At 39.3% G+C, this 133598-nt stretch overlaps 1 protein-coding gene, 1 long non-coding RNA gene and 1 other non-coding gene across 4 annotated transcripts; all 3 read right to left on the reverse strand.

The window, feature by feature from the left end:
• LOC106502094 lies at positions 19754-23786 on the reverse strand. Its single transcript, XR_001917921.1, has 2 exons — positions 21830-23786; positions 19754-21736 (listed from the first exon to the last, which is right to left on the reverse strand). It is a non-coding gene; the product is annotated as an uncharacterized LOC106502094 (long non-coding RNA).
• CCDC50 (coiled-coil domain containing 50) lies at positions 25689-101827 on the reverse strand. Of its 2 annotated transcripts, XM_018046607.1 has the most exons (12): positions 101211-101580; positions 68676-68738; positions 67709-67835; positions 64421-64511; positions 54676-54793; positions 49257-49781; positions 40739-40854; positions 35062-35106; positions 34872-34976; positions 32659-32738; positions 28599-28705; positions 25689-26118 (listed from the first exon to the last, which is right to left on the reverse strand). In XM_018046607.1, the coding sequence occupies exons 1-12, from the start codon at positions 101257-101259 to the stop codon at positions 26099-26101; spliced, it is 1446 nt and encodes a 481-aa protein (XP_017902096.1). In that variant the 5' UTR covers positions 101260-101580; the 3' UTR covers positions 25689-26098. The 2 variants fall into 2 exon arrangements, with proteins under 2 accessions (XP_017902096.1, XP_017902097.1); XM_018046608.1 differs by lacking the exon at positions 49257-49781 and having other exon boundaries at positions 101211-101827.
• On the reverse strand, positions 52068-52139 carry TRNAY-GUA. The gene has a single exon. It is a non-coding gene; the product is annotated as a tRNA-Tyr (tRNA).

Raw genomic sequence — 133598 nt, forward strand, 5'->3', positions numbered from 1 at the left:
TATATATCTGCATGTATGTATATGACTGGATCACTTTTCTGTACACCTGGGGCATTATAAATCAACTATACTTCAATAAAAAATAAATGAATATTTTTTAAAAGATGTAGGTCTATTAAGAATTTTTTACCTAATCTTATAAAAGTAGAAGACATTGGGGGTTTTAAGCAGGAGGGAAGGTTTTGAGATTGTTTTATTTTTTCAAAAGGCATTTCTGTTGTTAAACAGAAAATTATTTTACAGAAAAAGGTACTCTAATAAATTCCTGGAATCATGAGAGGAAGGAGGACAAGGTAGAGACTGTATGGTTAAAGAAGAAGGAAAATAAGAGACGGATGAAAATCCAGTGTGCAACAGTCACCCCACGCTGATATTCCATAACAGCAATAAAACAGTTTAAGTCTGCAATGCCAGACCTGCTCTGATCACTGGTATGAAAATTCACACATAAGAAGACGAGGAATGGTCCCTGCTTTCAACTTACGCTTACAAAAGATGTCTTAAGATTGAGTCTGTAATCAGGTGCCTATTTCTCAGTGGAAGGGCAGAGCCCAGTTTCACACCTTCCCATTTCATTTCTAAAAGTCCTTTTGTACCATCACAATCCCTATTATTATACTCCAATTAACCAGTGAAGTTGCTCAGTCATGTCCAACTCTTTGCAATCCCATGGACTGTAGCCCACCAGGCTCCTCCATCCATGGAATTTTCCAGGCAAGAGTACTGGAGTGCATGGCCATTTCCTTCTCCAGGGGATCTTCCCGACCAAGGGATCGAGCCCAGGTCTCCCACATTGCAGGCAGATGCTTTTACTGTCTGAGCTACCAGGGAAGCCCAATATTCCAATTAAGACAGGACCTAAATACTTAGGTTATCCCATAGTCAGCGTAATGTTAAAGATCATTCCTAGGTTTTACTTGATTTTAACGAATCATCTCTTTAGTTATTTGTAATGCTGAACTTCTGTCATGTAACAAGCTAAGCTAAAGGACAATCAATAGGTTTATGAATTGAAATGAAAACATATACACACATGTGTTGTTTTCCAATCCTATAAAGCCTGAGAGGCTACTCTAACCAAATATATCCATCAATTACAAGTCCAATCTGAGATCTTCGTATCTTGCAGATTTCAACATGCACATGACTCTTCCAAGAATAGAGTTAAAATGTAGATTCTGATTTCATAGGTTTGGGCTAGGGTCAAAGATTCTGCTTTTGAACATTCTGCCAGGGTTGGGGGTAGGGCATGGCACTGGTTGCTAGACCACATTTTGAATAAAAATGTAGAGATCAATTACTTACCACTAAATAATAGATTTTTCCTTGAAAATGGAGGTGGAATAGCAGGTTGGAAAGAGCACAGGGGTGGGTTTAGGATAAGAAATCCAAGACCTGTCTGCCATCAGTGAAGATCCTTTAATCACTTTGAGCTTCAGTTTCCACAATATAGAAATCTGCAATAGAAGCGTGAATTGCTTTCTAGGACATAAGGTATGCTTTAAATAAAACTTTAAGAAAATTTAAGACTTCAGGATGAATAAACTATAATTGGTTTAATTGCAGTAAATATATTTATTTAAAAATGGTAAATCTTTTCCAGCTGAGAGTGCCACCCCAAATAGCTACCATGTGATTTTATGGAAAATGAAAATTTAAATTACCTCTATAAGAAAGTGACCCTCTCTTTTTATGAAGTCACAAGCTGAATGAAACAATAAACAAAGAACGTGACAAAAAACCATGATCCAGAAGATTAAAATATCTTTTTGTATAAAAAAATGGATATACTACTTTTCTGCCTCAGGCATGGCTTTTAGCAAAATACACTCTTTGAACTTGGAATGAAACTGATTTTCCTTTCAACATCTGTCCCTGAACTGATGGGAGGTAAAGAAAAATCAAGTGTTGAGTCTCTTGCTTAAGGAAGCGTTCAGATGAGTATTGGCAGAGCTCCCAGAGGAATAAAACTGGGAGACTGAAAATCCAAGAGTATAGACATTATACAAAATATTATTTCATAATAATCAAGTGATCAAATAGCAAGGATGGAGCTTTTAAATTCAGAGACAGACAGACAGAGAGAGTTTAACTTGGTCAAGATCTTCACTCTTGGCTGAATGGTGAACAATCCACCTGCCAATACAGGAGTCACGGGTTCAACCCCTAATCTGGGAAGACCCCACGTGCCATGGAGCAACTGAGCCCGTGGACCGCAACTACTGAGTCTGTGCTCTAGAGCCCAAGAGCCACAACTACTGAAACCCAGACTCCATAAGAAGTGCATGCTCTGCAACGAGAGAAGCCACCTCAATGAGATGCCTGCACCCTGCAACTGGTGAGTGGCCCCTGCTCACCACAGCTAGAGAAAAGGCCATGCAGCAACAAAGGCCTAGCGCAGCAAAAACAAAAATAAATTATCAAATAAAAATTTTAATTACATTATTAAATAAATTACTTCTTTAAATAGTGAGAGAAGTTTTATTAAAGAAAAAAAATAACTTGGTCAAGCCTTATCTTGAACACATTCATTTACTTCCTCACAAATGTCAGGATCAGCTGTGTTTTTGAAGCAGATGAGTATCCAGGGTCACCTTCTGCCAGCTGCCTGAGTCCTGTTGCTTTTGATCACCTCCGGCAGATGTGATGTGATTCTTTCTGCCAGCTCACTCCTCTGTGTCTGCTAACTTGCTGCAGCCCGCTCTCATCTCACTAGCAAGGCTGCCTCTGGGTGAAGGCACTTACTCCTGCCACAGGTCCCTGTCATCTCCTGACAGCACAGACTCCCGTGGCAGCTCTCCCTCTGGTCCTGGTGTCAGATACAAAGGCCTGACCAGCTTCCGCTGGCAGAAGCTGCCTCTTAATTGCTATAGATCAGAGAGTACTGAACATGTCAATTAAAATAGAGTGGAAGAGGGCAGAAGAGATCTGGCATTTACCAAGATAACCCATTCCCTTCTGGGTTGATGGCTTTCTTTATGCCCCATGGTCCTGCCTGACTAATGGGCAGGTCATTTCCCAGCAACACCACGAGCGCAGCAACTGATTGCAGTGTCTGTCTCTTTTGCCCTACTCTAGCACACTTTTCTCTTTCCTATCATTTGTTTTCTTCTTTAGCAAAAGGGTTTGTCCTTAGAACTAGCTACATATTTCTAGGAGAGAAGAACTCTCCCAAACCACACACACAAATATGAGGAAAGAAGCCCCAGTTCTTTTCATTCACTTATTTGTCCTTTGTTCTTTCCTGATACATTCCATTCATGGAATGTATGTATGTATGTAATGACATGGCTAAAAACTTGTTTCTTAGAGCGGCAAGGGGGCTTCACCACATAGAGTCTAAAGATGAGTGAACGAAGACCCAGAGATTTGAGCTGACTTGCACAGGGCTATACAGATGCTTTCCTTGCTACCTCACTTTCTGGGTGATGCACACTTCCATTGCATGGCTACATTCCCAGGCTCACAGTGTTTCAAGAATCTGATTAAGACCTAGAGAGGCAATTCCATGTAGGATTGAAAACAAAGTCTACTGTCTGCCACCTATTAGCTTCTTTTTCTGTACAATGGGAGGTTACAGAAGTAAGATGGTCAGTATTGGCAAAGCTCTTGGTCTGAACACATAGTGAATTCTACTCACAGACTCTTAATTATGTGGAAATTAGTATTCAGGAGGTAGATGGGTCCAGGACAAACCTGAATTATGGCGTCTGGGCATATTAAAAATCTGGGGCTGGAAGAGTTTGAGAAAAAAGCAGAATTAGAAAGTTCATCCTGACCTTCCCTCCTTGCCCTCTTCCCTGAAGCAGGTCATAAACCTCTCATGTGATGGTTCCCTCCCTTGTATCAACTTACTCCTTGAGTTGGGGAGTTTAGAGCTGAGGAATCTGTATAAATAAACCTTGTTAAACTTGCCTTTGTCTTCCCAGTTACTTCTTCACCATTTAGAACTTCAAGTTCAAACACCTTGCCATCTTGCCATTTTTTCATGGATTTATTGTTTCTTTGCCCTTCCTTGGTGGCTCAGTGATAAAGAATCCGCTCCCAATGCAGGAGGCCTGGGTTCTATCCCTGGCTCAGGAAGATCCCCTGGAGAAGGAAATGGCAACCCACTACAGTATTCTTGCCTGGGAAACTCCATGGACAGAGGAGCTTGGCAGGCTACGGTCCATAGAGTCACAAAGAGGCAGACACAACTTAGTGACTAAACAGCAACAACATTGTTTCTTTGTCTTAAAGATATAAAAGCCTCCTGATTTGGTCATTTCTTCAGGTCTTCCTTCTCTTGTAAAACTTCCCATGGACATGTGAAAATTATGCTTTTCTCTTGTTAAATCCTTGTCAGTTTAATTTTCAGACCCTGCCAAGAACCCTAAGAGGGTAAAGGAAAATTTTTCCCTTCTCTACAAAGTGAAAACATTATTTAATGTATCTAAAAGTATTATTTAATGTATGTAAATAAACTAGAAACTAATACTCTCTAATTTGATAGGTCAACAGTTGGCCAAATTTTATTTTTCCAAGTAAGCAGATAAAAAAATTCTACTTCCCATCACAACATCTTGTAAGTTAAAGAACACTTAGATTCATAGTAGAAAGGGTACACTTGGAAAAATAAAAACAATCCTTCTCAAAAAGGAACAATTATTTTGCTTTTGATGACAAAAGATTGTCAGGGCCAGTGTTGGCACAAACCCTGGAGCTCACATGCCCCTTGTCTCCGGTTCATCTTCTCTAAGGAAGAATCACGTTGCCAGAGGCTGTCTATAGCCTCGTTCTCTCCACCTTCCTGTGGCAAGGCTCAGGGTCTCTGACTGTGAAAGACAATTTCCAGGTTTCTAAATGGAGCATCTGCCAATCACCCAAGCCTTAGCCAGTGTTCTTCAAATCTGCACATAAACCCCCTTTTCCAGAATCAGAATGCCCAAAACATCATCAAAGGTAGATGATAGGCAGATCTGCAAAATGAGCAAGCCCTGCCCTTTGTTGAAAAAAAATCCATCTGCCCTTCTGGGGAAGTCCATAAAAATGGTATGGCAAAACCAATACAATATTGTAAAATAATTAACCTCCAATTAAAGTAAACAAATGTATATTTTTAAAAAATCAATGTGGGCTTTATATTTGGAGGCTCTAACCTGCCATCTTCTTGGTCAGCCAGCTCCCCAATTTTTTGGCCTTCCTAGGTGGTAATAGTGGTAAAGAACCTGTCTGCTAATGCAGGGGATGTTAAGAGACATGGGTTCAATCCTGGGGTCAAGAAGATCCCCTTGAGGAGGGCATGGCAACCCACTCCAGTATTCTGCCTGGAGAATCCCATGGACAGAGGAGCCTGGTGGGCTACTGTCAATAGGGTCACAAAGAGTTGAACACAACTGAAGCGACTTAGCATGCATGCACATGAGCTTCAACTGCATGAACTGTGTCCATACTTAAGATGGTGATGGCCCTACTCAGCGCTGTGGGATTCAGCTGGGAGGTGAGGTGTAGGGACAGAGATAGACTAAGACAGGCACAGAGGTGATCAGCAGTGCCAAGGCCCTGGTGTGTCACAAAAGGACACTGAGGACCCAGGGATGACTACAGGGAGACAGTCACTGACTCCAAATGTCTGAGGAACTGTCATGAGAAGAGAAAGCAAAACTGCTGGAGGGCATAAGGTCAAATGACTGGAAATAAGGAAAACCGATTTATGCTACAGAAAGAAAAAACTCTTAACTCTTACAGCTGTCAAGAGGAAAGAAAAAGAGAAGAGAGAAGACAGAAGGGGAAGGGAGAGAAGAGAAAAGGAGGAGAGGGGAGCAGAGCGAAGGGGAGGAACTTACAGATTTTAACAAAAAGTTAGAGATCTTGATAATCCTGCAGTTCGATCTTGAATAGCTCCTGGCTTCTTTCTGTTTTTCCTTGCCCACGATTGAATTTATTATTGATGAATTCAGAACATCCTTCCAGTTTGAATATGTTCTGGCTTTTATCAATAAATATGTCTTAAGTTTTTTTTCCCTTAGTTTTGATTACAACTATCATTCATTGAATATTTTCTATGAAAAAGGCATCATAAATTTTTGAAGTAGATGATTTTATTATCCCCATTTTTAGGTAGGGAAACTAAGTTTCAGAGTTAATGTTTAATTTGTTCAAGTCACACAACCAGCATGAAAGTCAAAAACTTACTTCTAAACCAAATCTATCTAATGTTTAAATCCTACGGTGTGAGGCCTAAAAACAGTTCAAATTTATTACCTTGAAATAATATTTTTTCTCATTTTGCTCTAGGAGCCTTTGTTTCATTACTGAATTCTATGCCTAGAAATTGACACAAATTTCTGGTTACTCAAGGATTGCCTTCAAGATCAGCATCATACATTTTTTGCCCTTCCCAGATCTGTTTCCTTTGCCATCAATGCAAACTTTCATGACAACAACTTCTGTCAGGTTCTGTGAGTCAAGGTCCACATAAATGACATGTTAGACTACTAAGGGTTCAATGTCATTGACCCCAAACTATAGCCATGGGAAGTAGATGGGGAAACAGTGGAAACAGTGTCAGACTTTATTTCCGGGGCTCCAAAATCACTGCAGATGGTGATGGCAGCGACGAAATTAAAAGACGCTTACTCCTTGGAAGAAAAGTTATGACCAACCTAGATAGCATATTGAAAAGCAGAGACATCACTTTGCCAACAAAGGTCCGTCTAGTCAAGGCTATGGTTTTTCAAGTGGTCATGTATGGATGTGAGAGTTGGACTGTGAAGAAAGCTGAGCGCCAAAGGATTGATGCTTTTGAACTGTGGTGTTAGAGAAGACTCTTGAGAGTCCTTTGGACTGCAAGGAGATCCAACCAGTCCATTCTAAAGGAGATTGGTCCTGGGTGTTCTTTGGAATGACTGATGCTGAAGCTGAAACTCTGGGACTTTGGCCACCTCATGTGAAGATTTGACTCATTTGTACTTTGATGCTGGGAGTGATTGGGGGCAGGAGGAGAAGGGGACGACCGAGGATGAGATGGCTGGATGGCATCACCGACTCGATGGACGTGAGTCTGAATGAACTCCGAGAGTTGGTGATGAACAGGGAGGCCTGGTGTGCTGCGATTCATGGTGTCGCAAACAGTCAGACACGACTGAGTGACTGAACTGAACTGACCTGACGGCCAAATACCTAAATATATACATATATATGTGTGTGTGTATATATATATATATATATATATATATATATATATGTATATATGACTATGTGTCTCTGGTTCCTCACCATATCAGAAATTTTATTCTATGAGTAGTGGAATTTCTCTATTAATAGTGCAAGTTCTGAATAATTATTTTCATCATGGTTGATCAATCTCATCAGCTTTGAAACATGCCCAGATCTGTCTGAGCCCACATTCCCCTTAATATAACCATGATTACATGGAATTAAATTCTATGTGCAGGAAAGAGCCTGGAACTTTTATTCATAGTAAAAAGTATTTGTGTTTCAGTGGGATTATAGGGGTGATGCATTAATTGATGTAAATTCTACTTATCACAATTATAAAAATTTCTATAATCAGCACCTAATAGTTTCATAAGGTATTTGTTTTGTAAGAGTATGATTTTCCCTAACTGAACCACTGTATTGGTTTTTATATCCAGCCAATCCAGTCAGTAAGAGTAAGTCTCTAGTACGTCCAAGTTAAAGACTTGTCAGCTCCGAGCGCCCTCTGCTGGTAATATTTGGGTACAACAGGCAAACTCATGGAATTTACAGTTAGGTGAAGGTTCCGTTCAGTTCAGTACAGTTGCTCAATAGTGCCCGACTGACTCTGCGACCCCATGAATCTCAGCACGCCAGGCCTCCCTGTCCATCACCATCTCCCGGAGTTCACTCAGACTCACGTCCATCGAGTCCGTGATGCCATCCAGCCATCTCATCCTCGGTCGTCCCCTTCTCCTGCCCCCAGTCCCTCCCAGCATCAGAGTCTTTTCCAATGAGTCAACTCTTTGCCTGAGGTGTCCAAAGTACTGGAGTTTCAGCTTTAGCATCATTCCTTTCAAAGAAATCCCAGGGTTGATCTCCTTCAGAATGGGCTGGTTGGTTCTCCTTGCACTTCAAGGGACTCTCAAGAGTCTTCTCCAACACCACAGTTCAAAAGCATCAATTCTTCGGTGCTCAGCCTTCTTCACAGTCCAACTCTCACATCCATACATGACCACTGGAAAAACCATAGCCTTGGCTAGACAGACTTTAGTAGGCAAAGTAATGTCTCTGTTTTTGAATATACTATCTAGGTCGGTCATCACTTTTCTTCCAAGGAGTAAGTGTCTTTTTTAATTTCATGGCTGCAGTCACCATCTGCAGTGATTTTGGAACCCCAAAAAATAAAGTCTGACACTGTTTCTACTGTTTCCCCATCTATTTCCCATGAAGTGATGGGACCAGATGCCATGATCTTCATTTTCTGAATGTTGAGCTTTAAGCCAACTTTTTCACTCTCCTCTTTCACTTTCATCAAGAGGCTTTTTAGCTCCTCTTCACTTTCTGCCATAAGGGTGGTGTCATCTGCATATCTGAGGTTATTGATATTTTTCCTGGCAATCTTGATTCCAGCGTGTGTTTCTTCCAGTCCAGCGTTTCTCATGATGTACTCTGCATAGAAGTTAAATAAGCAGGGTAACAGTATACAGCCTTGACGTACTCCTTTTCCTATTTGGAACCAGTCTGTTGTTCCATGTCCAGTTCTAACTGTTGCTTCCTGACCTGCATACAGATTTCTCAAGAGACAGGTCAGGTGGTCTGGTATTCCCATCTCTTTCAGAATTTTCCACAGTTTATTGTGATCCACGCAGTCAAAGGCTTTGGCATAGTCAATAAAGCAGAAATAGATATTTTTCTGGAACTCTCTTGCTTTTTCCATGATCCAATGGATGTTGGCAATTTGATCTCTGGTTCCTCTGCCTTTTCTAAAATCAGCTTGAACCTCAGGGAGTTCACAGTTCACTTACTGCTGAAGTCTGCCTTGGAGAATTTTGAGCATTACTTTACTAGCATGTGAGATGAGTGCAATTGTGCGGTAGTTTGAGCATTCTTTGGCATCGCCTTTCTTTGGGATTGGAATGAAAACTGATCTTTTCCAGTCCTGTGGCCACTGCTGAGTTTTCCAAATTTGCTGGCATATTGAGTGCAGCACTTTCACAGCTTCATCTTCCAGGATTTGAAATAGCTCAACTGGAATTCCATCACCTCCAGTAGCTTTGTTCATAGTGATGCTGTCTAAGGCCCACTTGACTTCACATTCCAGAATGTCTGGCTCTAGATTAGTGATCACATCATGATTTTCTGGGTCGTGAAGATCTTTTTTATACAGTTCTTCCGTGTATTCTTGCCACCTCTTCTTAATATCTTCTGCTTCTGTTAGGTCCATACCATTTCTGTCCTTTATCGAGCCCATCTTTGCATGAAATATTCCCTTGGTATCTCTGGTGAAGGTTAGAATTCAAAAATAGCTGAGATGAGATGGTTGGATGGCATCACCGACTCGATGGGCATGAGTTTGGGTAAACTCCAGGAGTTGGTGATGGACAGGGAGGCCTGGCATGCTGCACAGTTCATGGGGTCACAAAGAGTCAGACAGGACTTAGCGACTGAACTGAACTGAACTGAAGGTTAGAAAACACCATTTGTTACTGATCAATCACTTTATAATTTACAAAATGCCTTCACTTCCATTGCTGTATAAGAGCTAGTTAACATGTTAAAATGGGACTCTCCTAGTCTCCGTTTGAACTGATGTTATGTAATAGACCTGTGCTGTTTGTTAGAGGAGCCACTAGCCAAGTCCGATTCCTATACTTGAAATGTATGAATTGACAGATTTTATGAGTATAAAATACACACCATAATCCAGAACTTATTATCGGAAAAATTAAGGTTAAAATATTACGTTTTTGGAAGTTCTCAGCTATTATTTAGTCCAATAAGCTCTCCGCTCTCTTTTCCTTCTGGGTTACCCATTACCCTAATGTTGCCCTTTCTAAAAGAGTTGATTGTTCTTGGAAAATTTTCTCACGTTTTTACATCTTAATTGTCATTTCCCTTCTACCTGTATCATTTCTATTTCAAGCTCACTATGTCCATCTTCCAAATCCCCTGCTCAATTACCAATGATTTTAAATGAATTCTTCATCTCATTTATTAAGCTTTTCAGCTTCAGAATTTGTTTGGTTCTTTTTTCAGAATTTTAATTTCTTTGGTAAGGAAATTAATTTTTTCATCAATTAATCTTGTTCATTAGTTTTATCCCTGAGCTCATTAACGGAGAAGGCGATGGCATCGCACTCTAGTACTCTTGCCTGGAAAATCCCATGGACAGAGGAGCCTGGTAGGCTGCAGTCAATGGGGTCGCGAAGAGTCGGACATGACTGAGCGACCTCACTTTCACTTTTCACTTTCCTGCATTGGAGAAGCAAATGGCAACCCACTCCAGTGTTCTTGCCTGGAGAATCCCAGGGACAGGGGAGCCTGGTGGGGGGCCGTCTATGGGGTCGCACAGAGTCGGACACGACTGAAGTGACTTAGCAGCAGCAGCAGCAGCAGAGCTCGTTAAATTGCTTTCCTGAGTTTCCTTGCAGCTTGTTGAGTTTCTTCATGACAGCTACTTTTGAATTCTCTAACAGATTCTAATATTTTGTGACTTTAAGTTTGAATTCTGAAGAATTGTCATTTTCTTTTTGTGATACAACGTTTTTGTGGTTCTTCATGGTGTTTGATGAGTTGTTCTTTTGCTGGTGCATTTAAAGTAGTGAAAGCACTAAATACTACGAAAGTAGCATTTCTACTTGAGATAAAGCTTTCTTTTTTTCCTAACTTGATTCTAAAGAGTCAACGGGTTGGGAATGAGAGGGCTTTCTTTTATTTCCCAGTGAGTGGCACTATAGCACAACATTTGGTTTCTCTTCTCTGAGCTGTTTCTGGTTGCATCACCCTCCTCCGCCTCTGTAAGAGGCTTGGTCAAGTGCTTTGATTAGCACTGCTGGTGCCTTTGGGGATGCTGGCACTTTGCCTGGAGCACTCAGGTGGTGAGCACTTCGGCAGCATTAAAGATCTGTTTAGTTTCAGTTCCTGCTGCCACAGGGGGAGAGAAATGGGAAGACAGGGAGCCAGGGTCTGCCTTGACCAGTACTGTCAGCTTCCCAGGTGCCACACTGCAGGCCAGTCAGGGGCCGAATCTGTGGGCACCTCCACAGTCGAAAAGATGTAGTATCAGATGCCACTACCTCTACTGTTCAGCTGGGTTTCCCTGGTGGCTCAGATGGTAAAGAATCTGCCTGTCATGTGGGAACCCAAGTTTGATCCCTGGGTCTGGAAAGTTCCCTGGAGAAGGGAATGGCAACCCACTCCAGTATGATTGCCTGGAGAATCCCCATGGACAGAGGAGCCTGGTGAACTGTACTCCATTGGGTCACAGACTTGGACAGGACTGAGCGACTGACACCCACCTCTGCTTTTCAGTCACTTGTGGCCACAGGCACCACTACGGCTGGGGGACTGCACACCACTCTTCTTGCTGATCCTGGGTTCTGTGGGGCTGCAGGCTCATCTGCCATGTCCAGGGGACCAGGCTACAGGCATAGCCTCCAGTGTTCCCCTGGCTTTATCTCCTCTGTTCCACCCACCTTTGGATGTACAGATGTGTGGAATTCTCTAGCATCCTAGCATGGTGGGTGGAGGAACCTTTGTTGAGTTGTGGCTGCTCTATTGGTTGTAGATTGAAAGGGACAAAGGAAATGCCTCACTCAACCATGATGCTGGCGTTGTTCTCCCTTGTTCTTTTATTCTTCATCCTATAAACGCTTCCAGCCTTTCACCCCATTTTACAGTTCTCCAAAAGAAGACTCTGCTTCATAGTTTGTCTGCTTAGTTCGTTTGTGTCACCTAAATTGTCTTCTTTAATAATTTTTTAACACTCTGCATAGTTATGAGGGTCCCAAGAATGTCAGAGTTGGAGAGGGCCTTATGAGTCTTCTTTCCATGGATCAATTCACCATGAAAACTTCTACACTGAGTTCCTACTATATGTCAGATACTGTGCTAGGCAAGAATAAGATGTAGTCCTAGCCAGGGTTGTATTTGGTTAGAAATCACTATTTCTCAGTGTAGCCTATTTCACCTTGAGAAACTGTTTGTATTAGAAAGATTCTGTTTACATCTACAATAGAATTATAAAACAGCCTGCATGTTTGGAGAAAGTAATTTCACTGGGGTTGGAGCATAACTTGGTAGATAACTTACTGTTCCTGAGGCAGCCTAACAGGTTTAACTGTTAGAAAATTTCACTGATCATTTCGTCAAAATCATTCTGGTAAAGTGAAGTTTGCAAATTTACAAAATGTTCCTCTCTTTTGCTAGTAATATTGTTACTAAAGTTTGCTTTTTCTGAAATTTATCACAGCTTTCTTTTGGTTAGTGTTTTCATGGAACATCTTTTGTTTTGTTTTGTTTTTTTTTTTACTTTCAATCTTTCTGAATCATATATTTTAAATATTTCTCTTATAAGCAGCATAAATTTGGATTTTCTCTGGAACATTTAGTTCACAAACACACAGTTTAGTTCACTTCACAAACTACTGAAATGTTTTGGTTTGAATTTACCATCTAACTGCTGGCCTTCTAATTATTTCACTTTTCCCATGTTCCTTTTAGATTGATTATATTTTATTTTTCCATTTCCTTCAGTATTTTCTCTATCTTAGTAGTCTTACATTCTTTTACTACTTTTTTTTTGTTATAATAAAGATTACAGCAAGCATATTTGACATACCAAAGTCTAATAAAAGTTAACATTTTTACTCTTCCAAGATACTGCAGAAACTTTACCTTGCTACTCAGTATGTTCTGGGACCAGCAGCATAAATATCACCTGGGAGGTTGTTAAAATTCAAAATCTCCAGTCCCACTCTAGACCTTTTGATTAAAATCAAATGATTTAACAAGATCCCTAGGTGATTCATATGTTGAAAGTTTGAGAAATATTGCTTTATGGCACTTTAACTTCATTTACATTTTTATAATTCATATACAATTTTTGCATATTTATGTTTTAAACTGCCAAGATACCTTACTATTGTTTCTGATGATCATCATTCACTTATATTTACCAACAAATATATACTTTTCATTTATGTTTATTCCTTTCTGTATTTCTGACTTTTCACCCAAGATCTTTTTGCTTTTGCCTGCAGCATATATACATCTTTACTGTAGCTCTTCATAGTTTTTGTTTCAAAACTTATTTCCTTGGCATTTAAAAACCTTTATTATGGACGTTGATGTGTGCCGAGTTGCTGCAGTCATGTCCAACTCTTTGCGACCCTATGGACTATAACCAGCACAACCTCCTCTGTGCACAGGATTCTCCAGGCAAGAAAACTGGGATGGGTTGCCTTCCCCTCCTCCAGAGGATCTTCCTAACCCAGGGATTGAACCACTGTCTCTTGTCTCCTAAATTGGCAGGTGGGTTCCTTACCACTAGTGCCCCTTATTATGGACATTTTCAAACACATATAAAAATAGAGAGAGTTCAGTTCATTTTTGCTCAGTCGTGTCCGACTCTTAGTGACCCCATGGACTGCAGCATGCCAGGCTGTCCTGTCCATCACCAACTCTTGGAGCTTGCTCAAACTCACATCTATTGAGTCGGTGATACCATCCAACCATCTCATCCTCTGTCGTCCCCTTCTCCTCCTGTCTTCAATCTTTCCCAGCATCAGGGTCTTTTCCAATGAGTCAGTTCTTCACATCAAGTGGCCAAAGTATTGGAGTTTCAGCTTCAACATCAGTCCTTCCAATGAATACTCAGGACGGATTTCCTTTAGGATGGATTGGTTGGATCTCCTTGCAGTCCAAGGGACTCTCAAGAGTCTTCTCCAACACCACACCTCAAAAGCATCAATTCTCGGTGCTAGCATTCTTTGTAGTTCAACTCTCACATCCATACATGACTACTGGAAAAACCATAGCTTTGACTAGATAGGCCTTTGTCAGCAAAGTAGTATCTCTTCTCTTGAATATGTTGTCTAGTTGGTCATAGCTTTTCTTCCAAGGAGCAAGAATCTTTCAATTTCATGGCTGCAATCATCATCTGCAGTGATTTTGGAGCCCCCCCAAAATAAAGTATCTCACTGTTTCCATTGTTTCTCCATCTATTTGCCATGAAGTGACAGGACCAGATGCTATGATCTTCATTTTTTGAATGCTGAATTTCCGGATGCCATGATCTTCGTTTCTTGAATGCTGAATTCTAAGCCAACTTTTTCCCTCTACTCTTTCACTTTCATCAAGAGGCTCGTTAATTCTGCTTCACTGTAAGGGTGATGTCATCTGCATATCTGAGGTTATTGATATTTCTCCCAGTAATCTTGATTCCAGCTTCTGCTTCATCCAGTGTGGCATTTTGCATGATGTATTCTGCATATAAGTTAAATGAGCAGGGTGACAATAAACAGCCTTGATGTGCTCCTTACCCAATTTGGAACCAGTCCATTGTTCCATGTCCGGTTCTAACTGTTGCTTCTTGACCTGCATACAGATTTCTCAAGAGGTGGGTCAGGTGGTCTGGTATTCCCATCTCTTTCAGAATGTTCCACAGTTTGTTGTGATCCACACAGTCAAAGGTTTTGGCATAGTCAATAAAGCAGAAATAGATGTTTTTCTGGAACTCTCTTGCTTTCTTGATGATCCAACGGATATTGGCAATTTGATCTGTGGTTTCTCTGTCTTTTCTAAATCCAGCTTGAGCATATGGAATTTCACGGTTCACGTACTGTTGAAGCTTGGCTTGGAGAATTTTGAGCATTACTTTGCTAGCATGTGAGATGAGTACAATTGTGCAGCAGTTTGAGCATTCTTTGGCATTGCCTTTCTTAGGGATTGGTATGAAAACAGACCTTTTCCAGTCCTGTGTCCACTGCTGAGTTTTCCAAATTTGCTGATATTGAGTGCAGCACTTTCACAGCATCATCTTTTAGGATTTGAAACAACTCAACTGGAATTCCATCATCTCCACTAGCTTTGTTCGTAGTGATGCTTCCTAAGGCCCACTTGACTTCACATTCCAGGATGTCTGGCTCTAGGTGAGTGATCACAGCATCGTGGTTATCTGGGCTATTAGCTCTTTTTTGTATAGTTCTTCTGTGTATTTTTGCCACCTCCTCTTAATATCTTCTGCTTCTGTTAGGTCCATACAATTTCTGTCCTTTATTGCATGGGAGGCAGTGGTCAAGATCATCCCCAAGAAAAAGAAATGCAAAAATAGAGAGAATAACATAATAAACCTGATTTACCCATCCCCAATTACTGATATGTGGCCAATCATTTCTTTTTTATACCTCATTTATATCCTATCCCCTGACACCATATCATTTCATCTGTAAATATTTCAGTGTATATCTCTGAAATAAAAGAACTCTTTTCTTTATAACACAACCCCAATATTATCTGGCCAAAAAAAAAATTAATACTAAATTCCTAATATCAACAAATATCCAGTCAGTGTTCACATTTCCCGTATCCCCTTATAGATTTCAGTCTATTTTCAACTAAAGTATTGCTTGCATCTTATACCCTCCCAGTTCTCCATTGTCCTCACAAGCATATTTTATTTTGAAGAATTTTTGCTATTTGTTTGATAAAGTTTATCAGTCTGAATTTTGCAGTTCAATTTTATGTTTATTTAAAATGGTCCTCAATGCCTTATACTTCCTATATATTAGTGGATAAACACAGAAACTTGGTAATTTTGTTGATAATATTGTTATTTTCATTTGGAAGGATATAATACCTGATTTTCCCTCCTTTTAAAAATACCGAATGTTGGTGATCATTGTATAGATCTATTAATTCTTTGAGGGTTGAAAAATGATTATAATATCATTCTGTCATTTTTAAAAATTTGACTAATAGTTAAAATGTTCTATAAAGGGAAGTTTATCATAATCAACAAGTCATTTATTCACCAATAAAGTATAGATCTTAATTTTTTTAAAAAATTGGCAGAATAAATCCTTGATTTTATTCACTAGTTTTCAAAATAACAAACTGACCCACAGCATCTGAGGAGCCTGGCAGGCTACAGTCCATGGGGTCACAAAAGAGTAGGACATGACTTAGCAGCTGAACAAAAACCACCACAGCATCTGCCACAGGTGATCAGTGTGGGTCGTTTTAAGCAGATAAAATAATTTTAAATCATTGGTTTAAACATATTTGATATGTTTCTATCCATTTCAGTTATTATCCCTGTTGATGCACAAATTACCCTCTCTTTGGCTGACTGGGGATATACTGACACAACCTTAATTTCTTTGACAGCTTCCTAAGCTAGGACAAACTAGTTCAGTTCAGTTGCTCAGTCGTATCTGACTCTTTGTGACCCCATGAACCGCAGCAAGCCAGGACTCCCTGTCCATCACCAACTTCTGGAGTTCACTCAGACTCATGTCCATCAAGTTGGTGATGCCATCCAGCCATCTCATCCTCTGTCGTCCCCTTCTCCTCCTGCCCCCCAATCTCTCCCAGCATCAGAGTCTTTTGCAATGAGTCAACTCTTCGCATGAGGTGGCTAAACTACTGGAGTCTCAGCTTTAGCATCAGTCCTTCCCAAGAACACCCAGGACTGATCTCCTTTAGAATGGACTGATTGGATCTCCTTGTAGTCCAGGTGACTCTCAAGAGTCTTCTTCAACACCACAGTTCAAAAGCATCAATTCTTTGGCACTCAGCCTTCCTCACAGTCCAACTCTCACATCCATACATGACTACTGGAAAAACCATTGCCTGACAAACCAAGACAGTGTATTAAAAAGCAGAGATATTATTTTACTGACAAAGGTCCATATAGTCAGAGCTATGGTTTTTCCAGTAGTTATGTACTGTTATGTGAGAGTTAGACCATAAAGAAAGCTGAGCACTGAAGAACTGGTGCTTTTGAATTGTGGTGTTGGAGAAGACTCTTGAGAGTCCCTTCCAACTGCAAGGAGATCAAACCAGTCAATCCTAAAGGAAATAAACTCTGAATATTCATTGGAGGGACTGATGCTGAAACTGAAGCTCCAATACTTCGACCACCTGATGTGAAGAGCTGACTCATTGGAAAAGACCTTGATGCTGGGAAAGACTGAAGGCAGAAGGCATCAGAGGAAGAGATGATTAGATAGCATCATTGACTCAATGGACATGAATCTGAGCAAACTCTGGGAGATAGTGGAGGACAGGGGAGCCTGGCGTGCTGTAGTCTATGGGGTTGCAAAGAGTCAGACACTACTTAGTGACTGAACAACAGTTATTCTATTTTTAATTTGGTAAGGAAACTCCATACTGAGATTTGCTATAAGAGTAGATCCCAAGTGTTCTCAACACACACACACACACGAGTAGATCCCAAGTGTTCTCAACACACACACACAGAGTTAACTATGAGAGGTGATGGTTATGCTAGTTTGATTGTGATAATCATTTCAGTGTATATGTACATCAAAACGTCACACTGTACCTCTTAAACATATATTTGTCAAAAATAGCCACAGTTTTTTTTAAAGGATACAAAGTCAGAAATGAGGCCTTTCAAATGAATGCCTAGGAAGTTTGTGGTTTTCCAGGCCCCCAGTAGTGCATGAGATTCTTCTCTTTCAGGAGCATCTGAAAGGAAACTGACACATCGTAACCGGATCCTAGAATGTTACAACTGAGGGAGTGCTTACAGATTACCAACCCTCACTGCAACAAGTTTATCAGTAGAAAGGTTAAGTGGTGTCCTGAGGCCCTGAGAAGTTCACAGCAAAGCCAGGACTAGGACCCAGGTCTCCGTACTCCTGTTGATTTCTTTACTCGTGGCTTTGCTGCAGTGTTCGGTTCATGTTTGTTTAAGAATCTGACTCAGATTTAACAGGGAGGAAAACACGTGATCTTTCTGCCTCTTGGTATGTGGGTGAGATTTTTCAAATCCCTACCCTAACATGGCATAGCCCAATGTCCTCTCAGAGATGTCTCCAAATTTCCAGAGTGTAGGAGGTGGCTATGGTTCTTCTGGATGCCTTTAAAGGACGGGGTGTCTCGTGCGCTTCCTCTCCACACCACGTGGCCAGAGCCTGACACTCAGACCCAGGCATATGCACGAGACCTATCCAAGAATACTGGGTACCTCCTGCTGCAGGTTACAGAAGTTACCTTAATTATGCACTTTAATTGTCTTCTAGGTGTGCAAACTTTTATCCCTACCAAGCTTCACCCATGCTTTAGAAACTGAAGGCTGAATCAGCACACCAAATTTCTTCAACTTAAAAAGTGAGGAGTAATGTCTGCACATCACTGGTGCTCCTTGGGTGTCTGGCACTGACACCGTGTTAAAACAGAGCAAAGAGCAATTTTGCTTAGGCAAAAATGAGTGTATTTGGGAAAAGGACTTGCAATTTGGGACAAGCAAGCTATGTTGAAACATAAGCAAGTCAGCAGAACAAAGTGAAGGGCTGTTTCAAACGAAAGTTTGTTTGAGGAGAATGAGATTTCAAAGCGGTGGTGTCTTCTCATTGGCTGAAGCATAGGGCAGCTTAGAGTTGCCAAGTGAGAGAGGAAATCTTCCTTCTTCCTGCTAAATTACACGAGCAGCAACGCGTGGGACGTGTGAGAGCCCTCCTCTCGTGGCTTCCCAACTCCAATTTTGGATTGGGTTTCCTTAGCACATTTTCACAGTAGTATAAATACATAATGGAGATCACTTAGACTCCCTGTAACATTTGCCAAAGAAGAAAGTGTAGTCTAGGTTCTGGTCCAGGGAAACTTAAACAGTTATCTCTCTTAAATCAGTTTAATAGTCATTGAAAATTGTGTCTTAGCTTTAAATAACCAGCTGAATTTCTGCAGAATCAATTTCTACATCATGGCTAGTCTAGCAAACAAAATTAGATAAAGAAACACACCTCATAAAGCTAAAATGTTCAATAAATGTTAGTTATTATTGATGCCTATTTTCAACATCCATGGAATACATGTGTGGTGCAGACTGTTTTTGGCCTCATGGAGTATAATCATTCGGATTATTGTGTGAACATTCACGCACCTGTTTTTCTCTCAAATAAATCAACCAAGCTATCAACCACCACACACAAAACAAAGCCATTTCTCTAATGGATTTAGACTTGGGAATACTTGTTGAGTACATTGAGTTGAATACATTGAGTTAATGTACTAGGCATCAATATACGCTTCCCTGGTAGCTCAGCTGGTAAAGAATCTGCCCGCAACGCAGGAGGCCCCAGTTCGATTCCTGGGTCAGGAAGATGCCCTGGAGAAGGGGCAGCCTACCCTCTCCAGTATTCTTGGGCTTCCCTGGCACAGACGGTAAAGAATCTGCCTGCAATGTGGGAGACCCGGGTTTGATGCCAGGGTTGGAAAGATCCCCTGGAGAAGGACATGGCAACCCACTCTAGTATCCAGTATGCTTGCCTGCAGAATCCCCACGGACAGACGATCCTGGCAGGCTACAGTCCATGGGGTCACACAGAGTCGGACACAACTGAGTGATGAACCACAGCACACAGGCACCAGTATAATGTTATATATGGTTACAGTAACCAGTGTAAAAGAAAAAGCTACTGTTATTAAATGACATTTCAGGGTTAACTTTATAAAGAAAAAACAAATGAATGTTCCCAGAACTCCCCAAGTCCTTGAATGCAGTAAAGAAAACAGAGAGAGAGAGAGAGACCACAGAGACCACTGATGCAACAAATGAGTGACTTTATTAAGAGAAAATGACAAGGTTGGTGTTTGCCTCCAATCACTCAGGAAAACAAGCACACAGACTTATACAATACTTTGGTTTAAAAATTATTCATAATATCAATGTTAAGCCTGACGTTAAAGGAATCAAATGGGATGCAAGGTATAAAAAATGAAGCACTGAAACACAAGCTTGCATAGATGAATAGATGGAGATGTGTAAGCGGCACTGACGGGAGGCCTGAGTACTGGAGAGGCATCACCACCTCAGCCGCCCAAGACACGAGAACGTCTCCAGCACCACGTTTCCTCACTTTCTCCAAAGAGGTCATGAGCAGGAATGCGTGCTGTATGAAGGTGAATTGAAACCGTCTGTTTCCATAAGCCTCGTCCAGAAGGATGCGCATATACCCGCCAGCACCCAGTATCAGTCACCTTTAAGGCATCCACAGTGTCTCTCAGTTTCATTAATCTCTAGACAGGCATGTGATTTGAGGTGGCCTCCTCTTTTTCTGAACTGAGGCCAGTAACTCTATTCCATTAAGGTTCTGTTCAATTCTGTGAAATAACTATGTCAAAGCTGCCTTTCCCCTAGGGCTTGGCTACAAACTGGTAAGTCCTTGGGATAACATCTCACTTGTTTAAACATCCACATTCTAAATGTCAAAGGGCTTTATTGCCAAAGCATCCAAAACCTTTTGGGCACTGTGCAGTTAATCTCTCTCAAGAGCGTACTTTTCCAAAATTTGAGACAAATGACAGCGCACCTCAAATTTCCTGAGCAACTTGATTCATATGAAAAACTCCTGTATTTTGTAATTCAGCACCTCTCAGGATACAACAGTGTGTTGGGATGGATTCTTCTTAAGGACCACCGCATTTACAGAGAATTCTCACTTTGGAATATCATTTCTATACCCTATCATCTCATAATACTTCATGAACAAATACTACCTTGCTTTTAAGAGGCAGGTAGAAAATACAGCTATAGCTGGGAAATGACATTTGGCTTTCAGTTGATGGCAAACCTGAAGTTATAGCCTACAAGGATTCCAGCAGCTAATTCAATGAGAAATTTTAAAAATTCTAACATCAAAAACCTTCCCATTATATCTAACAGCTAGAAACTATTTTAGCAGTTATGGTCCAAAACTCAGGGCAACAAAAGCTTCTCCCAAGCATATGAGGTGTAACAGTATATCCTCTCACCTTTCTCTTCGTTGTCCTTAATCCTTGCTCTTCTGTGAAGGAAATGTCACTCAGACCCTGTCTTTCAATTCTTCCATTCTTTCAATATGAACCTCAGCAATGAGTCACAGGGCACTAAGTTATACAATTAACTCTGTCCTTATCTGAAACGCTGAAATCAGCACAGTGCCAGCTCCTTAGGCTATACACATTTACTCAAAAGTGAGAGAAACATTTTCTAGTTTGCTGAGAATACACAAAAACATTTAAGTCTATTAGGAACATATTTCTAGGCAGTGTTCACAAATATTTAAGGGCAGAGAGAGTGATCTTTAGGACCAGACATTTCCACAAATCAACATGGTTACTTAGATGACACTGTATTACTCTGTGGCATCAAATGCAAACCTAAAAAACCACTCTGGTGTCTTCCCTACCCTAGCAAAAGTTTTTCTGATTTTCTCTTGAAAGTAATAAAATAGAAACACTTTTCACATCAACAAATCTCCCATTTGAGTAAATGTCTCTGTTTTGTTTCAGTTTCCTCCTTTTTTGTTAACGTATGTATGCATTTCAATACATAAGAGTGTTAGCAAAATTTTTACAGAATAACTGACTTCACTGCATAACAGAACCTTTGAAAACATCTACACAAACACCATAGGAAATGAAGACAGTCAACTCTCAACTATTCAGGAAGTGATCACCTGAAGAATATGCTCAGGAAATTCTCACTCTCCAACCACCAGCATTCCTGATCATGCCACTGCTCATTCACAGACTGAGAGGCAATCTGAAATGAAATGACACACCTTATCAGTGCGTACGTCACCCATAGCTCAGTGGAAGTCCAAAACGTCTGATGACAAGGAGGTTTGGGGCTCACCTGTGAATCTGATACCTCAATGGAGAGTTGACAGTCACTCATCTATAGGAAATACAGTACACTGACCTCGGTCAGAATCAAACTAATTTAAGGCAATACTGCTCCTCACAGACGTTGCTGACCTAAGTGTAAGTCTCATAAGAGAAGTGACTGCGTACAAGTGAGGGTTTCTTTCTTTACCCTTCCGTTCTTGACTTCTCTAGAAATAAAGCTACCACTTCTAATGAGAGTTAAACATCAGGGGCAACAGCAGCCCCAGCTGTTCCCTTTGAAAATCTTATGTACCACCAGGGATGACAGAGACTCTTGCTGGAGAACCCCGGGTGACACTGCGCCCCGCATAGCACTATCAGGACAGTCTCTGGTGTCGTAGGCCACCTACGACAGACGAGGGAGAAAAAAGATCCTATCACCAGTAAGACCAACAAATATGGCTTTAAGACACAGGCACCACCAGACAGAAGGAAAAACACTTTATCTAGTCACTCCTCTGACTCTGCGCTGTAAGCAGTAGACAAAAGTATCATTAAAAACGTTCTTTTTTTTTTTTTCTTTTTGCTCAAACAGCAGATTTTTATTTTTGTATGTTTGGTTCTAAAAAACTGATGTTATCAGAATATGACACACTACGTAACAGTGAAATCTACCTGAAGGGTTTCCTTTCTGCATTGAAGTCCCCAACACAAACCAAAGGGAAACAAGCCTTTGAGAGCAAGTTCTGTTTTGTTCTCAGTTCTTCAGAAAGCTGCTTACATGGCAGTCTCGTGCCTTTAACAGGCTGAGGACATTACAATCACCACAGTTACCTTTCAAGAAAATCAACACTGAATAAATGAGTAATCTCCCCCAACGTGATTTTTATATAAAGGCAACACTCATTAAAAATCAAGGCCCGAAAATGTTAACCACTCATGTGGTAAACCAAATGCACCATATTATACCAGGGATTTCTAAACAGCAATTTGGCACAAGACAAAATTCGGAGAATATCAGACAGCATTAAAGAAAAATAATTATCAGTTAAATGTTAAGTTTTATACTGAAAAGTCCCGACATTGTGCGAAGGGTATGGACAAAGTCAGCAATGGATTTATTCATCGTCCAGTTCTGCTGCAGGCCACGCAAAAAAAAGGGGAAAACAGGTTTGGTTCCTAATTTTCTCAAGCGAGTTCAGTGGAGCACAAGGCCCAAGGTCATGCTTTTTGGAATATGTTGATCTAGATCCAAGTGGCCACTGCTATTCTAGAAAGGTTTTCCTTTGGGGAGCATCTATCCGTATTTTTTCTACTTCAGATGCTTCCCTATGATCAAAACCCATGAAGTCTTTTCTGCAGTTCGTCTGCTGCTGGTTATTGCAAATTCACTTGATAAATATTAAGTCACTGTGTGCAAAGTCACCTTCTAAAAATCTCAATGTCATTTTAAAGCATGTGAAGCAACTGTCCCGTCGCCCAATAAAATTATGTCTAACAACAATCTGACAATACAGTCACATTTTTTTTTCAACTCAGAACATTTAAACTGACCCTTTTCTAACCTTGCTTCCAGGTGATGACTTACAAAAAGTTAGGTTGGGGTGATGCGGTGTCCATGTCCAGCAGCCTCATGACAAGGCTCCGCAGCACACTGTACTCATTCAGTAACACTGATGTTAACGGGGTCTGGCCCCTGGGAGAACAGAGGTATAGAAACAGGAAGATTTTCCAAGGCCAGAATGATTACATCACAACATTAAAGCATAATACACTATGGATCTAAAAATTAAACTGTGTGTGTTCCAGCAGTAGGAAAAGAAATAAAATAAATGCTTCCATATTTATATAAAAATGATAAGTGGAAAGCAGAGAACACAGTGAAGATGTTTGGCAGTTTCTTAAAATAAAGTGCTAGTTGCCTCTAAATGGGGCTTCTCCAGTGGCGCAGTGGTAAAGAATCCACCTGCAATGCAGGAGACCCAGGTTCGATCCCTGGGTTGGAAAGATCCCCTGGAGTAAGAAATGGCAACCCACTTCAGTATTCTTGCCTGGAAAATCCCATGGACACACACAGTTGCTCCTACAGTCTCAAAATCAACAATAATTAACAATTATACTATTTGAATGAGAATAAGAGGAATTCAACTGGTTGTTTGATGTGCCTTCTTATTCACAGGAAAAGAATTACTCTCATACTCCTTAAAAAATGTTTGCTTTACAAAAAAAAATTAATTAAATTAAAATATTTAAAAACTCTGATCTTTTAAAAACATTAAAAAAAATAATGAATTTTCAATACAGATGTTGAATTGTGTGTAATGAGGGAAATACTACCTTTGGTCACTTACTAACATAGCTGAAACACTAATATCCTGGTTATGTGTAAAGTGACCTGACATTTTTTGAGTAAAATACACCCAGTTAGCATTTTACAGTAATAAATATGATTGCATGAAGTAGTACATGAGAGGATAAATGGAGGATTTGAAAAGAAGAACTGATGATTGTATGAGATAGAAAAATAAACATTTATAAAATAAAAATATGGCAAATGATGTTGTCCATTTGCCTGATTTTCAAATAAAAATACATTGTTTTTCTTTTCTTTAAAGCTACTATAAAAAACTTTTAAAAACATGAAGCAAATCACAGGGCAGACAAAGAAAAATATAGCATTACTATGAATCAAAAGGCCTAACCTTTGATATTGAAAACATCTTCTGGAATTTGATTTAAGGCTAGCACCTCCATTTGGTCTCCTCTTGCCTATTTAACTGAAGATTTTTCTTCCTCAGTCATTTCATCCTGGACATGCAAAGTTATGTTCTTTTCCCTTTACCTATTTCTCCAAAATGACTACAACCTTAAGGATTTTATTTCTAGATTAGTATTTTCTCAAAACTTAACTCTTAAGTATCCTTTGCTTAAGTTCATACAATCCAAAAACTATGAAATTAAACCTATTCCTCAAAATGAAAAACCCAAATCCTCTGAGAAGCTAGTCTAAAAAACTTCATGAATATTGTCCAACTAGAAAGACTATTTCAAAAGACAAGGCCAACAGAAGGCAGTTCCCAGCCAGAAAGGAATGGATTAGCAACTTTTTTCTCAAGTATAAATATGCTGAATATGCAACATGACTGATATTTATGTTAACTAACTGGTATGGAAAAAGAAGCATTTCCATGAGGCTAGAAGATTAACAAAAATTCCAGATTTCCTGAAGAGGGGTTTAAGGTCTGGCACAAAGGAATCCAACACCCATGTGTCACTAACGTATGTGCAGGACCAAATAATTGGATGAAGAACTTCTTTATCAACTTCGAGTCCAATTAATCTGCTTATTGACAGATATACAACATTTTTTTGAGAGGCTGCCAACCAATGCTGCTATGTTTTATATGCAAGAGGAAAAATTCAATCTTACAGCCAGAGAAAATGACAGCGTCATTACTTACATAAACATCTTTCCAATTCTAATTCCCTTGGCTTTATACATAAATGTAAAATAAGAGAAGGGATACAAAATTTTTCATTTTTAATTGATCTTGCAGACTTGAGTTAAAACTTCTTAGAATTAAATTTTTGCCAATAAGTACTAAAAAATGGTTCAACACCCAGAGGCTTTAGCATTCTTGCTATTGTGGAGGCAATAGCAGAGACGGGGTTAGTAAATGACATCTAGGCCAAATCTTCCCAGAAGGGTGTGTAAGGATACATAAAACCTCTACAGTCTTTATCGTCAGTTACATATTTCAACTGTTCCTTTTTATTTTTCTTTTTAAATACTTTATGGTTGTGATTTTTTTTCTTTCCCTGAATAGCAAAAAAAAAAAGCAAAAGTCTCTTATCTTTTAATGTATCATACACTAATGCACAAAAAAGGCTATTTCTTATATTCTTTTATTCTGCATTGCATCCAAACATTATGTTTTACTTCAATCATTACCTCCACAAAATCCTAACTGCTAAGTAAAGCCTATTCATTAAATATCAATACTCCATACCTAATGAAAATGGCATTTTATAGAGCTCTTAGATACTATACCCCAGGATGTATATGCTCCATAGAGATGGCCAATATTCAGAAGCTAGATTTTCTTGTACTGCCCAAGTGATCAGGAATAACCAAAATATTTTAAATGAATGAAAAATATTCATGGTCCAAAAAACACTTGAGGATAAATCTCAGGAATACAAAATAGAGGCAGAAAAAAATAAGCGTGGAATGCGTTCTGTATCATCCAGTAATTTTGCTACAGTGAGTCCGTTTTCAAGGCAGATTCCTAGGTTTTTACGGTTTATAATGGAAACCTGAGGAGAGAAGGAAAAAGGAAGAAAAACGATTAAGGAAAAAATCTCTGAGACGCTGTTTTTCTCCCTGTTCAAATAAAACAATGTTATCTATATTTCTATGCATTTCAAATGGTTCATGTGTTTTGTTTGTTCTTGGTTGTAAGCATACAAATTGGCTCTCCCTATCTGTGGGTTCTCCATCCAGCATGGATTGAAAATATTCAGAAAAAAAAAATCCCAGAAAGTTCAAGTTTTGAATTTGACATACGTTTGAAGTATTTACAGAGCATTTACACTGTATTATACATTACTAATATAAGTAATCTAGAGATGACTTAAAGTTTAGGGGAGGGTGTAAGTAGGTCATATGCAAATAATATGACATTTTATATAAGGGGGCTTAAGAATCCAGGGATTTTGAAATCCTCGGGAATTCTGGAACCAATCTGGAACCAAGGTACCTAGGGAAACTGTAATCAATGTGTTGGTTTAGTATTACGTATAAAATGTATGGCAAGGACAGGAATGCACCTCCTAAAAGTAATGCTTGTATATAATTTGAGAAAGAAATAAACAAGGGATGCTGAAAAGGTCACCAACTGATGAAAATCGTAGTGTATGGGTTGTTTTGATAATGTTCAACTAACCTCATCTTTTTGTCTTATTTTCAACATTGGATAAATGCAGGATGATAGGGGAGCAGGAGGAGAGCTTTTCATTATTTTTATTTTTAATTGGAGGATAACAAGGAGAGATTTAAAAAAAAAAATAGAATGCCTGGTAAAACATGTCCTCAAAAATCCTAATTTAATGTGTCTGGAGTGGCACCTGTGCACTGGTATCTTGTATGTCATTGCAGAAAAGAAAATTTAAGTAAGCTTGGAAAGGTAATCATTAGATTTGGGAAAAGATAATGAAAACATCACCTAAGAAATCTTCAAAAAACATAAAAAATAAAAAACATCAACTAATAAGACCTAATATTTGTGAAGTCCATTGCAATCTGCTTTCATGTATTTTACTTATATAATTCTGACAATGCTGACACCATTAAACTCACCTATACTTTTAGATGAGCAAATTAATATGAGAAACTCCATTTTCATTATCTCATTTCATGACTGTCATAAAACTACACATTAAGTCAATGCCTATCATTGGTAAAGGAGACAGACCTGATTATTCCTTTCATTTTAAAGATCTGGTCCAACTTAGATCTCATGTTCTTTCCTCATTTTCTTTGCCCCATTTTTCTTCTGTGTGAAGTGTTTCTGGGGATGTGTATGCGTATCTATGTACTTTAATCTAATTAAGAGAGAGTCATGGGCAGATGGGAAACAACAGCCAGGACAGTAAAAGTCCAACAGATCTAAATGGGGGACATAGCCATCTATTAAGAATCTGATAAAAGCTATGAACTCTCCTTGGAGAAAATGCAAATAAATACTGTTGACCCCTGAACAATGCAGGGGGAGTTAGAGGCACTGACCCTTTGCATAGGTGAAAATCCACGTACAATTTACAGAGGCCCTCTGTATATTTGTTTGCTGGCTCAACCAACATGGATGGTGTAGTACTACAGTATTCACTACAGGAAGAAAAAAAAAAAATCCATGTATAAATGGATACACGAGCAGTTCAAAACTATGTTGTTCAAAGCTCAACTAAGCGCACACAGAAAATCTTCCATTCAATTTAAGGTGTCTGCTTTCTGTTTTTAAATCTTTTTTTTTAAATAAATGAAGAATAAAAGTTATGACCAACCTAGACAGCACATTAAAAAGCAGAGATATTACTTTGCCAACAAAGGTCCGTCTAGTCAAGGCTATTGTTTCTCCAGTAATCATGTATGGATGTGAGAGCTGGACTATAAAGAAAGCTAAGCACCGAAGAATTGATGCTTTTGAACTGTGGTGTTGGAGAAGACTCTTGAGAGTCCCTTGGACTGCAAGGAGATCAGTCCTGGGTGTTCACTGGAAGGGCTGATGTTGAAGCTGAAACTCCAATACTTTGGCCACCTGATGCGAAGAGCTAACTCATTTGAAAAGACCCTGAGGCTGAGAAAGATTGAAGGCAGGAAGAGAAGGGGACGACAGAGGATGAGATGGCTGGATGGCATCACTGACACAATGGACATGGGTTTGGGTGGACTCTGGGAGTTGGTGATGGACAGGAGGCCTGGTGAGCTGCGGTTCATGGGGTCACTAAGTTGGACACTACTGAGCGACTTAACTGAACTGAACTGAACATAATGATCTTCTCCAGTGGATCTTCCCAACCCAGGAATCAAACCATGATCTCCTATATTACAGGCAGATTCTTCACCAACTGAACTATCAGAGAAGCCCTCTAATAAATGAAGAATAATATAATGATCTGCTCAAAAGACTAACTTATTTTTACACTCTAGTGATCTATAATATAGCACCTGGCTTTTCTACTATAGCATGGCGATTATTAAAAACGATCTTACAGCTGACCACATACATTTGTCTTACCTTTATGAGAAGACTCTGACTTTGAGTAGTGACGTGTGGAATTATGCTGGTTTCCAGAAGGAGTGTAATCCAAACCCTCAGCATCTGTCATGGCAGGTGGTGGTGGCCTAAAAAAAGTCAAGATTTAAAGAGACACTCTATGTAGTGATGACTACAATTCCACCCCTCACTGGATCTCTTAGAAAACATAGTTTCAGTGGAGATGCAAAGCCGGAATATTTCAGAATCCTCATGGTAGTTCCTAGCCAGTTGTATAACCTTGGATAAATTATTTAACTTGTTTGTTTTGATGCACATAATTCAATAAAAACAAGTATCTTCTGGGGATCTAACAAGTGTGAGGCACTGGTGGGCTTCCCAGGTGGCTCAGACAGTAAAGTATCTGCCTGCAATGCGGTAGACCTGGGTTTGATCTCTGGGTCAGGAAGATCCCCTGGAGAAGGAAATGGAAACACACTCCAGTATTCTTGCCTGGAGAACCTCATGGTCAGAGGAGCCTAGCGGGCTACAGTCCATGAGATCGCAAAGAGTCGGACGCGACTGAGCGACTCATACATTCACGTTCATTCACTGTGCTAAGGCATAGATAAACAAAGATTAATAGATATGATCACTGCCATTAATGAGAAATATATTTTGTTTTCGCAGGTTTCATCAAGAAAAAGAGAAAGAAAGGAAAAGACAGAATGGGGGGAGAAAGTAATTAAGGGAGAGAAGGCAGCAGCTAAGAGGGGAGGGAGATGGGACATTGGTCCATACAGGAAATTTAGAGCAAAGTTTGTTAAACCACTAGGTGGCAGAGTAGAGCTTAGAGAAGGAAAGGACAGTTGTAATACATGTGCAACTTCATGTCAAAACAAGACAACTGTAAAAAAAAAAAAGGGAAATTTTTAACACTCCAAACTTTTATTATTTTAATTATATAACGATTTTTGCAGACACTTGGCATTGATAAAGCTATAAAACAAAATCTCTCATTTTTTCGGTGTTTCCCAAAGGTGTGCTCAAATTGTGTGTTAAGAGCATGGAATCATTAGTTTATAAATATTAGAAATTAAATAAGTGTTTTTCTTTCATTATTCACAGACATTTAGAACATTCACCTTTAAAAAGTAACATAAGTCTTAGCAGGTAAAGTTGAGACAAAGCAATCTGACTCCAGAATTAAGACTGTTAACTAAAGAAGTAACTTACACTCAAGAAAACAGGATTTATAATCAGGGTGGCAGGGTCTCTATTTTACTCTTTTTATTATCCTCATTAGATGACCAAATACTAGAGAAACACAAGCCAACTGGTAGTCAGAAAAACTCATCACCAAGGAAAGGGATGCTGAAGTGTTGAACAAAGTTTAGGATGTCAACAAATCCTCTAGGATAGCCCCCATGAGGATAAACAGATCAGCCTAGGATGCCCTCAGTTATCTGGCATGCTGTTTTATTAATTTTTTGCTCATATGGAGAACAAATCTTGAGTTAATGCTTCCAGGGGTTCTACCAAATTATCTGTTGCACTGGAGACAGTTATTTCAGCTCGGGGTATTTAAATTCAAAGTTGGAAAAATCTTGCTAACTAATAGTTTGTTTTATAGTTTCTGATGTATTAGGATTACCTGTTTCCAACTGTTCTGATGAAATGATTTATATCTTTAAGCTAGTGATAAAACCAAATATACTTCAGAATTCACTCAAAACTCATTTCTTCAAGAAGCCTTCCCAGACACCCAGACTAGGTTAAATGTCTCCTTATGCTCTTCTAACAACCTGCATTTTTCATCCTTAGCATTTAACACAATCATAGTAGTTAGTTGCATAATTTTCTGTTTAGATTATAAATTTCTTAAGAGCAAGAAAATTTTTGTTGACTGCCACTTACTCTGGGTCTGGGCAATTATTATGGAGCTCAATAAATACTGGATAAATGAATAAGTGCAGAAAAATATATTTCATATTCATAAGAACACTGTAGGAACCAAATGATATTTATAAAATCCTTAAGTTTTTCTAAGAGAAAATACAAAAACAAAATACCAAGTAGCATTATTAATATAAAATCCTATAGTTAAAACAGTTTAGAACTTAGGTTAAAACTTTTTCCAATTACAAAGAATTGGAATTAATTCAGATTGACAACTAGTTTTCTGTTTTTTAGAGTAGAAATCTTTAATGGACAACGAAAACGACTTTTAACCATGACTGTTATAAGCTCTCCATGAGAATCTGTTTCCCCTGTACCACTATTGGTACTAAACTGAAGTAAACATCTTGAACTAGCAAGCTCCAAGTTTCTCAATCCTTGAAACCATCTTTCTGTACAAATGGTTAACTCATCTTCCACCATGATTAAATCTGAAAGAGGAAACCACAGAATCTAACTTTAACAAAGCATACCTTCTAACATTAATTGTACAAGTTATCTATAATAAGATCATAAACTATAAGTTTTAACTATGAAAATACAGATTTCATAAAAGTCTTATTCATTTTGTTTTGCCATATATAGAGTCTTTCTGCAAAAAAGGTTTTTTTCTTTTAGTACTTTATTTTTTGATTAAAAAATAATATTTTTAATAGTTATAGACAAATATTCTTAAGTCAAAAAATGACTTCAGTTTTACTAGTCATAGGCCACTTTTCATTCATTTACAAAGGCCAGTTTTAACACAGGATCATTTGATTATTCATTCTTTCAATATATCAAATATTTTTAAGAGAACCCATTTACATTTCAGAAAGTTGTTTTCAACTTTAATAAATCCTTTAAATAGACGTTTCAGACTGTTCTATCATATGCTGTCAAAAATACTGGTGTTCTAAAAAGTCCAAGGACTTCAAAGGCTGCAAAATAACTCTAAAGATGATTTTAATTCCCTTTATTTAAAAAAAAAAAAAAGGCATAATAAGCAACTCCCACCTATTTACCTACTGAGAACAGATTAGTTCTTCTTGTTTTACTTGGATGTTGTGCAGGGATATAAATAAAGCTGAACTAAATCTAAAATTTGCTTTAAAAGACATTTGGCATGTGTGTAACTAAAAGCTGTAAGAACCAACTGTGCACAATTAGACAAAATACACTACTGTGCCCTAAAAGTTTTACAATCTGATATAATTTTCTGAAAGGTATTTATCTTCTGAAAGCCCATGAGGTTAAAAACAGAGTATGGCTTTTCAAGAACACGAAATACATTCTATTTAAGGAAATAAGTCTAGTAGTTTAAGCGTGAGCAATGAGTGACAACAAGAGTGTATATTTTTCAATGTCATAAAACTTATCCTTTAATAATTAGTAAATATATCATTAATAATCAGGACCAAAATACTGTACAAAGTTTCAATAATTTAGAGTTTTCAAATGTTAGATTTAGTGTTACTTTTGTCTTTTTAACTTTCTCTTTTCCTCTTCCCATCAGTTTTTCCTTCAAAAGCAACAGAAAGCAATAAAGAAAAAATAAAGGTTGCTTCCCAAAGACTTAAATGTTGACAATTTGCAGTGGAAAAGTAGCAGTTGCTCCATAACCATGACCCCAGACCGCCTGAGAGAAGTTAGAAACTATATATATACTGTAGCCACAGCTACCTGTTGCAGTGGGATGAAGAACAGTCTGCAATGACTGAAATGAATATTTGCCTAGGACACTGAGACTCACACGGAAATGAATCTAGACATGTGTAAATGTCATGCACACACCCATGTGATCATGGAACTCAGTAAACATTTAAAACCTGAGATTTTACTTAAGAAAATGGTTAATCTCATCCCTTCTTAGTTGAGGGCAGTCAATTCAGTGACTCCAGAAATAAGAACTGGTCCTAACAAAAAAGTGCATCTCTCCTTACCTCAGCTTCTGTAAAATTCCCCATCTTCCTGAGTTGACTTGTTCAACACAATTTAAAACAGAAAACAAAGCTTGAAAATAATCCTGCGAGACTTGATACCACCTCACAACTGCAGATTTCTAATCTCCTCTCCAAGGAACGAACACTCTTTCCAGGCAGCCAGTATCTCTTGCTCACCCCAAGGTCAAGATCCTCACTCCCCTTTTCAGGTGTCATCTTACCGTGCTGGTCTGTCATTCTTAGAACGGTGAGGTTCATCACTCTCTTTTGACTTTGAGTGTGCTGATTTAGCTGTTTTGGGCTAAGGGGGAAAGAAAAAAGACACACACACACCCAGAAAACAGCAAAGAGAAAGATTAGATTTATAGATTATCTAAATAATGTCAAACTCTCCTTTCGTAATTTTAGGTTACTTACACCTAGCTTAGCAACATAAAATATTTTTAAACAGTCACTTAGAGACCAAAAATTACAGTTATGAAAGAGTGTTGCAGGTTGTCAGTACAACCAGATGAGTGGACTAAACCCTCACAAACAGGCTCTACCACAGAGGTGCGCTTGGTCACCCATTAGTAACAAGGCAGCCACACGTAGCCGTCAAGAACCGTAACTGGGCACGAATCTCTCAAGCCTCCCCCTCCCCCATATCCTCTGCTTCAGCTCTCTTATGAAGTACTTCCATAAAAGTATATGGTGCTCACTTCCTGAGTGGTTTTACAGATGTGAAAACCCCCACCAGATGAAGACGTGAACTACATGATGACACAAGTACACAGTCTCCAGATCTTCTAAAAATGCTTTCCTGAAACCCACCAGGGAGTTCGGGCCTTCTGAGTACTAGCTGTCCCTGACTGCACGTATGGAGCCTTACAATAAATGCTACACTTTGCTTCACCACAACCCAGTATATCAGTAGATTTGCTTTACTGTGCAAGAGCAAGCAGATCCAAGTTTGGTTCAGTAACAGAACTGGAGGACTCCCAGAGTCTATCGAATCCAGCTTCAGGCTATTAAACTTGTTTCTTAACATCTGACTTAGGGATGATAACTTTCAAGCCCAGAAATAAGGCATATTCATGCCAACTTTTCTGGAGAGAAACAACTCCAGCCACACTGACAGAATCTAAAAATACCAGAAGTCCTGATGCTTGCTAGAAATGTGACCTTCTTCCTCTTCCCTTCCTGATGTGTAACCTTTAAAAATACCTACTTCCAGTATAGCTGAGTTACCAAAGAACTTGAGGAACTCTTGGGCAATTACTTGCAGCTTAATTTACGTAACAAGAGCATTTGGGAAGCCTTCTATGAAAATGATATATGTCTGTTTGGAGAAATCCTGAATTACGAACAGGGTAAATAGATAACAGGGAAATAATATTTTCATTTGCTTTTAGATTCACAACTGAGCCACAGGCAATAGTAGAGAAATACTATTATAATACTTTCTCTTTGTTTTTCTCAACACATATGCTGAGACTGTGACAGGACCAGCAGCCCAAGGGAGGATTTTGTTTGAGAGAGGGAGGGAAGCGGGGAGAAGAACCGAGCGCAACCTCAACCATATCATGGACACACACCTGGTTGCATCCTTCAGGCCCAGTACAGACTGCCTCCCTAAAAGCCTTTACAGTATAAATCATCACTCCAGCTCCTTTTGTTTTTCCATTATGCATTTTTCAGCCAGCTTGACCTCACATTTGTTAGCTGTCTATAGTCTGTCTTCTTCCCAACATTATACGTTATTCTGAGGAAAATCTATCTTCGTCTCTCCCTGTAAGTCCAGAGTGGTGCTTTGCACACAGAAACTAATGAGTAAGATCTGTTCAATTAAACTTGCAGTCACCACATACAATAATTAGACTATGTCAGAATGAACAGCAGTCGCTGTCTATTTTGTCTCTGCTATTTCTGATTAACGAGAAGAAGGTAACAATTGAAGCTCATGCTAGATAGTTTCATAAGCAATGATGGCTGGTGATAAGAATGGCTGTCCATCTGCCATGGATCAAGTGATGCCAGAGGCAAGAGAGACAGCTGGCATAGGACCAAGAAGGAAGGACAATATAAACGAACAGAAAAATCCAAAGAAGAGGGAAACGCCCCTGTGGAAATCTAAGAGCATGTGGGAAACACTGCATTTTCCTGGAAAGCAAGCAGAGTAAAAAACTATGTCTGCTTGTGGCCACAGGCATCTACCTCTCAGTAGCTATTAAAATGAAGGAAATGAGTTTTTCAACCTCATAAGTAACTTCTTCATATAGTTACTTTCAAGAATTCAATATGATTTTTCAAGGGGAAACAACTCTTATCAGTCAGATTCACATATGAGAGACAGATAATTTATATGCCCTAAAAATATCTGTGAGCATACCCTAAAAAGGACTCCCCATTATAGTTTTACCTGTATTTCTCTTTAAAGACAAACAGACTCTACCTTCCACTCGGGGTCATGTTTTCTTTTGTCCAAAGAGGATTTCTCCCGCTCCTTGGCTTTCTTGTAAGCTTTCTTTTCTTCAGCCATTAGGAGTCTAGCAATTTCCTAAACAAAAATTGCAAAGCTGTAAGTAGAAAATTACTGGGGTATTTTCAAAGAATAATGGCTAAACAAATTAACATGAACGCACCTCATCCTGAGCAACTTGAGCTGCTCTCATGTCCACCTGGGTGGCCTACGGTACAGAAAATACAAAAAAGCACAATTTAAGTGCAATCTAAGTTGGCCATTGGAAAAAAACAAAAAAAGCTTAATTAAAAAAAAAAACAAAAAACCCACTGTATTTGAAACCAATTGTGATCAACATCCCTGAAGATGACAATCAGTTTGTATACTTTCATTAGCCAGTTCAGTTCAGTCACAGAGTCTGTTGCACAGAAGGATTTCCTCATTTTCATAGCTTAACAGTATTCCATTATACATATATATATATATAGTCAAATATAAGCTGGGACATTACAAAATTGTTGCCAACAACTAAACAAATAGGGCAAGCGCCATCTGCCTCTGTAAAGACTAAACCCTCCGTTGTGGCAGCTGTTGACCTTCAACATAACCTGAGGGAGTTCAGGGTAGAGTAAGGCACTCTGTGCTTGAGACAATCTGGTGGGACGGGTCTTTCAGTTCAGTTCATCTGCATATCTGAGGATATTGATATTGCTCCCAGCAATCATTAGACAGAAAAGCATCTACTTTTACCAAATTATACAGTGCATAATAAAGAGGAGTGTGAAAAAGTTGGCTTAAAGCTTAACATTCAGAAAACAAAGACCATGGCATCCGGTCCCATCACTTCATGGCAAATAGATGGAGAAACAGTGGAAACAGTGGCAGACTTTATTTCCTTGGGCTCCAAAATCACTACAGATGATAACTGCAGCCATGAAACTAAAAGATGCTTACTAGTTGGAAGAAAAGTTATGACCAATCTCAGTTCGTTCAATTCAGTCACTCAATCGTGCCCGACTCTTTTCAACCCCATGAATCGGAGCATGCTAGGCCTCCCTGTCCATCATCAACACCCGGAGTTCACTCAAACTCATGTCCAACAAGTCGGTAACGCCATCCAGCCATCTCATCCTCTGTCGTGCCCTTTTCCTCCTGCCCCCAATCCCTCCCAGCATCAGAGTCCCTTCCAATGGGTCAACTCTTCACATGAGGTGGACAAAGTACTGGAGTTTCAGCTTTAGCATCATTCCTTCCAAAGAACACCCAGGGCTGATTCCTTTAGAATAGACTGATTGGATCTCCTTGCAGTCCAAGGGACTCTCAAGAGTCTTCTCCAGCACCACAGTTCAAAAGCATCAATTCTTCAGTGCCCAGCTTTCTTCACAGTCCAACTCTCACATCCATACATGACCACTGGAAAAATCATAGCCTTGACTAGACGGACTTTTGTTGGCAAAGTAATGTCTCTGCTTTTAAATATGCTATCTAGATTGGTCATAACTTTCTTTCCAAGGAGTAAGAGTCTTTTAATTTCACGGCTGCAATCACCATCTGCAGTGGTTTTGGAGCCCCAAAAATAAAGTCTGACACTGTTTCCACTGTTTCCCCATCTATTTCCCATAAAGTGATGGGACCAGATGCCATGATCTTCGTTTTCTGAATGTTGAGCTTTAAGCTAACTTTTGCACTCTCCTCTTTCACTTTGATCAAGAGGCTTTTTAGTTCCTCTTCACTTTCTGCCGTAAGAGTGGTATCATCTGCATATCTGAGGTTATTGATATTTCTCCCGGCAATCTTGATTCCAGTTTGTGCTTCTTCCAGTCCAGCGTTTCTCATGATGTACTCTGCATAGAAGTTAAATAAGCAGGGTGACAATATACAGGCTTGATGTACTCCTTTTCCTATTTGGAACCAGTCTGTTGTTCCATGTCCAGTTCTAACTGTTGCTTCCTGACCTGCATACAGGTTTCTCAAGAGGCAGGTAAGTGGTCTGGTATTCCCATCTCTTGAGGAATTTTGCACAGTTTATTGTGATCCACACAGTCAAAGGCTTTGAAATAGTCAATAAAGCAAAAATAGATGTTTTTCTGGAACTCTCTTGCTTTTTTCATGATCCAGCGGATGTTGGCAATTTAATCTCTGGCTGCTCTGCCTTTTCTAAAACCAGCTTGAACATCAGGAAGTTCACGGTTCACGTATTGCTGAAGCCTGGCTTGGAAAATTTTGAGCGTGTGAGATGAGTGCCATTGTGCAGTAGTTTGAGCATTCTTCGGCATTGCCTTTCTTTGGAATTGGAATGAAAACTGACCTTTTCGAGTCCTGGGGCCACTGATGAGTTTTTCAAATTGGCTGGCATGTTGAGTGTAGCACTTTCACAGCATCATCTTTCAGGATTTGAAATAGCTCTACTGGAATTCCGTCACCTCCAGTAGCTTTCTTCATAGTGATGCTTTCTAAGGCCTACTTGACTTCACATTCCAGGATGTCTGGCTGTAGGTGAGTGATCACACCATCGTGATTATCTTGGTTGTGAAGATCTTTTTTGTACAGTTGTTCTGTGTATCCTTGCCACCTCTTCTTAATATCTTCTGCTTCTGTTAGGTCCATACCATTTCTGTCCTTAATCAAGCCCATCTTTGCATGAAATGTTCCCTTGGTATCTCTAATTTTCTTGAAGAGATCTCTAGTCTAGACAAGATGACCAACCTAGACAGCATATTAAAAAACAGAGACATTACTTTGCCAACAAAGGTCCGTCTAGTCAAGGCTATGGTTTTTCCAACAGTCATGTATGGATGTAAGAGTTGGTCTATAAAGAAAGCTGAGCGCCGAACAATTGATGCTTTTGAACTGTGATATTGGAGAAAACTCGAAAGAGTCCCTTGGACTCCAAGGAGATCCAACCAGTCCACCGTAAAGGAAATCAGTCCTGAATATTCATTGGAAGGACTGATGTTGAAGCTTAAACTCCAATACTTTGGCCACCTGATGCAAAGAGCTGACTCATATGAAAAGACCCTGATGACTGATTATATTCTTTGCAGCCAAAGATGGAGAAGCTCTATACATTCAGCAAAAAGAAGACCAGGAGCTGGATGTGGCTCAGATCATGAACTCCTTATTGACAAATTCTGACTTAAACTGAAGAAAGTGTGGAAAACCACTAGGCCATTCAGCTATGACCTAAATCAAATCCCTTATGATTATACAGTGGAAGTGAGAAATAGATTTATGGGACTAGATCTGATAGATGCTGCGGCTACGTCGCTTCAGTCGGGTCCGACTCTGTGCGACCCCACAGAGGGCAGCCCACCAGGCTCCGCCGCTCCTGGAATTCTCCAGGCAAGAACACTAGCGGGGGTTGCCACTTCCTTTTCCAATGTATGAATGTGAAAAGTGAAAGTGAAGTCACTCAGTCGTGTCCGACTCTTAGTAACCCCATGGACTGCAGCCTACCAGGTTCATCTGTCCATGGGATTTTCCAGGCAAGAGTACTGGAGTGGGTTGCCATTGCCATCTCTGAAAGACTTGATAGACAGAGTTCCTGATAAACTATGGACAGAAGTGAGTGACACTGTAAAGGAGACAGGGATCAAGACCATCCCCAAGAAAAAGAAGTGCAAAAAAGCAAAATGGCTTTCTGAGAAGGCCTTACAAATAGCTATGGAAAGAAAGGAAGTGAAAAGCAAACGAGAAAAGAAAAGATATACTCATTTGAATGCAGAGTTCCAAAGAATAGTAAGGAGAGATAAGAAAGCCCTCCTCAGTGATCAGTGTAAAGTTATAGAGGAAAACAACAGAATGGGAAAGACTAGAGATCTCTTCAAGAAAATTAGAGATGCCAAGGGAACACTTCATGCAAAAGATGGGCTCGATAAAGGACAGCAATGGTCTGGACCTAACAGGAGCAGAAGATATTAAGAAGAGGTGGCAAGAATACACAGAAGAACTGTACAAAAAAGATCTTCATGACCCAGATAATCACGATGGGGTGATTACTCACCTAGAGCCAGATATCCTGGAATGTGAAGTCAAGTGGGCCTTAGGGAAGCATCACTACAAACAAAGCTAGTGGAGGTGATGGAATTCCAGTTGAGCTCTTTCAAATCCTAAAAGATGACGCTGTGAAAGTGCTGCACTCAACATGCCAGCAAATTTGGAAAACTTAGCAGTGGCCACAGGACTGGAAAAGGTCAGTTTTCATTCCAATCCCAAAGAAAGGCAATGCCGAAGAATGCACAAACTACCGCACAATTGCACTCATCTCATATGCTAGCAAATTAATGCTCAAAGTTTTCCAAGCCAGGCTTCAGCAATACGTGAACCATGAACTTCCAGATGTTCAAGCTCATTTTAGAAAAGGCAGAGGAGCCAGAGATTAAATTGCCAACATCCGCTGGATCATGGAAAAAGCAAAAGAGTTTTAGAAAAACATCTACTTCTGCTTTATTGACTATGCCAAAGCCTTTGATAGTGTGGATCACAATAAACTGTGGAAAATTCTTCAGGAGATGGGAATACTAGACCACCTTACCTGCCTCTTGAAAAACTTGTATGCAGGTCAGGCAGCAACAGTTAGAACTGGACAGGGAATAACAGACTGGTTCCAAATAGGAAAAGGAGTACGTCAAGGCTGTATATTGTCACCCTGCCTGTTTAACTTATATGCAGAGCACATCATGAGAAATGGTGGGCTGGAGGAAGCACAAGCTGGAATAAAGATTGCTGAGAGAAATAGCAATAACTTCAGATATGCAGATGATACCACCCTTGTGGCAGAAAGTGAAGAGGAACTAAAAAGCCTCTTGATGAAAGTGAAAGAGGAGAGTGAAAAAGTTGGCTTAATGGAGAAGGAAATGGCAACCCACTCCATTATTCGTGCTTGGAGAATCCCATGGACGGAGGAGCCTGGTGGGCTATAGTCCATAGGGTCGCAAAGAGTCAGACACGACTGAGTGACTTCAAAAAAAAAAAAGTTGGCTTAAAGCTCAACAATCAGAAAACGAACATCATGGCATCTGGTCCCATCACTTCATGGCAAACAGATGGGGAAACAGTGGAAACTGTGGCTGACTCTATTTTTTGGGGCTCTAAAATCACTGCAGATGGTGACTGCAGCCATGAAATTAAAAGATGCTTACTCGTTGGAAGGAACGTTATAACCAACCTAGACAGCATATTAAAAAGCAGAGACATCCCTTTGCCAGCAAAGGTCCGTCTAGTCAAAGCTATCGTCTTTCCAGTAGTCATGTATGGATGTGAAATTTGGGTTATAAAGAACGCTGAGCACCGAAGAACTGATGTTTTTGAACTGTAGTGTTGGAGAAGACTCTTGAGAGTCCATTGGACTTCAACGAGATCCAACCAGTGCATCCTAAAGGAAATCAGTCCTGAATATTCATTGGAAGGACTGATGTTGAAGCTGAAACTCCCAACACTTTGGCCACCTGATGTGAAGAACTGACTCATTTGAAAAGATCCTGATGCTGGGAAAGATTGAAGGTGGGATGAGAAGGAGACGACAAAGGATGAGATTGTTGGATGGCATCACCAACTCAATTGACATGAGTTTGAGTAAGTTCTGGGAATTGGTGATAGACAGGGAGGCCTGGCGTGCTGCAGTCTACAGGGTCACAAAGAGTTGGACATGACTGAGCGACTGGACTGAAATGATCTGAATGCTTACTTAGTGAATAAAACTGGACACTTCATTCATGTTGTTTTGCTTTTTACACCCATAAAAAAGGTATCAGTTTCTCAACAGAAAGGACTAAAACACCTATTATATAAATGCCAAGATTGATTTAATTCACAGAGAAACCTGATTAACTTAAAATCTTGTGTTAAATTCTGCTCACCAAAATTTCTTCTTCTTGAAGTTTTCTGGCAATTTCAGCATCATACCATTCCTGATCTCTGTGGGTCACTCGTGACGGAGTAGAAACTGCTTCTTTCATCACTCTGGGCTTCATTCCTAGAAAAAAGTCAGTGCAATAAGGCTATTGAGTAATTTCATGAGAAGTTGCAACATGTAAGAAAAAGAAGTTTGTCTTCAGTATCTAACTGTGACAATACTGTGTCGACTCTAAAATTCAGTGTAGGGTGTGATGGAAATAACTGTTTCCCCTTGGCATGGGAGAGAAGATACAGGTAATCCACACATTTAAACACAGTTACCCACCCAAACCTGTCTGGTAGAAAATGCCTCTCAGTTTCTCCAACAGAAGTAAACCACACAAAGAACTCTAAGTGAAGGTTTTGTAAAACAGGAAGTGAAAAAAGATTAAGTCCCTGAAATAAAAAGAATTTGGAGAAAAGAAAGTTAGTTGCAATTCTGACTGTGAGGCTGCAGGAGCTGAGAGGCTTTGCACTTTTCTGCCTCAGCCTTGCAGACCTCACTTCAGAGGGGACACGAACAGCATCGCCTGGAAGTTCTGTGGCAGTGCCTACTAACCAACCAGTGGCTGTGCCCTGGGTTTTGCTCTGATAGCCTCCAAATTCACTTGCTTTAGATCTCTCTCAGTGCTTTGATCAGTTTAATGTTGTTAAATTTTAAGGAGGATGTAACATAAGTGAAATGTCAGAGAGCACAATGACCTTAAGAGTTTTATTTGCTCTGAGGAGAAAGGAACAGGGAGACTAGTAGGGAACTTTGACTTTTTACTTTGAAATGTTATGTGTGTTAGTTACTTGGTCGTGTCCAACTCTCTGTGACCCCATGGACTGTAGCCCAACAGGCTCCTCTGTCCAGGAGATTCTCCAGTCAAGAATACTGGTAGTAGGTTGCCATTCCTTTCTCCAGGGGGTCTTCCCTGACCCAGGGGATCAAATCTGAGTCTCCTACCTTAAAGAATCATAAAGAATCATTGCAGGTAGATTCTTTACCATCTGAGCCACTAGGGCAGCATATATTCCTTTTAAAACTCTTAAGTGGTGAATGCTAATGGTTATTCCAAAATTGTGTGTACTGCCCCCTTGATATCCTTTACAAACTACAATTTTTCAACAATGTATTATATTCAAAAATAATAAAAATGTTTTATGCAGTGAACAAGATTAACCACCTGGAACAGTGACTTTCGGTAACTGCGTCACTGAAGGGAGGAAAAGTACTTTACTCCTAGTTGCCTATTTCTTTATATTAGTGGTTCTCAATCATGTCTATACAACAGAATCACTTGGAATACTTTAAATACACGTAAACATTTTTAAACCAAACCCCTGAGATCCTAATACATGTAGCATGGGTGAGATCTGGCCTTTGTTCAGTTCAGTTCAGTTCAGTCGCTCAGTCGTATCCGACTCTTTGCAATCCCATGAATCACAGCACGCCAGACCTCCCTGTCCATCACCAACTCTCGGAGTTCACCCAAACTCATGTGCATTGAGTCGGTGATGTCATCCAGCCATCTCATCCTCTGTCATCCCTTTCTCCTGCTGCCCCCAATCCCTCCCAGCATCAGGGTCTTTTCCAATGAGTCAACTCTTCGTACGAGGTGGCCAAAGTACTGGAGTTTCAGCCTCAGCATCGGTCCTTCCAATGAACACCCAGACTGGTCTCCTTTAGGATGGACTGGGTGTATCACTTCTGGAACTACTAGTGCATTATGTCCATCAAATTAACTGTACATGAACATACTTTTTATCAAAATGCCTTACTTCATGATTCACTTGCTTTAAATAAAAGAGGAAAAAGTAAAGGAAAAAAATACAACTAAATTCTGGGCACATGAGGAGTTTACTTATCTGGTGCAGCGTCTTATAGAACTTTAAATCCAGCACTGTGGTAAAACCAAAAGCCACAGGCTCATGTGCCTTACCACAAGTGAAGACTAGTGAACCTGGGTTTCTTCCTGGGTTTCAATCAGGAAACAGTGGCATACTCACTCCCAAGAATAGATAAACCTCCTTGAATTATGATTAGTTTGGTCGTAACTAGAAAGGAAGATTTTAGGGAAAAATAATAGAATTAGATGAGCACTGGGAAAAGTCAATGGACAAAATAGATTTCTGTACCATATGCCCATCTACAGAGCCTCCTGGTATCTCAGACGGTCAAGAATCTGCCTGCAACTAAGGAGACTTGGGTTCGATCCCTGGGTAGGGAAGATCCCCTGGAGAAGTGCATGGCAATCCACTCCAGTATTCTTGCCTGCGGAATTCCACAGACAGAGGAGGCTGGTGGGCCACTATCTATGAGGTCGCAAAGAGTCAGATACTACTGAGTGACTAACAATATCACTTCCTGCCCATCTATAGGAAAATGACACTTCCAAGAGCAATCCAAAGCCTAGTTGAGGACAACAGGGAAGATCACACCCTGTTCCTTCAAGTAAGCCATCTGGTGAAAGAAACACAGTGGAAATGCACTCACATTTTGAGAACTAAACTTTCTCTATGGCTGTGCCTCCTACTCTATATCATAAAACTAAGAAAATATTTTGCTTTAATATCAGTAAAGGATGTTTGGAAGGCATTCAAACGCAATGGTAAAATGAAGAGTCTTAATTGATTTGAAAGGATGTTAAGTCTATGACTGCTTGGCAGCAAAAAAGAGAATGACACACGGGAATCCTGTGGGGTTCCAGTGGTTGGGACACCGAGCTTTCACTGCTGAGAGTGTGGGTTCAATCCCTGCTTGGGGAACTAAGACCCTGCAAGTTGTGGAGCAAAAAAAAAAAAAAAAAAAGAGAGAGAGAGAGAGAGAGAGAGAGAGAATGATACACAGATCAATGGAGCAAACAGAGAACCCAGATGCATATATGGTCAATTGATTTATGGCAAAGAAGGTAATACACAATGGAGAAAGGACAGTCTCTTCAGTAAATACCGCCACGAAACCTAGACAGCCATATTCAAAAGAATGAAACTTGACCATCTACCGACACCATACACAAAAATTAACTCAAAATGGATTAAATACTTGAACATAAGACCCAAAGCAATAAAACTCCTAGATGAAAACAGAAGCAGTAAACTTCTTGACGTTTTTCTTAGAGATGACTTTTTGGATTCAACATGACAATCAAATGCAACAAAAGTAAAAAGAGCAGGTGGGACTACATCCAACTAAAAAACCTTCATAGCAAAGGAAACCGTCAACAAAACAAAAAGGCATGGGAGAAAAAAAGAAGGGGATAAAACATTCACTAATCACATATTTGATAAGGGGTTAACACCCAAAATATATAAATAACTCATACAATTCAATAGCAAAAACACAATCTGATTAAAAAATAGGCAGAGGATCTGAACAGACATTTTTTCAAAGGAGACACACAGACAGCCAACAGGTACAAAAAGGTGCTGAACATCACTGTATCATCAGGGAAATGCAAATCAAAACCACAATGAGGTATCATATGGCACACCTTTAGAATAACTATTATCAAAAAGACAAGAAGCAACAAGTGCTGGCAAGGATGTGAAGAAAAGAAAATCTTTGTGCACTGTTGGTGAGAATGTAAATTGGTGTAGCCACTATGAAAAACAGTATAAAAGTCTCTCAAAAAACTTTAAAAAAAAATTAGAACCACCATACAATCCAGTAATTCTACTTTTGGAATTTATCTAAAGGAAATGAAAATACAAACTCAAAGATACGTACAGCCTGTATTCACTGTATTATTATTTACAATAGCCAAGACATGAAACAACCTAAGTGCCCATTGATGGATAAATGGATAAAGAAAATGTGAGATTTACACAAACACATACACACACAGAAGAATATTATTCAGCCATAAAAAGAATTAAATCTTGCCATAAAGCTGAAACTCCAGTACTTTGGCCACCTCATGTGAAGAGTTGACTCATTGGAAAAGACTCTGATGCTGGCAGGGATTGGGGGCAGGAGGAGAAGGGGACGACAGAGGATGAGATGGCTGGATGGCATCACTGACCCGATAGACGTGAGTCTGAGTGAACTCTGGGAGTTGGTGATGGACAGGGAGGCCTGGCGTGCTGCGATTCATGGTGTCACAAAGAATCGGATACGACTGAGTGACTGAACTGAACTGACTGATTTACAAACACAGGAATGGACCCTGAAGGCACCCTGGTAGGTAAAGTAAGAAAGAGAAAGGTTCAGTTCAGTTCAGTCACTCAGTTGTGTCTGATTTGCAACCCCACAGACTGCACTATGCTTCCCTGTCCATCACCAACTCCTGGAGCTTACTCAAACTCATGTCCATTGAGACAATGATGCCATCCAACCATCTCATCATCTGTCATCCCCTTCTTCTCCCACCTTCAATATTTCCCAGCATCAGGGTCTTTTCAAATGAGTCAGCTCTTCGCATTAGGTGACCAAATACTGGAGTATCGGCTTCAGCATCAATCCTTCCAATATTCAGGACTGATTTCCTTTAGGATGGACTGGTTGGACCTCCTTGCAGTCCAAGGGACTCTCAAGAGTCTTCTCCAACACCATAGTTCAAAAGCATCACTTCTTTGGCCCTCAGGTTTCTTTATAGTCCAACTCTCATGGAAAAACAGACTGGTTCCAAATACATCAAGGCTGTATATTGTCACCCTGCTTATTTAACTTATATGCAGAATACATCATGAGAAATGCTGGACTGGATGAAGCACAAGCTGGAATCAAGATTGCCAGGATTTATATCAATAACCTCAGATATACAGATGACACCACCCTTATGGCAGAAAGTGAAGAAGAAATAAAGAGTCTCTCGATTAAAGTGAAAAGGGAGAGTGAAAATGTTGGCTTAAAACTCAACATTTGATCAAATTAAGATCATGGCCTCTGGTCCCACCACTTCATGGCAAATAGATGGGGAAACAATGGGAACAGTGACAGACTTTCTTTTCTTAGGGCTCCAAAATCACTGCAGTTGGTGACTTCAGCCATGAAATTAAAAGACGAAGACGCTTGGTCCTTGGAAGAAAAGTTATGACCAACTTAGACAGCATATGAAAAAGCAGAGACATCACTTTGCCAACAAAGGTGTGTGTGGTCAAAGCTTTGGTTTTTCCAGTAGTCATGTATAGATGTGAGAGCTGGATTACAGAGAGAAAGGTAAATAACATATAACTTCACTTTTACGTGGAATCTAAAACATAACAACAAAACAAAAAATCCTGAGCCCAAAGATACAGAGAACAGATTTGTGATTGTCAGAGGAGGGATTGGAGGATAGACAAAATGGGTACAGAAAGTCATAAAATACAAACTTCCAGTTATTAAATAAATAAGTCATGGGGATATAATGTACAGTATGGAGACTGTATTATACTGTCCATCTAAAGGTTGCTAAGAGAATATGTCTTAAAAGTTCTTATCACAAGAAAAAAGTTGTAATTAAGTACGGTGATGATGTTAACTAGACTTATTCTGGTGATCATTCTGCAATATATACAAATATACACTTGAAACTTATATGCCAAATATACCCCAATAAAAATACATGTTGTTAAATTTTAAGGTAATTTCTCCCTAGGTTAAATATTTAGAGGGAGAGAGAAGAGTTTATTTGAACTCTCTGTTTGGAACGTGTAGATCTTGTTAAGCAGAAAATTTCTACATCCTGGAATACTAGATTTCTAGACTGACAAGACTGCGGACTAACTGCAGCATATTGCATACCAAAGGTGAAAAGAGCTTTTCTAAGTACCTAAGAAGGAATTTCAGATAGTACACTGTAAGCCCGTCATTACAGAAAATAGAGATGCTTCTAAATGTTATTAAATATAGTTAATTCAAAGAAATTAAGAAAATGGTGGTCTTCATTTTGGTAACCTAAACACAATCTGGAAACCAGCTTTCAAAAAACCAGGTAAGCCATATTTTCAACAGTTCCACAATGACTTTTTTTTTTTTAATTTTAATTTTTTATTTTTTTTAAATTTTAAAATCTTTAATTCTTACATGCGTTCCCAAACATGAACCCCTCTCCCACCTCCCTCCCCACAACATCTCTCTGGGTCATCTTAATCAAATTCTTGCTTGTCTTTTTCTGTTCATCATTCTCCAGTTTGAGAAAATAAGAACCTCCCTCAATAAACAAAGAAAGCTTACCTTTAAAGAAATTTTGATAAAATAAAACTGCTAAAAGTACTGGTATTCAAGATAAGCTTATCTCAAACTATGGAATAAGCCAATATGATGACACACGGATCCTGATACCATTCACGCATATTTTGTAAGAAGCCAGTCTTGGGAAATATCATAGAATGGTGTTTAATGGCTTTGAGAGGCTGGAAGTTAAACTGCAGAAAATTAATAAGCTGTTTCAATCTAATAGCCCAATAGCAATGTTACCCTCAAAGGTAGTATGGATTTACTGCTCTTTAGAAAATCAGCCAATCATATATTTAATTTAGCAGTTTTATTCTGTGTTCCTTTTTCAACGGATCGTCCCACAAACCAGTGCTCTTAGAACTAGCTCTCTGTTGTCCTGCTGCTTTCTTCATTATTAGGTTAAACAAAACTTTGGCCTATGCTAACAACTTTAAGAACTTTCACAACAGCAAGAATAGACACCAGTACACGATTATATTTTAATGTAATCTTCTGACCTATTCTAGGGTGGTGGGTGGCTCACAAAATCAAATGCCAACAAAGTCTTTGTAGGTGAAATCTGCAAAGTAAGCTGAAAATAAGATGACAGATGCTAGCAGCTATGTTGCTTCCATTTTAGTAACTGCCTAGTCACACTGTTTTTAAAACTCTTATGCTATTAAATCAAAAGGAACAAAACATTTGCCTACAACTCCAGTAGTAGGGTTTGTGAGTCACTGAGTTTCTTTCATATTATTTCCACCCTTTCTGAGTCTGTTTAAAATACCCTTGAGCATACTAAAAAAGCCATAGAGGTTAACCAGCCCTCAGAGCACACTTAGCGGGTAGCAGTCACAAAATCAGAAACAGAGGTCGGTGAAATCATCCTTCCTCCCTGATACTTTTTGGACTCCAATGTCTTTCTAAATCTGATATAAAGTAACTTTAAAAACATACTCCAGGTAGATTTTATCACTTTCTCCTCTATTGCCCCAGAGCTCTTTGTTCAAAGTGTATCAAATTTGCAATTGCTTATTTACATATCCACCTTTGTGGCTTGACTCATGAACTGTTTGAGGCTCAGATCCAAGCATCTATCCCTGAACATAAAGCCTGAGGCAAGAAGATTTGCGCCATATAGATACTTGCTGACCTGGATTTTCATTTTCTTTATCACCAAGCCCTTTAAAAACTTAAAGGAGTAACATGACAGGAAGAGATAAAATGATAGGGGGAACCAAAACAATCAACATGAACCTGCAATCTAGAAACCACTCTCCAAACCAGAAGCAGAGGTTGCCTGGGCAAAAGTAAATGGAAGGAAGTAAGAAGAGTCGCCTCCTTGGTACTTTCCCCTCAATAACCCCTGAGTCTCTGTAAACATTCCATAAGAGCAAAACAAAACTAGGGAGATGAGTATGGTCTAATTGAAACACCAGACAGCCAGTGTTACGACTTGTAGTGGTACAGCCATATGGAAAAACATCACAGCAGCAGTTTCCAGAAAGGCATGGAGAGAACCATTATTATGTCAGTGACGGGCTTCAGAGTAGGGCCTCAGGGATGCCAGAAACTGGAGGCTCATTCACCTCATTCCTAAGTAAGTACCAAGAACTTAGCTGACACTGGTGCTTCAGAGCACCAGCTGTAGAGCTGAAGCTGGTTAAAGCACAGGAAGGAACTCAAAACAACTGTTTTCAAACTCTAAGTACATAAGAATCACCTCCTGGTAAAACAAGCCCGAGTTGCCAGGCTGCACTCAAGGGATTGATAACACATATCCAGAAATCTGCATTTTTAGGAGATAGCCCAGCTGATTCTGACGAAAACACACTACAGGCTCACTATTTGAAAAACACTATCTTAAAAGACCGTCTGTCTCATCTCTCACTTCACAAATGAGAAAGATGAGGTGAAGAAAATCCAGTACTTCCAGCCCTGTAAGTCGTCTTTGGAGGCAAATATTATGAAGGTGGTGTCATTAGACCTTCTGGGTTCATGGAATCAAAATCAGAAACTCAATAGCACTGCTTTAGTATCAGAATCTCTGATGTAAGGTCTTGGCTGTTTAAAAATTGTACCTGGGACGAGTACCTCCACTGCAATTGTGGGGCTGGAAGAACCCTGCAAGGAGTGTGTATTCTCTTAGAAAGCAGAAGGGAAAAGGTACAGATATTCTCCTTCTTGAGATTTGAGATTAAGTAAATACCTTTTATAATATCTGGTCCAGGATTTATTTCGAAGCCATAAGCATAAACCAGAGAGAAAGGCCATGTTGTCTACGGTGCTTAACAGATACATTTGTTTGCATGTATATACAAGGTAGCAGCACTTCCGACCAGGCTGGCCTTCATTACCTGTGTCTCGGAGCGGGAGCTGCTCCTCACTCTCTGAGAAGGGAGGGGTCCGGGGCCTGCGTTTCCTCTCTCTGTGCTCACCTTGCCCATGGTCCCTCCTATAAACGGCTTCCTTGCAGGGAAGCCCCTCTTTCCGTGAGGTTTTGGGAGAGAGCTGGTCTTGCAGTTTGAACTGTTTTTCCCAGTTCCGAGTTCGATGGCTAGAGTGAGCCTCCCAGTCATCCGATTCGGTGCTCAGAAACACCTCACCGCTGATCTTGGGGAGGGGAGGTCTCCGGAGCCTCTCGTGGCCACAGCGTTTTCTTTCGGGCTCAGTGTTAACTTGGGGATCATCCCTCACTTGACCGGAGCTAGAAGATGATGGAGGTTTCTCTGACGAACAGTGCTCTTCCGGTCCTCCCAAGTTCTCCTGTGGATGTCTAGGTGTCTCCCTCCTGGGCTTCACAGCCTTTTCCTCATGCTGGAGTCTACAAGGCCTTGAGCTTCCTGAACCCAACTCCCTTGCCCTCCTTGACCGTGGCTGGTCTGAGCGGAGGTGGAGGAACGTGAAAAACAAATGCAGGTTAGCTTAATGATTGAGTATGAACTCACTACAGGATGGAGACAGGCCTCAAGCTTAATATACTTTAAAATGAAGAAGACCATTTTTTCAGTTTAACAAACTGAAACGAATGGATGAGTATTTGCCGGAATGGTCCGTGCATACATGAAGGATTCTAGGTACATAGCCAAAAAGGTAATGAAACTAAAATGAAATTAAATGAAATAAATCTGAAAGAAGAGCTTGATCATGATTAGGGAAGGATTAACACAGTGCTTTAATATTTGCCAATAACAAAAGTTCCAGTCATTAAGTGTTCTATTCTATTTATAAAATCAATTTGGAACTAGTATATGGTGGGGGAGGGCAGTAATAGAAAAAGAACTATACTTTGTGATTCCAGTCAGAGACTTTCAAACATTCTTATTGGAAATAACAATAAATTTAGATCAAAATATTGCTAGTTTCTACTTGGTTCAGACAGATGATCCACAGATTTTGTATTCCTCCATCCTCTCCCCTTAGGTGGCCAAAGCAAACATTCCCAGAAAAATTACAGTTCAGAGTGGAAGAAGAGGGAGCAAAGGAGAATTTTACATGAGTAAATGACCCTGTTATCTTTGGATGACTCTGTTTCAAATCTTACTTGAAGCTGTGCAGAGGAAAATAATTAAAAATAGATGCCATAACGGAATACATAAAAAGAAGCCAATTCCCAAACCCATTTCAAAAAACTTTATGATACTGTACTCTGTATATAGAAATACAACAAGTTCTAAATATACAAGTTCCTAAGTTTAACACAAACTAGAGAAACAGCACATACACGGTGCTTTGTTGTCAGGGCTTTTTTAGGAACAAGCAAACTATGAAAACAAAGGAAATGAATTAACAATGCATATTCCAAGAGCATATTTAACATTTCCAAAGATTTTTACTATAATGGGGAAATAACAAAAAGAAATCCTAATTCCATGGAAAATTGCTAAAACAGCCAAGATTCCCCATTGGAATTAGTCATTTGCTGAACTGCATTTGAAGCAGCTCTTGCAACTGGATGACATGTCGAAAAAATAAATAACCATACCTTTCCTTATTTATCAGGGTTTCCTTGTTTGTTTGGTTTGGTTTTGGGCTCTTTGCTTTTGTTAATGTTTATTATTGTTAATCTAGTGAGGGAATTCAGGAAGGGGAGATATAGATATGTGTTAAATGCATCAATGATGCCAAAAAAGCTTGCACTCAAAACTCTAAATGGTTTCTTCCTGAGCTTTCCAGAAGAAAAGAACATTTGCTTCAAAGACGATGTCTAAATTAAAACCTGTCTTCTAAAAAGTCTGTAGAGGTATTTTTCTTCATAATTTACGATAGAATTTATTTTTTACATAAAGCAAAAGTGAAACAGAACAATTCCTCTCTGTAATAAAAAAGTATGCTTTACGCAAACTATTATTTTACGTGTATCTTGACAACTGAGAAAGAATCTATTTACTACTGCTGTGAATTAACATAATACTGACCAGCTACTTAAACGATGATCACAAGGAGGAAACAATGGTTTAGTGTTAATACCAACGTTCCCACAGAAAACTGCAGGAGTGAAGCCTGCCTATAAAACCCAAACAGAGAAAAGAAAGGTTTTGTTTTTCACATGGACTTGCGAAGTCATGATTGTTTTATTTTTACTTCTTTTAATATGTTAACAGATATTAACAGTTGTACTTTAGGGAAGTGTGTTGCAAGAATTAGAACTGGGCTATTACTACATTTTCATAGAGTTGATAGGGAAAAATATTTATTGTGATCACTTGTGATATCTTTAAACCTGGGGCAAAAAAGAAGACACGGATGGAGGAATGTTTGAATCCTTTAAAACCCTGTCCATTTAAGGATTGAGACTTCTATATTTCTTGAGACCAAGTTATTTGGCAAATATAATTAACTTCCTTATAGGCAATACATACATATGTATATACGTATACATATATATATGTATGCATGTGTATATATATATATATATATACACACACACATACACATATATTTGCAAACATTTTGTATTCTTCCATGTTTGTCTTTCAAAATAAAATGATTTTTGTTTAAACAGACCAAATATTATTTAATACACATATTAAAGTGAAATGTGAAGTCATTCAGTCGTGTCCGACTCTTTGTGACCCCATGGACTGTAGCCTACCATGCTCCTCCATCCATGGGATTTTCCAGGCAAGAGTACTGCAATGGGTTGCCATTTCCTTCTCCAGAGAATATTCCCAATCCAGGGATCGAACCTGGGTCTCCTGCATTACAGGCAGACGCTTTACCATCTGAGCCACCAGGGAAGTCCACTTTACATTAATATATGTACAAATAATAGTACTTTAAAGTTTAATAAGTCTTCACAAAAATTCTATTGTTTAATCTTTTCAACATCCATGTGAAGGATATATTTTTAGAATCTCCATTTTACAAATGAGAAACAGGATTACAGTGATTATAGTGGATAACTTACTTAATATTACAATTTTTCTAAGAAAGGGATGTAACTTGAATCAAGGTCTAATGACTCCAAAGACAATGACTTAAAAAAAAATCTCTAATATGCCAGCCATACAGCTGAGTGGCTTTGAAAGAGAAACATGGATTCATAAATAAGATCTACAATTTCAGTTGATATAAATCTGACAGGAGTTTTGGATAATTCCAAATTTGTAGAAAATCTATAAATGATTACTTTTTAAAGATTAATTTATTAAAGTTTAAGTAAAATTAAAGCTAAAGCGACCACTTCCATATGATTCGCTGTGATTATTATGTAAGACAGACAAAAATTATATTGCACGCAAAGGCAGAAAAGTACAATTCAAGAATATCCCTTATGTGTTGGGAAAGGACCACTGCAAAGAACATACAGCTGCTTTGTAAATGTCAGCTGGACTACAATGTGGTTTCTGTGGAATTCACCCTGGTCTAACTCAAAGGCATAGAAACGAAGATCACATGTTCAGCAACGTATCATCTCCCAGCAACAACACAACTGAGGAGAAATTCCAACAGTACTTTACAAGTACACACTCAGGAGACCCCTAGATCCTATTCCCAATCCCCCGCCCCAACTCCAAGAAAAGCACATACAGCATTCTCCGTAACTTTACAAAAGCACTAAATACAAATTTCTTTAAAATTTAGGTGTCCCTGAAAATCTACTGAATTGTTAACACAGTCTACAGAGATAAATCACAATGACAATACTCTGGTCAAAACCACCAGGTTTGACTCCCAATTCAAGTAACTGTAAGGTTTTAAAAGAGGATTGCTAAAATCAGTACTTTCGTGTACTTATTTACCAACCTAATGTTTTTAGATTCAAGTTTAGAATGGTTATATTTTTATCTGCAATGAACGTGCCTTCTGGCAAAAAAAACCAAAAACACACCAGATCATATCTCTTAAGATTTTAAAGCTGATGAGTAACTCTTTACCTTTTGATCTCTAGTAGAGAAAAATACTGGCAGTTTTTCTTCTTGAATGATAATATCACATGATTTTATTAAAAAACCCAGAAAAGGAAAATGGCTATCAAAAAAAGAGTTGAGCATTTCACATGTGGAAGAACACACCAAGCCACAAGTAGAGAATCAGTCTGCTTACTAAGTGTTGAGCTCAGTCTGCTTACTAAGAGTTGAGCTCTACTCATTTTGAAAGATTTGGAACAATGTGACTGGAAGACTCAACTATAATAGTCCTATTATCTACATACACATACTTTCCATTCTACTCACCAAAGAAAAATACCTACTTACGTTTTATGATACTATAGAAAAGCAACAGACAATTAAGTTTCAGGGGCCTTGGGGATTACTCATCTTAAAATCTTTACTCTCTAGAAGCTGCCTTTAGATGTTATTTGGTTGGTATTTGGTATCCTAAGTATGGTCTCCAACTGAGCTACCACAGAAGCCAAGTTGGTTCAGAGCGTAAAAATCCACTTGCAATGCGGGAGACCTGGGTTTGATCCCTGGATTGGGAAGATCCCCTGGAGAAGGGCACGGTGACCCACTATAGTATTCTTGACTGGAGAATCCCCAGGCGCCTGGCAGGCTACAGTTCATGGGGCCACAGAGTCAGATGCGACTGAGAGACTCGGTACAGCACAGCACATGGTCTCCAAGCTGAACTACAGTTAAACGCTGACACTAAAACTATACGAGATATCCTTCCTTTGACATGTCTTTAAAAAGAAGTAAATAATACTTGCAAATACTCATTTCCCAACACACTTTTAAGATAAAGAATCACCATTACCACAAGCGCTACTACCAGCACATCACCACCACACTGCAGAAGCAAGCACTAGAGAAGGGGTCTCTAGAGAACTTTCTATATGGTAGAAATAGCAAAGAAGCATCAAAAGCAAACACTCAACAGAAAATCATAATATTCAATTTTGTCTCCAGCAGGATGATCCATTGGCCTAGGTTTAAAAGATAAGAGGCATGGGAAAAAAGCTCTGGTATCCAGTAATCTATAAATGCTGCACCTCCTTTATCATTTATGCTACTTCGAGGCTTCAAACAGTATTGCCCAGACTTCCTTGAGGCAGAGACTCCTCTGCCATTTTTCCGTACCCTAGTTTATGTGCTTAGAATGTAATGTAACATTCTAAGTAGCAACAGTGCAAAAGAACACATGTCAGATTTTGCTAAACTATATTCACATTTTACAGCCATAAAAATGACTCTAGTCATCCATCTAAAGAACAGATGGATTCATTAGATAAGATAAAATTTCACCACAAATCCAAATGGGCCCTAGAGTCACTTTACAGACAAATTTAAAGGGTGTCTTGCAACTGAGTCTAAAGACAGGAACTGTTACCTCCATCTTCATAATAGTAACTATCACCATAAGCACTGACTCCAGAAGACTCTGGAAAGTGTTTCTTTCGCTTTTTCTCTTCCTGTAACTCCTTTTCTTGCAAGAGTCGAGCAATGTCCTGCAAATACAGAGAGAAGAAAAGTAAATACTTCAGAGAAAGAAGAGATGCCACACAGCAACCCTACCGGTCAGTGGTTTGACATTCCACTCCCAGGCTTTCGCGGCTCTGCCTATGGTTTTCCAGACCTTCCGGTATTATGCTCACCCTGTCCAAATGTCAAAGACGACTGCTCAACAGGAAGCGCATAAGATACAGATGAGGGAGAAAGGTTTTTTAACTAAATTTAAATCTAACTCAACCTGAAGATGTTCAAATATAATATTCCTAAAACTGGTTATGGAACAGAATTTTTAAAACACATATTTATGGGCCCTTTTTCCAAGATGATGATTCACTAAGTCTGAATGAGGAAGACTGTCATAATCTATAACCTTTTTTAAAATTTATTTTAAATTGGAGGATAATTGCTTTACAATATTGTACTGGTTTTTGCCATAAAATAACATGAATCAGCCACAAGCATATCTATGTCCCCTCACTCTTGAACCTCCTCCCCACCCCTCTAGGTTGTCACAGAGCACTACACTGAGCTCCCTGTTTTATACAGCAACTTCCCATTAGCTGTTTATTTTATATATAGTAATGCATATATACAGTGATTTCATTTCATTAAAAAAAAGTTTTTTAAAGAATCTTTCAGCTGATTGTGATTTAGCTTTGCGATAGAGGATAGCTGTCTTAACTAAAAAATAAACAGAAGACAGTCCTCCTCCTGTCTCCCCTATGTTCCATCTCCAGGCAAGTTTTCAGCAGCTGCTGAGTGGCAAATAACATTCTGATTTCATCCCCTAAAAAATCACCACCCCACTTTGAAAACAAGCAATACACAAATAACTATAACACAATCAAACTGTAAATGTCTCAAAAAAAAGGGGGGAAAATGCCTATGAGTGCACAAAAAAGGGAATACTACTTCTGCTTATATGAATTGGTTCAAGGCTTTACATTAATATTAGGTTTTAAACAAAGAACTGGATTCCAGCAGGCAAGGGAAGATATTCTTTGCTGAGAACAACACCAGCAAAGTGATAAATATTTTAATGGACATCACTCTAGAAAACAACCAATAGGACGTGGGGTGTTAGAGAAAGATGAGGTTTAACAGACAGAGGCTGGATGCTAGGCACTCTTTATAGTCAATTTTTTAAAATATAAATTTATTTAATTGGAGGTTAATTACTTTACAATATTGTATTGGTTTTGCCATACATCGACATGAATCCGCCACAGGTATACACATGTTCCCCATCCTGAACCCCCTCCCTCCTCCCTGTCTGGAGTCTATAATGTAAGGGATGAAAAGTTCCTAAAGATTTTGAGCTGGAGATAGAGTTTGGAACTTAAAGATTATTTCTATAAAAGGCCCAATAAAATAGCACATAAACTTTGTTTATGTACACTTTAAAAAAAAAGAAGATCCCTAGATGTTACTAGATTCTTAAAGATCTTACAAATATAGCAACCGTACTCACTGATACAAATGGTAATAAAAATCACAGGCAGTTCTGAGGGGCTTACTTCTGAGGTAAGAATTAATCACCATTCTTTCTGTATTTTTCTGAATAAGTCAAATGAAGAATATACTAAGACTTCAAGGCAAATAAAATTCATCTGAATGACTTAATTTCTCTTCTATCAGTGTAGAAATAAGTTGGATGCTGAGGCTAGATGAATTAGCAGAGGTTATCAGTATACTTGGAGGGCTTCCCAGGTGGCTCAGCAGTAAAAAATCCACCCGCCAATGCAAGAGATGCAGGACACTTGGCTTCCATCCCCGGGTCAGGAAGATCCCTTAGAGGAAGAAATGGCACCCCACTCCAGTACTCTTGCCTGGAAAATGCCATGGAGAGAGGAGCCTGGTGGGCTACAAACTATGGGATTGTAAAGAGTCGGACACAAGTCGGCTGAGTGACTGAGCACGCGTGTAAGGACACACACATCCATGTACGTGGCTTCTAATGTTCACGAAATAGGCCTAAATTCAAATTTTTGTTATTAACATATATTCTGTAACTGACTTCGATGCTGGAAATTTCTCATGAAACTGTGTAAATACATACATATATCTGATAAGTTCCAGGAGAAGGCAATGGCACCCCACTCCAGTACTCTTGCCTGGAAAATCCCATGGATGGAGGAGCCTGATAGGCTGCAGTCCATGGGGTTGTGAAGAGTCAGACACAACTGAGCGACTTCACTTTTACTTTTCACTTTCATGTACTGGAGAAGGAAATGGCAACCCACTCCGGTGTTCTTGCCTGGAGAATCCCAGGGATGGGGGAGCCTGGTGGGCTGCCGTCTATGGGGTCACACAGAGTCGGACACGACTGAAGTGACTTAGCAGTAGCAGCAGTTCAAGTCAGAGATGCTTCAGAGACATTGGAAGAAAAACATTAACTATTAAAATGAATCTCTTTGGGCCTGAATTCTTTATAAAATGAGGAGTCTGAACTAGTGAACCTTAAAAGACAAATGTCTTAACATCCCAGTACACATTGTAATAATTCTGGAAATGTTACTGGGTGCCCTCCTCTGTGCCAGGTTCATTACATTGATGCGTTACAAAGCAATATAGTAATCAGTTAGGGAGGGGTGTGACAAGATAATTTATTCTCCTCACACTAATGTCTACTTCAGAATTTCCTAAATCCATACACATCTTACTAGGAAAGCAGGAAGAAAATGTAAACACTTCCCTCAACTGTCATGCTGACTGAACACCCAACTCTGCATTTTCTTAAGGGGTTTGTTTTACTGAAAACAAAAAGTCCCCCTTTATGTAACTGAATAAAAATATAAAGGAAAACCACCAGGTCCAACTGCCAGCCAAAATTATTAAACTGCCCTCCAGGGACTTTATAATTGCTTTCCTGCTATCAAATTTATTCCTAATACATACCTAGTAATAGGGCACTTTCTCAATGTGAAGAGCCAAAAATGAACCAAAGAGAAGCAAAGTGATACCCGTTTTGTAGAATGTATTAGCTGGTCAAAAAGAGTGCTTTTAACCAAGTAGAAAAATAATAATCACAATGTGTCATGCATCTCAGCACCCAAACCTTTGTTCTTTTAACATCTCAACTCCTTTTTTTTGAGTAAGCTTCTTCCGGCTGAGAAGAGTAAGAACAGCTAGCTGTACTTGAGGTGGGAAAGGAAAAAGGATTTCAACGCAAATCTGCTGCTATACTATAAACCACGGCTCAGCCAAGTCAGCTCTCTTCCCTGCTTTCCAACATTACTGCAGAGTAGGTTTAGTTAGGTGATTTCAAAAAAACAAAACAACTCCCCTGAAACAAGCTAAAGACAGCAATTATTAGTCACCATGCTTGGATGCAGCTTAGTCACCCCTGACATAAACAACCTCCTTGATCCTCTGCTTCCTTCCTGTTAAAGGTTAGTCTACAACAGCATTTCCCAAGCTGTTTCTGAGAACACGGGTATCAAAGATTTACCAAAAAAAAAAACAAACCAGAAAACATGTATTATATCTAATTCTTTAAACACATTGGCTCATGTTAACATCCTAATGAAAGAAAAGTAATGTTATCTTTTTGCAACCCTGGAATTTCCAAATTTATTTTGTGACAGAGGTCTTTTTGTTACATAAAATACATACACATATATAAACCCTACTAAATTAGTGTTTGACAAAATATAACTTGGGGAAAAAACAAATCTAAAAGAACTCCAAAATCCTTCTGAAATCACATTCAATTATTTTTTTAATTAATAATATTAATCTGGTAGACTTACTTTGGGTTAATATGAGAAATAACTGTTGTGCAGAAGACTTTCTCTTTTTTTAATTTATTTTTTAGTTGGAGGAAAATTACTTTACAATGCTGTGCTGGCTTCTGCCATACGACTAATCAGTCATCATTATACATATATCCACTCCCTCTTAAGCCTCCCTCCTCTCCTCCCACAGAAGACTAAGTAAACACACTTATTTAAATAACACTCATCTCTGGAAAATGGGAAGCTGTGAGCATAAGTAAAGGCAGAGTTAAGGATTCCTGGAATGCTACAGGAATGCTATGTCAAGAAAAAAAGATTCACTGATTCCTTTCAATGGCTCACATATTCTGCTAGAGACCTCCTACAGAGAAATAAGATACATGGTCATTATTAATGTTCTTATCCATTTAAGTGCTAGAAGCAAAATGATTAACATAATATAAGACATGCAAAGATGAGTGCTCTAAGACAGACATTCACACGGTAAGGTGCAGAGGAGCCCCATGCAACTTTCTTAAGTAGAAGACAAATTACTAAACTGTTGGATCCCTTTGGGTACTTTTATGGTTTATACAATTTTATATCAGGGTTACTTCTCCCTTAAAGTTTTCACCACTATCCTAATAGTAGGGGGATTCAAAATGAGAAAATCTTGGGTACAAAGACAATCTAAGGGAGATGTGAAAATGTGACTGTCAAATGACTATCAGAAAAGTTAAAAAAAGGAAATCCATTCCATTAGATTGCTAAACTTTTTTATTACCTAGCAATTACTGTATTAACATCTAACTCAGTAGGAAATGCAAATCAGGTATAATCCCAAAAGGGTTACTCTGTAAGACCAGAAGAACAGACAGTACCAAATTCATGGCTGTAAAAACACCAATATAACTAGGATAAAAGGAGAGAATAATTTTATCTACCAGAGGCCTCCCACTCACTCCCCGTCTGGCTATATATGTGTAAACTTATTTTTAAAGTGCCATAACATAGGGAAAAAAATTATGTAGTTTAAATTATTACTACCTGAGATATTTTCTAGATATTACCAATTTACATAGATATATTTTTAGACCATGAATTTCTAATCACATTAAGAATGCTATGAAAAAGTACCATGGCTCACACTAGATTAATTTTTAATGTAAAGTGGTTACTATGTTTATCCCTGAATAGTTCACATTATAAATGGCTCCAAATTGTTGGATTAGTGCCACAGATTTTTTGTTACATGGTTGGCCAAGATACTATTTATTTAAGAAAAAAAAATAGGCTTTCCCTAAAATAGTTTCACATTCACACATATTTGTACCTAGGTTCAAAGGCACATATGTAAATCAATATTCACATATACACAAAGTAGTTAAGAGCTTTATTTAAGAATAAATTCAGATCAGTTCAGTCACATCCAACTCTTTGTGACCCCATGGACTGCAGCACGCCAGGCTTCCCTGTCCATCACCAACTCCTGGAGCTTACTCAAACTCATGTCCATCGAGTCGGTGATGTCACCCAATCATCTCATCTTCTGTCATCCCCTTCTCCTCCCGCCTTCAATCATTCCCAGTATCAGGGTCTTTTCTAATGAGTTGGTTCTTCACATCAGGTGGCCAAAGTATTGGAGCTTCAGCTTCAACATCAGTCCTTCCAATGAATATCCAGGACTGATTTCCTTTAGGATGGACTGGTTGGATCTCCTTGCAGTCCAAGGGACTCTCAAGAGTCTTCTCCAACACCATGGTTCAAAAGCATCAATTCTTTGGCGCTCAGCTTTCATTATAGCCCAACTCTCACATCCATACATGACTAATGGAAAAACCACAGCTTTGACTTGACAGACATTTGTTGGAAAAGTAATGTCTCTGCTTTTTAATATGCTGTCTTAATATGCTGTCTAGGTTAGTCTTATCTTTTCTTCCAAGGAACAAGCATCTTTTAATTTCATGGCTGCAGTCACCATCTGTAGTGATTCTGGAGCCCCAAAAATAAAGTCTCTCTGTTTCTATTGTTTCCCCATCTATTTGCCATGAAGTACTAAGACCAGATACTATAATCTTAGTTTTCTGAATGTTGAGTTTTAAGTCAACTTTTTCACTCTCCTCTTTCACTTTCATCAAGAGGCTCTTATTTCTTCTTCACTTTCTGCCATAAGGGTGGTGTCATCTGAGTATATGACGTTATTGATATTTCTCCTGGCAATCTTGATTCCAGCTTGTGCTTCATCCAGCCCAGCATTTTGCATGATGTACTCTGCATTTAAGTTAAATGAGCAGGGTGACAATACACAGCCTTGACGTACTCCTTTCCTGATTTAGAACCAACCTGTTGTTCCATGTCCAGTTCTAACTGCATATAGATTTCTCAGGAGGCCGGTCAGGTGGTCTGATAGTCCCATCTCTTTCAGAATTTTCCAGAGTTCGTTGTGATACACAGAGTCAAAGACTTTGGCATAGTCAATAAAGCAAAAGTAGATGTTTTTCTGGAACTGTCTTTAGCTATTTAAGAGTTTTAAGTTATTTATTTTTTTAGTTATTTAAGAATAACTAAATTAAATCAACTAAAAACACATTTCTTGGCTTCATTAAACAATATTGACAAATGCTAAACCTGTGACCAAAGAGAAAGATCCCAATAAAATTTGTCCACCCATATTAACCACAAACTCATGTGATTATGACGTAAGTACTCCCATAAACTCAGTCCAGGATTGCCAAAGGCTACATGTGCCTTCAATAGGGCGCCACGAAAGAAACGCTACTACTACGATATTCAAGACACCATGTAAGAGTTTAAAAAAAAAAAAAAGCAAGGAAGACAGGAAGGAGGGAAAGAGGAAAAAGAGGGAAGGGAAGAAGCCACATGGTGGTAAGAGTACAGATCTTTTTAAACTCTTCTACATCTGTCTCCCCAGTGGAAATGCTACCTGCCTACATTTGTGCTCTGTTAAAAAACACAATAAAATTATACCACAAAGTTAGACATGCTAATTCACCCACAGAAAGTCATATAACTCTACTTCTCATGAACAATGTTGTTCAGAAAAAAAGTATCTATCCCAAGAGGAAAGAATCTTGAGTTCTACATCGGGTTGTTCTGGATGATTATAAGCTACAAAAGAGAGTTAACTCCAAAAATCTATAAAAAGAGATCTGGATGAAAATCCAGAGAGGAGTTTTCCACAGCCCTGCTGCTGGATAAGAACTTATTAGTTAAGCAGACTCTACAAGGAAGCAGAAGAGCACAGAAAGAGGGAAAATATAGCAAAAATAAAAAAGAATCCGGACAGTTGACGAGTAACAGGCAATGCAAAGTTGGCCAGAAAAATTAGCACTGTTGTTTCAGTCTCCCCTATGAGGCGCCTTGGACTAAATTAAACAAATAAGCATCATCATACATCCTTCAACATCAAACTTAATGCAAATTTTATTTAATATTAAAACAGTCTAGTCAGCTGGAAATCACATTTTTCTACAATTAAAGAACTTCTTGACAGGACAGCCATATTCTAAACTAAGGCATCAGTGAAACTCAAAAATGTCTGGAAAAAAAAAAAGTCTTGAGTTTTTAAAGGCTAGTCTCATTAAACCTCCACAACTAGATTTCTCATCTCATCTCTCCAATGCACTGGGCAAGGGGAAACATTTCAGTAGGTCAAACAGTAGTGGAGGTAATAGGAGGCCTGTAAAGGCAAGAAAACGCCTAAAGATTCCTCAAATCACACCATATCGGAATACACTTAACTCTGCTTATTTCACCCCCACCTATTAATTCAGCACATATCTCTCTATTAGAGAAATCAGAGTTGCTACAAAGGGAGAATGGTGGGGCAAACACCTGGCGAGAAAGCAAAGAGGAAAGAACAACTATTAACTTAATATGTAGCAGAGACCTTAAATACATGATTTTAAACTTCACAGCAGCCCTTTAGGGTAACGTAGTTATCATAACTTCTTCAGTTTGGAACCTGAGGGTCTACATGGCTAACTGAGATGATGAAAGTCTCAGCTAAAAGTTAAACAGACGATTCAAACTCCATAGTTTACATGCTCTATGCTGTGTCACAGTATACCCAAGTCAGAGGCAGTCAGAACCGCAGAGACATTTCTCTGGCATCTTACTATAGTTCAGAACTGCAGAGACATTTCCCTGGCATCTTACTATAGCCGGGGACCAGTCATTCATATACTTCTTTAAGACTTAATTTCTTCATCTGAGAAATGCAGTTATTCACAACACTGCATACTTTATATAGTGTAACAATGAGATTATTTATTGTGATTGCTATTTAGATTCCACAGGCATCTGTTTTCCCTAATACTGCTTTCCCCTGAACGGAAAGAAAAAATATTACAGGACACCAGGAGCATTTATAAGAAGCCAACTTCATTACTCTGTGATTTTTAAAATAGAAGCTTTCCTGTCTATAAAACATAATCACTTCTTTCAGCTTCCAGACTCATCTCCAAGGAAGTCTTGACTATAGAGAAGCAACACATCCTGCAGTAAGAAAGAGCTCCTGTGTTGACAACAGAAGGATGAAAAGGAATCCCTCTTTCTTACTTACAATTCTGATCATCACATAATCATGGTTTGTTTCTTAAAGAAAGAGCTAAATACACTCACACCAGGTGTCTCACACTCGCCTGGCATTGAACAAGGAGTTCCAGAGGAACAGAGTGGCTCAGCAGGAGAAAGAGAAGATGCAGGCTGGTTCACTGATAACCCTGAAATATCTGTTTAATAGGGTGATTGTATGTGCCAGTGTGCCCAGGAGAGTACACAAAATTTCTCAGTACACAAAATATCATATGGTCATTCTAATATTAAAAATGATAATCATTTTTTTCTTTATTATAAGACAAGGGCCAAGAATAGGAGAATAGGTATTAAAAAACCAGACACAGAGTCAACACAATGAAAAAGGAATTGTTTGTAAGAAATGCTGAAAACGTAACACAAAAGCAATGATCAGTAAGTACAAATTCAAGCCTTTTCACAAACCATATACTACTGCTAATTTTAGTCATTTTCAGCTTAAAAAACAATACAATTTAAAATATATATACAGAATTAAATGGATCACTGTTTTGAGGCAGGGTATGATAGGAAAGTGAACCCACTAACAAAAGAGAGGGAGAGCAAAGACCAGTCCAGGACTCCTCTTCAGGCCACATTCAAGGTTTGCTCTCCCTAAAGTTGTGGGAATAACCCATAGACAGATATCTTGTATGGAGCTGAATTACCTCTTAAAAATTCATTTATATCAAGAACTTCAAAACATGACCTTATTTAAAAATAGGGTCTTTCAGATAGAATTATTTAAGAGAAGATCATCCTCTATTAGGGTGGGCCCTCAATCCAATGACTGGTGTCCTTACAAGAAGATGCAAGGACAAAAAGATACAGGGAAGAAAGCCATGTGACAACAAAGGTAAAGACTGCTATGATGCAACCACAAGGCAAGGAATGCAGACTGCCAAGAGCCACCAGAAGCTACGAGGAGGCAAAGAAGGGATCTCTGCTAGTAGGTAGCATTGCCCTGCCAACACCTTAATTTCAGTGTGCAACCTTCGGAACTGTGAGAGAATCAAGTTTTATTGTTTTACGCCACCATGTTTGCAGTGATTTGTTAAGGCAGCCCTGCAGAAGTGAATCCACACTTTTTGTCAAAGTAACCATTATCATCTTTTAAGATTTTACCACTTAAACAATGACCAAAGGACAATAAACGGTGGTCCATGGACAGGGCAACACTTAGACTATGCACCCCCAAAAAGGGAAAGCTCTCCTGCCCACCCAGCAACCCTACACTAAGCCTGTGAATACAGAGAGTCAGAGCTGAGCAGCCCTCCTCCACGGGGTGGAGGGGCATTAAACAAGTTGTACCTCATCCTTCTTCTCCTGAATGCGTCGTCTCTCTGCCTCAATAGCCAGCTTCTCCTGAATCTCCTGAGCAATTTCACAGTCTTGCTGTTCACTAAGAAACAAAGGAAAAAACAACATGAATGGAAAACACAAGGAATGATTTTTCAAACCACAACACAATTTACTGAATACTCACTATGAGCCAGGGCATATTTTTATCTCACTTAATTCTTACAATAATGATGCAAAGAGGTCAATACCGTCACATCCTATAGCTAGAAAAACTTGAGGCCCAGAGTAGTAAAATCACTTCCCTAAGGTCACAGAGAAAATAAGTGGTAGGATCAGAATGTGGTCCCTGGATACTATAATGGAAAGCTCCAGGCCTTTTCTGTATGATCATATCCCAGGTTTAATTCCTGGGTCAGGAAGATCCCCTAGAGAAAGAAATGGCAACCCATTTCAGCATTCCTGCCTGGAGAACTCTATGGACAAAGGAGCCTAGAAGACTACAGTCTGTGGGCTTGCCAAGAGTCAGACATGACTTAGCGACTAAACCACCACCACAGTCCCTCAAGATTCTGCAAAGGAGATGTACACTATGAGAATAAGATCCACAAATATCCAAGTATGCACAAAGTACACATAAACAAAGAGTGAATTCACTAAAATGTCAGTAATACTGTGGTCACTTAGAGGTGGTGGTATGACTTCAAAACAATTTTTATAAATTTTTAATTAAGTACGTTTTTTCCAGTTTCAATAAAACTTTAAAAATGGGGAGGTGGATGTATATTCCACAGCTTCAGGTGCCAGGAGAAACCTCTGTGGCTGATGTCAGTTTTCTTAACACTCAGGCCACTAAGGCAACCAAAGGCTGTAATACTGCTGCTACCATAGTTTTGTTTTGTATTGGCATTCGTGCATTCAAAAAAGACTCACACAACATGTGCTGTCATCCAAGCACCATGCTCAACACTGAGGACACAAAACTAAATAAATCTCCGTCCTGTGCTCAGAACCCCACAATATACTTTGGTGGGAGAAACCAGACACATCATTTTGTGGGGAGAAACACGTCCTTTCAAACAGCACAAATGAATAGCAGTTTCATCAAGAAATGGGGTTTGGATATCACGAAGATGGTCTTTTGGTTTCAGGAACAGTCAAACTAGACTAAGTTGCATTAGTTGTGTCCAACTCTTTGCAACCCTATGAAATGTAGCCCACCAGGCTCCTCTGTCCATGGGATTCTACAGGCAAGAATACTGGACTGGGTAGCCATGACCTCCTCCAGGGGATCTTCCTGAACCCAGGAAAAGTTAACAGGCAGCTTTTAACTCTATTATAGAAGTGTGATACTGCTGGGGAGCCACTGTTTACATGGCCCTTACAACCTTTAGTTGTTATCTAAAGAGATATACATATGCTTAGAGCTTATTATGTAAAAGATGCTGGAACAAAACTACAGTTGTGGCTTATACAAGCAGTTCACTTGCTAAACCGGTATTCCCTTTGATTCTTGCCCTGCCAGGTGAACTTAAGAGTATCAACGAATCTAGTCTTGGTTGTATACTCCCTGTTTGAAAGCAGCCTTTTGTACCTGAAAAGTATTGGGGGTGGGGTGGCGGTAATATCCTAACTTCTCTGGAGGAACAGAAATTCCCACATTCTATTCTAACAAAAGTGAGGGGATGAACACTATACTTGTTTGTATAAGGAAATGGTCCTTTTCAACATGTTTGGAAATAGACAGTTGGAGATGAAAGTAGACGGGTGCACATACATGGATGTGTACGTACACGCAGAACATGCACATCGGACAGGAAAGGGGGAAGGGAACACGTGAGAGAGAGCGCAGGCCGGAAGTGGAAACGGCAAGCTTTTTTAGTCACTAGCAGGAAAATTACTGGACAAGATACCTGGAGACCTGACTTCCGGTCCTGCCACTATTAACCAGCGAATCATGCCCTTTCATGTCGTCTCATTAGCTACAAAAGTTTTGGGATTTAATGACTTCATGTTACAGATATAATATTATAGGATTCTGAACCATTCAAACCACAGAACTGAAAATAAAAATCTACTCATTTATTATTTCTATACCCTCTTTTCATTCACTCACTTTTTTGACCTTACCAAAAAGTATTTATTAATCTAGTTTTAAAAATACAGAATTCTTCATGAATTTGCATGTCACCTTGGCAAGTGCTCAGAGTTTTTTCCCTGAGTCCCTTAAAAACAATGGCTATGTTTTATTCATATGTCTGTTCTCTGGTGCCTTTCATGGTTGAAAGGGTTATTTAGCAAGAGCCAATAAGAATGTTTATGAACAAAATAAGAAAACTGAATAAAACAATGAATAAAGTCCTCTCTGCACATAACAGAAGAGAAAAAACCCTTCCTCAAAGATGGCAAAAGTAATAGGCTCTCTCATTTATTTAAATAAGACAAACGAAGTAAATAGAAGGGTCCCTTCACGTCTTCCTTTACTCCTTCCTCCTCAAAACGATTCTGGAGTTAAGTCTACCACTACAGATTGGAGTACAGGAACCTCTCTCTAAGAAGAGATGTATTCTGTGAGCTTTCAAAACATTAAAAAAGAAGTTTAAAAAGTCTTTATGATGGAAGAGACCTTAGACACGATCTCTCTATTTAGGAGGAGATGGAGAAATAATTTTGGTCAGACACTGAAGTTAGGAAGAGAATGGAGGGTACAATTCAGAACTTTCCAGAAGATTCTGCCTCTATATAAAGAGCAAGGGGTTCTCGATTTCCCTGGCAGTCTAGTGGTCAGAACTTGGCACTTTTACTGCTATAGCATGGGTTTGATCCCTCAAGGAACTAAGATCCCACAAGTCAAGTGGCATGCCCCTCCCCCCAAAAGGTAAGGGGTTCAAGGAAAATAAGAGCAACAAACATTACTAGGAAATAGTAAAGGAACCCAGCAGACTTCAGAAAGTTCTGTGACATCCAGTATTTTGCTAGATTCCCCCCAAAACCACAGGAGGCAGAGGAGACAGAGATCATTTCCCCAGTGTACAATTAAGGAAAAGTGAGACACAGAGCTGGACCAACTGGCTCAAAGCCATCAGTGAAAAGTGTTAAGTCCTACCAGAAACTGCATGCCCCAAAACCTAGAAAGGAATCCCAACAACAAAGACAATTTTTTAAAATCAAAAAAAGCTATGGGATCATCACTGTAGGATTTCTAATCTAATAGTGAAAGGAATCAAAGGGACAGACAGAAAGTCCTCTTCCCTGAAAACCAGTCCTGGCACAATGCTCTCCCACTCCCCAAGTCCTCACAGGTCTTTATAGCGCTTCTGCAGCTGAGCCTGGGCTTTCAGATCTTCCTCTTGAAGCTGCTTAGCCACCTGCAGATCATGCTGGACCAAACGGTTCCGTTGAACATTCGATGCCAAATGATGCTCAACTGGACAGAAAGATTGGAGAGAGGAATTACAATGCTTTGGCTTATCCGTAACAAACTTTTAAGAATAAACTTAAGAAGAGTCTTTCAATTAAAAAGAACTTCACAGCCATCATTGCCACGTATACTCTCAGTAACGCTGCATAATATGCAGCATAGGAGTTGGCATTCTCATCTTTTCATTAAAGAAAAAGAGAATCAGAAAGGTTAAGCCATGTGTATTTGGTCAGCAGTGGCAATGCCTAAACTTCTACTCAAACCATCTAAAGCCAGGGCCGGTGCTCCTCCTGCTCCACAAGTTGCCACTTCATTAGAAAACTACATTTTTCAACACTTGATTTTTATACTGACACACAAATTAAAAGTTCACATATATATACTTTTGTATAACACATATAACTTAGATTTACTTTTCATAATTATATACATAAATATTCAGAAAACCCTACAATCTAGATACCAATAGGTATTTTTACCAATTGGTATCTTTACCAATCTAGGTAAAGGTATTTGGACCCCTACTCTTATGCCAGCCTTCTACCTACTCCTGATCCCCATATAACCACTGTATCCCTCCTATAGCATTAAAGCAAAGGAAATGGCTTAAGTCCCTCTCTTCCTCCAATACACCCAACGGTCTTCTCATCCCCAGCAGCTGTCTCTCTTCAAAACACCGAGAAGTGCATTCTTCACCGAGGTGTCACCTGCCTAGACAGATCCCTTGGGATGATGGGTGGTGTACTCTGATGACTCTCTCTTCTCCCCGCCTCACCCTAAGAAATCTGCCTCAAGGCTACCACTAAAAAAGAAAACTGGAGGAGCTTGCAGGGGGCTATTACTCACTCTCTTGTTCCTGCAGGCTGTGGGCCAAGGAGTGGTCCTCCAGGACAGCAAAATCTCGGCACACTGCAGAGCACGAGGGAGAAGGGCAGACAGGAAAGCTCATTAGTAGCACTTCAACATAAAAAGAAAGAGGCTTTGTTCAGGGCTTCAAAGAATCCATTCTAATACTCCAGGATGATCAACTTCGTAACTGGCAATGTACAGAGGAATAATTAGTTGGTAAAAAGTCTTCATTCACACAAATCCAGACGGTATCTGCTCAATGCCAAGTACAGGTGTACAACAAAGTAACAAAATAACAGTGAGACCCTGGCCTAAGGATGAGGTCCAGAAATTCTAATCCATGTCTATACAGGAGGGCAAGTGCTGCTGTGACAGTGAAAGAGTTAAGAATGTTTTACATATTGCAGCTGAGGAAAATCCGGTTTTTCCATGGTCAGAAGGATTAAAGGAAATCTGGCCTATGCCTCAGTGATCCCAGGTGACACAGTGATAAAGAACCTGTCTGCCAATGCAGGAAATGCAAGAGAGGAGGGTTTGATCCCTGGATCAGGAAGATCCCTTGGAGCAGGAAATGGCAACCGACTCCAGTACTCTTGCCTGGGAAATCCCCTGGACAGAGAAGCCTGGCGGGCTACATACAACCCATGGGATCACAAACAGTCAGACATGACAGAACAACTGAAGGTGAGTGCACACACACACACACACACACACACACACACACACACACACACACACAGCTTATGCCTCAGCCATCTGCGGTTCAGCAGATCCTCTCCCAGAGACTTGAGCGCGCGCGCACACACACACACAGCTTATGCCGCAGATCCTCTCCCAGAGACTGATCCTGATCCTCTCAGGGAAAAACACACCTTTATTAGCCCCTCAGGCAAGAGCATATCTCAACTTAAAATGCAGTCACATTCAGTGGTCTACACTCTCACCCATGAGTTAGAACTGGTTCTCTAGGTTTCTCTAAATGTAGAGCTGCCTAAAAAGAATCCGCAAACCAAAAGACAGTAGGAACCTTGGAACTAAGCATCTGCCACTATCTGCCTCCACCTGGACAGCCACGCAGAGTATTTCCTGGACTATTTTTTTAGACACCAATAGGAAGAGATGGTCTTAAAGGTTCATTCCACCCAAACTGTAATTTAAACTGTTTCTTAAAGCAAACATACACATGAAGGACTCTTGTTATGAAAAATGCTGTTCTGTTTAAGGACGTGTGGCTTAGGTGATATATCCTTATTCTGTTCCAAACATGTACCTCACATTAAAGAGCAAAGTTCCCAAAGCCTTAGATGCCTGCCATGTGTAGAACTCAGGAACCTGTCCTCCAGGGCTTCTACCAGAGTTTACAGACTTTTTCCTGCAGCTCTGGTTTTGTCTGTGAGGACATTTAATTAAAACAGAATGCAGAAATATTCCTTTGCCATTCTTAGCACTTATGAACATTTACATTCACATTCACACAGCCCTGTCTCTCATTGAGAGATAATGAAACAAAAAAGTAGGCAGAGCTTGGAGACATCAGATTACTCTGAAAAGGCTTTATGATGGAAGTCATTTCTGACTCAACATATTAAACCAAATATCACCTGCTGACCCCTGGCTCAAACACAACCTCAAAACCAGCAATTTCAATAGAAAGTCCTATTCTTTCACACCAGATATATTCTCATAAAATTTTAATAACTGAAGGCCAGGTCAAAGTTCTCCCATATTTCACAGAATGAATCTACTTTTAAGAAGAGCTAGTTAAACCTTCTGTTTAATAGGTGAGGAAATGAGGCCCACAAGGAAGAAAGGACTTATTAAGGGTTTATACACAGACTGTTGGTGGCAGGGCTGGGAGTCAGTATTTGGGCAAGCAAGAATTCCTTCTGTTCTTGACACCATGACAGCCCTCCTGGACTCATGGCAGACCACAGTCAGGACAGACTGAAAGGAGATACAAGGACTAACATGCTTTCTCTAAAACACTTAGCTATTAATAATTAACATCAATTAATTAAATGGCTAGACATGCATGGATTTAGTTCATAGAAAACAAATATTCAGAATGAGTTAGCCAAAATGAATGCAATCAAACCTCTTGGCAGAAGAATGCTATTTTAATATGAGTGTTCAGTTGTTCAGTTGTGTCCGACTCTTTGTGACCCCATGGACTGTAGCCCGCTAGGCTCCTCTGTCCGTGGGATTTTCCAGGTAAGAATACTGCAGTAGACTGCCATTTCCTCCTCCAGGGGATCTTCCTGACCCAGGGATTGAACCCATATCTGTGTCTACTGCACTGCAGGTGGTTTCTTTACCGCTGAGTCACACTACCTTACTATCTGAAGTACATTTATTAAACTACAAAAGCTTTTATTACTTGCAAACTAAAGGCAGTATTAATTTTAGATTAAGACTAATTTTTTAGATTAATCTTAAACTAATGTTTTTCAAACCATGGATGGCAACCTATTATTAGATTATAAAAGCAATTTACTGAGCCTGGGACAAGCATTTCAGAATAAACAACCTGGAAAATAGAGTATATCACACACAGTAGAGGAAACTATGGTTTGGAGAAATTTTTTTCAGCTTTACATACACATACATGCATATGCGACATGCATTAGGCCACAATGTAAAAAATGATCATTCTGCAATTACATTCAAAAAAGTTTAAAAGCCACTTCAATTTATGTTATTAGGGTAAAAAGTTATGTCAAAAATATATATTTTCTATGCTTTTAATATTATGCTGAATAAAAAAAATTTATAAAATTAGTGCAGTTTTCATGTGGATAACCATGTGAAGAAGTCAGCATGACATTAAAAATATGTTTATGGATACATATACCTGTAGCAAAGGTAGTGGCAGCCCATTCCAGTGCTCTTGCCTGGAGGATCCCATGGACGGAGGAGCCTGGTGGGCTACAGTCCATGGGGTCACGAAGAATCGGACACAACTGAGCGACTTCACTTTCACTTTTCACTTTCATGCACTGGAGAAGGAAATGGCAACCCACTCCCAGTGTTCTTGCCTGGAGAATCCCAGGGATGGTGGAGCCTGGTGGGCTGCCATCTATGGGATCGCACAGAGTCAGACATGACTGACGTGACTTAGCAGCAGCAGTGATGTAACTGAATCGACAAAAGCAGTGACCCCTAGAGACACAAGTACATGAGCAAGTGTGCCTTTAACACATACCCTGTTCCACTGCTTTACAAACAGAGAAGACTGAAGCAAATAAGGCGAAATATTAACATCTATTAAATTCAGGTGGTAGGTTCCTGGGTTTTTTATGGTCTATTTTATACATATTTATTTTCTATGTTTTCTGTACTTTTTGTGATGTTTTATATATATTACACTTAAATTCTACAACTAAAACTGTTAATATAAAAACAATATAAAGCCTTATAAAATTCACATCTTTTATTTTAGTAGCAGCACACATTGCTAAACCATAAACATGATGACATCACTGACATATCATAATAAGCCAAGGAATTTATGAACTTATGATTAACTTAATGACTCTTCTCAATCATTTCTTAATGTTTAAAAAGTAAGGCTGAAATATATTCAATTATTGTTATTTGACCTTCAGTCTCATTACAGCAGAGGCTGAACTGGTACCCACAAAATATGGGTGCAGCCTGAGCTAGAAAAGAACCTAGAAGATCTTCCATGACTCCAAAATGTACGCACACACACACATCCCTAACTGCATGAGGCTATGCTGCAATACACAGAGCGTTAGCCTTTAAGGCTTACTAAAAACTTCCAAATCATCATCTCATTTATACTGAAATATTACTTGCTTAATCCATAATTTCTTAAACATCCTCCCTAGTCCCTTTCAAAATCAGCCTCTGTATTCTTTGCATTGCTACTCTAATGCAAGATGGGAAAGTCACACAACCAGCCACTTTTGTGAATCAGTAACCAGGTTGGGAATTACAGAAAACACTTCTCAGTCAGGACAAGTTCAGACATGATCTTTGCTCCTCCTCTAACCTACTTTGAAGCAAACAGCTAGAAACTGTACTGAGAATAAAGAGCATCAACTTATCTGTTTCCCTGCAGGCACATTTAAGAGGAACCACTGGACCATGGGCTTTTACCCTCCCTATTCTCAAACTTTTCCCTACCATGTTCATTCTCATTCACCCTAATCTCAGGCTATCTTTTTTGCCATGAATAGCCAATCGCATCATTCTCCATTCTCATCCAACCCTGCAGTCTCTACATATTCCACCCGATTAGTGCTGGATGTAGCATAAAGTAAAACTTCAGGAGATGGAGATGCTCATTAATAGGGAACAAAGGAAGAAAAACTGGTCAAAAAAAGTCAGAGTTCCATAGACAAAGGATGAAGACAATATGTTATGAATAGAAAGAATTAAGCTCTGTTTTTGATGACAGCATCATAGAGGCTTGTAAAATTATCCAGACATTCAAATAAAAACTAGAAACCTCTTCCTTTCCCACGAAAAGAACAGAATTTTAGTGATTTTTAAAATTCAGATATGTACATATATACAGTGAAACAGTTTACATAAAAGCAAGCAAGTCCCATAAATGGGAAATAAGATTTCTAGATCTCCCACCTATTTTCCTCGAAAAGAAAGATGATTCTCACTCATCTGTGGATCCCCTTAAATAAATAAATGGCACAGTATTCACCTAGTTAACACAGTTATTGAACAAACATTTGCTGAATTCTATTATTAGAAGGGTTAAGTCATTTACAAGTCATCAAGGAGGTAGAAGTAACAGGTTAACAGACAAAAAAATAAATTTGATAAAGGTTATAAAGACCTATTGGAGAAAGGGATGACAACCCACTCCAGTATTCTTGCCTGGAAAATCCCATGGACAGAGGAGCTTGGTGGGCTGCAGTCCATGGGGTCACAAAGAGTCAAACATGACTAAGTGACGCAAACATATATGAAAACCTATAGAAAATTCTTTGGAGGCAGAAAAATGGAGCAGTTATGCTTGTTATGAAGGGGAGTGAGGGGGAGGGACAGGTGCAAGGAGTGGGGGTGACCTGCAGAGCTGTAAGAGGAAACTTTAAAGTAGCTAATATTCAAAGCCAATGTCAAAGAAAGGTTTAAGCAGTAAGCATTCTTAGCAGAGGGACCATTTAACTATACAAACTAAAACAGGAGTAAAGAAATCATTCCTCTTTGTCATTTTTTTACCCACATTGCAAACATTCTGAAAATGCAATTGCTATGACTCAGTCTTAACAAGCTTCCTCCCACATAAAAATGCCTAGATTAGTAATACATTCACTAGAAACTGTATCTTTCAACTGTCTGCATTACCTTTTCTGGTATAATTTTGTGAATTATTCTGTTTTAGTGTAAATGCTATTAGTAGCAGATGGAATATATACTCAATACTGAGAGCTGGGTTTAGGCTTGCTCTCCTTTTTTCTGTACACATGGATACACATTCTATGCATGGGGAAGATGTTTTGTCTTGAAAAGTTTGGTAATAACAGTCAACTACAATTGACATTGATAGAGTACTTTGGGGATTACAATGCACTTTCACATCTACTTCTCCTAACCTTCTGAAGATAGAGGTTTTGTCAGTATCCTCACTTTATTTATGAGGAAACTAGGGTTAAGAGAAATAAACTGCCTTGACCAAAACAACACAACAAATGAGCAAATGAATTGGAAGCCAAACTGAACTATTCTCGCCTCAAATACTTCTGTTCAAAGAACTCGTAGAAGAAATGGGTTTGTATTTAAGTATGTCAGAAAAGAGTGGTATTATTAAATACTAATTAAGATAAAACAAATATGAGTTAGGTTCTTTGAAATTGAGGACGAAATAAAATTCAGGTCAGAAGGTGGATTCCAAGTCTTAAAACAGAGCAATAAAAATGGGACATGGTTTACTTTATCTCACTAACAATCACAGTTGGCCTATGTTCACTTTTGAAAAGCAAGGACAAAAAAAAAAAAATTCCTGTCATTTGTACAGTGCTTCACAGATGACCTATAAGAAAAACCCTAGGTAGTAACTGCAGTGGGAAATTCCAAGGAAAATCTCCCTTTGGGATCTAACAACTTTCCCCCATCTCCATCCAAAAATCAATGGCTTTCCTTTCCTTTGGTAAGACAGTATTAATGAATTCAAACTAATGTGTCTAATAGTTGCTAAAGACAATTTTAAGAAATGATAGCATATGTAAATCGCTAAGTTCTTGTTCACTGCCCTAGTTCACTGCCTTACAAGAGAAATGTCTCTAAACCATTAAAGAAGAGTCTCTACCCTGTATTTAAAGCTTTAATAAAACTGCCTCAGTAGAAGAGAAATGGGATGCAGGTAAACTGTGAACAGACCTCATCCTAATGCCAAATCTTCCATATTCTCGATCCCAGCAAAGTTTATGTATAGGTAGTAAGGTGACAGCGACATCACCACCACTGAAATCAACTCCAAAACCAACCCCCATCCATCACCACCGCCATCAGCTTCTTAGAGATGCTCAGCTTTGTCTCTTAATGGAAACACTCTCCTAACCACTCACCCCAATTATGAGCCCCCAAATAACCCCAAAATTAGGAGCTTCAAAATAATGTTGAGTCCCTGGGTCACTGTGAAAAGAGAAATTTCCCACTTTCAGGTAGAAAGCTGAAAACGAATAGTATCTAAATAATGCTTGAGCAATTGATTTTTTAGGGATAAATGGTAACTGAAACCTTTGATCCTTCTCTGACTTTTAGTGATTCTAATTTCCATCTTGTGGTAATGAACAAAATTGAAGTACAGTATGACAGAGAGAACACAGTGGCACCTAACTTTGGCTGATGTTAACAGCACAGCTGCTCCATTTTCATTTACTTTGTTCCTGGTCAAAAGTAGCCAATGGTAGGAAGTGTTACTCTTCTGATCTCAAGTCTCCAAATCCCCTGTTCTTTCCAATTTATTTTGATTACTCCAGCTGTCTGGGAGACAGAGGGTCCTTCTCAGCAGAAATCTATAAAATATGGTAATTAAATCAGACCCACCTTCCTGTACTTACTATCCTTGGTATAATTACCCCTACTTACTAAACTACCCACAAAGTACATAGAGATTTTTGCAATTACTTTGTGAAAGGCAAAGATTTTCATTCCACATATTGTACAACTGATCAAGGCATCAAGTAACACTATCCAATGTTTCAATTGTTTGGGGATTTTTAAGGTTATTGGTTTTGGTTTGAGTTTTTCTTGGTTGGTCAGTGTGGGAGTGAAACAGACAGAACCGGAGAGCCATACAAGTCCGAGGGGAATTCAATGACCACTATATACATGGTGAGGGTGGGGACCCTTTCCCTTCTGCCTGCGGCACCTTTCCACTCTCTAAAAAATTCATAATCAACCTTCAGAAAAACTTCACTCAAATGTCACCTCTTTATGCACCCAATCCTACAGGACATACAACCAAAACCATCACAACTGACACTTTACAAAACCGAGCAGATTTACTTATGCTCTTTTCCCCAGTGATTTCATAACATGTAATAAACATAACACTAGAGGACTAATCATATTATAAATACATGTATTCCTTTGTTTCCCCAGCAAACATTCAAGACCCTGAAAGGCAGAAAAAAATCTTATGATCTTCTTGCTAACCTGACAGGGTACACAGGCTGTACATGGTGTTTTGAAGCATACCACTCTGTGCACTAAAGAGCTGGCATGAATTTTCAGAATCTGGAGCTAATCCCCTGAGTTATTCATTTGAAAAAAACTGTCTCGTGTCCTCAGAAGTCCTCTACAATTGTGCTCACTCGCTCAGCCGTGTCCAACTCTTTGTGACCCCAAGGACCGCAACCCGCCAGGCTCCTCTGTCCATGGAATTTTCCAGGCAAGAATACTGGAGCCGCAGGCTGCTAAATAGTCCTGAAGATTCGAAAATGTTAATAATTAAGTATAAGGTGAATGGAAAACAAGTCAAAATTGACAGAGACAAAAAAAAAAAAGAGGGGGAGTCATAAGAAGTCTAGTAACAGAAAGATGTTTTCAAAATTAATTATCCTTCCATAAACATTACAGAAAGACAGAAAGCTACCCTGTTTTATAAAAAAAAAAAAAACAAAAAAAAAAAAAAAAAACAAAAAAAAACTCAAAGACCAGAACAGTGTAACTCAAGATTTTCTGCAAAGCTCCACCAAGTATCTGATCTACAAAGTCACTACCTTGGTCAGAAATCCAAAATGTCTTAGAATATCAAGAGGCTTTAATCCCCTCAAAATATCACTGAAAACAATAAAGTTTCTGGATGATGGGTTGAGGTTCCCAAGTTTCCTCAAATATTTCTAAACGTCAGTCACTGTTCATAAAAAGGTGCTGACTGATTCATCACTTTCTTAAAATTATAAAAACCGATTATCAGAAAGAGTGTGAGTAGCTGCCATGTCCAACTTTATCCTGTCCAAATAATCATTTGGACTCCTCCTAAATATTTAACCACAGGAAGCCCACTTCCTTTCCATATAGCTTTCAAACAACTACAAAGTTGTCTGTGGAAGGACTTTCCTGCTAATCTATAGATATCATTCCCTGGTCCTAGTTTCAGCCTCAGAGCACTCACCTTTTCCTAGAATGTATGTCGATGTTTATAAAAACCGCTGGCACTCAGAAGTCTATTATTTTGCATACATGATAGATGACTATTCACGTGGCATATTACATGAGCTATGCCCAGGTGAAGGAAGTCCTGAAGGCACTAGACACAATAAGAGCAGAGCCCAAGGCTGATCTCTGAGCCTCTGTCTAGTATATGCCCATACTACAGAGCAGGGGGCTTCCCAGATGGCTCAGCGGTAAAGAATGTGCCTGCCAATGGAGAAGACACGGGTTTGATCACTGGGTTGGGAAGAACCCCTGGAGTAGGAAATGGCAACTACTCTAGTATCCTTGCCTGGGAAATTCTATGTACAGAGGAGCCTGGCAGGTTACAGTTCACAGCGTCGCAAAAAGTCACACATGACTGAGCAGGACTACAGTTGAAATACCTGGTTTTTCAAGTTAAATTCCATTTAGAAAATACTAGAAAGAATAAACATCAAAGTCCTAACACTCATTATGTACTGTAGGACTATAATGTAGCTTATTTTTCTTCTAAAACGTATTTATATTTTATTTTCTAGTTTATCTATCATGAAATGGAATCTTATTATTCATAATCCCTTTCATAGTATTTTATAAAATTTTATAATAAAAAGATAGTTATATGTTTTTAATCCTATTTAAGCATCTAAACGGTAAAGCAGCAAACATTTACTAGAGGAAAAAATGAGTTGCAGTAGCAATGTTTATTTACTCAATTTAATTATTTAATACTGTTTCCTTAAGATTAGAGAATAAGCTTCTTTTTTTTTTTAAGGAAAAAAGTATGCTAACAAAAACAAAGTCTACGTGAGGCTCCAAATTTGTAACTGATTCTCCTGAGAACCAAAGCAATCAGGAAAATATGAAAAGATGCTCAGTTCTCATTATCAAAAAGGAGAAAAAACACCAGTTTTCCTGACTGAAGAGAAATGCTTTTCTAGCACCAAAAATGAAAGCAAGGTCAGTTAACCCACTGGAACTTTAGTAGCAAACATTAAGTTATATAATAGACTCATATACAGTTTGAGTTTTAAACTTGTGTTTACATATATACAGACATACACACACAGCTTCAATAAAAAGCACAAACTTGAGCTCAGTAAAGAGATGTTAAAAAAGCAGAATAAGTGATCTAATCCAAACATTTAACTGATGCAATTTATCAAAATAGGTTCCTGAGTTTCTCTCTGCCCCCCTCAACCTCCCCCAATTCAAAGTTAAATGAAAACCTCAGTAACCCAAACCACTTGTTTGGCAAGGAGATATATTATAGCTAACCACAGACACACTAGATTGCAGGCAAGTGGGTTTGAAAATGCTGATATAATGTGTCCTCAAATCAGAAGCAGTACTTTAATATCACAAACCATCTACATCATTATCAGAGACCACAGAGTAACTGGGTAGCTTATTGGAAAAGTGAAAATGGCTGAGTCAGAAATTTCCATATGACAGGGAGAAAGACTGGCAATGAGAAAAAGACTGGCGATGAGAAAAATACTGAAAAAAAGGACAATGAAAACAGGGAAGGAGGTAGCAGTGTGAAAACACAGCAAATTTTACTCATCCTGGTAGAACTGTTGGACAGAGGGAAGACTTTCCATTAGGAAATATCTGACTCAAGTTACCATAAATGATTACAAAAAAAAAAAATACTGACAAAGTACCTCACAAGCTTCCTGGGCTACAGGCATAAACTTTATGGAATGGTGCTCTGAAGCCAAACCTTTCTGTACTGGCAGTAACAACATAAAAAAGTTACCCAAAAAGAGTTACAACTCTCCAAAACCCAAGTGAGGAGGCGTTCAGACGGCCCAGCATCAGATGGAACAGGTATCAGAAAAGACTTCCTTAAACTGAACCAATTCTGTGTGTTCTATCCATCCATTATTCTATCCACTAGGGTCAGGAAAAAAATTGTTTTCACATTGTTTATGGCAGCTACTAGCACATATAGCTATCTATTTAAATTGACTAAAATTAAATTATAAAAATCCAATTCCTCAGTCTCACTAGCCACACTTCCAGTGCTAAATACATATAGGATTGGTGCTTACCATTTTGGACAGTGAGAAATACAGAGCACGTCCATCACCATGGAAGATTTGTTGGACAACACTGCTCTGAACAATAATCACAGCATAATAGAAAGGACAGTATCCGTTTAGACAACCAGACCATTCAGCAGCATTTAAAACCATTTTAATCGTGTGCGTGAGAGTGTGTGTATGTGTGTGCGTGAGTGTGTGTGTGTGTACACGAGAGCAAGAGAGAGAGAACGCATGCTTACGTTTTAACCAACAGATATAATTCACTTTGCCAGTATGGGCAATCAACGATCCTAAATGTATTTCTAGTCTTGTAGTAGCTACTGATTTAATTTTAAAGTGTTTTATGCTTCTTTTCCTCAGCCTTAACGTGATGGTAGTTTTGCTAACCTCAGCCGCATGAAAAAAAAAAAGAGATTTTCTACATTTATCAAGTAATCACTACACAGATATAGTCACAGAAACAAAGTGAACAAATATCCTCCTGGAAAGGAAAGTGAGCTGTTAATTCAATACAGTTACAGTAATCTGATTCTGTGAAATACAACCGCTACTGAATAAACCTATCAGATCTCTAATACCTTACTGATTATTCATCGAAGAATGATGGATTCTCATTAGCAAAAAAACACATTTGTGAATTTCAACTGTCTTATAAAATTAAATTAATCATAACCAAAGAAGACTTCTAAATTTACTATCTTTGGTGGCCTTTTTAAAGAACAATTACACTTTACAAGGGTGCTTCACTTCAGAACCATTCAGGAAAATACGAATTTACACAGCAGCTAATCACTGTGTACACTACATAAAAACAATTTAAAAAGAAGCACTCCTGCTTTAAAATGATTCAGCTGATTTCCAAACAGATTTATAAAATTTCATATTTAAACATAAAAAAGATGACTATCAAATTACACTTAGGAAAATATGAATCTCTTAAACAGTGTTTTCTGTAGTGCGCTGCACAGAGTCCTGGTAAGGAGATATTCAGTGAATACCTACTGCATACACTTGCACTTTAACTAAGACTATGCTCACTTAGATTCTAATCCTAGCTCTAACACTCACTAGATGAATAATCTCAAATAAATTAATATCACTTACATTTGCTCACCTGTAACATGAGTAATAATAACCATTATGGTACTTAAGCATCAGAGGAAATTTGTATTTTTTTACATTTTTTTTAATTGGTGGAAAATTGCCTTACAATGTTGTGTCAGTTTCTTAAAAAAAAAAAAAAGTACTCACAAACTATTCCAACAGAGATAAACCTTTTATGTAGAAAACAGCAGACCCCTGATAACTACAGGGGTCTTCAAAAGGGTAAAATATCCCTAGATAAGCAGTGGCAGACAGTTTTTTCAAAGCAATTTTCCACTATGAATATCCTCATAGAAAAAAAAAAAACTATTTAATTTTCACTCCTGCTGCTTAGTTGCTTCAGTCGTGTCCGACTCTGGGCGACCCCACAGATGGCAGCCCACCAGGCGTACCCCTAAAGAAACTACAACGTTCTGTTCCTCTATTTGAGGCACTTTTCCTGGCACTGAAGCCCTCAAATGGTTTGGCAGGCCTCAAATGGTTTGGTTTCTCTGTTTGCCTTAGCCTAGAAAGAAAAGCCACCCATCTCCTTAAACCTCTGTAGGATAAACCCAGTCATGCCCATTAAAACCCAAAAGATCACACTAACCCAACTTAAGTACAAGTTTACACCAAGGGAAGAAAAACCATTTTGCCTATATTGGCTTCATATGACAAGTTTTCTTAAGTACTAGCTACTGCAAGCTTTATTTATCCTTGAGTCAGACATTTCCACTTTCAACTTTTCTGCAAGCAGATACATAAGCTAGCACTTTCATGTTAGGATTAGTAAATTCATTTCAGCTTCAAAAATTTGAGAGAACAGTAATACTCAAAGTTAAAAAAAAAAAAAAAAACGCTCATGGGGTAAGTAGGTATGGGGAAAATATTCTTACAACCTGTTCCCATAAAGCAAACTGCAACACTCACAGTTCCACTGTGATAACCATTTGTCAGAATTCTACACACATTTCCAGTAATCTTGCACTAAATCTCAAAGTATGCTACTAAGTCACTTCAGTCGTGTCTAACTCTGTGTGACCCCATACACGGCAGCCCAACAGGCTCCCCCATCCCTGGGATTCTCCAGGCAAGAACACTGGAGTGGGTTGCCATTTCCTTCTCCAATGCAGGAAAGTGAAAAGTGAAAGTGAAGTCACTCAGTCGTGTCCGACTCTTCGAGACCCCATGGACTACAGCCTACCAGGCTCCTCTTGTCCATGGGATTTTCCAGGCAAGAGTAATGGAGTGGGTTGCCACAAATGGGTGATCTTGAGATTTCTGGAATCTTATTCTGATATGCTGCCATATGTTCAATAATTGGTCATGTTTACTGACTAAAAATGTGTTTTTTGGTAAAGTATCTTAAGATCATGGGTACATTCCTAGAATCAACTGTTTTTATACTTACTAGGGGATGGCCTCCTTGGAATACCAGGAAATTTCTCTTATAAGCAGGATTACACTAAAATCAGAGTTCTTCTCCTAGAAATGCTCTATACAGAAGAAGGTTAAGGACCCAACAGCAAATTGGAAGACGTGAGCCTGAGTTCCAAAGTACAGCCAGAAACTTCCTAAGCAGGTAATAGGGAGTTGTGTGCAGATTTTAAGAAAGGATTCTATCAATCACTTTGGGTTTCCGTGTATTGATAGCTCATCAGAGGAGATATTTAACTTTATTTTTTTTTCTTTTTGAGGAAGAAATCTGTATTCGCCTTAGTGGTATTTAAATTAGATGTGAACTTTTGATTGTCCTCTATTCCCAAAGAAAACTGGAAACTCTGTGAATGGAAGAGAGAAGCAAAAATTGAAGTTCAGTAATAAATTCCAATAAGGAGTACGCTGAGGTTTCTTCAACCACACAAAAGTAAACAGAATACATAAAATGGCATCATGGTTCTGATTTGGATTTTTAATGTTTAAAAAGTGTTTCAGAAAAGAAAAAGACACCTTTAGAGCTATACAGATCAGGATTCAAATACTGCATTCTTACTGGCTAAAAGATTTCAGACAAGTTATTTGATCTCTTTGAGCTTCAGGTTTCTCATCTGCAAAATGAGGATAAATGTTGTGAGGACTAAATTAGGTAATGAAGGGCCAAAGAATATATCTGTCACTCGGTAAGAGGAAGTTCAACAAATGGGACTTCCAATTATTATTGGTATCATCAGAATTGGGGGCTTCCCTGGTGGCTCATATGGTTAAGAATCTGCCTACAATTCAGGAGACACAGGTTCGATCCCTGGGTTGGGAAGATCCCCTGGAGAAGGGAATGGCTACCCATTCCAGTATTCCTGCTTGGAAAATTCCATGGACAGATGAGCCTGGTGGGCTACAATCAATGAGGCTGCAGAGAGTCGGTCATGACTGAGCAACTAACATTTTTTTATCAGAATTAATGAATTTTTATAATTAGTTATTTTTTATTAAGTATTTCTTTTGGACAGGTCCCACTAAGTCACTGATTAACACAGATCTATCACTTCCCTAATACAGAATCTATAATGGAATAAGCAATCACTACTTTCTCTTATGAAAGCATGGAAATATTTCCTGGCAAGGAATTACAGTATAATCAACAGCTGACCACATTTCAATAGCTCTTTCCTACATTATAGGTTTTCTCATGAGGGAGAATACATTTTCCACACATATACATTGCGGGCCCGAGTTAAAAGAAAATCAGAATGCCTAGAATGTTTAATAAGCTCCACCACACCAAACCTTTTTCAGTTGAATATTAAGGATTAGAAAGCAAAGAAGAATTCTATGTGAAAGTCATATAGTTACAGTTTATCAAAATATAAGAATCATCAAAGTATCACCATCAGGTATGGTGGGAGAACAGACTACTGAGTAGAAGTAGAGCCAGTCAAAATCTAAACAACATATTAACACGCAGATTTAAAATACTGCATGCCTAAAACTAGATAAATTTTCCCAATTTCTGTTCCTTGAATTATAAAAGCTTTCTGCCAAATCCATATGGCATTTTGGTATCTTACTATACAAAAATTTAGTAAGATACCAAAACGCTACATGCATTTAGATATCTCTTTCCAGGGCTGAAGTACAAAAAGCCCAGTTCTTTATTCCAGATACCAGTCAGAACTTTCCAAATCAGAACCTCAATGTCCTGACCTATTAAGGAAACAGTTCAAATTATTTTTAATAATTCCTCCAACTTAGACAGAGAGTAGTATAAAGTGTAGTTGATTCAGTGTAAGTGATATACATTTGTCTCTAGTATATAAGCACATCATCTAAAAACGTGGTAAGTACAGCCCATATAGACTATCCATACAGGAAGACTGTTACACTTTCTTCTATACCAGATATTGTTTTCTTAACTGTTGCTGATGGTTTTCTTATTTCTGCCATTCAAAAGGGCAAACATCTGCTTTTACATATTTATACAGTGGGCTTCCCTGGTGGCTCAGTTGGTTAATCTGTCTGCAATGCAGGAGACCCAGGTTCGACCCCTGGGTTGGGAAGATCCCCTACAAAAGGAAATGGCAACCCACTCCAGTATTCTTGCCTGGGAAATTTCATGAACAGAGGAGCCTGGTTGGCTACAATAAACAGGATCACAAGAGTCGGATACGAACGACTGACTAAACCACCACCACCCACAAGAGTTTTGAAAGTCAAAGTGTTAGTCACTCAGTCATGTCCAGCTCTTTGCAACCCCATGGACTGTAGCCCACCAGGTTCCTCTGTCCATGAAATTCTCCAGGCAAGAATACTCAAGTGGGCTGCCATTCTGTTCTCTGGGGATCTTTCCCACCCAGGGATCAAACCCACGTCTCGCACACTGCAGGTAGATTCTTTATTGTCTGAGCCACCAGTAACCAATAAATCTTAAAATAATCTTTTGTTCACTCTGAAAAGTGAAAGTAAAGTCGCTCAGTCATGTCCGACTCTTTGTGACTCCATGGACTGGAGCCCACCAGGGTCCTCAGTCCATGGAATTTTCCAGACAAGAGTACTGGAGTGGGTTTGCCATTTCCTTCTCCAGGGGATCTTCCCAACTCAGGGATCGAACCCGGGTCTCCTGCAGGCAGACGCTTTACCATCTGAGCCACCAGGGAATGTCACATAAAAAGGCAGACTCATCCTGTCTAAACTAGTGGTTCTCACAGAACCTTCAATTTCATGATAAAATGAGACCATGTTAAGATTCATTTACTGTCCAATGAACTCAACTGTGGACTGTGCGATTTACTAAAAGGTTAACCTGGGGCCAGGTGATCAGAGCACAGCCTGGGAAAACGAATACCTTCCATACTCAGAAATCTTGAAGATCACTAAATTTAAATTCAACTAGAATGGATTCGAGATGCCTTGGATTTATTTCTCTATGTGTTGTTACTGAAGTTGGCTTCAATACAGTATATTTGGTTATCATGTAATTCCCCTGCAGAGGAAGTGAAAGAAAATCAGAGGCAGCCTGCATCGGCGAACAGGAAGACAAGCTGTCCAAATACCTTTTCTGCTCTATAGCATTCACTTGTTTCATTTGTTTTTTAAGGATTCAAAGTCATTTTGATGATTTTAAAATACCATTTTAATATCTACTTACCAATATAAATTGGTTTCTGTAGCATAGCATGTTTTTAAAAGGGTTAACTTCTAATACATCAGAATGAAGTTAAAGCAGACTAAACTGTATGTCCTAATTGACAAAACCATCCTCAAATAAGTATGAATTAAACATACCACCCCCAAAGCAAGAAACTCTTGAGCTCTTTTGCTCGTGCCTTCCTACTCTCTCCTGATCTCATAAACCATAGCAAGTTTACAATCTGTACATTCATCTTCTTAGTTTCTAACTCATACACTCTTCACAATCACCTCCATAATCAAGAACTTAAAAATACATGTTACATGTGACCTGTTTTGTTAAAACTCTGACCCCTCTTCCTAAGCATAAATCTAAAGAAGACAATAGCAAACATAAAAATTCTGAATAGAATCCAATGCCGTCTAAGAAACTAACTGGATCCTTTAGTAACAGCAACGAAATGATACCATATCACAATCCTGGGAAGTTTACACACAGTAATATGGTCATACATAACTAAAATCAAGCCATAAACAGGTAAGATCATTGTTTCCAAAGGAACCTACTATGTGTTTAGGCCTTGAGTTAACCTTAACACCAATCAGCCTCCTACAGAAACCTGAGAGATGGGGAAAATTCATGCAACTGAAAGTGAAAGTGACTGCTTCTAATCCTCAATTCCAGTCCCACTGTATTCAGGCAAATGCTCACAGCCTATTCCAGGGTCATTAGTGTAGTTAGCTCAGGTCCACGGCTTGTCAGATAGTCTGACAAGTTTTCTGGAGTATCTCCTATGAATAAGGATCCCCAAGAAGTACTGAGATCAGTATGCTGCCAGGCTTGTCTTGACAGAGAGCTAGCAGACCAATACAGTGGGTGAGACAAGGTTAAGGAGACACACAGCAAAGAAGCAGGGTAGATGTAACAGAGAATCAGCATTTGAACTGGGCCTGAGGAGGTGATGAGACGATGAGCGGAGAGAAACAGGCTATATTTGGATAGTACAGAAGGAAATATCATGTCAAGGATTAGGGCTCAAAGAACAATGGTCTGGAAAAAAAGAGAAGTGGGAGTATTACAGGGTAACTTGAACAGTAATATCATTGAGACTGAATATACAAGACTGCATTTTGCAAAAATTTTCATATCCATTTCTTCAATTAACTCTCATGGAAAATCCATGTATCAGAAATAGTAAATGTTATCGCCAATAAACAGATAAGGAAACTGAAGAAAGACATGGAGCATTTTCTCTGAGTTCTCACATCAAATGAGTAGTAATGAGGAGATGTGAAACCAAGTCTTACAAGCCTAGGTTCAAAATACTTCTCTTTCCAAAGAAGTTAGTCTGCTTAAACTAAATTTTATACAAGCTTGACTTCAACCTGGACAAATTATTTAATGTATCGGTAAACTAGAGCAAATACTGCAAAATAATTCTAGGAGGAGCTCAATTATTGAAAAGATACATAAGCAGAAACATACAGAGTAAAATGGTAGCTTCCTACTCCATTTAAAATGAAGAGAATGATAGTTGTGTTACATACTGACAAGTAAGTAGAAATCAGAAATGTGTGCATTTCTTACCTCTCCTCGGTTGCACAAATCTTTTCAACACCCATTACCCACTTTCGGGTGGTATATATGGGGAGAACAAATAAATAGGAAACAAAAAGAAAACTAACTAAAAGCAGAATTTTGGGAGACTCAACTATGAACAGCTTAATGAAACTTTAATCCTATTACCTTCTGTAGAACAGACTTCATGTTTGATTTAGTATCAGTTATGAAATAGAAAACCCATTAAGAATCTCCAGACAGTCTACGCAAGAGAGGGATTCTTTATGCTCTAAGTGTCAATGAAAACTTTATATATCCAGACAGGGTTTTTTAACAAGGACCTCACTTGATCATCATATCCAACCGCCTGTGGTATTTCAGCAATCTCTTATATATCTATTCTGGTACAATTATTAAAATTGCCCTTTTTACTCACAAAGTGTCTGGGTTTGTCCTGTAAATGATTTGGCAGCACTCCTTTTAAACCTCAATAGGTATCCCAGTTTGGGGAGCTTGAGTGCCACTGCAACAAGTTCCTGGAATTTGGGCATATTAAAAGCACGTTAAACTGGAGTCTTATTAATAAGAGCTCCCTAATTAACCATTTTCTAAACCTCCAGCTTCTCCCCTCCAACACACACACACACATAGCTGAAATAATTTTTCAAAGATCAGCTCTTTGGAGTTTTCATGGGGAAACTACAAGGAGAAAAGAAAGAAAGAAAGACTTCATGGGTAAGCTAAAGTCCAATTTAAATAAAATAATGAGGTCTGACCATGGAAAACTGGGAAAATAACAGAAGCAGATATGGTAAGTTAGAATCCAGCAATCACTAACAGGATAAGGAACGTTTGTAAAGGCAGACACTGAGAGAGCAAAATCCTTTCTAAAATAGATGCTGGCAGATGTTAGACCAAACTGAACATGTGCAGATGAGAGGATATGAATCTTAATCAAGTCCCTTCTTTGTCCTCCTCTACTTCTGGTTTCCCATCTAGACAATTAAAAAAAAAAAATTCTGAATGTATTTGCCAACCTTAACAGTCTGAATTTTGCAGAATTTTATAATATGAAAGAAAAAGCCAATATTTTAAAGTGTTTAATGGGAAGTGCAACTCAAAAATTAGTGTGTATAGTTTAAAGCAAACCATGGACTCTCTATATAGTCAACAGACCAAAAAAAAAAAAATTGTTGATGGGGAGGCAGAGAAGGGGGAAAGATATCCTTGTAAGTCATCCCTGCTTTTACTAAACGCAATTAAAATCCTTGAGTAATGTTAACGGAAAGTGACTCAGTCTTTATGAGTCACTGGAAAAATAAAAGCCAAAAACTCCAGGGGAGACTCCCCTGATTTCAATCACTGAGAAGCTGTATCAGAACTGGAAATGCTCATCACACATTGAGCCTTCAAAGTTTAGTGGTAAATTAACCTAGGTACTTCTGATGCAAGTTTCCAAGAGACAAAGTGACACTTCATTCATGCAGATGTTGGTCTGTGTGTTTTGAAGAGAGTCAGTAATAAGTGATAAACTAAGAATCATAAGCAAACTTTTCAAAAGTTGAACTTGTTTACTCATATACTTCACTCATGAGAGCCCCACTGGCCCTTACTCAGAACTGGCAAATGGATTATTCTTACTTTACATAAGGTTTCTACTTTGATAACCAATTTTGAAGTACCTAGACATTTTTAAAGAAGTACATGTTCTTCTTTAAAAAATGAATGAAAATCAGATGTAAGTCTATATTTTTAAAAGTCACTACAAAAATAATACATGCTGTCACATGGGTTCAACCAATAATAGTCTCCAACAATGCACCACTATATCAAAAAAGAGTTTTGATAACTGATGTTTATAGTGATTAATGAAGCATCAAAAAAATATCAATTAGGGAAGTTTTTAAAAGGTTTCATTGAAATGGTCCAAGAGAAATTATCTTTTCTCCACAGAGTAACAGAGAGTAAACAATGTAAAGTTTTTCTGACCATAGTCTCTGCTGTAATTACTCACTCATTTCAGCCTTTACAGCACAAAAGCAACCATAGACATTATGTAGACAAATGAGTAAAGTTATGATCCAATAAAACTTCAGACACAGAAATTTGAATTTCATATCATTTTTACCTGTCACAAAACATTCTTCTTCCTCTTTTTCTTCAATCATTTAAAAATGTAAAGTCTATATTCAGCTCCACTGTATAGAAACAAGCAGTGGGTAGCTGGACTGGCCCACAGGCCATAGTTTGCAAACCTCTATCCTAGAGGAACAAATTTCAACTACTAAAAGGAAAAAAATGCTGCCATTCTTTAACCCTGATAAAGGTAATGAGTTGCTACTGAAAAAAACAAAAAATTAAAGTAGGGCAGGATGCATCCCTGCATTACGGTGGCCACAGTATTTTTAGTCAGTATATTCCAAATGTCCATTGTAAGCCCAATGTATAATCTGGGTATAAAAGACTACAGTTTCCTGGGACAATCTCCAAGAGATTCAGCTGGTACAGCAGGAACCTGCTCATAGCAAAGCTCCTAACATTGCATGAAGGTTCAAAGACCACTGATATTTACAAAATATTATCTGGAAAGTGAAGTCGCTCAGTCGTGTCCGACTCTTTGCGACCCCATGGACTATAGCCTACCAGGCTTCTCTGTCCATGGGATTTTCCAGGCAATAGTACTGTAGTGGATTGCCATCTCCTTCTCCAGGAGATCTTCCCGACCCAGGGACGAACTCGGGTCTCCTGCATTGTAGACAGACACTTTACCGGCTGAGCCACCAGGGAAATCCAGTTATTATCTGGAAAGAGAGTTGAATTCAACTATATAAAGAGTTCTCAAAGCTCAATAACAAGAAAACAGCCTGATGTTTTTTTAAAGGCAAACTTTAGAACACTCACTTCAACAAATGATGTAAGAATAGGAAATAAGCACAAGAAGAGTCTCCAATCACTAGTCATTACAGAATGCAAATTAAAGCCACATGAGGCAATATTACACTGTTAAAATTTAGATCACAGCTACAAAAGAACAGAACCAGAATTTAAACCCTTAAGAAAATCACTAAAAAAATTTTAAAATATATGTTGACAACGTAAAGTACAGACAAGGATGCAGAGCAATTGGAGCTCACATACACTGCTTGCGGGAATGCAAAATGGTACGGCTACTTTGAAAAACAATTTGGTAGTTTCTTATAAAGTTAAACATATATTCACCATACAACCCAGTAATCCTACCCCAGGTTCTAACCCAGGGCTTCCTTGGTAGCTCAGCTGGTAAAGAATCCGCCTGCAAAGCAAGAGATCCAAGTTTGTTTCCTGAGTCAGGAAGATCCCCTGGAGAAGGGATAAGAGTACCCACTCCAGTGTTCTTGGGCTTCTCTGGTGCCTCAATGGGTAGAGAATTAGCCTGCAATGCAGGAGGCCTAGGTTGAGTCCCTGGGATTGGCAAGATCCCCTGGTGGAGGGCATGGCAATCTACTACAGTACTCTTGCCTGGAGAATCCCCATGGACAGATGAACCTGGCAGGTTGCAGTTCAAAGGGTCACAAGGAGTCTTACATGACTGAGCAACTAAGCACAGGTGCTAACCCAAGAGAAGTGAAAACACATTCATGCACACACACACAAAAATTGTATGCAAATGTTTATAGAGACTATTTATAACCACCAAAAGTAAAAACATATCAATATTCATCAACTAGTGAATGGATAAGCAAATGTGGTACAGCCATTCATTGGAATTCAGCAATGAAAAGGAACAAAATTACTGATACACACATGGTATTAGATGTATTAGGCTAAGTGAAAGAAGTCAAACACAAAAAGCTATTTATTGTGTGATCCCATTTATATGTCATTTTCGTAAAGGAAAAAGTACAGGGCCAGAAAACAAATCAGCGGTTGGTTGGGGTGGAGAGGAAGGGGTAGAACAAATTGGGGGTTATGCAATTGTTCTATATCTTGACTGCTGGTGGTGGTTACAAGACCAAACATGTCAAACTCAGAACTGCACATTAAGAAGAATCTTTACTGTACATGAATTATACATCAATGAACCTGGCTAAAAAGAAAAAAACACTGATATATAAGCAAGACTGGTTTTATACTGGCTCTGGTTCATTAGAAAGTTTTCAGTGCTTTGATGTCAGTGTATGGTTACCAATATCATATGAAGACCTACCTATCTTAATGTGCGCATTTGTATTATTGCAATAATGACAGAGTTAAAAAAAAAAACACTTCTTTTGAGAATGCATGTTTGTGGTGTCCTATTAAATATAATCAGTCACTTTGGTCACTCAGTTCAGTTCAGTCGCTCAGTGGTGTCCGACTCTTTGCGACCCCATGAATTGCAGCACGCCAGGCCTCCCTGTCCATCACCAACTCCGGGAGTTCACTCAGACTCACATCCATCGAGTCAGTGATGCCATCCAGCCATCTCATCCTCAGTCGTCCCCTTTTCCTCCCACCTTCAATCTTTCCCAGCATCAGAGTCTTTTCCAATGAGTCAACTCTTCACATGAGGTGGCCAAAGTACTGGAGTTTCAGCTTTAGCATCATTCCTTCCAAAGAAATCCCAGGGTTGATCTCCTTCAGAATGGACTGGTTGGATCTCCTCGCAGTCCAAGGGACCCTCAAGAGCCTTCTCCAACACCACAGTTCAAAAGCATCAATTCTTCGGCACTCAGCCTTCTTCACAGTCCAACTCTTACATCCATACATGACACCTGGAAAAACTATAGCCTTGACTAGACGGACCTTAGTCGGCAAAGTGATGTCTCTGCTTTTGCATATACTGTCTAGGTTGGTCATAACTTTTCTTCCAAGGAGTAAGCGTCTTTTAATTTCATGGCTGCAGTCACCATCTGCAGTGATTCCAGAGCCCCCCAAAAATAAAGTCTGACACTGTTTCCACTGTTTACCCATCTATTTCCCATGAAGTGAGGGGACCAGATGCCATGATCTTCGTTTTCTGAATGTTGATCTTTCAGCCAACTTTTTCACTCTCCATTTTCACTTTCATCAACTCAGTCATGTCCAACTCTTTGTGACCCCATCAACTGCAGCATGGGAGGCCTCCCTGCCCATGACCAACTCCAGGAGCTTACTCAAACTCATGTCCATCAAGTCGGTGATGCCATCCAACCATCTCATCCTCTGTCGTCCCCTTTCCCTCCCATCTTCAATCTTTCCCACCATCAGGGTCTTTTCCAATGAGTCAGTTCTTCATATCAGGTGGCCAAAGAATTGGAGCTTCAGCTTCAACATCAGTCCTTCCAACGAATATTCGGGACTGATTTCCTTTAGGATGGACGGGTTGGATCTCCTTGCAGTCCAAGGGACTCTCAAGAGTATTCTCCAACACCACCATTCAGAAGCATCAATACTTCAGCTCTCAGCTTTCTTTAGAGTCCAACTCTCACATCCACACATGACTACTGGAAAAACCAGAGCTTTGACTATATGCACGTTTGTTGGGAAAGTAATGTCTCTGCTTTTTAATATGTTGTCTAGGTCGGTCATAACTTTTCTTTGAAGGAGCAAGCATCTTTTAATCTCATGGCTACAGTCACCATCTGCAGTGATTTTGGAGCCCGAAAAAATAAAGTCTGTTACTGCTTTCATTGTTTCCCCATCTATTCACCATGAAGTGAAGGGACCAGATGCCATGATGTTAGCTTTCTGAATGTTTAGTTTTAACCCAACTTTTTCACTCTCTTCTTTCACTTTCATCAAGAGGTTCTTTAGTTCTTCTTCACTTTCTGCCATAAGGGTGGTGTCATCTGCATACCTGACATTTTTGATATTTCTCTTGGCAATCTTGATTCCAGCCTGTGCTTCATTCAGTCCAGCGTTTCTCATGATGTACTCTGCATATAAGTTAAATAAGCAGGGTGACAATATACAGCCTTGATATACTCCTTTTCCTATTTGGAACCAGTCTGTTGTTCCATGTCCAGTTCTAACTATTGCTTCTTGACCTGCATAAAGATTTCTCAGGAGGCAGGTCAGGTGGTCTGGTATTCCCATTTCTTGAAGAATTTTCCAGAATGTGTTGTGATCCACACAGTCAAAGGCTTTGGTGTAGTCAACAAAGCAGATGATTTTCTGGAACTCTTGCTTTTTCGATGATCCAGTGGATGTCGGCAATTTGATCTCTGGTTCCTCTGACTTTTCTAAATCCAGCTGGAACATCTGGAAGTTCACAGTTCACACACTGTTAAAGCCTGGCTTGGAGAATTTTGAACATTACTTTGCTAGGGTATGAGATGAGTGAAATTGTGCAATAGTTTGAACATTCTTTGGCACTGCCTTTCTTTGGGATTAGAATGAAAACTGACCTTTTCCAGTCCTGTGGCCACTGCTGAATTTTCCAAATTCGATAGCATACTGAGTGCAGCACTTTCACTGCATCACCTTTTAATATTTGAAATAGCTCAACTGGAATTCCATCACCTCCACTAGCTTTGTTTGTAGTGATGCTTCCTAAGGCTCACTTGACTTCGCGTTCCACGATGTCTGGCTCTAGATGAGTGATCACAGCATTGTGGTTATCTGGGTCATGAAGATCTTTTTTGTATAGTTCTTCTGTGTATTCTTGCCACCTCTTCTCAGTATCTTCTGCTTCTGTTAGGCCCATACCATTTCTTTCCTTTATTGTGCCCATCTATGCATGAAATGTTCCCCAGGAATCTCTAATTTTCTTGAAGAGATCTCTAGTCTTTCCTATTCTATTGTTTCCTCTATATCTTACACTGATCACTGAGGAAAGCTTTCTTATCTCTGCTTGCTAGTCTTTGGAACTCTGCATTCAAGTGGATATATCTTTGTTTTTCTCCTTTGCCTTTCACATCTTTTCTTTTCTCAGCTATTTGTTAAGAACTCCTCAGACAACCATTTTGCCTCTTTGCATTTCTTTTTCTTGGGGATGGTCTTGATCACTACCTCTAGTTCTTCAGGCCCTATATCAGATTTCATCCCTTGAATCTATTTGTCATTTAATACTGTATAATCATAAGGGATTTGATTTAGGTCATACCTGAATAGTCTAGTGGTTTTCCCTACTTTCTTCTTTTTAAGTCTGATAATAATTTGGCAATAAGGAGTTCATGATCTGAGCCACAGTCAGCTCCCGGTCTTGTTTTTGCTGACTGAAAAAGTTGGCTTAAAGCTCAACATTCAGAAAACGAAGATCATGGCATCTGGTCCCATCACTCCATGGGAAATAGATGGGAAAACAGTAGAAACAGTGTCAGACTTTATTTTGGGGGGCTCCAAAATCACTGCAGATGGTGACTGCAGCCGTGAAATTAAAAGACACTTACTCCTTGGAAGAAAAGTTATGACCAATCTAGATAGTATATTCAAAAGCAGAGACATTACTTTGCCGACTAAGGTCCGTCTAGTCAAGGCTATAGTTTTTCCAGTGGTCATGTATGGATGTGAGAGTTGGACTGTGAAGAAGGCTGAGCACTGAAGAATTGATGCTTTTGAACTGTGGAGTTGGAGAAGACGCTTGAGAGTCCCTTGGACTGCAAGGAGATCCAACCAGTCCATTCTGAAGGAGATCAACCCTGGGATTTCTTTGGAAGGAATGATGCTAAAGCTGAAACTCCAGTATGTTGGCCACCTCATACGAAGAGTTGACTCATTGGAAAAGACTCTGATGCTGGGAGGGATTGGGGGCAGGAGGAGAAGGGGACGACCGAGGATGAGATGGCTGGATGGCATCACGGACTCGATGGATATGAATCTGAGTGAACTCCGGGAGATGGTGATCAACAGGGAGGCCTGGCGTGTTGCAATTCATGGGGGCAGAAAGAGTCGGACACGACTGAGTGACTGAACTGAACTGAACTGAACAGAATTTCTCCCTGTTTGGCTGCAAAGAACATAATCAATGGGTTGGCCAAAAAGTTTGTTCAGGTTTTCTGTACCAGCTCACTGAAAAACTCTTCTGTTTTGGCCAACACAACAGTATCTCGGCTTCCCTGGTAGCTCAATCCGTAAAGAATCCGCCTGCAATGCAGGAGACCTGGATTCGATCCCTGGATTGGAAAGATCCCCTGGAGAAGGGCAGGGCAACCCACTCCAGTATTCTTGCCTGGAGAATCCGCATGGACAGAGGAGCCTGGTGGGCTACAGGGGGGTCCATGGGGTCACAAAGAGTCAGACACAACTGAGCAACTAAGCACAGCATACAAACAGCACACAGTATCTAGGAATTCTGTACTGATTTCTAAATTCAAACATCTGGGAATAAACAGTCTATATAACCCCACAGTATATAAAACCAATTATCCTTTGTAGTTCTTAATTAGGATCTAGGGCACCCTAATTTTACAGTTTTGAAGCACAGGACACTTTTAAATAGGTCATCAACTCAAAGCATTAATCCAACAATCCTTTCAGTGGCTACATCTGAAATTGCAAACATAGCTGTGATAAGGTTTATTTTTTTCCCCTACAGTTCGGGGTAGTTAATTGTAAACTACACTCCTTTACTTAAAATACTGGGATTTCAAGAAAAGTTTACTAAAGTTTTGCGGTGTCACACTGTTTTCTGTTACTGAGGCAAAAATTCACTTATCTCAATCAAAACTCTACATCTCTGAAGAGAACTGAGGAAAGATCATGGTTTTATTTCCACAGTATGTTTAACTGTCTTAAAATATTCAAGCCTCTAAATATTAGCCCCTCCAGGCTGAGTATACCAGAGAGGAAATGCATCTTCTGTCGGAAAAACCACTGAGGCAGGAATATGACCTCCTGTATAGCTCATGCAGCAATTCATTTGCTGAATCAAAACAAAAACCTTAAAAAAAAAAAAAAAGCTTTTAATTAAGAAATAAAATAAAACTTAGGTCAACTTTTTAACATTCATATCAAACATTATTGCTAAAACAACTTGAGAAAAAGCTCTGAAATTGTCTTGCCACTCATTATTTTTATAGCATTGTTTTTCTCCAGTGGATCTAGCAGTAAAGAATCCGCTTGCCAATGCAGGAGACACAAGGGATGCAGGTTCGATTCCTGGGTCAGGAAGATTTCCTGAAGAAGAAAATGGCAACACACCCAGTATTCTTGCCTGGGAGATTCCATGGACAGGGGAGCCTGGCAGGCTACAGTCTATGGGGCCCGCAAAGAGAAGGATACAACTGAGTGACTGAGCGCGCGCGCATACACACACACACATTAAGGAAATACCTCAGGAGTGATTCTTTTTTATCTACAGAATACTTGAAAAGAGAGAAGAACACAGAGAGGGAACAAAAGAAGAGAGAGAAAGGGAGGAGACGGGAAAGGAAGGGGAAGGTGAAAAAGGAGAGAGGAGGGAAGACTGAGCTGTGGAATACTCAATTTTAAACTTCTCTAAATTTAGGCCCCATATCGCAATTTTTAGATAGGTTAAGTCTAAGGGGTTTATTACAACTCACTTCCCCATCCTGGCTCTCAGATTTTCATCTGGAAAGTCTGGCGGAGCAGTGGTTTCTAATAGTTTCCCACAAGGGAGAAGTTGGCCTTTATGTACTTGTCAGTTAAAAAAAAAAAAAGGCATTTCTTGAATCATTAAAATAATCTTTATTTTACAAATAGCAGCTATTTCAGTTTTTAAAAATCACTGTATTTATTTAAGAAGGTACTATATACCTGCATATAGCAAATGTGAGAGGCATTCTGGGTAGAATTTCAAGAGTTCTATACAACTCCTTGAACAACTCTTGAACTCTATAGGACTGCCTTTCCAGCACAGCCAAGATCACACCATACACTACAGGGCACCTTTTACTGTGAAACTACCTTCACACAATAGGTGACACACATAAATTTCTAAAAAATATGTATCTACAGTTTTTCAGCTTCCGAATTATATGACACTGCTTTGTATTTTACTTCAGGGGGAAAAAAAATTAAACATATTACTTAAAAAAAATTCAAACCACCAAATAGCATTTTTCAAAATGTTTTTACTAAAATTTTATTCTTAATAATGATTACCTTCAAAGTCATAAGGAAGAGCATGCAATGACTTTTTTTTTTTTTACTTTCCATGTTATCCATAACTTTGTATGGATTCCATTTATAACACATATCTATGAAAAAAAAAAACACTAGAAAAAATACATAAAACATTTTCATAAATATAATAGTGGCACTAAGATACATGATGTCAAGGTTAAAAGGCATTATCTCTGCCCTCTAAGAGGTTATGCTCTGAGAAGGAACAGGAAATTACGCCAGAGATAGGATTTCTAAACTAACAAGAGAGCATCTAGTAGTCATGATTTACTCATTCATTCATTCACACATTCACATATTTGCTGACTCTTTGCCAGCTATGTGAAAGATCTGAAGCCAGATCAAGGTAAAGAAAAACAAGACACATACCTAAGTCAAGATTTAGCACTGGTCTCATTAAAAAAAAAAATAACCACCCCCTACCCTCCAAAACAACCTATGGAATTTTGAGGAAAAGAGAAACTGAGTTTGTCTGAGAGCCAGTAAACGGACCTCTTAGAGACCTCCATCACATTATGTGTCTTGTGGGCATGCCACATGCTTTAGATCTCTGGGACTATTTGACTAACTTACTGTAACAGACATAATTTTGTATCTTACTACTTAAAGTTCTGGACTTACGCCATTAATTTAATTTACCCTCATCTTGCCACTATGGTGTTCTGGGCCTAAAATGAATCAGTGCTTTCTAGGCATATTTCTGAAAATGCATTAACTTTGATCTTTAAAGAAAAAGAATTTGCTCTCAGAATAGCTAGCTACCTTCATTTCAAGAAATGTCTCTACCACAAGTGCACAGGTGGTCATCAGATGCTAATCGTGAGTAAACTAACTTTGGAGATGCTGGAACTTCCCACTTGAAGGACAGTAAAAATACAAAATACATAATAAATTCCCTTACTGCTGAGAGGAAAGAAGAAAGAAGGTTGGCCTGGTAGATGAGAGGACTGTAGACTGTATATTTCATGTTCAATGTTTAAAAGTGGGAAAACGCTAATGACTAAAAAACTGCAAAGGAGTTAATAAACTTTAGAGTCTAAAATGGCTTTGATGCACAGTCTACATCTCTCAGACCAAAATCTTAAGATAATGTGAAACCTTTGCTAAATATAGGAAAGAGCAAGATTAGCAGTGAGCAATCAAAACTAAGTAGAGTTATGGAAGCGGCCTCCCCAGTGTCTCTGCAGTAAAGAATCCCCTTGTCAAAGCAGGAGACACAGGAGACATGGGTTTGATCCCTGGGGCAGGAAGATCCCCTGGACGATGAAATGGCAATCCACTCCAATATTCTTGTCTGGAAAATCCCATGAACAGAGGAGCCTGGCAGGCTACAGTCCTTGGGGGTCACTAAGAGTCGGACACACAGAGATGGAAATCAGACTGGAGAGAGCAAAAAGTGGGGAGTCTGGATTGTGGTTTCAGAAAGAAAATTCAGCAAAGAGGCTAAAACTGACCAAAAATCTAAGTTTGTTAACTAATGAAAGTGCTTTTTTTTTTAAGGGGAAAAAAAAGCTTTTATCGAAACTAAAAAAAAAAAAAATTGGAATATTGTTGGAACCTTTTTCTACTGGAGAATACTTTTGTCTAGCATTCACAAATTGCATGATGCATTTGAAATATACATCCACTGATATAAAAAAAATGATTGAGAATTATTTCAAATCTTGTAGCAGAGAACCTCAAATGTTTCCGAAGAAATGAAGCATTACTTCTAAACAATGGCAACAGTATTTCCATTACAAAAAGTATGTAGATGTTCAAAAAAAAAAAAAAAAAAAACCCTTTTTAACCCAGAAACAATGATGTGTGTTAAAATTCATCTTAGACTTAATTCTTGACTTAATTCTTTTCACTACAAATGAACTCAAACACATCTCTGTCTCCTATTTAAGACGGATTTCCCAAGGTAAAAATACTGAAGTAGTTTTTTTTTTAAAGTCTGTCCAAATGATGAGTATCTTTGACCATCTTAAAACTAAGCAAGTGCTGGATTTTAACCTAGAAGAAAAAAGTTTTCAAATATCCCCCTTCCCTAAAGTCAGCTGCCACCATGACCTCTGTTGAGACGCTCACAAAAAAGTTCCAGCGTGCCCGGTCCCTTCCTGAAGAAAAGGACAGTGGGAAGGGGCAGACATCCACCGCATTCTCAGTCTCTACTGGAATTTGCCCAATGATTCCAAATTGTAATTGTATATAACGGTTTACATTAATACAACAAGTAGAGAGTTTTCAAAACTGGAGTTTAAAAATCTATGCCAGAATATTAAGCAAATTATTACTAAACTTCCTTTTCAAACTGAGTTGGAGTTTCAATATTAAGAATAGTCTCAATGTTTGTGTATGTTTTACCCAATCATGGTCACCAACTTTATTTTCTTTAATTAGGGTCCAAAAAAAATCATTAGGGAGCAACCAGACTATAATCAAGAGTTATATTAGAGAAAGATACACTTTATTAGATGTGAATACGTCCCAGAACAAAAACCACACCGCCATTAGGACATTTCTAGTATAGTGCATCATTTCCTTTGATGATCTTTAAACCAGAAAAATCAGATGCTTACAAAAACAATGATCTCTCAACAATTTCTGACCACCTTCAAAGTGAATCAATATATGTAATTCTCATTTAATGAAACAGCTACATAAATTTCCATACCACTTGACCATATTATATAAACTGGACTGCCTCATATCAAGTTGTGCAAAACGAAAACCAATCCAAATGAGTTAAACTCCAGAGTTTAGCAATGGAAAAATCTTGCATTTATAGATGGAAAGTGTTTGTTGAAACCCTTGAGAAAAGAATATACTGGAATAAACCATTCATGTCTTGGTTAGAAACCAAAAGAACTAAGAGTAATACAAATGCATACATAGAAAGAGAGTTTCAAGTTTGTTTCAGGTCACTAACATGTACACGGAGCAAGGTAAATCCATAGCACTACATGACTGCGTGCTGTGCTTAGTTGTGTCTGACTCTTTGCAACCCCGTGGACTGTAGCCCACGAGGCTCCTCTGTTAACGGGGATTCTCCAGACAAAAAAACTGAAGTGAGTTGCCATGCCCTCCTCCAGGAGATCTTCCCAACTCAGGGATCAAACCCAGGTCTCCCACACTGCAGGCAGATTCCTTACCGACTGAGCCACCAGGGAAGCCCTAGTTAACAAATTGAGGTTGTGTCTGAACTCCAATTCTTATCCTACTCCTCACACCCCTCAAGGAAGCATTATATATGCAAGGATATATATAAACACACACGCACAACTTCATACCACAAAGGTTAAAGACAATCTCTAAGACTAGGACTTTCAAAGTGCAAATTTGCCTTTCCCACCATTCAGCTCCAGACTGGACCGTGCAAAGAAAAAATCATTTACATATGAATGCAAGAACCTTTACCAAAACCAAGATGGGAACTCAAGGGTTGAAAAACACCACTTGATAAAAAATCTCCGGCCTAAAAAACTCTAACATCCTTTAGGAACAACAGGACAGGCCCAAACGTATTAAAAATTCTACACAAAACCAGCGACTGTCTCCTGGTGTTTGGAACTCTGGAGCCTAAAGCAGTCAAGCTTTCTTTGGATCCTGGGTTCAGCCCTAGCAGCCACAAAACCCTGAGTCAAATCAGGTTGGCAATGAAACACACAATTCCAAGAAAGCAAAGATCCTTTTCAATTCCACCTTCCCAGGACAACTAAGACCACAAGAGTCAGCTGAAACAAATGACATCCACTACAAAGGCAATCTCTGCAAGCCGGGATAGCACTCTGGGACTTCTATGCTTCCCAGGGACAAATAACAGCCTAAGATTACTAAACATTACAGCGATCCAGCACCCAAGAGCTCAGTTTAAAAAAAAAAGGGGGGGGGGGCGTCTAGGATGAAGACAAGAGGCAAGAAGTCAATGGGCTTCTTGCTAGAAGTCAAGCCAGACCAGTAGTAATCAAGCTCTTACATCTGGACATCAGTATAGGAAACTAGCAAAATTCAAGATCACAATGAGTCCCCTGCTTCCCCTCGCTTACTGCTTTTTGTGAGAAAATGCTTATTTATAGCAGCTTCCCATCTGGCTGCTCGCGCTGGGCAATGCCCAGACTAAACTTTTAAACCTGGAAAAAGGTGGGAAAGTCAGCCAGCCAGCCAGACGCAGCGCTAGGAAACGTAGACAGAAGGAGGGAAAGAGTCAAGTTTCAAAACAAAGGTTCCACAAGGAACTGAACGTCAACCACTCCCCACTTCCTAGCCTTCAAGCCAGCTAGGCTGGGCCTGAATTTTTAAGAAGAGAAGTAAAGTCAGAGGAACCCAGCTCTGGAGCTTTCACTAACGGCACGGCTATTCTGGAGAACCTTTGCACAACCACTTGATGAGAGTGGTGTTGGCCTCTCCCCCCATCTCCCGACGGTGGAGAAAAACGGGCTCAGAACTTAGGTGACTTGCCCAAGGTCCCGCAGCAGAACCGGAATTCAATTTCTTCCCGGCCACGGCGGGCCGGCACCCGGTGGGCGCCAAGCGAAGGCCGCGGGGGCCGCCGAGACTAGGAAGGCCCTCCTCCCTCGGGAGGGACCCGGCGCTGGGAGCCGGAGGGGCCCGGCGCGCGCTCCACGGCCCGGCCCCTACCTTCCTTGACTCCCGGCAGCTTGGACTGGTCGATGGTGACTTCAGCCATGTTGGCCTGGGGTCCGGGCTGCACTTCGCCTCCGGCTTCCCGGCCGCCGCCTGCACAGAGCACGGCCCGGCGCGCAGCAGCAGCAGCGCCCGACGCGGCGCAAAGTCCAGCCGGCAGCGCTCGGGCCCGGAGGACGGGACGGGCCGTCGTGCAAGGGCTAGCGACAAGGGCGGCGGGAGACCGACCCGGACGCAGCAGGCTGCGCCGCCGCAGCCACCTGCTACCGCGCCCCCGGCCCTGATCAATACCGAATACCCGGAGCCCGGAAATGGACCCGGGCCGGCCAGTACGGAGGGAGAAAGGAGACAGAAAGGCGGGCGGGCGGGCGGGCCTGGGTGGGGAGGGGGAGGGGAGCTGCAGGTCTGTAACCGCAATTCAAGTGGCTGGCGAGCGCAGATCGGCTCCTGCGGCCGCCTCCCTGCTGTCTCCTTTGTGCCGAGTGACGCGCCGGCGGCTAGGGCCCCCGCCCCCTCGCCCTGCCTCCCTCCCAAGGGAGGGTCGCGTCTGTCGGCGGGGGCCTTGTGTCCTGAAGGCCTCGGCCAAAAGGCCGCACGGATCCCCTACAACAGTCGTTTCTGTCGCCGGTGTAGTCCCCATTCTTGGGCTCTTTCCACAGGATGCTTCCTGTGTGCCTGGCTCTCTGGGACACTCTGTCTCCTGGGATTAGAGGAAAGATGATGTTTGGTCATTAAAAACTCTCTACTACAATGTACAAAACTAGGGAGCCGCTGATCAGAAGCTAGGCGAGTTAAGAGAATGTTCACAACCAGTTGAGGGAACTGAGTCATTCATTCATCAAAAATGCACGAATGTCTAGCGAGTCCAATGTTAGATACTGTGGGTGATAACAACATGCGTCAGACATCTCCCTCTTCTGGCATGTCACACATTGGTCTATAATTGTGACATTTTTATTTCCCCGAAATAGCATCTCCTGGCAACAGAATTCTCCCTCCCTTTGGGAAGTCCTCTTCGGAAGGGGCCTCCTCCCCCAAGCTTGTGCGATCAAAGAACCTCTCCACCATCAACAAGCTTCCTCCCTCACCTACATACATTCATCTAAGGATGGGTGTGTGACCAAGACAAGTCAAGTAGAATACTTATCTGAGGTTATTATATAAAGAAAGACAGATAAGCATTGTTTCTTGTGAGGAGGGTTGACTCTTCTTAATAGACAATGAGGCCAAACTGAAGACAGAAGTAAAGGTAAGGAGACAGTAAAGATGAAGAGGGTGTGTTCTGGTGTTACCATAGTAGCAAACCAGCGGGTCCCTGAGATTCCCACTGCTCTGGATTCTGGTATTTACCTCCAGCATCTTCTCAATTTAGGCTAGCACATTTTACTACCTCGAACTAGTAAAAGTTGATATTCTGTCACTCAACAGCTCAAGGAGTAACTGTATGAGAGGCCACATGGAGGAGGGTTTATTTGGACTTGCCATTGACTTAAGATTAGCAAAAATTTAAGAAAGGATTTTCTAAGCCAGAGGGTGGCAAACCCTGGGCCACTGGATTTGAATGGCTGCTTTTTATGTGTTTAAATGATTACATTTAAGTGCTTATAGAAATACAACATAGTATTTTCAATCTTGCCTCTTTGTACTCAAATTATAAAATAATTACTATTGGATCATTTTCAGAAAAGGTTAGCCAACCCTATTACTAGGCAGAAAGAACACCAGCAAATTAAGTGTGTAAATAGAAATATTAGAAAAGTAGCTTCGTGGGGAATTTTAAGTTGCCTGCCTTCTATGACTTCTTTTTTTTAACTTCCCATGGTCATAGAGAATATTTATAATAACAGTATTGTCTGTTTTCCTCCCCAAAATTCATTGTCTTCATTCCTCTGTCATGCTCTGCTCTGGGAGGGTGACATTTATGAAAACATCACCAGGGTCTCCTTGCCCTGTGGCTTCTTTTTGAGTTAGACCAATGCACAACATTGGCAAAAGATTTAAAAAAAAAAAAAAAGGAGGAGGGAAATGTCAGGGTGTATATTACATGCCTTTCCTTTATGCTACCTAGGCCAAAATTTTGGTCATACTGTGTCTCTCTGACTACAATGCCTGTCTAGAAACCTCTCTCCCAGAGTTCCAGCGCTCATGAGTCTCTCATAATACCATTTCTTTACAGTGCCCCTTCAGGCCCAGAGTGGTAATAGCTTCACACTGTTACTGGTTCCCTTAACCACACCCATACCTTTGTAAATAATCCCTTAATTATATTCTTTCCAGCTTAACTATTTTGAGTGTGCATTCTTTTGCCTAGACTCTGATTAGTATAGTTGAGATATGCCAAAGCGTCATTGCTTTGTTTTCCTTGACATCGACATTTCTTATGATCACTGTAAGACCATAAAACATATGCATCTATTCATATGATCTCCACTTCCTATTCTCTTGGTCTTTCTTGAGTATTTCAATCATAGTTTTTAGCCTCATTGCTCCAAGAAACAGCTGTTTTTATTAGAATTAACAATGATCTCCATGTTGCCAAATCCAGGAGTCAATTCTCAGCTTTCCTCTTATTGGCTTACTATTCCCATGTAATAGATATGATTTAACTCATCTTCTTAATACATTTTTTTGTTTTGGGCTGGTTTTAGTTTTTGTATTTTCACTTACCTCATTTATCTCCCTCACTTATCTACACCACTAGCCATGTTGTTAAAAAATGATTCAAACAATGTAAGCTCACTTTTGAGAGTTCTTCAGGATACTGGTATCTGCCAATTATTGGAGATAGTTATAGGCTTCCCAGGTCATGCAATGGTAAAGAATCTGCCTGCCAATGCAGGAGATACGGGAGATGAGGGTTTGATCCTTGGGTTGGAAAGATCCCCTGGCGAAGGGAATGGCAACCCACTCCATTATTCTTGCCTGGGAAATCCTGTGGACAGAGGAGGCTGGCAGTCTACAGTCCATGGGGTCACAGAGTCGGGCACAACTGAACACACACACATAAGCTAGCAACTCCACCTGAATTGTTTTTACCAGGTTATAAAAAAAGTATGTCTGAAACTAAATTCATATATACACACATTTAGGCACAAAGTCATAAAATCTACTCTGAAAAATTAATAAAGCCTCAATTCCTTATCCTTTTATAGCCTCTAACTACACAGTCCATAAAATATTTGTGCAAACACACACATTATTTTGGAATCATGCCTTGAGTACCACTGTACAAATTAAAGACTGAAAGACTCTGTTGGTTCTTACACCCTACCCAAATAAGAGTGGGGAATTTTTTTTAAATATTTAAACCAATTCAAATATCTATATATTTCAAATATTCCCAAATTTAAACTGATTCCTAATATTCATTATATTGTACTATGAAATTTCTGTTATTAATCTAAATTTTTTGGAAATAGCTTAATGTTCCTATTACAATTTTCTTTGAAGTGTAGCCTTCTGGTAAAATCCTAGGTTATAACGCTTCAGTTTGTATTCCTAGTTAGGCAACTGACCACCCCTAGAATGTACACCAAAACTAAACACACATACATACACACTCCTATGTGTCTTTCTTTATGGGTTCCTCCTAATTTCCTAGACCTTCAAATGCTGGAGTGTTTCAGACTGCACTTTAGTACTCAAACTATTCCTTCCTAACTATTCTTATTACTTCTAGTTATTAATCCAGTCTCTGCTTTAATTATTAACCCTTGGGTAAATGAAATTGCCAGTATGGCACAATTTTGACTGAAAAAAATTGACAATTAATGTGGTTCAACCTAATATTCTGACAAACCCCAAAATTTATATTTTCAACCCAAATTCTCCATGAGTTCCATCTTCATGTATCCAACTGCTAAGTTTCATATTCATTTAAAGGTTTGATTGGCTGTAGTGTCAAATATGTTGACAAAATAAGGGCAACAAGGACTGGAAAAGAGAACTTTTGATTGACTTCCAGGTTATTCATAAGGAAGCAGCAATAGGAGAGTTGAGAGAGAGTAATCAGATTACGAAGTTTTTTGTATACTTATCAGTTCAGTTCAGTCGCTCAGTCATGTCCAGCTCTTTGCAGTCCCATGAACTGCAGCATGCCAGGCCTCCCTATCCATCACCAACTCCTGGAGTTCACCCAAACTCATGTCCATTGAGTCAGTGATGCCATCCAACCATCTCATCCTCTGTCATCCCCTTCTCCTCCTGCCCTCAATCTTTCCCAGCATCAGGGTCTTTTCAAATGAGTCAGCTCTTTGCATCAGGTGGCCAAAGTATTGGAGTTTCAGCTTCAGCATCAGTCCTTCAATGAATATTCAGGACTGATCTCCTGGTTCAAAAGCATCAATTCTTTGGCACTCAGCTGTCTTTATAGTCCAACTCTCACATCCATACATGGCCACTGGAAAAGCCATAGCCTTGACTAGACAGACCTTTGTTGACAAAATAATGTCTCTGCTTTTTAATATGCTATATTGGTTGGTCATAACTTTCCTTCAAAGGAGTAATATATATATAAAGTATGTATAATATTTATATTTTAGAAAACATGAACTTTTTCCTAACTAAAAAGTGTATGACATTTTGATTCCACCTGTTTGACTCAGTATGAATAGAATGCTAGATTTCTGCTTTTAAAAAATGGACATGTAACAAGCAACAAAGGGAATAACTTATAATGGGAAATAATTTGAAAAAAATTAATGTGTATATGTATAACCAAATCACCTTACTGTGCATCTGAAACATAGTAAATCAATTAAACGTCAATAAAATATATTTATTAAGAAGAAAAAAGTGAATGGAGATGTTTCAGTAAAGATGGTGGATTGAATCCAGGTATCCAATTCAGTCTTTGCTGAAAATGCACCAAAGCCACACTCCCATTGAAATATAAATTTAAAAATGTGTGTGTGTGTGTGTTTGGTTTTATTATCTCCATTTTACAGAGGAGGAAGCTGAAGCAGGGAGAGGTAAGGTCATTTGCACAGTCCTTGGTGGGGATCTAAGATGCAGATCCCAACAGTCTGGCAGCAGGCTGTTGATGCTTATGGTCAATAGAGTAGAATTCCTTTCAAACTGATGACAATCAAGACAACTGGGGAGAACAGGCTCTGGGAAGCCCACCCTACCGCAATCCTAAAAGATCTCAAGTGCCTAGCAGAGGATTTACTGGGACTGGAATGTAAGGTCCGTACCTGCCAGCTGAACTCAGCCCTGGACCCCTTGGGGTTCACTAGCGTCAGAGAAGCGAGAAGAGAAGAAGCCCAGGTAGTCCTGTTCATCGTGAAACCAAACTGTCTTGAAAGGAGCACAAACTGGTAAAACATTTTCAGAAATAAATGTTGAAGCAGAATGTCGGTGTTCACGAGACTGTGCGTTCAGAATCAGTTTCCTCCCCATGCTTCTGGCAACTGATGGATATGACCATAAACACATTGGTATCCAGAAGCAAGTTTGCCAAAGACCCACTGTTTCAGGAAGGACGCTCAGCCCTCACTACTCAGGGAGCAGCTGAGATCAGCTGATGCCAGGTGATGTTCTCTCACAGTTTTCAGGATCCATTCCTCCAGAATTTTGAACAGTGTACCCTCCAAAGGTGGTCATTCCTCTCTCAGAACATGATGTAACTCTCCAAACCTAGCCTCAAATGGTTTGCACATTTTCTGGGGTGACTGTTTCCTGTGTTCTGAGATGCCAGGTGGTGAGAGCATTCTGCCTGAGAACTGCAGACAGCATGTACATGGAAAGTTGCTCCTAGCAGACAGGAGGTGCCTGGTGGCAAGTAACAGAAAATGCAGCCCATACTGATGTGCACGAGAGAAGGAAGCTTGTTGGCTCCTGTAACTGAACATCTCTGGACAGATTTCAGGTGAGGATGGATATAGTGACTCAATCGCATGAAAACACACAAACAAATACCTTTCTTTTTATCTCTTTTTTTCTGCTTTCTGAGTTTTTAATGAGTTATAATTTATATACAGTATTATACATTACAGGTGTGTAATAGAGTGATTCATAGTTTTAAGGGTTATACTTCATTTATAGTTGTTATAAAATACTGGCTACATTTCCTATGTGGTAGCATGTATCCTGTGGTTTATTTTATACTTTATAGTTTGTAGCTCTTAATTTCCCATCTCTGTGTTGCTCCCCTCTCTTTCCCTTCCCCTCCCCACTGGTAACCACTAGTTTTTTCTCTATATCTTCAGAATCATCCACATTTTCAAATAAGAGTCAAAGAATGTTACTCCTTTGCATTTGAATCTCTGTGGCATTCCATCTTCTTCAGAATACAATCCAAAGTGCATACCATAATCTACTGGAATCACCCCTACCACTCTGATTTCATTTCCTTGCTCTTGTAAGAAAGGAAGAGGCCTTCTCTCACCCTGACACCTTGCTGTTCCTCCCGGGCCATGCATATTCTGGCATCAATACCTTTGATTTAACTGGTCTTTCTTCCTGGAAAGCCTTCACCCTACACAACCCCTTGCCAAACAACTTTATGACGTGCTCCCCTAATTTCATTCAAGTGTCTACTCAAATGCCACCTTCTCAGAGAGATATTTCCTGACCTTGTCTGTCATTCCATATCTGCCCACTCTTTTTTTTCCTCTCCACGTCAGTTATTCTTGCAGATATTACAGGTTTATATGTTTATTCAATACATCTGTCTAGTTGGGTGAGAGGATTGGATCTTCGCCTATGTGAATCCTAAGTACATAGAACAGTGTTCGCATATAATAACTGCTCATGAAACATGTATTGAATACATTGTTGAATAAAGTATTTGGTAAAGAAGTATTAAAATGCTGATCAAACAATATTTTTTACGTACATTTCTTAATATTTTCTTTTCAAAAATGACTTTTAAGAGAAAAAATCTAGACCTTAATAGATTGTAAACATCCTTGAAGTGATTTAGAGAAACAACTAGGTTAAAAAGACAGAACTCTAACTTTGCCAAAAGGAAACTTCAACTTATTTATAACCACGTCCTGAAGTCTAACTTTTGCTTATGGGACATTTATTTCTTACATACAAATACATTTCTTAAGTGAAAAAATAAGGACCATAAAAAGTAAGTATGGATACCACTGTCATTCGGGGGATTTTTCATGGCTGCCACGAGAGTGCAGGCAAGAGACAACAATGAAGAAAGTGAGTCTACATGGAGCCAGAGCAAGGGATTCTCATCCAAGAGACTTGGCAGCAACTAGGGTGAGATGTCAGCAGGCTTCACATCCAGGGATGTAAAGTACACTGGCACAGGTTCTGACTCATGCAAGGAGGAGGATCATGACCTAAGACAGAGCTAAAGCAAGATACAGCCATGTGAGCTATAGTAAAATATTCCTAGCCTCTGGGGGAAAAATCTCACGTGATGGAGTTACTATCATTAGTTCCACTAATTTATATATATGTACACACATACACACATATATATACATGAAATGATCTACAAATTGTATGAATAATAAATCTCTCATAAAACATAATTCCATTTTTTTAATGAACTCAGGTACATTTGTGATTCATATATAAAATTTTTTATGAACATTACTAAGGTCAGCATAACTTTCTGTGGATATATTTTTTTTCAACCAAAAGTAACTGCAAGCAATTGTGAATGAAGGAAGGTCTAAATTAAAAAGATCTTCCACCTAGAAAAAATTGGAATATGCTCTTAAAGAAGAATTGCATACTCAGTTTTTATGCAGGAGACCCATAATTCAGGAATCTTCTTTCTCCATGTTATTTTCCCCATGATACCTATAACTAAAAGGGCAAGACTATAAATTCAAATTGAGAGAAGGAAACAGGATAAACATGTGTAACTCAAGTTGTTAGCACTGTAATGGCCTTAGAAGATTCTTGGATAAATACATCTAAGGAATTTCTGTCATGTTATACCTTGTGAAATTTCTTCAGTACTTTGTTTGGCTCTATATAAAGAATGCTTGAAGCATGAAAGGTGTTCTGTGCTAGAGAGAGCTTTAATAAAGGCATAAAAATATGAATAAGAAGTTTAAACATTGATTACAGTGGCTACCTCTGAGTAGAGGAGGAGGGGAAGGAATAAGGAATGCAAAAGATTGTGAGTTGTAGATTATATTTGCAAAAATGACCACAATCTTGCATCCTATCATACTTGCCCTCCTGCATAATGATATTATAGACCCTCATTGACACATGGAGTCTAATTCTCCTCCCATTGAATCTGGGCTGCATCTGTGACTACATTGACCAGTAAAATGCAGTAGAAGTAACATTCTGAGACTTGAAAGCCCTGACATTAAGACTAGGCAATTTCTGCTTTGATACTCTGAGAGAAGTAAGTTGCCTTATAAGAAATGTGACTATCTGAACAGCTCCATGCTATGTGAAGCTCATCTAGCCATGTGGAGAGGCTCTCTATAGGGCAACAAAGATCCCAAGCCTGAACCCCTAGTGGAGCTCCCAGTTGACAGCTAACACCAAGAGGACTGCCAAGCATTTTGAAAATGAATCTTCAAAATCCAGTTGAGACATTCCAGATAAAATCATGTGCGACAGAGATAAACTGTCTTCACTGATCTGGATCAATTTGTCAAAAAGTGAAAGTGGCAGTTGCTCATTTGTGTCTGACTCTTTGTGACCCCATGGATTGTAGCCCACCAGGCTCCTCTGTCCATGGGATTTCCCAGGCGAGAATACTCGAGTGGGTTGCCACTTCCTTCTCCAGAGGATCTACATGACCTATGGATGAAACCTCATCTCCTGCATTGCAGGCAGATTCTTTACTGTTTGAGCCACCAAGGAAACCCTCAATTTGCTGAATATCAAATAAAGAAATGAATGTTATTGTTTAAAATTAAGAAGCTGTAGAATGATATATTGTGCTCAGTTGCTTCAGTTGTATCTGACTCTTTGCAACATCACTGACTATAGCCTGTCAAGCTCCTGTGTCCATGGGATTTTCCAGGCAATACTGGAGTGTATTGCCATGTCCTCCTCCATGGGATCTTCTCAACCCAGGAATGAAACATGAGTCTCCTGCATCTCCTCCATTGCAGATGGATTCTTTACCACTGAGCCATTAGAGAAGCCCAGAATGGTATATACAGCAGTAAATAACCAAAAGAGTGTATTTCAATTATATCTGTAAAGTTTCGATTCTTTGAGGAAAAAGCCACATATTTGAGGCTAGTATGGAAAAATACTGACTTTGGTCCCGGTGTGGTGATATTTTCTATTTTTTCTTTACATATAAAATATTACATATTTCATCATTCAAAATTTAAAAGCCTATTTAGACTTGCATTCTTGCTCAGATAGAGTCATGGTTCCAAGCATGTCCTCCCTCCATAAACAAGCATAATGTTGGAGAAAACATATGTGGCAAATGTTTTAAAGTCCTGGGCTTTAGGCAATATGATCCCTGGGAGAAGGCAAATACGTGAATGAGCTCCCATGCTCTTATTAACTTTTTAATTTGGTACAATTTTCCAACTTTTATAAAGGGAGTGGAGTCCCAGCACTCTCTCTGGAGAGTCATAAAATAGAGTTCAGGGCTTCTGACACAATTAGAACTTGAGGGGCAGAGGATTGAAGAAGCAGAAACTGCACGCAGGAGTTCCCAAGTCCTTGGTCAAAGCCAGCATCGCATATCTGTCTGATGAAACCAACCCTAGGAGGCCTAACAGAAAGCAGCATCCACAAAATAGAGGATGGAATGGCCATTCTAGAGGGCACCAGATGCAGGAAAATGTTAAAAAGATGCACTGAGAGTGGAGAGATCTCATTAACACATCTGATATTCAGGTAAACTACCAAGGAAGGAAGGAAGGAAGGAAGGAACGTCGCTCAGTCGTGTCCAACTCTTTGCGACCCCGTGGACTGTAGCCTACCAGGCTCCTCTGTCCACGGGATTTTCCAGGCAATAGTACTGGAGTGGATTGCCATTTCCTTCTCCAGCGGATCTTCCCAACCCAGGGATTGAACCCAGGTCTCCTGCATTGTAGACAGATGCTTTACCATCTGAGCCACCAGGGAAGTCCTAAAACTACCAAAGAGGCCATAAATTATATGGATAGCCTACTAGTAAAGAATATTCTGTAGCTAATCTAATCTGCTGCTGCTGCTGCTAAGTCACTTCAGTCGTCTCCGACTCTGTGTGACCCCATAGATGGCAGCCCACCAGGCTCCCCCGCCCCTAGGATTCTCCAGGCAAGAACACTGGAGGGGGTTGCCATTTCCTTCTCCAATGCGTGAAAGTGAAAAGTGAAAGGGAATTCGCTCAGTCGTGTCTAATCTAACACACCCTAAAACCAAGCTTTGACAGAAAGAACTTCTAGCATATAACTGCCTGCTGAAACAAAACTCAACAGTCATTAAAAAAAAAAAACAGTTAATTTAACCCAGATTCTTTACAATGTATCATTCAAAATGTTCATAAGGAAAGAAAAGTTTTCCCACCCAAAATTACTAGACAGGTAAAAGAGTAGGAAAATGTGATGAATAATCCAGAAAAAGGCAATCAGAGGAAACAAACACCAAGATGACCCAGATGTTGAATTCAGCAGTCAAGGACATAAAAGGACTATTTTCAGCAGTTATGGGAGTTGGTGATGGACAGGGAGACCTGGCGTGCTGCGATTCATGGGGTCGCAGAGTCGGACACGACTGAGCAACTGAACTGAACTGAGAAATATTTTTAAGGACCTGCAAACTATGTAGTCATGATGAATAAATAGCTAGAAACTCCCAGTTGTTCAGTCACTAAATCATGTCCAACTCTTCTGTTACCTCATAAACTGTAGTCTGCCGTGCTCCTTTGTCCATGGGATTTCCCAGTCAAGAATACTGGCCTGGGTTGCCATTTCCTTCTGCAGGCCATCTTCCCAACTCAGGGATCAAACCTGCATCTCATGCATTAGCAGGCAGATTCTTTACCACTAAGCCACCAGGGAAGCCCAGAAACTCAGTAGTGAAATCAAAATTATACAAAAAAAAAAAAAAAAAAACAGTGAACAAGTATAGAATTTTAGCAGATAAAAACCAAAAACATAAATGGAAATCCTAGAAACAAAAATTACAATTTCTAAAGTGGAAAAAAAAAATCACTGATGGACTTAATGATATATTGGAGATGGCAGATACAGACTCAGTGAACTTGAGAACAGACAAATAGAAATTATTTAATCAGAAAAAGAGAAAAAACAGATTTCTTTTTTTTTTAAAAAAAGCCCTTATTACCAGTGGAATAATAGTATACTGTTTATAACACAGAGGCTTAAGGACGCAAGATAGGAGCGAAAGATAATGACCAAAAAAAACCCTGAGAAAATAATAGTTGAAAATTTCCCAGATTTTATTTCAAAGCGTAGTCTACAGGTCCATGAAGCTCAGGAAAACCCAAGAAGGAAAAATACAAAGAAAAAGCACTTAAACCACTCTAGTAGAAATGGGTGACAACCATAGAGGAACAGAAAATCTTCAAAACATCCAAAGAAAAATGACATATTATTGGGCTGGGCAAAAAGTTGGTTTGGGTTTTTCCATAACATTGTATGGAAAAACCTGAAAGAAGTTTTTGACCAATCCAATATATACAAGGGAAAATGTACATAAATGATGATTGACTTCTAACTAGAAACAATACAGGTCAGAAAATAAAAATTACAACTGTAAAGTCATAACAACAAATACCTATCAAATGAATATTCAATATGTTACAAAATGGCCCTTCAAAAATAAAATAAAGGTAACTTATGAAAGATGAAAGCTCAGAAAATGTGTAGCCATCATATCTACACTACAAGAAATAGTAAAAGAAGTTCAGGTTCAAGGAAGAATAGCTTCTTTTCTTTTTCCCTTTATTTTTCTAAAAGACAACTGTTTGCTTAAAGCAAACAGCTCATTATAGGTAGTGTTTATAAAGTATTTAAAAATAAGATTCATGATAACGAAAAGCATGAAGTAATAGATGGAAAAATGAAATTGAAGTACTAGGAGGTGGGAGTGTGAAAAGAGAAGACTTGAATGAATCAGGAGGTGGAAGCATGACCCTATTTATTTTGTGTGTGCAGCATAACACTGAATACAAAACCTGATAAAGATACTATGTAAAGATTAGACCAGTAACCCTGATGAAGATAGATGCAAAAGTTCTCAACAAAATGTCAGTAGGTCAGTAGAAATATGCAAAAGGAATAACACATAGACACCAATTGAGGTTACTTCTAGGAGTGTAAAATTGACTTAATATTTAAAAATCAGTCACTGTAACTCAACATCTTGATCATCTCAATATAAAGTATCAAAAATAATCTTGAGAAAATGGAAACCAATTCATACTTTTAAGAGAAGCAACTCTTACCAGGCCAGGAATAGAAAGAAGCCTCTTCAATATTGTAAAAGGTATTGATGAAAAATGAGAAAAAATAGAGGTTCGTGAAATACTGCACTGTTTGCTTCTAAGCTGGGAACAGTGAAAGGATATCAATTCTCCTTGTTTTTATTCAATAAATATTTTACTGTGCAACATTCCACAGTGGAGTAAGGATAGAAAATAAAGTCCACTTAGATTGGAAAAGAAATAGACTTTAGTTATATTTGACATGATTGTTTAAATAGAAAGTAGAAGGAAAGCAACTATTGGAAGTAATACAAACAAAGGCATAGAGTACAAGTTCAACACACAAAAATCAATTGTATTTTTATATACTAGCAACAATTAGCGGAGAAGGCTGTGGCACCCTACTCCAGTACTCTTGCTTGGAAAATCCCATGGACCCATGAGCCGGGTAGGCTGCAGTCCATGGGGTCGCTACGAGTCGGACACGACTGAGAGACTTCACTTTCACTTTTCACTTTCATGCATTGGAGAAGGAAATGGCAACCCACTCCAGTGTTCTTGCCTGGAGAATCCCAGGGGCGGGAGAGCCTGTTGCACTGCCGTCTATGGGGTCGCACAGAGTTGGACATTATTGAAGTGACTTAGCAGCAGCAGCAGCAGCAGCAACAATTAGAGAATAAATAATTTTAAATCAATTTCCTACAGCATTACCAGCACTTACAAGTAAGAAACAATATCACATTCCAAAGGAATTGAAGAGATTTGAACCACCATCAAATATCTAAAAGGTGTATCCCTTGGCCTTCCCAGGCAAGGCGGGACTCTTGGGTTTGATCCCTGGATCAGGAAGATCCCCTGGAGAAGGAAATGGCTGCCCATTCCAGTATTCTTTCCTGGAGAATTTCATAGACAGAGGAGCCTGGCAGGCTACTCCATAGGGCCGCCAAGAGTGGATACAACTGAACAACTAACACTTTCACTTTCACCCTTTGGATCCACCATGGACTCTCTTGAAGTGCAGTGCTTCCTTGAACTCAGAGCAGATTCACCCGCCAGACTCAGGTGAGTCATGGGAGACTGTGGCCGGCACAGCAGCACATTGTTCTGTATTTGCTTTACCTCTTTCCATACCTTACTTTCCCTTTTTGTACCATTTGGGAGGCAAAATAATACCTCTAAGCCCCTTAGAGTTTTTGGCGGGGATTCAGAATTAAATTGACATAGACAGATTAATGGAGAAATGTATAAAAATGAATTTAATATGTGTTTTACAGGCTAGAGAGCCCTCAAAAGTAACTGAAGACCCGATGAAGCTGTTAGATTTGAATGCATATTTATTCTGAATTGGATGAAGACTAGTAAATCATGAGAACGTGGCAAAATAGAGAGGCTAGAGCTAGGGTAGTTAATTGAGTAGAAAAGTGACCAGCAAGATAATTGTTAGTTTAGCAAGGTTTATTTTTATAGTTTTCTCTCAGATAAGAATGTTACTGTCCTCTTGGTATGAGGAGGGCATACGGGGGTTTTATTTCCTGCTTTCAGGAAGAAAAAGAGGAGGGTGCAGTATCTATCTTTCACTTGCTTTTAATTTTCAAGTGTCTTTAGCTCAAAATAATCCTTATGTCAAAGTGGCATATTTTAAAGTGGCATATTCTGTCACCCTTCAGTACCCTCCAATAAAACATCAGCATGTAATCTTGCTGCAAGTTTTCTTCTGTAAAATACTTGGTCTAAAACACAGTGTACTGGCATATAGAGGTTATATGGAAATGTAGTCAGCAAGGAACCTATAGGGATAGGTTGAGGCAGGTTAGACTAGGTCAGGTTCAGCATTCAAAGCAAGCGAAGGTTCCAAGAATCTATGATTCTGTATTCAAACAGAGTGGTCGAATGGAATTCTGCATCAATAAAGCGACTCGGTGCCTGTCCAGGCATTCATTAGCTGATTAAACTAGGGAGCGAAGATTGCTGATTCTTTCTCTTCACATAATTCCTATGAACCTCTCTTTCATTTAATTACATGGGTTGCACTCTCATTCCTGTCAGTAGCCCATCTCTCATGTGCTGGAGAGAAAAGGTCTGCCAGAGGTGAAGTCAAGCTTCTTCAGGGAATTAGTTAATGAGAATTCTGCAGCAACCTCCAGCGTGAAATTTCCCCATCCTTACTGGACGGGATGATTTAGTGCTTAAGCAGCTAAAGAACCCGAAAGCAGGTCTTTTGTCTACTTATCAATATCTCTATCACGCTTTAGGCAATTTCCGAAACCGATACAAATCTAGTGGTTATTGTATATTTCTGACTTAAATTTGGGCCGAGGCATAAAACAAGAAAAGACATAGACTAAACTAAAAAAAATTCATGACAAGCAGATCTTTGCAGGACATTTGGTCCTGTCCAAAATGTCTATAAGATACTTTGTTGTTGTTTATATTGTTTGCTCGTTGTCATATCTGACTCTTTTGCATCCCCATGGACTATAGCCCCCCAGGCTCCTCTGGCCTTGGGATAATCCTGGCAAGAATACTGAAGTGAGTTGCCATTTCCCTCTTCAGGGAATCTTCCCGATCCAGGGATCAGATCTTCGTCTTCTGCATTGGCAGGTGGATTCTTTACCACTAAGCCACCATGGAAACTCCCTAAGACATTTGGTCCACTAGATATTTGGTCCATGCCAAAATGTTTTTATATTTGCATGACCATTTGGTCCTGTCCAAAACCATTTGGTGTGGACCAAATATGCCATTGGACATTTTAGAAAAGAAATGTCTATTAACCCAAACAGATTATCTGCAAGCTGTAAATGTACTAGAGTTAAATCATCCTTACACCTAATCTATAGATGATGAAATCTGTGAACAGGTTGACTATGTCTCTGAAGTAAATTTGTGCTCTTTATGTTTTTATATTAATGTAGTCCTGCTTTATTTTATAGGGTAAGTGAGGGAAAAGATAAACAATATGTACATAACTTGTTTTCATTGAATTTATGTACAATGGAGTTTTGAGGTTAATATTTGATGTTAATATTATATATATTCTGCATTAAAGGTGTCTTAATTTGCTTTCAGCAGAAGTGCACTTTTAGACAAAGATTCAATAAAAGTAGTTTATTTGGGAGGAAATACCAGAAGAGAGTGATGGGGACAGGAGTAATGAGCCTAGGAAAGGAAGAAGGCTGATAGAGTATGTTATCAAGTAGGCTACTATTGTGGACACCTGGAGCATAATCTAAGAGGGAACTTGGGCTGTCAGTGAAGAACATGCTTCAGAGTTATCCCAATCAAGGTCAAGGAAGCCAACACAATTATTTCTTGAATCCCTTTATTGGATGAAGGCTGTCTCAGGAACTTTACTAGATGTAATTTGAAAGCCATCAGTTAAGTCTCTTTTCTGCAATAGATCCTTCACCAAGTTGGCCCTAAACAAGTATGTCTCATCTTATTCTATGTCTTAGTTCAGTTCAGTTCAGTCACTCAGTCATGTCTGACTCTTTGCAACCCCATGAGCTGTGACAGGCCAGGCCTCCCTGTCCATCATTAACTCCCAGAATTTACTCAAACTCATGTCCCTTGAGCCGGTGATGTCATCCAACCATATCATCCTCTGTCATCCTTTTCTTCTCCTGCCTTCAATCTTTCCCAGAATCAGGGTCTTTTCAAATGAGTCAGCTCTTCGCATCAGGTGGCCAAAGTATCGGAGTTTCAGCTTTAGCATCAGTAATGCCAATGAACACTCAGGACTGATTTCCCTTAGGATGGACTGGTGAGATTTCCTTGCAGGCCAGGGGACTCTCAAGAGTCTTCTCCAGCACCACAGTTCAAAAGCATCAATTCTCTGGTGCTCAGCTTTCTTTATAGTCCAACTCTAACATTCATACATGACTACTGGAAAAACCATAGCTTTGACTAGATGGACCTTTGTTGGCAAAGTAATGTCTCTGGCTACACAGAAAGCTATAACTCCAGGTGGCTTGGGTGCGGGTCTGTATCATATGTATAATGTCCCACAGACAATGAACAGTTGCTTATTTATTGTACCATCAGCTTGAAATACTGGGAAGAAGAGTGGATGAGGAAGAAGATAAAGAAATCAGGATTCACCAGGCATTGTGACATTCATGAATAGTGCATCACAGATTGAACTTAGGCATTCTGAATCTTAGTGATAGGTTCTTACTATTATGTAGCACAGCTTATTAAATGATTTCGTCAGGGGAGTGTAATCTGCTCGGTTCTGTCTCGTCTCAACAAAAATTTGAAGCAACGGATGTTAAAGCCCTCAGCACGTCCCAGCTCTTGGACAGTCCATAGATCTTGGACAGATCAGTTTTATTTAGAAAATAAAGGAGAATATATCCTCGAGGCATGAGGGCATGCCAACCCAAAAGGTGCAAAGAGAAGAGAGAGAGAAAGAAAGAGAGACAGAGAGCGAGTGTGTGTTGGGGTGGGGGGGAGAGAGAGAGAGAGAGAGAGACCAGGCCCTTTGGCTCCTCTTTTTACATGTTTTCTCCTCCCCTGGGCCTGGCCTCTGTATACTGGGCCAGCCAGAAGTGCTGCTTGTTCTACCCGAGGTCCTCACTCTGGTCCTTGGACCTTCCTTTGTTCTATTTTTGCAGGCTTTTCCCTTCCTTTTCTTTTAGTCACCGTTATTCTGGACTACTTTTCCCTATTCTACCTACCTAACATTTTTATCCTTTATATCACTTGGCTCACTGATGTTTACATGGTTGCGGTTAAATAGGTACTTGTGAATTAACTGTGAGATTTCTTTTTGTTTTATAAAGAGAATATGTTCCTAGGTACCACTGTCCAATTCTTAAGTTCTCCATTCCCAGAGAAAATATTTCTTCCAAGGGGTACTGATGAAGATGTGTATGGAGGTGAATCTCAGCAGTCAACAAAATTGATTGTTTCCACATGCTCACTTCCCAAAGACTCTTTTCCTCTCAACTCACACATCTTAGAAAAGCTCTCAGTAGTGGCAATAAATCTGAGCTCATCCTGTTATAGTACTTAATGGATTTAAGAATAGCTGAGCTGAAAAGTCATACCCAAGCAGGAGTTACAAATTATACAAGTCAGGATAAAAGCTTCATAAATATTGACTCCACCTAATGGTTTATGTCAGAGGAAGAAATCTCATTATGATAATGGCATCTTCTTCCAAAAGAACTGCTCTTTGCACTGAAGTTCTCTGGGTACACTAATATCATCAAGAATTTAGTTAATAAAACTGAATTGTTCAACATCTAATTTCATCCATTACTTAATGTATTGATAGCATAGAAGATTTCTCACAGTGAAATCTTGAAAAATATTGTAATGAGAAATAAAAGGAAATTTGTAGGTGGCAAGGTAGCGTTGTGAATCAGCTAAGACTGAGTAAAATGGATTATGTGAAGCCAAGCAAATTTGAATGACTGTGTTCCATTCAAATCTTCAGGTCGCCAGTTAAAATGAGACAAATTCTTTTGTTGGTTTGACTAAGGCTTACATAAGTTCTTACATTTGTTTAGCCACCCAGAAAGACTTCCTGGAATTCAACAAAAGGGGAGGAGATGACTCAGTCAAGGAGAGGAAAGTGACATATTGTGGTAAGGAGTAAGTCACTACTGTAAATGGAAGAAAAAGAATAATAAACTAGAATACACACACAGACACACAAAATTGATTTAGTGAGAAAAAAATGGTAACCATTCTAAGTTAAGGGCTTCCCTGGAAATTCAGACAGTAAAGAATCTGCCTGGAATGCAGGAGACCCAGGTTTGATCCCTGGATCCAGAAGATCCCCTGGAGAAGGGAATGGCTATCCACTCCAGTATTCTTGCCTGGAGAATTCCATGGACAGAAGAGGCTTGTGGACGACAGTCTATGGGGTTGCGAAGAGTCAGATATGATTGGGTGACTAACACAATACACATTCTAAGTTAAACAAAACAGTGATGTTTTCATAGTTTAAATTGATGGATTTTTTATGAGGCTACTATGGACCTATTATTGTGTTCAGTACTATGTTGGATATGAAAATATATGACAAGAATTTAGCATTATTTTTAAGATGATTTTGCATGACAATATAGCTTATAAGAAAGTGTTTAGCAGAATTTTGCACAGAATATTTAAGGAGAAAGAATCTAAGATATAATTACTCTCAGCATCTTACATGGGGAAGACTGGAGTCCAGATCTTCAAAGTCCCAATATTACATGGTAGAGCAAATTGTATTCATTGTTTTTCTAAGGTAAGTGACAAAAGAACATTGAACTTGACTGGATAAAAATGAGCATATTTCTTTAAGTACATTTTATAATGAATAATATTTTCTTAAATTAATTTTCTTAGTAAATAGAGATCATCTAATGAAGATAATAAATGGTGAAATTCATTAATTCACTTTGACCAACATTTATAACCACAAACTATGTGACATGAACCATGCTAATTTTTTTACATCTCATATTTTCTTCCTTAATTTTCACCACAGGCTGGAAGATATATATTACAGCGAAAAATAAGGAATAACTATCCTTGTCTTCAAGCAACTCAGATTTAGACAGTGATCCAGATGCTGACTTAAGTAGCAACCAATATTATGCAACAAGTACAGTAACACATAGAATTATATTATACTATAAATATATGGAAAAGAAACAATTTATTCTTCCCTTAGGAGATTTTATAACTGTTAGTTGAAAAATACAATCTTGGATTTCTGTTTTTTTAAAAAAGAACTTACAAGGTAGGTTAAATGAAGGTTAAGAATCTCCTCAATGATGGGAACTGTAGGAACAAAAGAATGATCTCTCGAAAGTATTTTCCTAACTCCACTGCAGAGTGAGGCAGATTTTAAGAAACCAGATCTCAGAGCAAGAGAAAGGAAAAAGCTGAATTAGGGTTCAGTTCAGTTCAGTTCAGTTCAGTCGCTCAATCATGTCTGACTCTTTGCAACCCCATGAATCTCAGCACGCCAGGCCTCCCTGTCCATCACCAACTCCCAGAGTTCACTCAGACTCACGTCCATTGAGTTAGCGATGCCATCCAGCCATCTCATCCTCGGTCGTCCCCTTCTCCTCCAGCCCCCAATCCCTTCCAGCATCAGAGTCTTTTCCAATGAGTCAACTCTTCGCATGAGGTGGCCAAAGTACTGGAGCTTCAGCTTTAGCATCATTCCTTCCAAAGAAATCCCAGGGCTGATCGCCTTCAGAATGGATTGGTTGGATCTCCTTGCAGTCCAAGGGACTCTCAAGAGTCTTCTCCAACACCACAGTTCAAAAGCATCAATTCTTCGGCGCTCAGCCTTCTTTACAGTCCAACTCTCACATCCATACATGACCATAGGAAAAACCATAGCCTTGACTAGACGAACCTTAGTTGGCAAAGTAATGTCTCTGCTTTTGAATATACTATCTAGGTTGGTCATAACTTTTCTTCCAAGGAGTAAACATCTTTTAATTTCATGGCTGCACTCACCATCTGCAGTGATTTCGAAGCCCCCAAAAAATGAAGTCTGAGACTGTTTCCACTGTTTCCCCCTCTATTTCCCATGAAGTGATGGGACCAGATGCCATGATCTTCGTTTTCTGAATGTTGAGTTTTAAGTCAACTTTTTCACTCTCCTCTTTCACTTTCATCAAGAGGCTTTTTAGTTTTTCTTCGCTAGGACTCCTGAGATTAGTTCCTAACAGGAATAAAGTCAGGAATGGCCAAACATATATGAAGTACTCTATGAGTCAGACACTTACAAGAGACAAAATCTTTAAGTTAATTTGCAGTCCAAATCCCAAAGTCACACACAAGGAGAAAGAGAAAAACACTTATAGGGAAGCTCTTTATTTGAAGAGATTCTCATTAAAAACTGCTTTCTGCTCCTGAGCTTCTCTAGGAGAAGCCTTGATTCAGGCTCTCAGTGAACTGCAGGATGCCTGCCAGGTTCCTTTTCTGACATCATTTGGTTTTCAACACTGTTCTTCCCTATAGATAATAACATTCTTTCTCAAGGATAGCAAGCATAATTATGTTTATTGCTCGGTCTATATACACATTAAGATGTTCATATATATATATATATATATAATCAATTAGTTTGCCTATTAATTCAAAGTCACGCTCAATGCCAGCTATTTCCTAACTTAGGAGAACAACGAAAAATGAAACATAATATATGCCAGCCTTTGTTTTCTTTTGTCCTCTTTTCCTCTGGGCTCTGAGATTCTCAGCCCTGCCTAGTTTTAGGCATCCTTCCACTTTTCTTGAAATAGCCCTATTCTATGTCTAGAATAGTTCAGAGCCTTCTTGCCTCTAGCAGGTGGAGTTTAAATTAGTCATACTAATGGAAGACATCCAAGCACAAACAGGACTACAAATGGAGCCTTAATCATTAGATATTCTGTGGAAGACTGTTATATATATACTAGGACCTCTTCTGGTTGCTGGGGATATAGTTATGAGCAAGACAAACATAAACCTTACAGGAATAGTGAACCTTATAGTGCAACGGAGACAGACAATGCACAGAAACATACAGGAGTAATTGATTTCAAGTTAAGATATGTGCCATTCAGAAAAATATGGCACGGCGGGAGGCCCTGATGGGAGGACTCATCCGGTATGGAAAACTCAGAGATTTTGCCAAGGAAATGATGATTTTAACTGAGGAAATTGTGTGTGTGTGATGGGGGGCTGGGAGAGGAGAGTGTGACTTCCTGCTGGTACTAAGACCTTGTGGCAGAAAAAAAAATGACATTTTTGAAAAATTGAAAGAAGGTCGTTGTGGCTGAACTGTGGTAAGGGAAAAGTGGATCTGGACAAGATGGAAGATGTAGATAGAAGTAGAGAGTATAGAACCTTATTGACCATATTGTGCCTTTTGATCTCTATCCTAAGTGTAATGGAAAGAAGTTGAAGGGTTTTAAGAAGGAGTATTACAGACTGCTATTTTCAGTTTCAAAAGATTACTCTAAAAGCTTTCTGGAAAATGGATTGAAAGGGACAAAAGTGGATGTGAAGAGACTTGATAAAAAGTGTGCTTCAGTAACCAAAGTGTGAATGACATCTTCTTGGTCTAGGGAGGTGGTATTAAAGCTGGAAATGGGAAGATCTGAAAAACACTTATGAGGTTTAGACAACACTTTGTTCTTGGCTGGAAAAGATGGAGAGGAAGGGTTTTCCTGAATGAGTAACTTGGTACTGGCCCTACTATTTACTCAGGTAGTAAACATTAGACGAGAAGCGAAGCACTAGAGTGAAAAATGAATGGTTCTCTTTTGTATATGGTTGAGAAAATTGTAAGAAAACCAGGCATGGTAACCAAAGAAAGGTGAGGTGAGAGATACATTTTGAGTCCCTGGTATGTAGATAATTAAAGTCATACATTTCCTAGAAGAGATTGAAGCCTGATAAGAAAAAAGAATCTAGAATCAAAACCTGAGGAAGTTCATCTTTTAAAGGTCAGAGGAGGAAGAAATGGTAAAAGAAACTGAAGAAGAATGACTAGCAAAGTAGGAGAACACCAGGGAGTTTTTCGGTAAGAAGAGTGTGGTCAACCAAGGAGATTCTGAAAAGATATCCACGAAAAGAGAAACCTAAGTAGTAATAAGGTCATTGGGAAGGACCATTGCAATAGAGTTGGGAAGAGGAAGCTGAAAGCAAGATTGAAATAGGCTAAATAAATATCGGAGAAGGCAATGGCACCCCACTCCAGTACTCTTGCCTGGAAAATCTCATGGAGGGAGGAGTCTGGAGGGCTGCAGTCTATGGGGTCATGAAGAGTAGGACTCAACTGAGCGTCTTCACTTTCACTTTTCACTTTCATGCCTTGGAGAAGGAAATGGCAACCCTCTCCAGTGTTCTTGCCTGGAGAATCCCAGGGATGGGGGAGCCTGGTGGGCTGCTGTCTATGGAGTCGCACAGAGTGGGACAGTACTGAAGCAACTTAGCAACAGCAGCAGCAGCAAAGTAAATATATGAGAAAGAACTGGGGGTAGCAAATTATTTCAGGAAGTTTGGCCTTGGTGGAGTGCAGAAACTAGGAACATAGTTGAAAGTCTATGTGAGTAGTCTAATAAAGCTTATTTCCTGTTTGTTTTAAGAAGGGAGAGAAAAAAGCCTTGAGTACGAACAAAGGTTGTAGAGGTGATGGAATTCCAGTTGAGTTATTCCAAATCCTGAAAGATGATGCCATGAAAGTGCTGCACTCAATATGCCAGCAAATTTGGAAAACTCAGCAGTGGCCACAGGACTGGAAAAGATCAGTTTTCATTCCAATCCCAAAAAAGGCAATGCCAAAGAATGCTCAAACTACCAAACAATTGCACTCATCTCACATGCTAGTAAGTTCAGTTCAGTTCAGTCACTGAGTTGTGTCCGACTCTTTGCGACCCCATGAATCGCAGCATGCCAGGCCTCCCTGTCCATCACCATCTCCCGGAGTTCACTTAGACTCACGTCCATCGAGTCCGTGATGCCATCCAGCCATCTCATCCTCGGTCTTCCCCTTCTTCTCCTGCCCCCAGTCCCTCCCAGCATCAGAGTCTTTTCCAATGAGTCAACTCTTCCCATGAGGTGCCCAAAGTACTGGAGTTTCAGCTTTAGCATCATTCCTTCCAAAGAAATCCCAGGGCTGATCTCCTTTAGAATGGACTGATTGGATCTCCTTGCAGTCCAAGGGACTCTCAAGAGTCTTCTCCAACACCACAGTTCAAAAGCATCAATTCTTCAGCACTGAGCCTTCTTCACAATCCAACTCTCACATCCATACATGACTACTGGAAAAACCATAGCCTTGACTAGACAGACCTCAGTTGGCAAAGTAATGTCTCTGCTTTTCAATATACTATCTAGGTTGGTCATAACTTTTCTTCCAAGGAGTAAGTGTCTTTTAATTTCATGGCTGCACTCACCATCTGCAGTGATTTTGGAGCCCAAAAAAATAAAGTCTGACACTGTTTCCACTGTTTCTCCATCTATTTCCCATGAAGTGATGTGACCAGATGCCATGATCTTCGTTTTCTGAATGTTGAGCTTTAAGCCAACGTTTTCACTCTCCTCTTTCACTTTCATCAAGAGGCTTTTTAGCTCCTCTTCAATTTTTGCCATAAGGATGGTGTCATCTGCATATCTGAGGTTATAGATATTTCTCCCGGCAATCTTGATTCCAGCTTGTGCTTCTTCCAGCCCAGCGTTTCTCATGATGTACTCTGCATAGAAGTTAAATAAGCAGGGTGATAATATACAGCCTTGACATACTCCTTTTCCTATTTGGAACCAGTCTGTTTTTCCACGTCCAGTTCTAACTGTTGCTTCCTGACCTGCATACAGATTTCTCAAGAGGCAGGTTAGGTGGTCTGGTATTCCCATCTCTTGAAGAATTTTCCACAGTTTGTTGTGATCCACACAGTCAAAGGCTTTGGCATAGTCAATAAAGCAGAAATAGATGTTTATCTGGAACATCCTTGCTTTTTTGATGATCCAGCGGTTGTTGGCAATTTGATCTCTGGTTCCTCTGCCTTTTCTAAAACCAGCTTGAACTTCAGGGAGTTCACGGTTACTGTATTGCTGAAGCCTGGCTTGGAGAATTTTGAGCATTACTTTACTAACATGTGAGATGAGTGCAACTGTGCGGTAGTTTGAGCATTCTTTGGCATTGCCTTTCTTTGGAATTGGAATGAAAACTGACCTTTTCCAGTCCTATGGCCATTGCTGAATTTTCCAAATTTGCTGGCATTTTGAGTGCAGCACGTTCACAGCATCATCTTTCAGGATTTGAAAGAGCTCAACTGGAATTCCATCACCTCCACTAGCTTTGTTCATAGTGATGCTTTCTAAGGCCCACTTGACTTCACATTCCAAGATGTCTGGCTCTAGATTAGTGATCACATCATCATGATTATCTGGGTCGTGAAGATCTTTTTTGTACAGCTCTTCCATGTATTCTTGCCACCTCTTCTTAATATCTTCTGCCTCTGTTAGATTCATACCATTTCTGTCCTTTATCGAGCCCATCTTTACATGAAATGTTCCCTTGGTATCTAATTTTCTTGAAGAAATCTCTAGTCTTTCCCATTCTGTTCTTTTCCTCTATTTCTTTGCATTGATCACTGAAGAAGGCTTTCTTATGTCTTCTTGCTATTCTTTGGAACTCTGCATTCAGATGCTTATACCTTTCCTTTTCTCCTTTGCTTTTCACCTCTCTTCTTTTCACAGCTATTTGTAAGGCCTCCCCGACAGCCATTTTGCTTTTTTGCATTTGTTTTCCATGGGGATGGTCTTGATCCCTGTCTCCTGTACAATGTCAGGAACCTCATTCCATAGTTCATCAGGCACTCTATCTATCAGATCTAGGCCCTTAAATCTATTTCTCACTTCCACTGTATAATCATAAGGGATTTGATTTAGGTCATACCTGAATGGTCTAGCAGTTTTCCCTACTTTCTTCAGTTTGAGTCTGAATTTGGCAATAAGGAGTTCATGATCTGAGCCGCAGTCAGCTCCTGGTCTTGTTTTTGTTGACTCTATAGAGCTTTTCCATCTTTGGCTGCAAAGAATATAATCAGTCTGATTTTGGTGGTTACCATCTGGTGATGTCCATGTGTAGAGTCTTCTCTTGTGTTGTTGCAAGAGGGTGTTTGCTATGAACAGTGCATTTTCTTGGCAAAACTTTATTAGTCTTTGCCCTGCTTCATTCCGCATTCCAAGGCCAAATTTGCCTGTTACTCCAGGTGTTTGTTGACTTCCTACTTTTGTATTCCATTGCCCTATAATGAAAAGGACATCTTTTTGGGTGTTAGTTGTAAAAGGTCTTGTAGGTCTTCATAAAGCGTTTTAACTTCAGCTTCTTCAGCATTACTGGTTGAGGCATAGACTTGGATAACTGTGATATTGAATGGTTTGCCTTGGAGACGAATAGAGATCATTCTGTCGTTTTTGAGATTGCATGCAAGTACTGCATTTCAGACTCTTTTGTTGGCCATGATGGCTACTCCATTTCTTCTGAGGGATTCCTGCCCACAGTAGTAGATATAATGGTCATCTGAGTTAAATTCACCCATTCCAGTCCATGTTAGTTCGCTGATTCCTAGAATGTAAAGTAATGCTCAAAATTCTCCAAGCCAGGCTTCAGCAATACGTGAACCGTGAACTCCCTGAAGTTCAAGCTGGATTTAGAAAAGGCAGAGGAACCAGAGATCAAATTGCAAACATCTGCTGGATCATGGAAAAAGTAAGAGAGTTCCAGAAAAGTATCTATTTCTGTTTTATTAACTATGTCAAAGCCTTTGACTGTGTGGATCACTATAAACTGTGGAAAATTCTGAAAGAGATGGGAATACCAGACCACCTGACCTACCTCTTGAGAAACCTATAAGCAGGTCAGGAAGGAACAGTTAGAACTGGACATGGGACAACAGACTGGTTCCAAATAGGAAAAGGAGTGTGTCAAGGCTGTATATTGTCACCTTGCTTATTTAACTTCTATGCAGAGTACATCATGAGAAATGCTGGGCTGGAGGAAGCACAGGCTGGAATCAAGATTGCTGGGAGAAATATCAATAACCTCAGATATGCAAATGACACCTCTCTTATGGCAGAAAGTGAAGAGTAACTAAAAAGCCTCTTGATGAAAGTGAGAGTGGAGAGTGAAAACGTTGGCTTAAAGCTCAACATTCAGAAAACGAAGATCATGGCATCTGGTCCCATCACTTCATGGGAAATAGATGGGGAAACAGTGGAAACAGTGTCAGACTTTATTTTTTTGGGCTCCAAAATCACTGCAGATGGTGAGTGCAGCCATGAAATTAAAAGATGCTTACTCCTTGGAAGAAAAGTTATGACCAACCTAGATAGCATATTCAAAAGCAGAGACATTACTTTGCCAACAAAGGTCCATCTAGTCAAGGCTATGGTTTTTCCAGTGGTCATGTGTGGATGCAAGAGTTGGACTGTGAAGAAAGCTGAGTGCCGAAGAATTGATGCTTTTGAACTGTGATGCTGGAGAAGACTCTTGAGAGTCCCTTGGACTGCAAGGAGATCCAACCAGTCCATCCTAAAGGGAATCAGTCCTGGGTGTTCTTGGAAGGAATGATGCTAAAGGTGTAACTCCAATACTCTGGCCACCTCATGTGAAGAGTTGACTCATTGGAAAAGGCCCTGATGCTGGGAGGGATTGGGGGCAGTAGGAGAAGGGGACGACAGAGGATGAGATGGCTGGATGGCATCACCGAGTCAATGGACATGAGTTTGGGTAGACCTCAGGAGTTGGTGATAGACAAGGAAGCCTGGCATGCTGCAATTCTTCGGGTCACAAAGAGTCAGACACCACTGAGCGACTGTTCTGAACTAAGGTGATAGTGGCATATGGAATTCCTGATCCATAATAGAAGAATAGACTGTCTTCACAGCTACCATCTGTGGAAACTGAAGGGAGATGGTGAGTTTTGAGACATATTTTATATCCCAGGTCCCCTGTTAGCCAAGGAGGCCCAAACCTAAAATGAGGTCCAAAATTCTTGAGTTTTTTTCCTGTCATCTCAATTCTAAGAGTCCAACTTCTCTTTCTGTTTCTATAGGCTGTATTTCATATGATTTTTTGCTCTGTGGTTTCACCTTGGTTACAGTTCTAAATGATGTTCTGTCTTGCATCGAGTACTACAGGTGTGGAAGCATATATTTTAAGTCCCCAATCTGGGCCAAAATCTAAGCCTCTACTTCTACTCAAATATTTACCATGCTGTCAATCATTATAAAAAATGCTACTTGAAAATAGGCTAAACTCCCACAGTATATTATGCAGGTACCTAGAAATTCCTGCTTGGAGAAGGAAATGGCAGCCCACTCCAGTATTCTTGACTAGAGAATCCTGTGGACAGAGGAGCCTGGTGGGCTGTGGTCCATAGGGTGGAACAGAGTTGGACATGACTGAAGCGACTGATCATGCTTGCATGCATTGGAGAAGGAAATCGCGACCCACTCCTGTATTCTTGCCTGGAGAATCCCAGAGACAGAGGAGGCTTGGTGGGCTAACGGCTATGGGGTCGCACAGAGTCGAACACGACTGAAGTGACTTAGCAGCAGCAGCAGCATAAATTCCTGCTGCCATGCTTATCCACTGCAGTAAAGGCTTTTCCGGATTCAGTTCTTATTGCTGTTTAATATATATTGTATATGTTATTATTACTATTACTCTGCATTGGATTCTGCCAGAGTGGTCTCTATATCTCATGGCTCTTCTTGATAGAAAGTGACAAGTATCTCAGTATTTTGTTTCTAGATTTAAAACATGTATAATTAAATTATTTATTCCAAAAAGGCATATAAAAGAATACTATGAAAAAAATGCATTCCAACGATTAGATAACCTAGATGAAATGGATAAATGCCTAGATAAATACAGACTGCTAAAACTAAATCAAGAAGTAGAATAGCCCTATGAGAAATAAGATTGACTAGTATTTCAGAAAAATTTTCCGCAAAGAAAAATACAGGAACAGATGACTCTACTGTCAAATTCCACCAAATATTTAAAGAAGAGTAAACATGAATCTTTCAGAAGCTCTTTTAAGAGTTAAAAGATAAGAGAACACTTCCCAGTTAATTCTATGATGCCATTATTCTCTTCATACCAAAGCTGGAAAATGACATAGCAAGGAAAGGAAAAGTACAGGAAAATATCCCTTTAAATATAGGTATAAAAAACCCCATAAAATACTAGCAAACTGAATCTAGTAACATACTCAGAAAACCATATACCACGACCAAATGGAATTTACCCCAGGAATACAAATGTCATTTAACACACAAAAATCAATGTAATACAACATGTCAGTAGAAATAGAAGAAAACCACATGACCACAACAGATGTGAAAAGCCACAGTGGATGAGAAAAAAATTTGACAAAATCCAACACTCTTTTATAATAGCAACACTCAACAAACTAGGAGTTGAAGGGAATTTCTTCAGCCTAGTAAAGTGCATCTACAAAAAGTCCAGAACTAATATCAAACTTAAAGGTGAAAGACTGAAAGCTTTTCCACCTAAGATCAGAACAAGGTAAATCTATTCTCACCGCTTCACATCTAGATTGGAAAGTATAGAGTACAACTGTAGTTGTGGATGATATGATCGTCTTATTGAAACTTTGCAGAAATCTGCAAAGCAAACAAACAAAAATGTCAGTGCTAATAAGTGAGGTCAGCAAGTTTGCAAGAAATAAGATCATCAATTATATTTTATACACTGGCAATGAATAGTGCAAATATTGAGTTAAGAAAATAACTCCATTCATTATAACAACAAAAAGCTATGTAGATGTAAATTCAACAAAATTACTGTGAGCTTTGTTCACTGAAAACTATGAGACAACTTTGAAAGTAATAAAAGACATAAATAGTTAGATATCCTGGGTTTGTGGATTGAAAGACTTGACGGTGATATTTCCCAAATTGATCCTACAAATTCAAGACCATTCCTGTCAAAATCCCATTTGCTTTTTTTCCCCACAGATATTGACAAGCTAATCCAAAAATTTATGTAGAAGTATAAGTGATACAGAATAAACAAAAATGTTAGAAGTCTCATACTCCCTGATTTCACAGCTTACTACAAAAAAGAGAGTGAAAAAGCTGGCTTAAAACTCAACATTTAAGAAATTAAGATCATGGCATCCAGTCCCATCATTTCATGGCAAAGAGATGGGAAAAAGTGGAAGCAGTGATAGATTTTATTTTCTTAGGCTCTAAAATCACTACAAATGGTGACTGCCACCATGAAATTAGAAGATATTTGCTCCTTGGTAGAAAAGCTGTGACAAACCTAGACAGCATATTAAAAAGCAGAGACACCACTTTGCCAATAAAGATTCATATAGTCAAAGCAATGGTTTTTCCAGTAGTCATGTATGGATGTGAGAGTTGGACCATAAAGGAAGCTGGGTCCTGAAGAATTGATGCGTTTGAGCTGTGGTGCTGGAGAAGGCAATGGCACCCCACTCCAGTACTCTTGCCTGGAAAATCCCATGAGTGGAGGAGCCTAGTGGGCTGCAGTCCATGGGGTCGCTGAGAGTTGGACACGACTCAGTAACTTCACTTTCAGTTTTCACTTTCATGCATTGGAGAAGGAAATGGCAACCCACTCCAGTGTTCTTGCCTGGAGAATCTCAGGGACGGCGGAGCCTGGTGGGCTGCCATCTATGGGGTCACACAGAGTTGGACACGACTGAAGTGACTTAGTAGCAGCAGCAGCTGGAGAAGATGGCAAGGAGGGTCCCTTGCACTGCAAAGAGATCAAACCAGTCCATCCTAAAGGAAATCAGTCCTGAACATTCACTGGAAGGACTGATGGTGAAGCTGAAGCTCCAGCTCCAATACTTTGGCCGCCTGATGTGAAGAGCCAACTCATTGGAAAAGACCCTGATGCTGTGAAAGATTGAAGGCAAAAGAAGGCAGTAGAGAATGAGATGGTTAGATAACATCACCAACTCAATGGTCATGAGTTCGAGTAAACTCTGAGAGATAGTGAAAGACAAGGAAGCTTGGCATGCTGCAGTCCATGGGTTCACAAAGAGTTAGACACAGCTTAGTGACTGAACAACAATAACATAGTCAATTGATATAGACATGATGCTGAGATCATTCAATGGGGAAATTTCAACAAATGGGGCTGGGACAACTAAACGTCTACATGTAAAAGAATAAGCTGGACCCCTTCTTCACATCATATGCAAAACTTAATACAAAATGGGTCAAATGCCTACATTTTAGAGGCAGAACTACAAAACTCAAAAAAATAAATAAATAAGACCCCATGACTTTGTATTAGGCAATGGTTTCTTAGATACAATACTCAAAACACAAAACGACAGATTAAAAAAAAATAGATAAGTTGGAGTTTTTCCAAATATAAAGTAAGTTTGCCAATTATACATCTGATAAGGCACTAGTATCTGGAATATGAAGAAGCCTTACAACTTGATAATAAAAAGACAAATAACTCAATTAAAAAATTTTCAAGGTATTTGGATAGACATTTCTATTTAATCTTGACAAAGGCCATTCTGAACTCTTAAAAAAATCTATGTACTGATTTGTCAGAATTTCAGAGTCTCTGCTTTTGCCTTCCTCCTGCCTGCTGCAGTCATTTAACTGATGTGTCAGGAATTTTACCAAGAACTAACAGGGTCAGGCAGAGGTCAGAATGAAATTGTTCAATTTTCCTACTTACTGGGAAAAAAGCCCATTCAAAAAGTGATTATTCAAGTGCGTTAGAGTCACCATATGGACCCTAACTGTCTGCTCTTTTCCTGTTGCTCATCATGAGAAACAGATAAAATGTATGTGAATCTTAAAGCTATCTGTAAATTATAACTTTAAAATGTCCTTACTGACAAAATAAAAATGTTATTTATCTGCTGTAATTGAAATACAGCTTAAATGACTAAAAAATTGCTCTTGAAAATGCGAAGTGAAAGTGTTGTTTCTTGAAACTGCATGTGCGCATGCTCAGGCGCTTCAGTTGTGTCCAACGCTTAGTGATCCCGTGTGCTGTAACCCCCAGGCTCTTCTATCCATGAGATTCTTCAGGCAAGAATACTGGAGTGAGTTGCCATTTCCTTCTCTAGGGAATCTTCCCAACCCAAGCATCGAACCCTCATCTCCTGTGTCTCCTACATTGCAGATGGATTCTTTAAGCACTAGGTTACCTGGGAAGCCTCTCTTAAAGATCAGGTCTCTGTTATTGGAACAATCTGTTTTTCCCTATTTACGGGAAAGAGACAACTTGGGTTAAGAATGTGACTTTGCAGTTGGATAGATCTAGCTTTCACTTTTGGTTCCACAACTTTCTCCCTTTGCCGAAAAAGGTGAAATGTTACAACAATTCTATAATTATTGAGGGATTGAGGTGGGAATTAAATAAGATACAGTATGTGAAGTGCTTAGAACAGGTGACATGAGATGACTGCTCACTGAATAGCAACAATAACCTCAGTATATATTATTACTGTGTCTACTTAATGGCAGGCTTCTCTGGTGGCTCAGCAGTAACAAATCTGCCTGCAAAGCAGGAGACCCACGTTGGATCCTTAGGTCAAGAAGATCCTCTGGGGGAGGGCATGGGCACCCATTCCAGTACTCTTGCCTAGAGAATCACAGGGACAGTGGAGCCTGGCAGGCTGCAGACCATCGGGTCGCACAGAGTCAGACACGACTGAGGTGTCTAAGCCACAGCAGCAGCATGCTAACGGCTCCAGGAACAAACATGCTAACTTCATTTACTTAACGCAGTCAATAGCGAAAATTTGTTTTTCTTTGAACAATTAATTTGGCTATGCACTCATGAGAAGGATTTAGTAAAATAATTTGATTGTTAGGGAGAGAGGATTGAATGATTTAATGAAAGGTCTTTGTAAGTTTTTTTCCCAAAGTGAATGGATGGTCGTGAATAAGGAAATTATTTGTCATTAAATTGCCAACATCAACTAAAACATAACAGAAGAAAAGGTTCAGAAAGTTGTATCAGATATCCTGAAAAAAGCCTTTGTGGAAAGAAACCAAACATAATTTTGTTTAGGAAGAAGTCATTAGTACCCAACCTTATCTGAGAAGACAAGTCAATTATTTAGCCTCTTATTAGAAGGCAAACCCTGTGAAAACAGGGTTCCTTGTTCTGTATAACAGAATTTTTTAAAAAAGTTCAGAATAACCTTATTTACATTTAAAAATATTTTTTTGTTTTAAAATTAGGGAACCATGAGCTGAACATGTCTCTAACACAGTTTTAGAGCAAATACATCTTAAGTCTCTTGGAAGAAAAAGTAAATGCCAAGGGCAGAGGTCACTACTGCATCTCAGTCATAAAATTGTAACTATAGATATACCGAAAGACTTTTACTTAAAAAAAAGTACAGTTAAAGCAAGTATTAAAGAGAGTAATTGATGGGACATTTGCCAACTTTAAATTAATTAGAGTCAGTCTTAATTTTTAAAAGTGTTGGCTGCAGCAAAATGATAGAGTAAGACATTAATGTTCCCACTATGATTCATTTCAAATTTGA

Source organism: Capra hircus, chromosome 1 (genome assembly GCF_001704415.2).
Source record: "Capra hircus breed San Clemente chromosome 1, ASM170441v1, whole genome shotgun sequence".
In the NCBI taxonomy this organism is placed as follows: Eukaryota; Metazoa; Chordata; class Mammalia; order Artiodactyla; family Bovidae; genus Capra; species Capra hircus.

Bases quoted from the DNA above. Each gene is read 5' to 3' on its own strand.
- CCDC50 (XM_018046607.1), bottom strand. From the start codon at position 101,259: ATGGCTGAAGTCACCATCGACCAGTCCAAGCTGCCGGGAGTCAAGGAA. The intron at 68,739-101,210 runs GTAGGGGCCGGG...CGTGCTCTGCAG, and splicing joins GCTGCCGGGAGTCAAGGAAG to TGTGCCGAGATTTTGCTGTC. The intron at 49,782-54,675 runs GTAACAGTTCCT...ACCTCCGCTCAG, and splicing joins TTACTATTATGAAGATGGAG to ACCAGCCACGGTCAAGGAGG.